This window comes from Cannabis sativa, chromosome 3, assembly GCF_029168945.1.
Source record: "Cannabis sativa cultivar Pink pepper isolate KNU-18-1 chromosome 3, ASM2916894v1, whole genome shotgun sequence".
Classification (NCBI taxonomy): Eukaryota; Viridiplantae; Streptophyta; class Magnoliopsida; order Rosales; family Cannabaceae; genus Cannabis; species Cannabis sativa.
Genome location: NC_083603.1, coordinates 2,725,408 through 2,869,586, shown reverse-complemented (window position 1 = coordinate 2,869,586; position 144,179 = coordinate 2,725,408). Strand labels below are relative to the sequence as shown.

The 144,179-nt window shown below is 29.4% G+C and overlaps 14 protein-coding genes across 18 annotated transcripts in view; 5 read left to right on the top strand and 9 right to left on the bottom strand.

The window, feature by feature from the left end:
* Nucleotides 1–1,759: 1,759 nt before the first annotated feature.
* On the bottom strand, nucleotides 1,760–10,724 carry LOC115711653 (probable serine/threonine protein kinase IREH1). 3 transcript variants are annotated; one of them, XM_030640026.2, is made up of 18 exons: nucleotides 9,835–10,723; nucleotides 7,986–8,053; nucleotides 7,692–7,874; nucleotides 6,110–7,486; nucleotides 5,426–5,598; nucleotides 5,053–5,299; nucleotides 4,722–4,814; nucleotides 4,503–4,643; nucleotides 4,322–4,414; nucleotides 3,955–4,159; nucleotides 3,588–3,673; nucleotides 3,402–3,490; nucleotides 3,243–3,294; nucleotides 3,099–3,155; nucleotides 2,847–3,020; nucleotides 2,420–2,500; nucleotides 2,157–2,327; nucleotides 1,760–2,070 (listed from the first exon to the last, which is right to left on the bottom strand). In XM_030640026.2, the coding sequence occupies exons 1-17, from the start codon at nucleotides 10,508–10,510 to the stop codon at nucleotides 2,244–2,246; spliced, it is 3,879 nt and encodes a 1,292-aa protein (XP_030495886.2). In that variant the 5' UTR covers nucleotides 10,511–10,723; the 3' UTR covers nucleotides 1,760–2,070; nucleotides 2,157–2,243. The 3 variants fall into 3 exon arrangements, with proteins under 3 accessions (XP_030495886.2, XP_060968915.1, XP_060968916.1); XM_061112932.1 differs by having other exon boundaries at nucleotides 2,420–2,497; XM_061112933.1 differs by lacking the exons at nucleotides 1,760–2,070; nucleotides 2,157–2,327; nucleotides 2,420–2,500; ... (1 more) ...; nucleotides 3,099–3,155; nucleotides 3,243–3,294 and having other exon boundaries at nucleotides 3,453–3,490; nucleotides 3,928–4,159; nucleotides 9,835–10,724.
* A 16,198-nt stretch (nucleotides 10,725–26,922) lies between these two features.
* On the top strand, nucleotides 26,923–29,774 carry LOC115711648 (zinc finger protein CONSTANS-LIKE 6). The gene is made up of 2 exons (XM_030640020.2): nucleotides 26,923–28,418; nucleotides 29,163–29,774. The coding sequence occupies exons 1-2, from the start codon at nucleotides 27,318–27,320 to the stop codon at nucleotides 29,430–29,432; spliced, it is 1,371 nt and encodes a 456-aa protein (XP_030495880.2). The 5' UTR covers nucleotides 26,923–27,317; the 3' UTR covers nucleotides 29,433–29,774.
* A 13,236-nt stretch (nucleotides 29,775–43,010) lies between these two features.
* LOC115711235 (NADH dehydrogenase [ubiquinone] 1 beta subcomplex subunit 10-B) lies at nucleotides 43,011–46,395 on the bottom strand. 2 transcript variants are annotated; one of them, XM_030639566.2, is made up of 3 exons: nucleotides 45,942–46,395; nucleotides 45,771–45,843; nucleotides 43,011–43,292 (listed from the first exon to the last, which is right to left on the bottom strand). In XM_030639566.2, exons 1-2 carry the CDS (start codon nucleotides 46,225–46,227, stop codon nucleotides 45,803–45,805), a joined length of 327 nt encoding a protein of 108 aa, XP_030495426.1. In that variant the 5' UTR covers nucleotides 46,228–46,395; the 3' UTR covers nucleotides 43,011–43,292; nucleotides 45,771–45,802. The 2 variants fall into 2 exon arrangements, with proteins under 2 accessions (XP_030495426.1, XP_030495427.1); XM_030639567.2 differs by having other exon boundaries at nucleotides 43,011–43,295; nucleotides 45,942–46,307.
* An 82-nt stretch (nucleotides 46,396–46,477) lies between these two features.
* Nucleotides 46,478–50,072, top strand: LOC115711188 (exopolygalacturonase-like). Its single transcript, XM_030639516.2, has 3 exons — nucleotides 46,478–47,445; nucleotides 47,552–47,863; nucleotides 49,317–50,072. Exons 1-3 carry the CDS (start codon nucleotides 47,305–47,307, stop codon nucleotides 50,055–50,057), a joined length of 1,194 nt encoding a protein of 397 aa, XP_030495376.2. The 5' UTR covers nucleotides 46,478–47,304; the 3' UTR covers nucleotides 50,058–50,072.
* Nucleotides 50,073–51,541: 1,469 nt separating this feature from the next.
* Nucleotides 51,542–55,768, bottom strand: LOC115711185 (exopolygalacturonase-like). Its single transcript, XM_030639512.2, has 3 exons — nucleotides 54,839–55,768; nucleotides 52,708–53,019; nucleotides 51,542–52,517 (listed from the first exon to the last, which is right to left on the bottom strand). Exons 1-3 carry the CDS (start codon nucleotides 54,977–54,979, stop codon nucleotides 51,774–51,776), a joined length of 1,197 nt encoding a protein of 398 aa, XP_030495372.2. The 5' UTR covers nucleotides 54,980–55,768; the 3' UTR covers nucleotides 51,542–51,773.
* An 11-nt stretch (nucleotides 55,769–55,779) lies between these two features.
* On the top strand, nucleotides 55,780–118,166 carry LOC115711193 (early nodule-specific protein 2). Its single transcript, XM_061112928.1, has 8 exons — nucleotides 55,780–55,792; nucleotides 114,593–114,734; nucleotides 114,867–114,944; nucleotides 116,123–116,161; nucleotides 116,260–116,829; nucleotides 116,917–117,009; nucleotides 117,421–117,603; nucleotides 117,696–118,166. The coding sequence occupies exons 2-8, from the start codon at nucleotides 114,642–114,644 to the stop codon at nucleotides 117,819–117,821; spliced, it is 1,182 nt and encodes a 393-aa protein (XP_060968911.1). The 5' UTR covers nucleotides 55,780–55,792; nucleotides 114,593–114,641; the 3' UTR covers nucleotides 117,822–118,166.
* Nucleotides 59,341–61,011, bottom strand: LOC115708715 (LOB domain-containing protein 40). Its single transcript, XM_030636713.2, has 2 exons — nucleotides 60,610–61,011; nucleotides 59,341–59,929 (listed from the first exon to the last, which is right to left on the bottom strand). Exons 1-2 carry the CDS (start codon nucleotides 60,797–60,799, stop codon nucleotides 59,406–59,408), a joined length of 714 nt encoding a protein of 237 aa, XP_030492573.2. The 5' UTR covers nucleotides 60,800–61,011; the 3' UTR covers nucleotides 59,341–59,405.
* Nucleotides 76,655–82,466, top strand: LOC115711189 (kinesin-like protein KIN-14K). Its single transcript, XM_061112931.1, has 18 exons — nucleotides 76,655–76,798; nucleotides 76,879–77,004; nucleotides 77,102–77,229; nucleotides 77,332–77,415; nucleotides 77,791–77,868; nucleotides 77,975–78,067; nucleotides 78,153–78,482; nucleotides 78,569–78,650; nucleotides 78,752–78,847; nucleotides 78,933–79,112; nucleotides 79,203–79,309; nucleotides 79,388–79,566; nucleotides 79,651–79,815; nucleotides 80,190–80,443; nucleotides 80,516–80,679; nucleotides 81,100–81,575; nucleotides 81,795–81,883; nucleotides 82,368–82,466. Exons 1-18 carry the CDS (start codon nucleotides 76,690–76,692, stop codon nucleotides 82,430–82,432), a joined length of 2,805 nt encoding a protein of 934 aa, XP_060968914.1. The 5' UTR covers nucleotides 76,655–76,689; the 3' UTR covers nucleotides 82,433–82,466.
* On the bottom strand, nucleotides 87,682–89,705 carry LOC115711650 (uncharacterized). Of its 2 annotated transcripts, none has more exons than XM_030640021.2 (4): nucleotides 89,473–89,705; nucleotides 89,203–89,374; nucleotides 88,757–88,823; nucleotides 87,682–88,488 (listed from the first exon to the last, which is right to left on the bottom strand). In XM_030640021.2, exons 2-4 carry the CDS (start codon nucleotides 89,328–89,330, stop codon nucleotides 88,204–88,206), a joined length of 480 nt encoding a protein of 159 aa, XP_030495881.2. In that variant the 5' UTR covers nucleotides 89,331–89,374; nucleotides 89,473–89,705; the 3' UTR covers nucleotides 87,682–88,203. The 2 variants fall into 2 exon arrangements, with proteins under 2 accessions (XP_030495881.2, XP_060968913.1); XM_061112930.1 differs by having other exon boundaries at nucleotides 89,203–89,337; nucleotides 89,473–89,615.
* On the bottom strand, nucleotides 95,353–100,907 carry LOC115708717 (uncharacterized). Its single transcript, XM_061111467.1, has 6 exons — nucleotides 100,588–100,907; nucleotides 99,981–100,486; nucleotides 99,210–99,578; nucleotides 98,208–98,627; nucleotides 95,982–96,202; nucleotides 95,353–95,763 (listed from the first exon to the last, which is right to left on the bottom strand). The coding sequence occupies exons 1-6, from the start codon at nucleotides 100,740–100,742 to the stop codon at nucleotides 95,518–95,520; spliced, it is 1,917 nt and encodes a 638-aa protein (XP_060967450.1). The 5' UTR covers nucleotides 100,743–100,907; the 3' UTR covers nucleotides 95,353–95,517.
* Nucleotides 106,770–109,530, bottom strand: LOC115708730 (NAC domain-containing protein 92). Its single transcript, XM_030636733.2, has 3 exons — nucleotides 109,289–109,530; nucleotides 108,285–108,556; nucleotides 106,770–107,555 (listed from the first exon to the last, which is right to left on the bottom strand). The coding sequence occupies exons 1-3, from the start codon at nucleotides 109,455–109,457 to the stop codon at nucleotides 106,974–106,976; spliced, it is 1,023 nt and encodes a 340-aa protein (XP_030492593.2). The 5' UTR covers nucleotides 109,458–109,530; the 3' UTR covers nucleotides 106,770–106,973.
* A 1,182-nt stretch (nucleotides 118,167–119,348) lies between the features above and the next one.
* On the bottom strand, nucleotides 119,349–124,888 carry LOC115709104 (CRM-domain containing factor CFM3, chloroplastic/mitochondrial). The gene is made up of 10 exons (XM_061112927.1): nucleotides 123,919–124,888; nucleotides 122,045–122,510; nucleotides 121,833–121,963; nucleotides 121,102–121,473; nucleotides 120,870–121,026; nucleotides 120,488–120,780; nucleotides 120,320–120,379; nucleotides 120,026–120,085; nucleotides 119,850–119,929; nucleotides 119,349–119,690 (listed from the first exon to the last, which is right to left on the bottom strand). Exons 1-10 carry the CDS (start codon nucleotides 124,723–124,725, stop codon nucleotides 119,678–119,680), a joined length of 2,439 nt encoding a protein of 812 aa, XP_060968910.1. The 5' UTR covers nucleotides 124,726–124,888; the 3' UTR covers nucleotides 119,349–119,677.
* Nucleotides 124,889–125,834: 946 nt separating this feature from the next.
* LOC115710184 (uncharacterized) lies at nucleotides 125,835–128,890 on the bottom strand. Its single transcript, XM_030638527.2, has 8 exons — nucleotides 128,474–128,890; nucleotides 128,259–128,394; nucleotides 127,593–127,662; nucleotides 127,390–127,483; nucleotides 126,699–126,912; nucleotides 126,483–126,624; nucleotides 126,226–126,396; nucleotides 125,835–126,151 (listed from the first exon to the last, which is right to left on the bottom strand). The coding sequence occupies exons 1-8, from the start codon at nucleotides 128,673–128,675 to the stop codon at nucleotides 125,960–125,962; spliced, it is 1,221 nt and encodes a 406-aa protein (XP_030494387.1). The 5' UTR covers nucleotides 128,676–128,890; the 3' UTR covers nucleotides 125,835–125,959.
* A 15,156-nt stretch (nucleotides 128,891–144,046) lies between these two features.
* The window catches only part of LOC115709035 (F-box protein At2g39490), a 1,877-nt gene continuing 1,744 nt past the window's right edge, over nucleotides 144,047–144,179 (top strand). The window contains exon 1 of the mRNA XM_030637067.2: nucleotides 144,047–144,179. This exon is cut by the window's right edge and continues 857 nt beyond it. The gene's annotated coding sequence lies outside the window, so the exon portion shown is untranslated.

The window sequence follows — 144,179 nt, the reverse complement described above, 5'->3', positions numbered from 1 at the left end:
TAGGTTTAAAGCACTAACAATCATTTTAATTGAAATAGTGAAAATCTCGCATTTCTGATAGTGGTATCCCTTTGTGAAATGTGGTCCAAACCTATCTTGAAATATTATTCCCACTTGTCACAATGTATTCATACTGCTAAGACGTGAATGTGAAGATTGGTTTCACGTTAAATTTGATTAAAATGATCTTCTAATTCAAAAATTTTAAATGTTCTTCTGTTCAGGGTAAATTTGAACAAGTTTTTTTCCTTACTTTTACACTCGTTAGTATTCTCTCAAAATCTCACCCTACAATTCTCGAAAAATCGAGAAATTTCATAGCGATGAAGCCAAGACCGTTAGGTATCACTTTTCAATTGGACACATTGAGAGAAAAAATAGTTTTAAAGCAATTATAATCATTTTAATCGAAATAGTAAAAATATCACATTTCTGATAATGGTACCCCTTTGTAAATTCTGGTCCGGACCCATCTCAAAATATTTTTTCTACTTGTCACAATGAATTCGTACTATTAAGACGTGAATATGAAGATTGGTTCCGCGTTAAATTTTGATCCCCTAATATAAAAAAATTAAAATGTTTTTCTGTTTAGGGTAAATTTTAACAAGTTTTTTTCCTTCTCTTACACTCATTAGTATTTTCTCAAAATCTCACCCTACGCTTCTCAAAATATCGCGAAATTTTAAAGGAACGAAGCCAAGACCGTTGTGCATCATTTTTCTACGAGACACTTTGAGAGAAAAAGTAGTTTTTGAAGCATTGACAATTATTTTAATCGAAATAGTGAAAATCTCACATTTATGATAGTGGTACCCCTTTTGTGAAATGTGGCCCGAAATTATCTCAATATATTTTTCCCCACTTGTCACAATAAATTTGTACTACTAAGAAGTTAATGTAAAGATTGGTTTCGCGTTAAATTTAATTAAAACGACCCCCTAATTCAAAATTTTTAAATGTTCTTCTATTTAGGGTAAATTTTAATAAGTTTTTTTCCTTACTCTTATACTCGTTAATATTCTCTCAAAATCTCACCCTACACATCTTGAAAAATTGTGAAATTTCTTAACGATGAAGCCAAGATCAGTCTGCATCACTTTTCTATGGGACACTTTGAAAGAAAAAGTAGTTTTAAAGCATTAACAATCATTTTATTTAAAATAGTGAAAATCTCACAATTCTGATAGTAGTACCCCTTTGTAAAATGTAGCCTGGACCCATCTTGAAGTTTTTTTTCTTACTATTTACAATAAATTCGTACTACAAAAGCACTATTTTTTGTAAAAAAGAAATTACATTTTTACGTTTAAAGAATTTTTTTTTTACACTTTTACAGTTTTCTATATAAACAACACGAAAAACAACAAGAAAACTACATAAAAGTAACATAAAAATAATATCTAAATAACATCAAAACAACCAAAAAATCAATAAGAGTACAACATAAAAATACCGTATTTTTTATAAATAAAATAAAAAGAGTCGTAAAAAGTATTTAAAATTCTGTAATTTCGTATTTTTATAATTTCTTTTGTTGTTTTTATGTATTTGAAAAATAATCCCTAATTTTAATCTCATTTGAACACTTGAGAAAGCCTTAACATTAATCAACTTGCAAGTGCATATACTTGTTTTATTTTTTTAAAACTAGAATCCCCGCCTAACCCTACAAACGAGAAACTTGAACCTCGAACCTTATGAGAGCTAGAAGTGCAATAAGAAATATACATGAAATGAGAGCCAAAACAGAACAAAAAAAACAAAAAAAAAGGGATGTTTCTTCTTCTTTCTTCTCTTTACCATGTGTGTAGGAAAACTACAAAAAATAGTTCAAATTGGGGATTTTATAAAAGATTGTTAACCAACACAAAGGCACACACAGCCTAGCCTAGGGGAACATTAACATTAACATATCCTTAAATTACAACACAGCATAAAAATTGAAACCCCCAAACTGTGTACATACAACTTACCTTTCTCCATTTTTTTTCTTCTTTAAATATATGTAAAATGTGAAAAGAGCACATCCCCAAACCAGTTTTCAGAATCTTTGAGTTTTCTTTATCTCTGCAAACAAAAACATAAGAAACATAAGTGTCTCAAGTTTGTGTGTGCGCGTATCGTTAATCAAGATTATAAAAGGTTATACATACATGTACAGGGGTGTATACAAACAACAAAGGTGATATCTAATGTCCAAAAATTCAATTCCCCATGTTTTGATAGGGAGTGAAGCTTTTTTAGGCATTAGAATTGTTGGGAGGATCATCCTTATAACCCTTTGAAAGCAGGTCATAGTTGATCGATGCAAGCTGGGAGAGATTCTGTGCCACAAAACCAAAACACAAAGGTATCAGAAAAAGAAAATAAGACTATATGTCTAATTTGGGTAGGGTTTATATGTGGAAATATATACCTTAAATGAGAAGTTACTGAAGGAATAATTGATATTCGAGCCTAAATCGAATTCAGCAAGAGTTGCACATTCATCCTCCTGCTATAATAGCAGAATTTCAAAGATCAAAATGAGAACAAAATAACAGTTTTTGAAGTTTTGAAAACTTTGAGACCCCAATATTTTAAAGGCCCCGGACCCGTACTAATGAAAGAAAATAATGTGAGATAAAATAGAGAAAAAATATTGACAAAAAGTGAATTGTTTTTGTAATTTTGTTTTTTAAAAACAGTTTTCAAAAAATAAGGCCAAACGTGCCTAATTGTTCTAAAAAATAATTTTTTAGTTATGATGTCAAACATAAGTAAATGTCCTTTCAATTTTTCAATTTATATGAAAATAAAGATTTAAAAAAAACAGTTTGTGAGAAGCAAGTGATTATAATTACCACTTCATCATTGCCGAGGCTCATGCCACTGTTGCTGCCACTTAAACTATCATCATCGCTAGAATCTTCAAGTTCGCTTGGTGGATAACCATGGTCATCTGAAGTATTCCATGAATATCGACTAGTGAAATAACTGGTATCTAGTGCACTCTCCGACGAGGGAACAAATGCAGCCTGCACAAATAATGAGTCGAGTTAATGTATAGGAAGCGCAACCATGCCCTTGATTCACCAAAGAAGCGTTTTTCTGACCTTCTGCCTAGCAAGTGTATCCCAGTTGATATCCTTGAAAAATACATGTTGCTTCACCTGAATAAGGCGGATTCAGTACTTGACTAAATAGAAAAATATATAATTGCTACGAACCGAACAAACTAAGAATTGTGTTAGTTTCACCTCCGATGCTCCTGCTGCTCCAAGCCTCTGGTTAGGATCTTCAGTCAATAAACTGTAAATTACTTGTATCAGCATCTTTTTTGTTACTTGCCAAACAAACATTATGATAAAGTGTTTATATATTTCTTTGAGTTATAACAGTCTGAGATATTTGCTTACCGATCAATTAAATCCGCTGCTTCTGGACTCATTTCATCAGGCACTCGAGGCCAAGGTATTTTACGATTAAGAATATTATCGAATATTGTCTGAACAAAGAAAACCGAAGTGTTAAGAGTAGCCATGAGTCATAATCCAACAAACATGATGATCAATTATAAAATCTTGTAGAAGCAATAGGTTTACCTGAGGATGCTCTGCATTGAAGGGTGGAATTCCAACAATCAGTTCAAACAAAATCACACCAACTGACCACCAATCGGCAGTTGTACCTAAACGGGATGGTAAAACACAGGATTAGTAACCCTTGAATCTTAGTAACTGATCACCAAACACAAGAACCACAAGCACAATACAACAACATATAAGCTTATGGCCTTTGAAACTTATTTCAATACATCATAGAATGAAATCACAACATAATAATGGATTAAAAAAACTTATCTCCCAGACAACTATAGTATTCCTTTTAGGCCACTAAATTAATTGGAGTTCAGGAGAGATAAATTGAAGAAATTCAATGCACCTCAAACAGAAAGAGGACTATACAAACCATGTCCTGTTCCCAACAGTATCTCTGGTGCCAAATAGTCAGGTGTGCCAACAGCAGAACGTTTCTTTCGTCTTTCTTGCTGATGCTCAGACAAAGATAACTCAGGCTCATCTTCCGCCATTAGTGATGTCGTACTTACTGCTGGGCCGGATAAATCATCAGTACTGTTGATAAGACCAACCTTTGAGAGCCCAAAATCCGTCAACTGTTAAGAAAATGAAGAAAGAGTTCAAATATATATATATATTTTTTTTTTGGCTTCCTACATTATGTGATGTGTTTTAATGTGGGAGATGTGTATAGATTAGAACAGAACAGCCTAAAAACATACATAAAATACATTTGTGCCCGTGTACAAGGTATTTACCTTAATATGACCATCATGAGCAATTAATAAATTATCTGGCTTCAAATCACGATGAACCACACGAAGTGAATGTAAATATTCTAGCGCAAGCACCTGCCAACATAAAAGAACAAACATAAGCTGAGATACAGAGTTGAACAAAAAGTAGCATAGGTTTCAAAATAAGATACAACGAACTTACCACTTCGGCTATATAAACACGTGCAACATCTTCTTCTAAGCACCCTAAATTTCTCAACAACGAATATAAATCCCCTCCATTCAAATACTCCATCACAAGGTACAAATTCTCTCGGCAAGTGAATGAATAAAAGAAGCGAACCTGATATTTAACAAAATGTAAGAAAAGCATTTTTCCATCAAGCAAAGGTTAACTTGTTAGCAAGATAGACCTGCTCACCACAAAGGGATTGCGGACTGAAATCAAAATATCACGTTCCGCCAAGATACTTTCAACTGCATTTTTCCGGATCATATCAGCCTTTTTAAGAACCTGTTACAGATGGTACAAATGAACAATTGGTGGAAGATGTCAATGTTCAGTGCTTATTTAAGAAATATAAAGAACTACAAGGAGAGTAAACTGCAACATGGGAGAGACTCATGGGTTTTTAATTCAAAAACAAAAAAAAATGAGAAATTAGCAAGAAGATCAAATACGATTAGAAGAAAAGTTATAAAATAACAGAATAATGATCCTTATTTTTATAATGAGAAATCAGAAAAGAAACCTTTATTGCAAAAAGGTCCCCAGTTGTTCTCTTTTTAGCCAGGAAAACCCGTCCAAAAGCCCCGCGACTGATTGGTTTGATAATCTCAAAATCATCAATTGAGGTACGATCTCTTGAAGAATGTACAGGACTTGTTCTCAAGCTGCGAACCACATCATCGTCCAGAGGAGCGTCTTCATCAATCACAGAACTTGTTAAATCAACCTTTTCATCTTCTACTAGCTCACAAAGCTGCAAATACTTCTCCCTGGAAAATAAAGAAATATACATTTTGACTTTACAAGAAAACAAAAAAAGCAAAGTTGAAAGTACAAGTACAAGTACTTCGCAAAAAAAATACTACAAATTCCAAATAAAAGCAGCAAATGATAACCTAATCAGCTTCTCAATGCGTGTCCCAAAAGTCTCAACTGTCAGTGCATCAAACTTCCTTCGATCAATCACAACTCTCAAATCTTCAAGGCAAGTTAATAGATATGGATTGGAGCGATCATCATCCAAAGGTGTATTTGCTACACATCTTGCAATATCAGCCAGTTCGTTCATCTGTCACCCAAATAAAAAAGGCTAGCCAATATCAATAATAAAATACATATAGAACACAATTTAAGAATAATATCATCAGCAGACCGAAACTGAACAGTTTTTTTTTTGTTATTAATATTATTATTATTATTCACTTTAACACTTGGTTAAATACTTCTATTGATTCAAACTATATATTACCGGTACTGTGCCAATAGTATTTTACGCTGACAACAAAAATTAAAAGTCGGATTGTTTTATATTATTGTTCCTTAAAACTTAAACTCTTTACCATGCATGCATGCAAAATTCATAGTTCATTTCTCCCTATCCTTCTAGATTTAACGAAACCAACATCAAATATTTTCAAAAGCTTTAAGAAGATAATATTTCTTGACTGAAATCTGAAAAGGCAATGGGTAGATGCTGGCATCATAAACTTAAAATGATAGAATGTGGATACATATTTATTTAATGACTTTCAATATTAGAGTGTCATTGAAGATTTCTTTGAAAAAGAGCTACAAGATACCTGGGGAAGATCTTCTTGCTCAGAGTAAGCACCCTTGCCTGCTAAAAGCAAGTCAATCTGGCTGGTCCTTGGTGTCAATAGAGGAGACCTAGGTGTCAAGCTACCTGCAGATGATGTTGTCATTCCCTGATCAGACTTAGGACCGAAACGAGTTTTACATGACATGGAAGGTAAACCTTTCAGGTCGTCCATGAATACTGAATTATCAGCTTCAGGGAAACAGTCAAGCATGTCCTCAGAGCCTCTTCGGGACCAGTCACTCAGTTTTGGTGAGAAAATGTCAGACTCTTCAGTTACACTTGAATTTGATACTTTCGCAACATCTGGACTTCCTACTGCAAGTTGATTATCCTTTTGGGCAAATGACTCCATCAACTTTTCAAGGGTATCAGAAAGTCTAAGAAGACGCTCATCAACACTTAGACCCTTCTGATCACATCGGTCAGCAACTGCACATATTCTAGAATGATCTTCCACATTTGAAGTTGGAACCTCTTCCTCACAAATACGACAAATGATAGAATTATCATCAGATACAGGCTGTTGATCTCCCCAGTACCCCCAAGACGCTTTGTGTCGATGCTTGGAAGAATGATCATGAGAATCTTTAGCAAGGGAGTCCAGGGGCTTAGCTGCAGTCAGATCCACTTCAGAAGCTGCCTTCCTGTTTAAAAGCTTAGGTTGTTCAACCTTAACATCGATCGGCTCTTTCAAGACAGCAGCAGCTTCTTTCACAGTTTTTGCACTTGGTGATGGAAATTTCTTCCAAGATGTCATCCTATCCCTAGCAGCAGAAGACTCCAAATTTTTTGAAGTCTCGTCAGCAGAAGGCAAAAGAAGATTTCCAGGCTTAACAGTGCTATCTCTCTTCCACTCCAACCCATGCTGCTCTTGGCTGTATGATTTTCTAGTTGAAGCTGCTTTTGATGCACTTGCAACAGTAGAACTTTTTGCATCCCTAGGCAATGCTGGAGGAACTCGCTCTACAGAATGAAGAACTCTAGATTGACGTAGTTGAAGAACATGAGCATCCTCAGCCAATCTACTTTCCTTGTGGAACTGCAACAGCCTGGTACACCTTGTAAGAATGAAAAGCATACGAGTGTGCAGCTGCTTCAGCATACCAGGAGAAAGCTCTTGTCGCCTATCATCTAAGTCTTGAACTATACTTTCGCACTGAAGCCAAAACTCCCCAGGTGTTGTCATTGCACACCTACGAGCCAAAATTAGCAAGTCCTCAATAGTTTCTTGCCATTCTGGATGAGTATCTGCATTTTTTTCAAGAATACCAACCAAATCTGCTGCAAAAATAGCCAGATCGGAGTTTACTTCTTCCTTGGCTTTGTCAAATTTTCCACGAATGACAACCAAGATTTCCTGCATTATTTTTATTTTTATTATTTTATTTTATAAGAAACAAAGGAAGTATTAATAAAAGACGATAAGAAATAATGTAAGCTACATCAAATAATGCAAGTATAAAAACCTGCATAAAATACAGTACCTGAAAACAAATATAGACTCCAAAAAGAAAATTACTAACTGAAAAGGAAATAAAAAATAAAGTGAAATATTGCAGTACCTCCAGGTTGTTTAAGCCTCGAGGCTTATAGAATGGATAAGGTCGTACACCTTTAGAATTTAATTCATGGGAGAAACTCTTGATGTCTGCAGGAAATCTCTTCCTTGGTGCACTTGTTACACGAAGTATGGCTTGAAAACGGGGAGACTCGGACTCCTTTGGGTTATCACAATCAAATGTAGTCTACAAATCAAACACTTTAGTTTTCAACAACATAAAGGCAAAAGGTTCTTATGTGTACTAACAATCACAAGATGAGATAGTAAATATATTAATGAGTGTCAATACAATTACCATCTCAGGTGTACAAACATCTGAACTCCTCAATCCTCCAGAAGGGCCCGATGATGAGTCAAATTTCCCTGTTAAGATTGATGTAGAGTTAAAGTACTATTCAATAAATTCACCAGTTCCTCCATACTATCGGAAATAAAAATATAAAACATAAAGAAGCTGACAACAAAATCCAACATTAGATCATCAATCACCCAATAAATATATGAATAATTCCGACAATCTGATACTTCTAATTTCTTATTCTTATGCAAAGCTACTATAAATTCAACCTCTTCCAAAACCTTTCTAATCAGTTCTTACTATATCAAGGTATTTTCATTTGGAATGAAGAGCAAAAGGAAGGCAGACAACCTAAAACACAGGAGTCTTATCCTCTCAAATGGATAATTAAAGTTTCACTTTTAAGAATATGCTTACAATTTAACTTGGCAAAAATTAAATGTAATTTTCAAACATAACTATAAAATCAATGATAGCAGATAGAAGCATATCAATACTTTGAATCCAAAAAAGTTAGTCCACATACCTAATCAGCCAAACTACATATAAATTTGTGCAATAATACCAAGAAAATTTTGACCAAAGAAAATTTTGACATTTGTGTACCACAGAGATACTACCAAAATCAATAAAGGGAGCAGCCGGCTATTTTATAAATCCTTCAAGCTTTTTAAGGTTTTAATGGACTGCTCATCCCCATTTTTCTTTCTTAATTGTAAATATTGTCTCAATCAATATGGTTTCTATTTCATAAATATTTGAAGTGTGTGTGTGTGAAAGCAATCTTACCACCTTCATATTCTGTTGACTAATGTACAAACAAGAAGAAATAGTAGAGGCTTCAAATATGATTAAAGCAACGAAAATAGTGACAAGAGGAGGAAATTTAAGGGGCACTAACTCGAAGAATAACTTATAAATTATAATAATTAGAAATTCACTTTATATAGGTAGTACTATTAATAGCAAATTTCTTATCTCAGTTCAGGGTAAGGGGTTATAGACAAGTTGTTATACTTGGACCATACTCGGACCTAATTATCAATATGCAGAAGATGCCAAAGTACGTTCATGCACATGTTCTAATTATCCATTACACAATCAACTGAAGAAAGATATCAGTTACAAAACAACATAAAGTGATATCCAACAGTCATACACTATTTTCTTTAACAGTCATCACACAAATTTTGTTTGAATCGAAGCTCCATCTTTTTTCTCTTTCACTACTATTTTCCCGCTACATTTAAACTAACCTTCCACTATCTCCACACAATTCATACAGTGGGTTTAAGTTTTTTTCAAACTTACTACAAAAAATTTGCAGCAGAATCAATATGCGGAAGCACCAAAGTAAGTTTATGCACATGTTCTAATTATCCAATACACAATCAACTGAAGAAAGCTATCAGTTACAAATTCATAGAAAAAAAAACCTCACTCATCAAATTACAAGTTTTCTCCATAGAGACTTTGTTCGAAACAAAGCTCCATCTTTTTTCTCTTTACTACTAATTTCTTGCTACATTTAAACTACCTTGCACTTTTTCCTCACAATTCGAACTCCATTCATCAAAATACAATTCAGACATGAACAATAACAGTCCCATTCAACAATAGAAAACCGAAAAAGTAAGTTCTTGCACATATTCTAATTATCCAACAGTCATTAGACTCATCACACAAGTTTTCTCCTTAGAAACTTTGTTCGAATCAAAGCTCCAATCTTTCTTCTCTTCACTCCTATTTTCCCGCTACATTTAAAGTTTTAAACTAATCTTGGACTATTTCCTCACAATTCATACTATTCAATTAATCAAAATACAATTCGTAAAACTTATAGTACCTGCTTCAGAAGAAGATTCACCGTTCTGTAACCGAGATTGAGGTAGCACATTGGGACTCTGGTCTCTACTCTCAGTAGACATACTATCAGAGTTATTACTCACATTATCAGCCCAACTCTTCGAAGCAATATCCAACAAACCCTTCTTCTTCCCCGAACTCCCATCCTCACCACCACTAATTGGTTTAGACAAATTACTCGCTCCCAACGACGAAACCTTATCACCTCTAAACCCAAAAAAACTCTCCTGCGGCAACGGTCCCGATCGCGTCTTTATCCTATTCAAACCAAGCGAAGAAGCAAGAATCGGCGAAACAGAAGCCGGAGCCGGAGCCGGAGCCGAAGCCGGAGCCGGCACGTTTTTCACATCCGCCGCCGGTTTAATCTTACTGAGTAAAGAAGTTGAAGTACCACCGCCACCGAAGCTCGATTTAGAATTCGGCGTAGAAGGTTGAGAAAGAGTCTCTTTCCCCTTCTTCTTTGCTCCACCACCACCGCCGCCATCTTTGACTAGTTTGGGCGAAGCCGATGATGAAGATTTAGACGATTTCTTCTTATCGGATCTGAGAGGAGAACTTGAACCGATGGATCGAGGACTGTTTGAAGAAGCATCTTGAGTGTTGGAAGAAGTATCGGAAGATTTCTTCGATGAGAAGAATCTTCCTTTGAAGACCATTGTTGTTTCTCCAGTAAAGGCGGCGCGTGTGGACCACGTTCCGTCAAAGCTTGAGGAAAGTAACAGTGGGAGTTCTCCTCCGACCTCCGAAGCCGATCATCACTGTTTGGACTGACATTTGAAGATTTGATTTTTCAGAGTCTTTTTAGAGAGAGAAAGTGAATTGAAAATATTTTCTAGAGAGAGAAAGTAAAGTAAAAAAAGAAAGAAAGAGAGTTGTTGTTTGGTAATTTACAATATAAATAAATAAATTAAAATTATAAATTAAAAAAAAAAAAGAAAATTAAGACAAGAACATAATTTGGTTGGAAGAAAAATATTTGACTTGTGTTTTTGGGAAAAATATTTTGAATTAATTTTTTTTATAATATTTGAATTTTTTAAATTATTTTAATAATTATTTACTTACTTTAATTGAAAATAAATAATAAATTTTACCGCCATGAGTAATTGTCCTGTTTTACGTATTATTATAAGAGCGCGTTATTTTAATGAAATTTTATGATAGACTAATATTGTTTAAATATGATTTGACTTGTCTTTTGAGAAAAAAAATTGGTTTGAGAAAAGTTTTTTTTTTTAATTTAAAATTTTTGAAATTTCGATATAATTACTTACTTACCTTCACTAAAAATAGATAATAAATTTTACTGCCACCAGTAATATTGTGTTTTACACATTATTATAAGAGCGTGTTATTTTAGTGAAATTTTATGATAAATTAATATTATTTAAAGAAAGAAAAAAAAAAGTGAGAGAGAGTTGTTGTTTAGTAATTTAGAATGTAAATAAATAAATTAGAAATTTAAATTGAAAAAGAAAATTTAGTTGTAAGAAATTTGAAGAAAAGCTAAGTAGGATTTTTTACTCCTAAACTTTAACATGGACTAAATCATGCCCTTTAAACTTTTCTGGCCGTTAAAAATTCTCCCTGAACTATTGAGATTGTTAGATTTAAGAACTTTTGTTTAATTTCATTCAATTTTACTATTTTACTGATTGTTTATGTACTAAATCATGGTCCGCAGACTTTGATATCTACCAAATTATGTCACTCGAACTTTGACATATACTAGATCATGCCCCCTGAACTTTCATCTATGTTAGACTTTTTTTACTAAAATTAGACAAAAATCCTTAAATCTAACAATCTCAATAGTCCAGGAGGTATTTTTAACGACCTTAAAAATTCAGAGAGCATGATTTGGTACATATCAAAGTTCGGGAGGTAAAAATCCTAATTAGCCTTGAAGAAATAATTCAACTTTGTTTTGGGAAAAATATTTTGAAAGTTTTTTTTTACAAATTTCTGAATATTTAAATTATGTTAATAATTATTTACTTACTTTAATTGAAAATAGATAATAAATTTTACTGCTAAGAGTTATATCGTATTTTGCACATTATTATAAGAGCGTGTGTGTTGCTTTAAAAAAATTTTGAATTTTTAAAATTATGTTAATAATTAATTACTTACCTTAACTAAAAATAAATAATAAATTTTACCGTTATGAGTAATTATTGTGTTTTACACATTATTATAAGAGTGTATTAAATTATATTTAACGAAATTTTATGATGGACTAATATTATGTTAATTATTTTCTTTTTGAAGTAAATAGAATTTTATTAATTTGCTAAAACAGCAAATAAGACTATATAACTCATTAGGAATGTCATTCTTGTTAAAGATTTGAGAATAGGAAGTTAAAGTTTGGTTTGAAAGATTTTTTAAAAATTCTGAATTTTTAAAATTAGGTTAATAGTTAATTTCTTACTTTAACTGAAAATAAAGAATAAAGTTTACCGCCATGAGTAATGTCATATTTTATGTTTTAGCATTATTATAAGAACATGTTGGATTATGTTTATTGAAATTTTATGATGGACTAATATTATTTAAATTGTTTTCTTTCTAAAGTAAGAAGAATTTTGTTAATTTGATAAATCAATTAGCAAATAAAATTATAATTCGAAAGAATGTCATTATTAATAAAGATTTAAGCAGAAAAGATTAAGAAGTTCTAGCAAAATTAGACAACCTTATAGGAGATCATTTGAATGAAAGCATGAAAATGTTACTTGAATTATGAAATAATTGATGACAATTATCAATGGGTAAACCAAAAAATGAAACCATGGAAGAGATATTATTTCGAACTGCTTTGACACCAACTTGCACAGCTTAGTCATTTCTTAGATTAAAACTTCTTAAGTCCAATGGTTGCAACAACTTCTAGACCGACTTTGCCCGATCTACTATTTTAGAACTTCATTAAATTTATAGTTATGGTTATGGTTATTGTTTGATTTTTGTTTTTTAATATTTTGATGTGTATACCTAATTTTTTTTTTTAAGAAAATGTTTACCTAATATTTTTGAATAATAAATATTTATATATATGGATGGACTTTGAATGTGAAAAAGTATTTAAAATGTTGTTTAATTAGATTTTATCAAAATTAAATAAAATTATTATAATTAATTTTTTAGAAAAATGATTACTATTAACATTTATAGGTAACTATGATTTTTTTTCAAATAGTCTAGTAGTTAATACCCGCACCAGCACTAATGGTTATTAGGGTGAGTATGGTATAATTAATCTACGGGGATGGAGATGGTAATTTAAAAAATTGTTCAAGGAGGCCAATACCCAATTGCAAACCATAGGTACATTGAGTGAAATGTCCATGAAGATTGCTTTTATTGGCACAAGGAGGCTTCAAGTTTGTATTAAGTTTAGAGTGCTTACAAGATCACTCAAGTTATGAAGGGTCGTCGGTCTCTTGATGCGAACTCGGGTTTTAGGAAGAAGGTTTGGAATGTAAAAATTCCTCCGAAAGATAAGGATTTAGTTTGAAGGGCGACTACTTGTTGTCTACCAACTATATTCCAACTCCATTGAAATATGTGTTTGTTCAAAGAGAGTGTCCCATTTGTAAGAGGGGTCATGAGACAATCTTACATGCTTTGATGGATTGTTAAGTGGTTGCTCTATGTTGGAACTCCATGGTTGTGGGTCATTTGGTGGTGAAAGTGCTTGATTTCTCGGATTGGTTGTTTCAATTGAGTGGACGGGTAAGTAAAGGGAAGTTGGGCAAGGTTGTTTGGATGTGTTGGTCTTTTTGGAAGGCTCGAAATATTTTGATGTGGACCAATTCGAGTTCTCAAATCGTATGCGTTGTTGTACCTTGCTCAATAAGTTAGCGATAATAATCACATTGTCTTACAAAACTTATTACCTGCCAAATTAAATTTATAGTAAATTTTTATATGCAAAAGTAAAAAATAATTTAAGATTTAATTTTTTGTGAAAGATGAGTGTGTTGGTGTTTATGTGTTTTGTACAACAAAAAAGATTTTTTGAAAAAAAAAAAAAAACTTTAAAACATGAAGTATTGAGGTGGAGTAAATGATAAAGTTATAAAGTTATTTCTATTTTTTTTTACTTTTCAAAGAAACTCATAAAAAGGTCATCCATCACCTTATTAATAATATATATATTTTTTTTTTTGATAAATTACACTAAATATAATATTTATTCAATTATCAAAATTTTAGTATGGAATTATATATGACTTAGTAGTTACTAAGATATTTTGGTGAGTTTTTTTTTTCTTTTAAAAAATAAAATCCCATATGGATTTGAAGATATTGTGGGATTGCAATTTCAAATTATAAATAAATCTACATATTTATATGAATTTAAAATACCTAATTAATAAACAAAATTAAAAATAAAATAAATAATAATAAAACAAACGAGGAATTATTTGTAAGAAATTTGAAGAATATAATTTGACTTTGTTTAGAGAAAAATAAAAACTTAGTTTGAAAGAATTTTGAAAATTACATTAATGCTTACTTACCTTAACTAAAAATAGATAATAAATTTTACAACTATAAACAATCTCATATTTTACACTTTATTATAAGAGCGTGTTACATTGTGTTTATTAAAATTTGATGATAAACTAATACAATTTATATTGTTTTCTTTTTAAATCAAATAAAAGTTAATTAGTTTGCTAAATCAGTCAACAGACAAGATTATAACTTAGTATGAATATCATTCTTACTAAAGATTCGATCATGAAAAAAAATAAAGAGTTCTAACAAAATTATGAGCAATCTTGTTAGGAGATAGTTTTAACAAAAAACATAAAAACATTGCTTAAATTATGAAATAATTAGCTACAATTATCAATAACTAAATCAAAAAATGAAACCATGGAAGAGACATTGCTTCGAACTGCTTTGACACAACATCCCATCCCTGATAGCTTAGCCACTACCCAGCTTAAAGCCTCTTTAATTCCAATGGCTTCAATAACTTCCAAAACTACTCTACTCTACCATATTGCAACCCAATCAGAGCCTCCACCAAATATTCATTAGCATCCCGAGCCACTAGCCCAAATGATCCATAAGCATTTTGGACACCAAAGAGTGCCACATCCACAATAATTTTGATCACATTTAGATACGACTTAACCAAAGAATCTGCTCCATCACTCCTAATCCCAATAGGCAAAGAAGTCGAAAAGTGTTTTCCTTCTCCACACGCTTCTTCTTTTAATTCCAAACTAACGCATTTCTAGCATTCCATAAAACTTAACATACCAATTGCCTTTTCACACACCTTTTCTTTACTAAGATTTCAAAGAATATAATCAAATCAAGTGGAGAATCCATCAAAAACAGTCAAACACACACCAAGTTGAACCATTTTCCAACGACGGACTAGAAACAAGTAAGTAAGACCATCTTTAATGGATGATGTATATTTTGAGTTAACTTTGGTCCAAAATATACCATAAAACTATATTTGGCTCAGTTTTTTGTATTTGTGTTTTAATATGCAAGGTACAAATTAGTTATAAAAGTCAATACTAACATTGATGCTCATTGAAAATATACAAAATAATTAATTTTATTTATATTATTTTAATATCTTATAAATATAAAAATATTTTTCATTGATGAATAGTATTAATGAGTGATAAAGAGGTAATTAAAAAATAGAAGTATTTATTGTGGGTTGAAATTTGGCTCATGCTATTTTTTGTGCCAAATTTGACACAATTTTTAGCTCGAGCCAAATTTGACACACATTAAATTTTAACAAAATATTCTAAAAAAATGTCAATACACCACATTTATAGCTCTCCAATAAAAATGCTCTAACCAAATGATGAAAATTAGTTTCATCACCTCAATGATGCACTGACAATCACAAGCAATCAAAACTTGTGTCTGATGCAAATTGCGAACGAACTTTAGGGGGAACTTTAAGGTTCCACAATTTTCGTCGGGAATCCTGAGTTTGATGCACTACGCACTGTATAGAACAAAAATATAATTTTGATTAAACCAAATATTGTAGACACAAAATAGGTTTAATCAATCTGCTATCTATAAAAATATTGTAACTAGGCGGCATAATACACCAATCAATATCAAATTGAGTGAGCAATTTAGCCCACAATTCTTCTACAAAATCACATTCCAAGAAGAGATGAAAGATATTCTCTCGATGCACATTTCTCATTTGTAACATTATGTAGCATAGAAACGATTATCACCTCGTATATGTATTTTTTTTGAATGGAAATATGGCAATTTTATTTAAGTAGAATCAGCCATTACAATGTTTAATAACTTCAAAGAAGAGTTATGATGATTAAAAATGTGAACTGGCGAGTAACAAGCACTATGCGCAAGGAAGTGTGCAGCCTTGTTAACAGAACGCTTAACAAACTTTAAAGAAATATTACCCAACTCAGCCATGAGTTGTTTACAGTCCCAAACAACCGTCCCGAATGCAGATGGCATTTGCATATTACTGTTGATGCCTTGTACTGCCACCAAACAGTCTGTTTCAATCGACACACTATGCCAAGATTTGCCTTTTAACCAGCTAAGGGCTTCCTTAATACCACAAGCCTTAGCAGTCTCAGGAGAGACATGGCCAATGCTGCACTTGGAGACAGCTTCCAGAATTCTTCCTTCACAGTCTCTAGCTATGAAACCAACCCCAGAAGAATTAATTGATGTAAATATAGCTTTATCAACATTAACATTAACTGTGTTAGTGACGGGTTTAGTCCAATGCTCAATATCCAATCCTTGATCATTTTGAAGAAGAATAGGTTCCATTCGATTCTTCTGAGCACACAACCATTGATTAAGGTAAGATCTTGCTTCAAGAACTACACTAACTGTTGTTCTAACTCTTCCTTTCCAGAGGACATCATTCCTTGCATTCCATATTTGCCAAGCCACCATTAGGATTTCTGTAGAAAAATTGGCAGTACTGCCTTGTGTAATGTGTATTGTCATCAAACCAGTCTTTAAACACGCTTGAAGCTGCTGGTTTGAGATTAATGGCAGATCTATGCCAGCATGAGAGAGCAAAAGGACAGAGGACAAAAACATGGAGGATTGATTCTTCTGCATTATTACAAACAGGACAAGAATTATTGACATATACATGCTTTGTTTGGAGCTGGGTTCGAGTAGGCAAGCATCCTGATATAGCTCTCCAACCAAAATGCAAGACCTTCGGTGGTACCTTTAGTTTCTAATAATTCTTCTAAAAATCTCCATGCAGTCGAACTTCATCTTCATTTTGCTGCATAAACCTATATGAGGTTTCAAAAATCCAACTCCAATGATCAGTTGTATTTGCATTAGGAAAAGGATCCCCAATATAAGAGCACGATCCCTGTTATTGAACAGATTAGCAACAATATCATCATCCCATCTGGACTAGTTTATCTGCATTAAGCTAGCAACACGGTTCCTAGCCAAGGCTGGGTGAGAAGAACTAATATAGGGCTGATGTATGTTAGGTAACCAAGGATCAGTGGTAATATGTGTGCTCAAGCCATTACCAATTCGAATTCTCGCACCAGCATTAATGAGATTCTTTGTTTCAAATATGTTTTTCCAAATGAATGAGGGATTATTTCCAAGAGAGGCCTAGAGAAATGATCCATCAGGGAAATATCTAGATTTGTAAACTTTGCAAACCTGGGAAGAATCCTCAGTTAATAGTCTCCATGCTTGTTTCCCTAGTAAAGCTAAGTTGTACTCTTTGAAATCTCTAAAGCCCAATCCACCAACTGTTTTATGCTTGCACAATTTTTCTCCACCTGATCCAACTAACTCCATGCTTTTCTTTTGAAAATTGCCACAAAAAAGTACTCATTATTCTCTCAAGGCTTTGACAAGTTTCCAATGGTAGCAAGAAAACAGACATAACATAGCTTGGAAGTGCTTGTGCTACTGTTTTAAGGAGAGTCTCTTTCCTGCTTTGGAGAGAAACAAACCTTCCCAATGTTTCACTCTCTTTTGCAACTTGTCCTTTAGAAAGCCCAAAATTTCTTTCTTGTTCCTTCCCACAATATAAGGAAGCCTCAGGTACAAACTTGTCCCATCTGCTTCACGAATATGCATTAACTGACAGATACGACTTCTCGTGTCATGGGTAGAATTGCTGCTAAAAAAGATTGATGATTTATTAAAATTAACAATCTGCCCTGAAGCATCTTCAAAAGTCTTCAACAAACGGATCACTTTAGAGGCTTCTCTTTCATTAGCTATGTAGTATAGGTAGTTATCGTCTGCGAAAAGCATGTGTGAGATAATGGGAGCACCGTTAGCAACTCCACATCCCTTGAGCTGACCACTACTTTCAAAGTGCTTGATTAATGATGAGAAGCCTTCAGCACAGATCAAGAACAGATACGATGAAAGAGGATCTCCTTGACGGATGCCTATTGTAAGAGTTATAGGGCCCATCTCTCTTCCACTATTAAGAATTGTGTAGCGGACAGAAGAGACACAAGTTAGAACCAACTATATCCAATGGTCATTGAATCCCATTTTGCACATCATATCCCTGAGAAATTGCCACTCAACGCAGTCATAGGCTTTACTAAAGTCAATGCTTAGAGCCATAAAGCCTTCTTTACCCCTTCTTTTCCTTTTCAAGTAGTGCATCACCTCATATATTGTTATACTATGAGATAGTGTAAAGGCTTATTAGTAATTTAAAATTGGTGTGTAAAGTCTATAAATATGTATTAGAGAGTCATTAATAGATATAGAATGAGAAGTAGAACTTCGATTCAATTAGGAGATTGACACTGTCTCGAATAGTGCATTTCAAAAAATTTATCATGTCTCAAAAAAGACCCATTATTATGATATATGTAACATTATAGAAGAAAAAAATTTGAACAAATAGATTATAATGCATGTTATGAACAACAATATTCATGCATTATATATTAGCTGTTAGTTAATCTATGTGACCTATACCCGACCCTAGGTATAGGTAGGTTAGGCCTATGCATAGGGCCCACCTAACCTAATGGCCAAGAAAAATCTTTTAAAATTATATATTTTTTTTACTGATTTTAAAAAATAACACATTTTTTTTTAAATAAGGACCAAAATTTTCTTTTTTATATGACACATTATATTTCAGGACCGGTCCTAGACCTAATAAATGTACAAGGAGAAGTGAAGAACACAATTTTCTTACCAAGCATCTCTACAAGTAAATATTTTCACAAAACAAACAAATATTTCAGTTAAAGAATTGCTATTCAAAATATTTCAGCTCTTAAGATTCATTTGATTGGAAAATAAGGCATGACCACATCTTTGTCAATCTTTTATTTTCTTTACTTATTTTGGTTAGGTTAACAATATGTATTACAACCACACTAATAAATTTACAGGCTTGACTGGAAATAATAATAAGAAGAATGCACTTGTTCTAAAATTTGAAATTGCTTATCATATTTGAAAGAAAAAGAAATAAAGGTGCAAAGACCTACCAACAAGAAGAATCCCTCACACATATTTAGACTACGATCCACTTCATGTAATACAAAGATTTGAAGTACTAATTATTAGGATAAATATTATTTTAAACTTTGCATTTTGTAAAAATTATTGATCAGACTCTCTATTTTATTAAATGACAAAATAGTAAAAATAGGACTTTGAGCTCAATTTTTGACAATTTTTTAATATAACAAATTTTGTCATAACACCTTTAGATCATATTATTAATAAGTTTTATTTTGACAAAAAATGAGTTCAGAGTCCTATCTGTACTATTTTAGAAAATACACGGTCTATTTTGTCATTTAACAAAATAGAGAGTCTAATTAATAATTTTTGCAAAATATGGTGTCTAAAATAATATTTATCCATAATTTTATTGATTTAAAAAAAAAAGATCGAAATACAACCACCCAGTATCAAAGGGCCTATGCTTTACTTTGATCCTCTGCTGGTTGGCATTGTTATTGGGCATCAGTGGTGCCTACCATTTTCTATAGGTAGCGTTCCACGATTGGTTAGCGATATTCCCTAAAAATTATTTTCTTAAGTGACATGGAATCCAATACTTAATTACAATAATAACAGTATAACACTCAAGATGGTACTAAGTACCAATGGTGTTTTTTAACAATTCTCCAACAACAAATACCTTTCTTTCTCCCAATGAAGCAAAATAACCACTCCTTTATTAACACTTGCTTAACCTAGGGCTTAAACTTTTAGTAAATCTAAATCTTATTCTGCAACTATGAGAATGTCTTCTATATATCAACTCCAATATTTTCCATGTTATTCTCTCTTTGACATACACAAAGAGAGAATAACATCTTTAATATATGATATATAAGATCAAAAAACAAAATGGAAGTGATTGATCAAACTCTCAATAAAAGAAAGAATCATCCATCAAATATAATAATGTGAAAAACCTTTTTTTTTTCTATTAATATATAATATATTATATACACTATATATTTATAAAAACAATATGTAGATATAAATCTTAATTCACTATCCAATAACAGTTGAGAAAAACATATTCAAATCAAAGAGGATGGCATAAGGGTCGGCAAAACGGGTGAGATATGATAACACGACTTAAATTCTGCACGAAAGTTAGCGGGTTTGAGTTTGTTTTAAATGCGTTCAGGTTGACTCTTCTAACCTATTTAATAAACGGATCATGTTTGGGTTGACACAGTGAATACAAAACTGGCCCATTATATTTAAAGTTTTTTTTAGTACTTTAACAGGTTATAAATGTGTTGGATATCTCATAAATGTATCATTGGTTGACATATTTAAACAAAATATATTTATAAATGGGTTATACAAGTCGTGTTCAGGTTTCATTTTCTGACACGGTTAATAAACATCTGGAATATATAAGTCTCGACACGATACGAATAAGACATGTGATCATGAATGACGATGAAGAGTAGTAATAATCTAAAATCAATAATATAATAAAGGAATAATTACATAAGACACCATTTTTTGTAAAATAATTACATTTTTATGTTTAAAGAATTTTTTTTTACATTTTTACTGTTTTTCAAAAAATAACACGAAAACAATATAAAATCACTAAGAAAATTACATAAAAGTAACATCAAAATAACAACAAAAAATAACATACAGATAATAAAATATCAACAAAAAATTAACAAGATTGCAACATAAAAAGACCGTATTTTCTGTAAGTAAAATCAAAAAAATCGTAAAAATGTTTAAAATTATGTGAAACCGTATTTTTGTAATTTTTTTGTTGTTTTTATGTTTTTGTGAAATATTTCCTATAATAAATCCACAAAATCAAATTATTATCTATTAAATATTCACATTTCTAATTAAAGAATTTTCTCAAACAGATAGTAACCAAAAACTACATGTCTATCTCATCAACCATCAACCAAATGGATAACCAGAAAAGAAATTTGAAAAAGAAAAGAAAAGAATGAGATGAGATGAAGTAGAAGAAGAGAGAGGTGTGTTTGGGCTAATCGGCCAGAGTTGGCTTTGTACAAGTTTGGGCTTTTGGGCCCGTAACCGAGCCGTACAATTTGGCTTCTCTCCTTTAACTCTTTAAGCACCGAATGGGCTTTGGCCCAGCAAAAATTTGTATTTTCCAATTTTCGGTCTGGGTTGGGTTGGGTTGTCGGCCCACAGAAACCCATGTGCAGAGATTCAAGTGATAATAAATTGGGAAATTTGCAATATTTTTGGTAAAACTTTAAGAGGAAATTACACTCTATACCCTTTTTATATTGTCCTCTTTTATTTTTACCCTCTTTTTTAAAGTCTATCATTTTTACCTCTTTTTTTAAATATTGTACTAATTTTGCCCCTGTCACTTCAAGATACTCTCCATGTGACTCTCTTATGTCAGGGTATTTTGGGTACAATACATATAAAAAGATGTATGTTTCAAATAAATATAAAATTAAAGGCAAATTTAGTTAATTTATTAATAAAAGAGGTATTTTTCAACTTAGCTCAAACTTTCACGTTCAACTATTTTTTTTGGGTATATTTTTACATTATTCTATAAAAATAACAACTCATATGAAAATAGCATAAAACTAATATACAAAAGGAAATTTGATTTTTTATACTTACATATACTTAATATTTTTCTCCTAAACACATAACACTTAATATTTGTGGGATATGACATATTTTAAAATATCCCTAAAATACCCCCATTTACATTACCCCCTCCCCTTTCTCTTCTTCTCTTTACTGCCGAGCTTCCTAGGGCTAAAATTAGATATCCATCGGACCCCAATCGGGTCCCCATCGGACTCGTCGGACCAAAAAAAAATTTCAGCACATGCATCGGATCCCATTAGGGTCCCCATCGGACCCGTCGGACCTGCAAATTTTTTTCCCAGCACACACATGCATCGGGTCCCCATCAGACCCGTCGGACCCAAACAAAATTTTTTTCCCAGCACGCAAGCATCAGACCGGACCCCATCAGACCATTGTCTTCCCCAAACTGTAATTTTCCCGAATCGCAGATCTGAACCTAAATCTAACAAAACTCACGGTGCACACATAAACACATACATTATACATTATAACCCTAAAATCAACACCTATCAATACTCCAAATCATATATCACACACAAAAAGAAAAAACAATGACAAAAAAAAGGGGGCCCGACAGTGTAGGCGGTAGGCGGTGAGAGAGAAGTGCTCGGTTTTGGTTCGGGAGGGGGCCGGCGTTGTGGACGGTGGTGAGGGGGTTTTGGGTCGTGTGTGGTTCGGTTGAGAGAGAGAGAGAGAGAGAGAGAGAGAGAGAGAGAGAGAGAGAGAGAGAGAGAGAGAGAGAGAGAGAGAGAGAGAGAGAGAGAGAGAGAGAGAGAGAGAGAGAGAGAGAGAGAGAGAGAGAGAGAGAGAGAGAGAGAGAGAGAGAGAGAGAGAGAGAGGGTTGAGTTATGAGAGGGGTATTTTTGAGTTTTAGATAAAGTGGTAATATGTTTTCAATGGTGATCTGTATTAGTTTAGGGATAAAATATTAAGGTATTTGATGCATATTTTTTCAAATTTCCCTATACAAATAATAAGAAAACCAACAACAAAATAACAAGAATATAATATAAAAATAATATGTAAATATAAAAAGAATGTATTTTCTGTATATAAATTCTTAAAATCTGTAAAAATATTTAAAATTAATTATAAATTTTATAAGTTTTTATAATATCTGTGCAAAATAGTTTGTTTTATCAAAAAAAAATTATTTTATAAGAAAAATGTAAGAAAAAGTTGAAAAATATGAAAAAAAAAAATCAGATAAAGAATGTGATCTAGTAACCATAAGGGGTAACTAATTACCTTCATATTTTTTTTTTATAAATTTTTCAATAAAAAACTTTATTATTTTATTTTTTTGTATATAAAAAAATTATATTTTTATACCTTAAAAACCATAAAAATAAAATTTCCAATATATAAATATAATGAGTTGAAATCTAATAAAGGAGGTCAATTGCAATTGCAAGGTGATATATCACCACATAATAGTAAGTGGCCCCCCATAGAGGAAAAGTTCTAGATCTAACTTGTGGCCCCAACAAATCTATTCATTTTTTTTTCTCTCTTTCTCTATGTATTAAAATAAATATATGCATATAAATTATATATATATGTTACATGTACATATTAATTCGGCATATATATGATAAAATATATGTTATGGCCTAGAATTCGTTTCAGATAACTAACGAAAAACCTTTCACATGAGCTAGTCCTTATATATTTGTATATATATAAATATAAAAAGTACTGTGATTGAATATTAGTGATCTTCAACACTTTTTAAAAGTGACGTTTTAAGATTAATTATCGATACTTTTTAAAAGTTAGTATTGTTATTAGGCACCAGTGGTATCTAGCACCTTATATAAGTAGCGCTTCACGATTGGTTAACAATATTTTCTAAAAATTATTTTTTAAAATTATATGAGACTCGATACTTAATTACACAAATAACAGTATGATACTGAAAAATGTGCTATTGATGCCTTTTAGCAATTCTCTATATTAAATTATATTGAGACTTAATTACTTAATTACACAAATAGCAGTATGATACTGAAGATGTTGTTACTAGTGTCTTTTAGCAATTTTCTATATTAAACTAGGGAACTAAGCCGCGCTTCGCGCGGTGTTGTCTAATTTTTGTAATCTTTATATATATATATTGCAATTATATTGAGTGATATAATCTAAAATATAATATTTTAATTTGTGTTATTATAAACAAAGTAATAGTATTAAAATTATAAATATAATTTACTATTTTTAAAATATATAGAAAGATAGTGATTTTATGAGAAACATTAAAGATTGTAAAATTAACAAAGAAATTACATGTACTTTTATAATAAAATAAATGAAAAAGTTAACTATTTCTAAATTTAATAAACTGACCTTGTATCTGATGATGTAGTTATTTTTAAAAGACTATCTAGACTTTTTTTGCTTAATACAAATAAATAGTTTAACTATTTTTTATTAAAGTTTTTATATTTTGTTTTGTGGTGTGGTTTGAATATTTTCTCCCTTTGTGCTTTTCTTTATATATATATATTGATTATTAGAAAATAAATAACTACTTATACAAAAAATATATAAAAAAAAATTATTAAGTAAGACATTAATCAATCACTTATAAAAAATAATATTTTTTAGATAAAAGAAAGTAAAATAATAAAACTACTACTTATAACCTACATGGATAACATCTAAACGATTTTTAAATGATGTGAGACTTTTAATTTGTATGTGTAGTGTATTTTTCAAAAAAAATAAAAGAATGTGTCATAAAATAAAATAAAATAGGAAGAAAAAAAAATATGGTTTCCTTTATATATATATGAGAAAATATTTTAGTTATAAAAAATTATTTTTAATCCGATCACTTAACAATATATAAATCTAGAATAGTAAAATAAAATTCTTAAATTAAAATTCATTTCATAAATATATAAAATAAAATTAAAAATTATTATACAAAGTTAATTATTAGAAAATAAATAACTACTTATACAAATATATATAAAAAAAAATTATTGGGTAAGACATTAATCAATCACCTATAAAAAAAATAATATTTTTTAGATAAAAGAAAGTATAATAATAAAACTATTACTTATAACCTACATAGATAACATCTAAACTATTTTTAAATGATGTGGGACCTTTTGTTTGTATGTGTAGTATTTTTTTTTTCAAAGAAAATAAGAGAATTTATCATAAAATAGAAAAAATAGAAAGAAAAAAAATAGGTTGCCACCTAAACTCTTCTTTTGCTTTCCTTTATATATATATTTATATATTGATTGATAGCATCTAAACTATTTTTAAATGATGTGAGACTTTTTGTTTATATGTGTAGTGTATTTCTCAAAGAAAATAAGAGAATCAATATATATATATATATATATATATAAAATAAAACACAAAGGGAGTTTAGGTGGCAACCTATTATTTTTTCTATTTTATCACACATTCTCTTATTTTATTTGAGAAATACACTATACATATAAACTAAAAGTCCCACATCATTTAAAAATCGTTTAGTAGTTTTATCACTTTACTTTCTTTTATCTAAAAAATATTATTTTTTTATGAGTAATTGAATAATTTCTTTCTCAATATTTTTTTTATATACATATTTATTTATATAAGTAATTATTTATTTTTTAATAATTAACTTTGTAGTAATAATTTTTAATTTTATATATATTTATGAAATAAATTTTAGTTTAAAAATTTTATTTTACTATTCTAAATTTTTATATGTTCGAGTTAAAAATAATTTTTTATAACTAAAATTAATTTACCAATCATCACTATATATATATCAATATATCAATCAATATATATATAAAGGAAAGCAAAAGAAGAGTTTAGGTGGCAACCTATTGTTTTTTTCTTCCTATTTTTTTTTATATTTTAACTCGAACATATAAAAATTTAGAATAGTAAAATAAAATTTTTAAACTAAAATTTATTTCATAAATATATATAAAATTAAAAATTATTACTACAAAATTGATTATTAAAAAATAAATAATTACTTATAAAAATAAATATGTATATAAAAGAAATATTGAGTAAGAAATTATTCAATTACTCATAAAAAAATAATATTTTTTAGATAAAAGAAAATAAAGTGATAAAACTACTACTTATAACCTACATGGATAACATTTAAACGATTTTTAAATGATGTGGGACTTTTAGTTTATATGTATAGTGTATTTCTCAAATAAAATAAGAGAATGTGAGATAAAATAGAAAAAATAAGAAGAAAAAATAATAGTTTGCCACCTAAACTCCCTTTGTGCTTTCCTTTATATATATATATTGATTATATTGAGACTCGATACTTAATTACACAAATAGCAGTATGACACTAAAGATGGTGCTACTGGTGCATTTTAACAATTCTTTATATTAAATTATATTGAGACTCAATACTTAATTACACTAATAACAAAATAACACTTAAGAGAATACTATTCACTAATAATAATTTTTACTAGCATTTCTCATTTATATATATATACATACATACAAAAATGACATTATTTTTCTTCTTTATTAATTTCCTCTTAGACATACTATAAAGCCATATTGGTCATTATTATCCAAGGCAGAATGACCTTTCATGTGAAACAAAGTAAGAGGGGACCAATATATACATGCCCTATATGTGTTACCCATATAAATAATAATGGATTTTTATGTAAGGGTACTCTCTAATATTGTCAAATGGGAATAATTGAACAAGTGATAAATAAAGATACATTACAACAAAAAGGTCTTACTCACACTAAATTTTTTCAGACCAATTAGTACATATATATAAATATAAAAAAAATTTACAAAAATTACAAAAATAAAAAGAGAATTGCCCACATTTGGATTATTCAAAAGAAGGAATCCTCTTCATTAGACTCCCAACCAATCAGAAATCAGAAACCAAGATGGACTTTCACCATTCAACCAATCAACACTTAGATAAGACCTATTTGTGGGTCCCACATTCATATATAGACATAACACTGAGAAAAAAAAAAGAGAGAGTTGAGCCTCACTCCAAATAGTCTCATTCTCATTCACTCTCATGAGTCCCCACACTCAAATAATTGAACCAATTTCTTTTGTTGGTTATTTCAATATAAACCTTTTATAATAAATTCAAACAAGTCTATAATATAATTAAAAGCTCAAAAATTTCATATCCCATATTGAGAGATTTTTCTTTCTTCTTATTAATATACTAGCACTACACTACTACTACTACTACTACATGCATGGAAATATTCTCTCTTTACTACTTTTAGCCTAAAATATAATATATTTGTAGTTGTAATAGTATATATATATATATATTACTCTATATATTTGTTTGTAAAAATGATTAGTGAGAAGAAGACTGCAAATGCCATGGCAGGCAAGACAGCTCGGGCTTGTGACAGTTGTCTTCGAAAGAGGGCTCGGTGGTTCTGTGCAGCTGACGATGCTTTCCTTTGTCAATCTTGTGATGCATCTGTCCACAGTGCTAACCAGTTGGCTAGTAGACACGAAAGGGTTCGCCTCCAAACTTCTTCCTTTAAAGGAATAAGCAAAATAAGCGGGGAAGTTAATGACTCTTCTTCCCCTGCTTGGCTTAGGGGGTTCACGCGAAAAGCCAGAACCCCCAGAAGCAATAATAAAGGAAAGAAAAAAGATGAAGAAGTATTGCCTTTTGTTCCGGAAATGAGTGGTAATGAAGGAGAAGATCATTATGATGATGATGATATTCCATTATTGAATTATTATGATCATCAAGATGATCAACAACTACTTTATCAGGTTCCGATCTTTGATCCATTTGCAGTTGAGCTTTGTAATCCAATGAACACTATTGATGATCAAGATAATGATGATGATGATGAAAATGATCATAACCGTCAAAATCATCATCATCATCATTTGATAGAATCAACAGTGACTCATCATGTTGATGATCATCATCAACATGATGAACACGAAGTTCTAGGGTTTCTACCATCAGAGTTAGAGCTAGCTGAGTTTGCTGCCGATGTAGAAAACCTTCTAGGCGGCGGAGGAGGAGTAGAGGAAGAATATTGTTGTGAGCACGAAATTAATGGGTTTGGAGTAATAGAACTTTTGGATAATTGTAAAGAAGAGGAGGAAGAAGAAGAGGAGGAGAAATTGAATATCAAAGAAGAAAATGAAGATTTCTTCAATAATATTAAAGAAAATAATTATAATTATAAGTTAGATTATGATCATAATTATAATGAGATGGAGGAAGAGGGTAAAATAGTAAATTACAATGAGAAGAAGAAGAGGAAGAGGGAGATGACAAGTGATGTGAGTCTTCGTCTAAATTTGAATTATGAGGGTGTGATAGCTGCATGGGCCACCCAAGGATCACCATGGACCACAGGCATTAGACCACAACTCAACCCGGCCCATGGTTGGCCCGACCACCATCATCTTAATTATATGGTAAATTTTATTATTGTTTTTATTTTTAGACCACTAATATTTCATTTTATTTATATACATATATAAATTGAATTGACACATGATGATGATATTTGATTAGAAATGGAAAGTTTTGAAAAATACCAATCAATATATTTTAAAAATATCTCAATTGATATATCTCTTTCTCCTTTTTCCCTAGCTATATAGGTCTTAATATTTTTTGAGTTATTTAAATATATTATATAAGTAAATTATTATAATCATGTTTTATTGTATTGATAAATCTTATTTTTTTAGACTTATAATTTTGTTGCCCAAAACATCGTAAAGTCGTCTAAGTATATGGTTTTTTTTCCGGGTGAGACTAGAGTGGTTTCTGAATTTTTAATGTTATTTCTAAGTTTCTAAAAAAAAAAAATCTTATTAATCCCTTATATCAACTCTTAAAACAATTAAATAATGTTTTGTGTGTTTTTAAAAATTAGTTGGAAAAAATAATTAATTTAATTTAGACATTATTTTATGTGTTCATTAAAAGTGTGTTTGGAAGTTAGGTCTTGTTTAAGGTTTAATAATATTACAAAGTATGTTTGGATATAAGATAGTAATTAGATATGAATTTTTATTATTGTATTTGACAAAAGATAGTGTTTACACAATAAATTTCAAACACACTTTCGAATCGATAATTTTAATTAATCATATTTATTTAAGATTGAAACTTAATATTATTTTTGGTTGTGTGATGTCATAAAATTTTAGGATATGTGGCGAGCGGATACTGGTCATAACAATAGTGGAAATTTAATGATTAGAGGAGGAGGAAGAAGAAGTAATAATGAAGTCGGAGGAGGAAGAGAAGCTAGGGTTTCGAGATACAGAGAGAAAAGACGAACAAGGTTGTTCGCGAAAAAAATAAGGTACGAGGTTCGGAAACTCAATGCCGAGAAGAGACCTAGAATGAAAGGGAGATTTGTTAAGAGATCATCTTTCATGACTAATAATAACCAGCTCATGATGAGTACTAAATAATAACATTTAATGATTAAGCTAGCTTTCTTCCAAATTATGCCTTTAATTTTATTTTGGCCCTTTTTTCTCTTAAACTTTTCTTGGCAAAATTGGAAATCAAACTATTTGTTTGATTGGTCTTTTTATGGAATAAATATGATGTAATTAATATGTATATGTAAGGTAGCTAGAAATTTCCTTGTAACATGAGATTATAAGTGTACTACTATAAAGTACTAAAGACCCATTTCTCAAAAATTTATTTGCATGCAGAAATGGAGGCTGGTACGGTGTCGTTTTATAGTATTATATATTTTTATGGATAATGTATATTGATTCAATTTTAGTTGTGTACGTTTCTTATTCTTTTGACCCTTTTAATTAGTATATTTACTGAACTATTTATTGTATTATTGTACATTCTGAACTTTTTTAACCCATAAAAAATAATTCTTAAATTATTCACAATATTATAAATTAATCATTCTGTGAAATTTTAGTACAAGTAACAAACAAAATGATAACATTAGTTAGAAGTTAGGATTATTTGGACAATTAGCCACAAGTTTGTTATTTCAGTTAATTGTTACAACTAACTAATGTCTTATAAAACATTGAGTACATCTTTTCCTATAAATATTCTACTACCATGATCACCTAATCTTGTGTGTGCTTGTATATGAGAGGATTGTTAGAGTTTGGCTCGAGTGAATCAAGAGTGTTCATTAGTAAGATTTGAGGGTGTAATATTTTTCCACATAGTGAATTGATCTCAGGCTTTGTCGAATCTTGAAGTACAATCAATCTCAATTTAGATTAGATCTGAGCCAAGTAAACACGAGTGTAAATGAATTTGGTCGGATTTTTTCCGGCTATGATCCAACCTGATCTAGATTATGTAAGGATTCACCTCCCCTCGCCCCATTAGATTAGATACTCGGATCGGATCAGATTCGACCTAACTTATTCGGATCGGATCTAATCCGACCCGACTTTTTTTTTTTTACATCTAAGCTTATAATTTTATATCCATTTCAATTTTGCATTAGTATTATTTAATACAATACAATATTTAATATTGACCTGTGTTAATAGATTGTGTAAAGTTATAATGTATTTTTAATAAATTCGATCCCAACACTAACTACGGGTCGAGTCTAGGTTCCGGTCCCAAGTCTCGAGTTTGGGTCCTAGTCCCGGTAACCGAGTCGGGTCGGGGTCCGGGTTTGGGTCCCAATCTCGGTCTAGGTCCGGATTCGAGTCCGGGTTTGGGTCTGAGTCCCGAGTCCGGGTCCAGGTCCTGTTTGGGTCCCAAGTCCCGGGTCAGGGTCAGGATTGGGGTCCAAGTCCGGGTCCGAGTCTGAATCTAGGTCCGGGTCCTGGGTCCCGGGTGCGAGTCCCGGGTCTGAGTTTGGGTCCAAGTCTGAGTTCGGGTTTGGGTCCCGAGTTCGGTTCGGGTCCTAGGTCCGGTTCGGATCCCGAGTCTGGTCTAGGTCCGGTTCGGGTCCCAGGTCTAGGTTTGGGTCTGGGTCCGGGTTCGGGTTTGGGTCCAAGTCTTGGGTCCTGAGTCCAGGTCTGGGTCCGAGTCCTAGGTCCTAAGTCCAGGTCTCGGGTCTTGAGTCCTAGTAGGGGTGTTCATAAAAACCGATAAACCGAAACCGACCAGACCAATTCCATGTCATCACCAAATTTGGCGGTCGGTTTCGGTTTCGATTTTTTTGACATGGCGGTCGATTTCGGTTTTTGAAATAAAAAAATAGTTAAACAAAAAAATCGCCGAAACTGCCAAAAACTATTTAAACCGCCCAAAACTGTCAAAAACTGCAAAAAACCGTTTAAAACTGCCAAAAACCGTACAGTCGGTTTTATACGGTTATAATTTCTAAATGGTCGGTTATAAAATTATAAAAACTGACCATAACCGACCGATTTTCATCCCTAAGTCCTGGGTCCCAGGTTGCGTCCCGGGTCTGGGTCCCGAGTTGGGTGTAGAGTCTGGGTTCGAGTCCCTTGTCCAGGTCTGGGTCCGGGTTGAGTTTGGGTCGGGTCTGGGTCCTAGTCTAGGTTCGGGTCTCAGCTTAAGGTTTGGGTCCCGAAATCTGGTCCGGGTCTGGTCCCAGGTCCCATGTCTGAGTTTAGATCCCAAGCGGGTTCGGTCTGGGTCTGGGTTTGGGGTTCGAGTCTTAAATTAAGTTTTTTTTTATATATTGAAACTGGATCGGATAAGATCCGATCCAAAAAAAAAAATTAGGTGAGGCGGAGCGGATTTGATCTGAGATCCAATAAATATCTAAATGTTTTAGATCAGAAGTGATCCGTCAGATCAGAGCTCCGACCCACTACAACTAAATGAAATCTTTCTGACATCGCTACAAGTAAATTTTCATTGTGTTCATTTATTTTTCTACATTGTGTTCATTAATTTTAGTTTTCTAGTCTTGAAACTGTAATTTCTTGTTTTATGGTGTTATAATTTCTAGATCAACAACCATATTCATCTAAGTCCTAAACAAAACAAATAAATGCAAAGAAATAATCACAACAACATGAACTAAAAAATCAAGAATAATTAAAGAACGAAAAGCAATAAAAGGGGCAAGAAATTTCTCCTAGTTTCGGTCCTAAAGATCAATTCGATTCCTGGTCATACTCCAGCTGAGTATCATCATCTCGAATCCACTATAGTTAATCTGAACTTGTACAGATACCACTTGCATAAGTAGCCTAACTAGAGCTCACAACACTCGATCATAGAAGATTAATTTCAGTTCTTCCACCTAAGCAAGAGTATACGAAAGTCCTTACAAGAACAACGCTCCAAAGAAAGATCTCGATCTGGATCTTTGTTTTGACTTGAGCTATTTATAGATATAGCTTGTGTACCAATTCTTACTAACTTTCTGATTTTAGTTGAGAAGTTAGTTAAAACCGTTAATATTTAGGAGGATTGGCACCATATATTGTTTACTTTTCTTTGGTTGAGAATATAATATTTAAGAAACCATTCAAAAATGAAAGAAAAAATTATACAAAGAAAATGAAAATTAACTACTAAAATTGTAGCTTTATTCCAATCATGATTCACTCACTCAGAGTATTGTCTCATTTTACAGCATAGGTAAACTATTTTTGTAATGAGAAAAGCACAAATGAGAAATTGATACAATTACAGTATTGGTACAATTTAATATTGAATTATACATATTTTACTCTAATAAAGATTATAGAGAATTACTAACCAACTATAAACTGATACCTTATAATAGTATCAAATACTTTGGTGTCCCATAACAATACTCTTCTAATAAACATGCCATGAGAAAGAGAAAGAAATCATTATTCTCCATGGACTTATCTTGATTCCACTCTCCATGTACCTTGGATATGGGGCATGTTTTCACTTGATGAATATATATATTATATTTATGTATGTTTATATCACTTTGACCAGAAAGTATGATCAAAGACAAAGAATGAATTGCAGTGTAATGTGCTCTAGTTAATTACTCTTAGACTATGTTTGGTAGGAAAGTAGGATGGAAAGGAAAGGATAGGAAGGATAGAGAATATGAAAGATGGAAAAGAAAGTAGTTCTCCTCTATCTTGTTTGGTATAAAGTGGAATTGAAAGAATAGAATTTAAATTAATTACTAAAATTACAATACTATTCTTTCTAATATAATTATTTATTATTTTTTAAAAACCAAATATGATATTGTATATATATATTTTGTCTTTTTCTTAAATCTCTTCATTTTCTTTCTTTTTCTTTTTGCCAAACAAATAATTTTACTTATTTTTCTCTCTTTCCTTCCACTCTTCTAGTGACGGATTCACTAATGAAAAATTAAATATATATTTTTTTAATTTGATAATTATACTAAAAAAAAAAAGTGAAAAAAACTCCACAAAACTAAATAAATTAAATAAAATAGTCTCTAATAATTTTTTTTACAATAATTAAGCCTCCAATTTTAAGTCCACTGCACACTTTACCTAAGGATTTTCTTTCATCCCCAAAGGAAAATTTGATTTTTTATACTTACATATACCTAATATTTTATTTCTAAACTAATACATATCATCATTGAAAATATATGACCACTTTATCTAAAATCCGAAAATACCCCTCTCAAATTTTCCATACTTTTTTTTAGTACAAAAACATAAAAAAAAAAAAAATTGGTAGTCCGATGGGGTCCGATGGTGGTCCGATGGTCACCTGATGCTACTTTTGTATGCACAAAAACATAAAAAAAAAAATTGGTAGCAGATTTGGTCCGATGGGTCCGATGGGTCCGATGGGTGGCCCGATGGGTGGTCCGATGGTGGCCCGATGGATGGTCCGATGGGTAGCCCGATGGGTGGTCCGATGGTGTAAATGGGGTGATGTAAATAGGGGTATTTTAGGGATATCATAAAAATTGTCATATTTTACAAATATTAGTTATTATTTGTTTAGAAATTTTTTTTTAACCAAATGTAAGCATAAAAAATCAAATTTCCCTTTGATTTTCTATGCTTAGAAAATCAAAAAATTTGATTTCTAAACCAATAATTAAAACCCTAAAAAAACTATACCTTTTTTTTCAAAACCCCAAAAATACCCCCAAACTAAAACTATCTCTCTTTCTCTCTCTATCTAGCCGGTCCCAATAATCCCACACCCCAGGTCCGATGGTCGGACCATGGGGTCCGATGGGGTCCGAGCCAATCGGACCCATCGGACCCCATGGTCCGACCATCGGACCTCTCTCTTCCCCTCTCTCTCAAATCGCGGGAAAAAAAAAAAAAAAAAAAAATTAAAGTCGGTCGGACCTTCTGGTCCGATGGGTCCGACCATCGGACCCCGAAGGTCCGACCATCGGACCCTTTCTTCCTCTCTCTCCAAAATCGCAGAAAAAAAAAAAAAAAAAAAAAAATTTCAAAGGTCCGATGGTCGGACCTTGGGGGTCCGATGGGTCCGACCATCGGACCCCCAAGGTCCGACCATCGGACCTTGTCTTCTTCCCTCTCTCAAATCGCGGGAAAAAAAAAAAAAAAAAAAAGTTTCATGGACGAACTACTGGGCTTCATTTGGATGCTATCGGTGTCCATGCCAAGCCTTTTGTGAATATCAAAACGGTCCACACTCTGGCCCAGAACCGAATAGGACTTGGAGTTGTTGGTGGTGGTGGTGGTGCTGTTGTTGGAGGAAACAATAAGGCCATTGATATCATGGTTGCCGTCAGAGAAAAAATGGATAATATGTATATATCCGATGGAGGTTTCATTGGAAAGAACGAACAGGTGCATACATATACACACACATGTCAACAATCAACTATATCATATATATATATATATTCATGATGTCTATAGTAATGAACTATAATTAAGGATTAACTGCTTGGGAATTTGTAGGGAGGCGAAAGAGAGAGAGGGCTGATGGGTGTGGGATTTTGAGAGGGGTAATTTTGGGATTTAGGTAAAGTAGGCATATTTTTCATAGTATAAAATGTATTGGTTAAAAAAAAAAATTTTGAAAACTTTTAAGTATAGAAAATCAAATTTCCCAAATCAAATTTCCCTCCCCAAATTGGGTGGCATCGAAAATGGGCTTAATTTATTGGGCCTTTCTTATAACAAAGATGCCTTTAGCCCAATAAGCATGTCATTAAGCCGACGTCTATCCTATTATCGACCCCAATTAATAGCATGCATAACTAGAATAATAATAATATTACATAAAATTTACACAAATTATTATTGTAATAAAATTTTTACATTTTTACGTTTAAATATTTTTTTTTTACATTTTAAAAGTATTTTATAAAAATAATATAAAAACAACAAACAAATAATATGAAAGCAATAAGAAAATTATATCAAAACAATATACAAATAACAAAAAATAACCAACACAATAACAAAATAACAAGAGTACAATATAAAAATAATATAATTTTATGTAAAAAATAAAAATCTTAAAAACCGTAAACATATTTAAAATTCTATACAACTATATTTTTATAATTTTTTTATTAATTTTGTGTATTTATGAAATAACCCCTATTATTATACTATATATATTGAGCATTGCAATTACGCATTTTAAGTGTCCAATATCATACCAATATGACACGCTGTAAGTGGCTAGTAGTTTCTTATATTATTTATTAAATTAAAATGTGTGTGACCTTATATTAAATTATACCAATAACAGTATACCATATTTTATGATGCTTGTCGCCATAAGGTACCCCTTAGCATTTCTCATAAATATTATATTAAATCATGATTATATTTAGTCCATATAAAAATATTCTATTAGTTTATTATTGTGTTATATATTTTTGTGCATTTTTTCTTTAGGACTCTTAAGTTGTGTTTGGTTAGAGGTAATGAAATGGGATATAATGAAAATGAATTAATTTTTATTCATTATATTGTTTGGTTATAATTTAAAGTATTAGAATGTTATTTTAAATGGAATGAATTTTTCACTGTTTTGGTAACATGATTATTCTATTTTAATTTAGAAAGAGAGATCATTCCAATGCAAGATAAAAAAAAAAAAATACTATTTTAGACCTTGTATTTTGTAAAAGTTACTGATTGGACCATCTATTTTGTTAAATGACAAATTAGACCCTGTAATTTTTAAAATAAACTAAATAGTACCATAAATTGATTTTTTGTCAAAATAAAACCTAATAATAACCCGATCTAAAAATTATGACAAATCTGGTTACATTTTTTGCATCTGATCGTGTTACGAATTGTCTTTAAGTTGGTTATATTAAATAAAATAAATGTCAAATTGAGCTCAAAGTCCTATTTGTGTACCATTTTAAAAAATACGGGGTCTATTTTATTATTTAACAAAATAGAGGATTCAATCGGTAATTTTTACAAAACACATGGTCCAAAATATTAACCCTAAAAATAATATATATATATTTTTTTATGAATTTTAAATTTTATTTTCTATATTTCTATTCCTATTCTCATTCTCATTTTATTACATGTTCTCATTTCTTCCAACCAAACACAATCTTAGTATCATGAAGAAGATTAAGAAGAAATAATAAAACCTATTTCTCTAAAAAATAAACTAAATGCAACTTTAGTGGTACATTCAGGGTTGAACTTGAACTGAAATAGGCTAGGCGCAAGCCTAAAGCCCAAAAATTAAAAAAAAATATATTTTAAAAATACACATAATTTTTCTCTTTCAAAAAAAAAAATATTTTTTTGAAAATAACTAAATAATTTTATTATTACCTAAGATCCAATTAGTTTCAAGGCCAGCCAAATGCACACACATAAATTATACATAAAAGTTTAGCACATACTTATGTATGTAATTTTGTTCTTAACAAATAACTTGTCACATATGTTTGTGTTCAAATTTGTATGTGCATATATAAATTTTTCTCAACCTAAAATAAAATAAAATGCAAAACTTTAAAGGTGTACTTTTGCTCAAATATATTGCAGAGAAATGAGAATCAGAATCTGTAAAGATGTGAAAGAAAGACAAAAAGAAAATCACATGAGGGAATCTAATCTATGAGACCTTGGAACTCAAATGACATATCCACTTTTTTGACCAAAATTAAGCAAATTACTATACATCAATTCTATCATATATTTGTTTTCTGATTTTCTGTCTCTTCATAAATACTTGATTTTCATACCCAATTTTGTTTTGTTTTGTTTTTCACTCTAGTATAATATTGATATTATTTTCACTAATTAATATATTGCTCTTTGTTTTTATTGTTTTAACTCTTTCTATTTGGCTCCTTATTCCCCTTTTAATGTGTCTATCTATTGGGGAACAAACTATAATAAAAGTTTGATGTCCCTAACAGAAGTTCTAACTATAATATTGACAATCATATATATAAATTTGAATTATAATTTTTTTAAATACTAAAAAAAAAAATCGTCCATGTTTTCTTTCTTACATACAAATGGAGAATTGTTTTCTGTTTACATTAAAAATAGTCCTGATAATATGGACACCAATATTTGACATGTGGCAAAAAAATATCATGGAGTTGAGTAGTCCCAGATCATAGCAAGTCAACCTGGGAGGGGTTTCTAGCTCTGCACCTAGATTGACTTCGGAAACTTCGGAATGGGTGTTTGGATCCCGCCAAATTATCTTTAACTCACTATCTTTCAGTATTTTGTACTATGAAGACATGAAGCATGCAAGTCCAGGCCCCGAAAGCTAAAAACACACGAAACAATACCTTAGAAATTAACCAGGGCGCACCCAACGCCCAAGTTAACAACCCAACTAGGGTTTCAATTTTTGGGACTGTCTTAGTGTAAATGGGTCAAACTTTGCACTGGGACATGAACTAGACATACCACAAATATATTTGAGGCATCAGAATCAGATTCAGAGAACTTTTATTTTTGAGCACCTGGTGCTCGGGCACCCAGTGCTCAGGTTGACAATTGTCAACCTAGGCCACTTCCAAGCATCAAAACAAAAATCCAACTCTGCATCTTCTTCATCTTCACCCCTAAGATCAGAGCATCTCTCTCTAGAAATTAGAACTTTCAGACTTAACCAATTTTCTTGTAATTCTTGTGAGAATTTAAACTCGAAGTAGACGTACGTAACTTCACTATTATCGCGACATGGAGAGTGAACAACTATAAATTTTTTGTCTCTTTAAATTATTCATTTAAACTTACTATTTATCTCGCCAATCTAACGAGTAACGAGTTAGTATTGACTACTTTTCAATGTCAACATTTTCCAATTACCATCCATATTTTTAGTATAATGTTATATTATTATAAGTAGTACATTTTACAAATTTTTTGAAATATGTTATGAATAATGTAATAGCATGTATGTACATGCTCCCTTATTTGTGTTGGCATGAAATGAAACAATAGTAAAATTGTATTTTATTAAATGATGCTATATATATAAATATATGAATGTCTCTTTGATTTGGAACAATTTAAAAGTATGTATCCTTTTTTTTTGATTCAAGCGTTTATATATTACACAATACATAACCTGGGACTCGAACCCAGGACCTCCAACACACACGCACCCTCCTATGGCCACTTGAGCTACCCTCAAGTGGTTTAAAAGTATGTATCCTAACTAGGTATCAAAATACTATTCAATTTATTACTTTGTCTTTTAGTGAATGGGTTCGTTATGGCATAAGAATATTTGATGTACACTTTGTACTACTACTACTTTAATTCATTCATAAAACATATTATTATTATTATTATTATAGTTCATGAATCTCATTTACAAAAAAAAAAAAAAAAAAATCTCAACTCAAAAACGAAAATTTTATCAAATTTGACCTTATAATATTTTATATGCATTATTAGAGATTTTATTATTGAATATTGATCCTTGTCTTGCTTACGTATATAAGGAGCCTATATAATCAATCAATATTGTGACATATAATAGTAAAAATTTATAGTATGATTTAATAATTGGCAAGCTATCTAGTTGATCTTCATGCATCCAAAATATAAATATGAATGACCATTTAAGGGTAAATATTATTTCGTTCTTGTATTTTACAAAAATTATTAATAGGATTTTCTATTTTGTTAAATGATAAAATGCATCATATATTTTTTGATTTTTTGTCAAAATAAAACTTAATAATAACCTGATCTATAAGTGTTATGACGAAACTTATTATATTTTTTTGCATCTGTTAGTGTTAGTTATATTAAAACAAAAAAATTGTCGAAAGTTGAGCTCAAGATCCTATTTATATCAATTTAGAAAGTACATAATCTATTTTATTATATAACAGCACAAAAGGTTTAATCTATAACTTTTATAAAATATAAGGTCTAAAATAATATATTTTACCCTATAATTAATTAATTAAACATTATATTATAATTGCGTAACACATATGATTGACATTGACCACTATATTATATATATATTGCATCAAGATATTTTCCAAGATAATAATTATTATTATATAATGAAGAAAAAACATGATTGAACAAATTTTAAAAACTACTCCTAATATGACTAGAAACAAAAAGTTAAGGATTGATTTGTAAAAAGTTTTAAGTTTCATTGCATCAAAAAACCTTATTTTCTCATATTTGGTTTGTTGTCGAAATTTAAAATAATTATAGATAAATAAAGAAATACAACTAACATATATGTAACCAACTTTAAACACAAGAGCATACAGAATATTATAGAACACCAAAAAGAGAAAAAGAAAAAGGTGAGATAAGATTACTAAAACACAAAATGTGATACATCATGATGATGTAAACTATATGTACTAGAATATATATCTACATATATTTAAGTAAATATTATATTTGTGAATGATGCATGTGATTGCTCTTTTCATTGAAAAGGATCTTAAGAAGATAATATAAAAATTAGGAATGTAAAAGATTAATAATTGAGATTGAAAAGTTTATCAATGTGGACAAAACAATAAAACTATTTGATATCTACCACCTCATAATTAATGTATTATATAACTTATTTATTTGTTTAAAACATTAAAATTTTTCTTTTAACTATTAAAATTATTAAATTTAAAAATTTTCGTTTAATTTTACTAATAGGCATATGATGTAAATAAAAATCCGAAAAGAATGATTTAGTACATGTTAAAACTCAGTCAACACGATTAAGTACATGAAAATCACCATGTTAGACGTGTATTAGTAAAATTGAAAAGAATTGGATGAAATTTTTTAAATCTAACAATTTTAATAGTTTTAAAAAAAATTAATAGTATGAAAAATCCAAAAGCGCGATTCAATTTGTATCAAAATTTGATGGAAAAATCATAATTAACCTAATAATAATACTAATACTAATGTACTAATAATAATTAGAAGCTAAATACATCAAAGTTTATATACGTATTGATAAAATTACATTAAAACAAACATATAGTGTTACACTTTTTATTTAGGCTTACAATAATTTTTATTGATTTTAATAAAATACGAGTTGATTGGATAGTTCTTTGTTATGTTAGTTTATATCATTAGTTATCAATAATTAATGGGCTTAACACCTGTGCGTGTAACATTTAGTTTAAGCAGAAGTGTGAGCTTTTCTAGTTAACGAAAACTTTTGATGAGCAGACTCAATCCAATTAGGGTTATGTAGTTAAGTTTCCCTAACTCTATAAATATATATTGTCTCATCACAATTGTATACTTTTTGATAATCAGATAAAATAAATCTGCTTTTGATTTAGAGATCTAGAGAGGAAAACTTAGTTGATAGTATTGCACTATCAAATCCAGGTAATTGCTATGAATCAATCAGGTACGCATACCTAATTATTTTCTAGGCTAATTAGAATTTTTGTATTCTAAATTTTGACATGTACCAAATCACGCCCCTTGAACTTTTAAGACCATTAAAAATCCCCCGTGAACTATTGAGGTTGTTGAATTTAAAGACTTTTGTTCAATTTCATTCAATTTTACTAATTTTGTGGTTATCAGACTTTGATATCTACCAAATCACACCCCTTGAACTTTGACATGTACTAAATCAAGTCCCCTGAACTTTCATCTGTGTTAGATTGTCCTTACTAAAATTGGACAAAAGTCCTTAAATTCAACAATCTCAATAGTTCAGGGAGAATTTTTATTAAAAGCTCAAGGGACATGATTTCATACATGTTAAAGTTCAGGGGTAAAAATCTTAGTTAACCTATTTTTTATTATTATTTTTATTATGTTTTAGATTATATATATTTTGGGTTTATTTATTTTCTAAATACAGTAGATAATGAGATGTATTCTGCTTTATTTTCATTTATTTTTTGAAAGAAAAAAATAAGACAAAATTCATTGGCAATAGAAGGTATTTTAATATTATAATATATTTATGTAATGACATAACTAAGAGACAAAAAATGGTAGTATATATAAGAAGGCAAATGAACTTGTGTTGAGGAAGGAAGGACCATGTATATATCCTCTACCTACCTTCCTACTACTTTCTTCTACATATAACTTTGATCATACATACATACATACAAATATATATAGTATATAATAGATATATATGTAAGATTATATGGAAAAGGGAAAAGGGTAGAAGGAGCTCTCTTTAGTCCAATAAAGAGGGCTGAGAAGTGTGTAGAGCTGCCATTTCATGCATTTTGGCTATCCTTAATGTTTCCAATAATATTCTAATTAGTACCAATTATATGTATTTATGTATGTATATTATGTAATGGTGAAATTAAATGTTAAGGGTTTTGGCCAAGTGCATGGCGCGGGAGCAACTCCTTCCACTTTCTTAGCTCACCCATTGGACTGAAGGGAGCTCCCCTTTATCATCATTTAATAATATTTCTTTCTTTCTTCACTTGAATATATACATACATATACTTAGTTAATATATATATATATATATATATATATATATATGTTATTCATGTTTTTTCTCTTCTCTATACTTTGTGCTAATATTATCTTCTTATTCTTCTTTTGACATAGTTGTTGTGCTAATATTATCTTAATTTGTATGTATATTTCAGGAAGGAGTAATATAGAGGCATAAGAGTAAAGGAGTTATGAAGTCATAGCTACATGATCATATTCAACCACTATCCATAGTTATATTATATATATATATATGTTGATATGTTGATTCTTACAATGAATGAACATGATTAATTAAGATTAAGGTAGTACTAGTTGTTTTCTACTCTATATTTTGTTTATGTAATTCTAAGTAATAATAATCATGTTACTAATAAGTAGCAAAATCATTAAAAGTCATATCTAATATTCATTTTATTTGGTCTAGAATGAAAGTACATTTTTTGGCCAAACAAATTTGTGGGGATATTGTTTTGCTCTTGAAATTTGCATTAATGATAACATTAATATTACTAAACACCTTCCCAACCTTTGTTCATCAAGCCATGAGAAAAACTCATATTAGACTTGAGAGGAGATGAGATTAAACTCATATGGGTAAGGAATGTAAAACTAAACTTATATTTGGTATGGTTTTAGTGAAAAAATTTATGATTAAGTGAATCTCACTTTTATAATTTATTTTTCGAATAATCTCAAACTCTTTAAACACTCTGAACTCCTATCAAGTCTCAATTAATACCCACCCCAATAAAATAAAGTGATGTTTATCTTGAGGTGAAAATAATTTGAAAAAAAAAAGATTTAATTAAAATTTTTAACCTCTGAATTTTAACATACACTAAATTATACTCTTTGAATTATTCTAACCGTTAAAAAATTCTCATACACTATTAAAATTTTTAGATTTATAAAATTCTGTCAAATTTCATTCAGTTTTACTAATTTTGTGATTGTCCATGTACTAAACTATATTCACCAAATCATCTTCTTAAATTTTAGCATGCACTAAATCATGTCCTCTGAACTTTCATCCATATTAAATTTTCCTTATCAAAATTTTAAAAAAAAATCCTTAAACCTAATAATCTCAATAGTTTGATGCGATTTTTAACAACTTTAAAAGTTTAGGAAACATAATTGAGTATATATCAAAGTTCGAGAGACAAATCTTAACTAGAAAAAAAAAAAACAGAGATAAGACAAGAATTTATTTATTTTGCTGAATATTTTGTTTATTTATTTATTGATGTGAAATGTCCAAATGTTTGCAAGTAATTGGTGCAAGAAAATCTAGAACAGCATAGTCTGCACATTACAAGACAAAAGCCCAAAAAGAAACACTGTGGTATGGTGTGGATGACCAACCAAGTCTGAATAAATCAAAATAGAAACAAAGAAAGTAAAAAAGAAACCAAAGGGCAATGTATGTAGTTTAAAACCCAAGTGTTCTTTGCTTTGCCCATTTTATCTTCAGACCAAATTAGTCACCTGCTAATCAAAAACAAACTACATCAATTTTCTCTTGTCTCAAAACAATGGAAATAATAAGAGTTATTAGCAGCAAAATCCCCTTATCTTTACTTTTCTTTACAAATTTAAAGTGTCAATTAGATATAACCGTTAAATGCCAATTAACTGACTTCGAAATTTTACTTTCATGTATGCACAAGTGTACATAATAGTCATCTAGTTGGTATTTAACGGTGATATTTAATTGACGCCTCAAATTTGCAAAGAAAAGTAAACTTAAAAGAGTTTTGCAACTAAAAGAAAAGATAAACGAATTAAGTGTATAAAAATTATAACATAGAAGAGTTTCGCTGCTAATTACACAAATAATATTTGTTAGGCAATAAAATGAAAAGAGCAGTTTCACAATCCAATTCCAATAAAATCATCATTGTTAGAATATGAAACATGTTTTGGTTTTGTTTGTTCTATATTTTGAATTGTTATCAAAATCAGCCATAAAGATGATATTTACTATACATTATTGCCTTTTAATAACAAAGCAGAGATTAAACTACAAACAAATCTTTACAACAGATAAGACCCAAAGTTTCCTTGATGTTTCAATCCAAGAAAATACAGGTAATGAAAGATGTTAAGTATTGGAATGGAATAGTCATGAGAGACCCCTTTAACTATAAGAGGTTACTGAAACGAATCACACTTAAGTACCTGCTACAGTCCCATTAAGCAACTCAGGCGTAATTAAAAAATAGGATCACAAAGAAATCTAGAGAATTAATAATAATCTCTACTCACCATCACTAGCTAATTTCCCTCACCATATTTCTGACAATTTTTTTATTTACTCATTCTCGCTACTATTTAAACGAATAATGATTGAAACACCCATAAATTGCACACACTTATTACACACAATGACATAATTAATCTGAACCATACAATTAAAAGTGATATGACTCCATTCAAAATATAAATGGATAATATTTAATACAGTCCTCGTGTGTAACAAGTGTGTGCAATTTGAGTGTGTATCTAGCATTACACGTAAGAAATTTACTACAATTCTGTTTCAGTCCCAACTGAGAACCTATCACAAACTAAAACAGAATTTCATTTTCTCATACCAATTAACAAACAATAATACCAAAACTAAATGGCATTTTATTTCCATTATAAAGACTTAAAATATGTTACTCTTTTGAAATGATGTTATCTTCAAGTTAATGACTTTTCAGTTTGCCATCATTTTTTTTTCTGAAGTTCTATGACAGAATGGTCAGCCAAAACCTTAATTAATAATGAGTGATGCCCAGATGGAGTTCTAATCAAATCCAACCACAACTTGATGGTATATTAAAAACCCATGCAATTTCAAAGTTTTTGTTTGTAATTTGTTTATATAGTTTCATTGAATGGGATAGGCTAAGGTGACTCTTAGCTAAATTTACAATATCATATCACCAAACCTAATCTTTGACCTCTAGAGAAAAGAATAGAAATCTCATGTGTTCATCCTTTTTTTCCTCCACAAGTTTTGCAAGACAAACAATAAAGGAAAAAAAAATGCTCAATATTGTTATAAGACAAGAATGAAGAAAGTAAAAGTACATTTTCTCTTTCATTATAATATAATCTATGAATGATATTTCGATTTTAGATCAAATAAAGCAGTTTCTGTTAACACAGAAGTAGATACATAAGTTAAAGAACTGTTTTTTAAGAAGCTATACAGAATTCAAGCATATAAAACTGCAAAATATTAGGCGTGTCCATTCATTAATAATCAAATTATACCAATTGTTTAAATGAAAATAACTAAAAACATCACTCTCTCATAATTCCCTGTCACAAGGATTGATATATACATATCATTCAACTTCCACACAGATGTTGAATATTAAAAATAACTGAGAAACTACCTAGCGAGTAGCGAAAAACCCTCAACTTCTAAGTAATCACTTTCAACCATTGGCATATTACTAGTACAATTCAGCAAAGTAATTTTTTCACTCTTGATTCTCAAATAACCTTTAAAATTCTGCTAATACATACATTGTTAAGGCTTGAAAATAATCAACCATATATACCTATTTGTTATGAGAAAATAGCAGATACAGAAACTACATTTGCTATCTTCTCACACCATAGAACTAAACTATAGTTGTTATGAACTTAATATAATACATAATCAACTGTAATTGAAAAATCATTTACATGATAAAACTAGCACTAAAACAAGAAAGAAACAATTTAATTTCAACACTATTCACAGAGTCACAGACTCAACACTAATGTTCAAATGAAATTAGTTCCTATTAATAAACTTAGTTCATTCAATTGCATAACTTTTAAAACCCATCTAAATTTAGTTCATTAGAGCAATTGGAATAAATCAAGGTAACAAGCACTCATAGTACTCCCCATAACTTAATTATTCTCAATTCTCACAACATAAATTAAATTGAAAAGCTTAAAATACAATAATAAGAATACCTTAAAAATACCAACTTTAACAACATTGAAAATCACTCATCAGCCTCATCTGCATCTGCCACAACCTTAGGACCTGATTCACCCAACCAACAAATACAACCCACAAATCAAAAATTCAATCTTTGTTACATTCTAGGTCATCACAAAAAAAAAAGAGGGTTTTGACTATACCGTGTTGAGCGGGATGACGGCCGTCCTTGCCCCAACCGATTCCACGAGTAGAATCAAGGTACTGTTGGACGAGATGGCGACATTTCTGAAGGTGATTTATACCTTCGACACGGTAACACCATTTGAGCCTTTCTCTGAGAATCTTTGCCTTTTCGATATCGATCCATTTCTCCCTAACGATGTGCTCCCTCATCTCAAGCATGGCCACTGGGTCCTTGTAGGGATTCTCGGCATCGAAGTCATCCGGCGGCGAATCATCGAACACTACTCCCTTCTTTCTCCCCATTTTCTCTTTCTCTCTTTCTCTGAGTTTTTCTCTTCTGCAATTTTCTTTCGAGTGTTTTTGAGTTTGAGATTTGAGAGTGAATTTGGGCTATGCAAAGGATTATCTATTGGGCTTAATTGTTGAGGCCCAATATCCTTATTTGAGGCTATTTAGGATTTTTGACTTTCCAACAAGGGATAAGTTGAGGAATACCTCTTTTTTGTATCAATTAATCAAAAATACCCTCATGTTATTTTAGCAAAAAAAAAAAAATACCCTCATATTATATTTTATTTAAATCTAACCATTTTTATGAGTGGATTGCCTAATATATCACTGCACTACACTTAAGTGTAGCACGTGATTTATATTAATCTAATGGGTATAATGGGAAAATCATTTATTAAAGTGGGTATATTTTAAAGAATATAAAAAATGAAGATAAAAATAAAAACAAATAAAGTAAAGTGGGTATACAATGTAATTTCCACTTCCAATAATGACCTTACGAAGTTTTTAGTTAAAAATGGTCTTTCAATTATTCATAGTGTTGTTAATTAGTTATTTTATCAAATATTTTATCACACGTAGCGTAAAATGATAATATGACTAAAATTGTTTATCGAACCGCCCACACCACACTACATAAAATTGCGATTTAAAATCTTTTGCGGTACTATTGTGGTTTATATATATTTTTATTAAACCGCATGGTCGACGATTGTGGTCTGGTATTTGATTTGTCTTTTTTTTAGTTTGTAGTAATTACAATTATTTTGATTTATTTTTTAACAATACAATAATAGTTTGATTTGATTTATTTTGAATTACCAACAAAGGAAACTTAGTTTTGGGGAACAAATTTTACTAAAATAGATTTACATGGTGTTATAATTATATGAAATATTAGTGGATACTCTTTCAATCTTAGAAGAGCTAATTAGATATCAAATTGATTTTTTGAATAAGAAAAAAGATTTTATGATTTAAGACATTCCTTTTTCGTTCACATAAAACTTTATATATATAATAAACTAACACTACGACACAAAACCTAAAAAACTTAGAAGCCAGAAAAACCTTTTAAATCTAACTAAAATGGCTTCAACATTACTTGATCACTTCACATTATTCTTAATTTTCTTGTTAGTGATAATCACTAAAGTCCAATCCGATAACAAAGTTTTCAATGTGATCAATTTTGGTGTTGTTGCTGATGGAAAAACTGACAATAGCAAGGTAATAATAATTTTGTCACTAAAAGTAGCTGTTATTTCGTAGTGTATATATCTGTTATATCTTATAACAAAGCTTATTAATATATTTATATGTTAATTTGTTATAGGCATTTGTTGATGTGTGGAATCAAGCTTGTGCATATAGTGGAAGAGGTGTTGTTTTGATCCCCGAAGGGACATACTATGCAAGCTCTATGGTGTTCAATGGACCATGTAAGGGTCAAACCCTTTTCTCCATTAAGGGAATTCTTAAGGCTCCAATTGATAAAAAAGAATGGGTTGGTCTTGAAAGTTGGATTAGTTTTAGATATATTGTTAACTTGGAGATTAGTGGAGGAGGCTCTTTTGATGGCCAAGGATCTTATGCTTGGCCCTACAATGATTGTCAGACTAACCCACATTGTTTCCAATTTCCTACTGTAAGTTCTCTTTCAATAAACGCAATTTTTGATATAGATTTATACACAAGTTTTAAATCTTTCGATGAACCTCAACTTAAAGGCTCAAATTATAGCACATATTAATATTAGGAGTTTTTTCATTTTTATATTTCAAAATAGTTTTTATGAAAATTCACATAGCAACTAACGTACCAACTTAAATCGCAATCCAAATCTACATATCAACTATTGGAGCAACCCAAACTTAAATCGTAAAAATAAAAAAAAAAGTTAAGAAAATAATATATAGGATTATTCCCTTTAAAATTCGTTAATTTCCTTTCTATACCACAATACTTAAATTAGAAGATTTTACCCACTCACCCATTATAAAAACAGGTTAGAAGTTTGCCACTAATTTTTCAATTAAAAAAACTTACTACAATAGGAAAAAAAAATGAATTAAATGTTTATATGAATAATTATATTTCTAGTGGTTTGATAATTTGATTATTTTTTTCTCTAATCGTTTGATATTTCATTTACTTTACATTCCAAAATTTAGTATTATTGATAGGGTTGGTATTTTTGATTTGAACAAATTTTGGTCTATTTATTTCTAAAAACAAAAATTACAAACAAATAATTAAGGATATAATTTATGGAAAGAAATATCTTTTAAAAATAGATATTATTTTTATATTTTGAATACAGAAAAATAAAAACAAAAGCTAGCTTCACTAATTTTTAGTAATTTAACACTAATTTCTTTATTAATATAAAACAAAACGTGGGCAGTGATATTATTTAAGGAATCTTTATATATGTTTTAATTTGAACCTTTAGATTAAGTTTCATCCAAAGGTTTAGAATTAGTATATAAAAAATTATGTCTATTGAACTCATTCCATATATAAATGAAATATTGATATTTTTTATCTATATTTTTTTTTTTGATTTGTTTGATCATGACATAATTATAGTATATTCTATATAAAGAATGTCTTATATATTATGAAAATACCAAATATATGTCATAAATAAAACTCAATTAATTCCATTTATTATTTAGTGACTTGGACTTATTTGTAGTAAAATTTATTGATATAAAGATTAATTCTTTCATCCTCAATTATAAATTTTGTTATAATTAATCTTTTCTTAATACTTTTAATAATTTGACACCCAAAAAAAAATAATAAATACATGCTTAAAAAATTAATAATAAACTCAAAAGAAAATGTAAATAGGGATAATTTTACAAATACACAAAAACAATAAAAAAAACTACAAAAGTACGGTTTCACGGAATTTTAAATATTTTTACAATTTTTTCAATTTTATTTACAGAAAGTACAATTTTTTATGCTGTAATCTTATTAATTTGCTGTTAAATTTTTGTTATCTGATGTTATTTAAATATTATTTTTACGTAATTTTCTTCTAATTCTAACAATTTCATGTTTTTATTTTACCTTATTATTATTTGCAGTCTATAGAGCTTTCATTTGTGAATCAATCATTGATCAACAGCATAAAATTAATCAACAGCAAAAACTTTAACATAAAAGTATTTGGGTGCCAAGACACAACTTTTGAAAACATTCAAATAACAGCTCCACCCACAAGCCCCAACACTGATGGAATCCACATTGGTTCATCCACTGGAATCAAAATCTTCAGTTCTAGCATAGCCACTGGAGACGATTGCGTCTCAATCGGGCCGGGGACAGACAACCTACTCGTGAGTGGGTTGGCATGTGGCCCCGGCCACGGAATTAGTATCGGAAGCCTTGGAAGATATCCCAATGAAGCTGATGTTACAAATTTGGTGATACAAAATTGTAACATAAGTGGTACTTCAAATGGAGTGAGGATCAAAACTTGGGCTCCTTCTCCTCCAAGCAATGTTTATAATGTTACATTTGAGAATATTGGCATGAATAATGTGGATAATCCAATTATTATTGACCAACAATATTGTCCATTTGAAACCAGAAAATGTGGTAATGGAGCTTCATCTCAAGTTCAAATAAGGAATGTGAAGTTCAATAATATTTATGGGACATCGAAGAACAAAGTTGCAGTGGAATTGAAATGCAGCCCAAGTAAACCTTGTCGTGAGTTAAGTTTAACAAACATAAATCTGAATTTTCCTGGGGGTGCTACTTCATCTTGTTCTAATGCATATGGAACTGCTACAGGTCGTGAACAACCTCCTGCTTGTATTTAAATCGATCTTATATTAATACTTCACAGAATCATCTCATTTTTGGTTAATTTATTAATTATAATTACTCTCTATATACAAATCTCTATGCTACTTTCTTAAATTCATCCACCCTTTGTTTCATCATGTATATCTAATATAATAGAAATAAAATATTTTATTTTTTTATCTAATATTAACTCTTCTTTTTTATAAATAATTTCAATAGAATTCATAGCATTGATTCAATTATTAAAACTTTATTATGGGGTTATGATTTAGTAGCTGTGAGTGTAATATGAATCTTACAAATTACTCGACAAACACTAAAAACGTGTGGAGCATAAAATCCAAGAGTGACAAGGTCACAAAAAAAATAACAATGATCAATAATTAATCAACTTCAACATGCTTCTGTCAACAAAAGCTTTTTCTTTTTTTTTTTAGAAAACATATTCAAGCAACTTTTTGTTGTGACTATAAAAGCCACATTTAATCACAAAAAATGATATTGTGACTAAAAAATTGTTTTATAATGAACTAAAAGCCACATTTAATCACAATTAATGATTGTAACCATGGCCGCAGTAAAATATGAGCCAGTGATGATAGGCATTTGCTTGTACCATTCTTCCACTGCTTGAACTATTGATTTTTTGTAGGCTAAACTCATGAATAACTACACTTTACCGATAGTGCTCTAAAAAGTGTATTAAATTTGTCACATGCTAAAAGTTGGGCTAAAGTTGGTATAAGATAATACCACTAATTATTGTGCTAAATTTAGCCCAAAATAATAATGTATTTGATGAATCTATATTAATAAAATGATTCATATTCATACGGTTAGGATCGATTTAAATCAAGAAAAAAATCACCTGTCTCCAATTTTTCTATCTCAGTCATTTCCCTCCAATAAATAATTTCCACCTATATTTATTTTTCCACCTTATTTATTAATCCTTCCAAACATATATATTTTTTTTTATAATTTATTACCTTGTACTAATATAAACTTGTCACACATACAAGATTGTACACATAAATAGTTCAAGTTGACATTTAATTGTGAAAAATAAAGGGCAACATAAATTTACTAACAGTTCAATAGTTTGGAGAATTTATTACCACCAAAATTTGATCTCGGAGAGTTAAGTACACATAGAATGATAGTTGAGAAGATTTAGCGGCAAAAAATTCTTTAAATAACAAAAGAATAAAGAATAATAATTTTTTATATTCTCAATAAAATATCAAATAACTATTATTAATATAATTAATTATTTTTTCTTTTATTTTACATCTTGTGCATTGAAGCACAATTATAAATAATTTAGCACAAAGTTCAAATCTTCTATTGAAGATGGTGTAATTGGATCAATTCTATAAGTTTGATTGAAATTTATCAAAAAAAAAAAAAAATTGTGTGTATTTGTCCCACCACCACGTTGTTCATAAATGAGTAATTTGTGAGATTTATATTATACTTGTAGCTACAAAAACATAATCCCATAAGGTTTTGGTAATTAAATCAATGCTATACGAGTATGATTGAAATTTATAAAAAAGAAGAGTTCATATTAGTTAAAAAAAAGGTTTTATTTGTATTATATAATTATAAGGTATACATGATGAAACAAAGGGTCGATGGCACTAAGAAAGTAGCCCAGAGATTTGTATACATAATTATTAAATTAACAAAAATGAAATGATTCTATGAAGTAATTATATAAGATCGATCTAATTAATACAAGGGGGAGGTTGTTCATGACCTGTAGCAGTTCCATGTGCATTTGAACAAGATGAAGTAGCACCCCCAGGAAAATTCAGATTTATGTTTTTTAAACTTAACTCAACACAAGGTTTACTTGGGCTGCATTTCAATTCCACTGCAACTTTTCCCTTTGATGTCCCATAAATATTATTGAACTTTACTTTCCTTATTTGAACTTGAGATGAAGCTCCATTACCACATTTTTTGGTTTCAAATGGACAGTATTGTTGGTCAATAATAATTGGATTATCCACATTATTCATGCCAATATTCTCAAATGTAACATTATAAACATTGCTTGGAGGAGAAGGAGCCCAAGTTTTGATCCTCACTCCATTAGAAGTACCACTTATGTTACAATTTTGTATCACCAAATTTGTAACATCAGCTTCATTGGGATATTTCCCAAGGCTTCCGATACTAACTCCGTGGCCGGGGCCACATGTCAACCCACTCACGAGTAGGTTGTCTGTCCCCGGCCCGATTGAGACACAGTCGTCCCCGGTGGCTATGTTAGAGCTGAAGATTTTGATTCCAGTGGATGAACCAATGTGGATTCCATCAGTGTTGGGGCTTGTGGCTGGAGCTCTGATTTTAATGTTTTCAAAAGTTGTGTCTTGGCACCCAAACACTTTCATGTTAAAGCTTTTGCTGTTGATTAATTTTATGTCCTTCATTAATGATTGATTCACAAATTCAAGCCCTATGGACTGTATATAATAAAAACATAAAATTGTTAGAGCTAAATACATGTACTCTACACATCTTTTACATATAAATCGAACACATTCTTCTATGAACATAAATTTTTAGACAATAATTTACGCAAATTTTACATCATTAGATTATAAAGATCAAATAGTTAAGAATATGGCAAAGAATTATAGAGAGAGAACTTACAGTAGGAAGTTGGATGCAATGTGGGTTAGTTTGACAATCATTGTAGGGCCAAGCATAAGATCCTTGGCCATCAAAAGAGCCTCCTCCACTAATCTCCAAGTGAACAATATATCTAAAACTAATCCAACTTTCAAGACCAACCCATTCTTTTTTATCAATTGGAGCCTTAAGAATTCCTTCAATGGAGAAAAGGGTTTGACCCTTGCATGGTCCATTGAACACCATAGAGCTTGCATAGTATGTCCCTTTTGGGATCAAAACAACACCTCTTCCACTATATGCACAAGCTTGCTTCCATACATCAACAAATGCCTATAACAAACATATATATAAATATAGGGTATTTCTACCGTAAGGCTTGGTGTATTGTACCTATGCTATAAGGAAGTTATTTTAACCAATCTAAAGTTAAAAAAGAAAAGATGCACATAACTTTTGTTGAAAAAATCTAGAGGATTATTTTACACTTTATTATATTGTTTGAGTCACCATCGGCACAGTGGGTGGCTTGATATTTGGACTTTGGCCCTCTCTTGATAAGTAATAATGTTATTTTATTATTTTATTCTTATATTTTTATCATTTGTAAAATGAGTAATTTGAGGCATAAATACTTAAATTTAACTTCTGATTATAAATAAATACTTAAGTTTAATTTTTAACAGTAATAATATATAATTATATTTTTAAAACTTCTGTAAGTACCTAACCGTTAAGTGTAAAACTTAATAATCACGTGACAATCCTTGATTTGTCAAAGTCATAAATTATACTATTTATTTAAAAATTAATTTAATATATCAATAATAAATGACATAATAACTTGACATTTAATGGTCAGGTACCAACAGAAGTTTAAAAATATAACTTAGCTATTAAAACCGTCAACCCAGCCAATGACATAATAACTTGACATTTAATGGTCAGGTTGAATAATTTTATCCTGTTTGTAACATAAATATTAAAGTTTAAAATATTCATTTCAACCCAACGAACCCAACCCAACTCACCTCTTATATTATTGTACTAAGTAGGGTTGGGTTGTACAATAAAAAAAAAAATTGAATGGTTTATAGCTTATCCAAACCGCAATCATTGGGTTGGCCTATTAAAATACCTCTAACCCAACCAACCCAGCCCATGTGCACCCCTAATTGGTGGCGACATTGAAGTTCTACAAATAATTTTATCAATTTGAAGTATATGTTTAAAATTATTAAAGCAAATTAATTTAAAAGATAATTATAGTAAAACTATGTATGCAAATAAATTGGTGGCGAAAGTATTTAAGTAATGATCAATTTTATTATAATTAACTATTAGTATAAAAAAATTAATAGCAAAATTCGTAAGTAAAATTATTTTTTGAAAACAAATACCTATATAAAAACAATTCAAATTAACTTTATAAAAAAATAATAATAATTGAAAATAAAAATTAATAAAATTTTTAATTATTAATATATTTTTTTAAAAATAAATATTATTATAATATGTATAAAGTTTTAATTGTATACAAGCAGTCTTATCGTAAGAGTATACATCTTATGTCATAATAACCACACGATCTAAAATGAATGGTTAAAAAAAGTACCCTACCGGTAGGGAACTTTTGCTAGGTCTTACCATAGTCTTGCCCTATAAATATATTAATAAGCTTTGTTTTAAGATATAATACATAACAAAATTTTACAATAAATCTCATTGAAATGGGTGTACCGATATATTTTTATCTTTTTCAGTATCTAAAAAATATTTAATTTAATTTTTTTATGGTCATATACGTTGTAGTTATTTAAGACATATTGCAAAATTTTGAGAAATTCAAAAAAATTTAACACGCTAAAAATAGGATTCGGTTTGAACATTGAATTCTATATTGTAAATTATTCTGAATATGTTAAAATTTTACAAAATGTCTTAAATAATTACAACGTACACGACTATAAAAAAAATAAACTAAAAAATTTTTCTAAATGCTGAAACAATCAAGAGTTGTACCAGCAACCTATTTTAGTGAAGCGTATTGTAAAAATACCCTAACAAATATATATATATATATACATACCTATATATATACATAACTATATAGCACTAATGAACAAATGAAGAAGAACAAAATTATTATTACCTTGCTATTATCAGTTTTTCCATCAGCAACAGCACCAAAATTGATCACATTGAAAACTTTATTATCAGATTGGACTTTGGTGATTATCACTAACCATGAAATTAAGAATAATGTGAAGTGACCAACTAATGTTGAACCCATTTTATTTAGCTTTCAAAATATATATTATATTTATAAATGTAAAATGTTTTTCAGGTTTCTAAGTTGTTAGGCTTAATTTGTGTTGTAGTGTTAGTGTATTACATTTATATATAATGTTTTATGTGAACAAAATAGGAATGTCTTAAAATCATAAAATCCTTTTTTTTAATACAAAAAATCAATTTGATATCTAATTAGCTTTTCTAAGATAGAAAGAGTATCCACTAATATTTAATGTATTTCAAGTAATTAGAGTATAGCATTAATTTGAGATTTTTAACCAATATAATTATGACACATCAATTAAATCTAATTTTAGTAAAATTTGCTCCCCAAAACTAAGTTTCCTTTATTGCTAAACAATTTTTTTGCTACAAAATAATGTTCAAGATAAATCAAGTCAACTAAAAAATAAATCAAAATTATTGTAATTACTACAAACTAAAAGAAAATCAGACTTGCAAAATAAATTAAGTGGATTTTTTATTTATAAACTAAATCAGAATGATTAACCATTTGTTTTAAAAAAAATAAATCATAAGAGTATTTAAACGTAATTATTTTATTCTTTGAAAAAAAAAAACACAAAAAAAATAAAAAAACAAAATACACACAATATTCATAAAAACATGAATACATATTCACTTCAAAAAAAGAAACTCATAAAGAAAAAATCATTAGCACATATTCTAACTAAAACATGCAATGCTTACATTTATTTATATAAAAAACACATATAAGAATAAACCCTCAATAAAAAAAATTAAAACAAAAACTAGCTATGAAATAAATAAATAATAAAAAAAAAAGGCTAATTAAGATTTTTGATCCCTGAACTTTGACATATACCAAATCATGCTCCCTGAACTTTTAAGGTCGTTAAAGATGCCCCCTGAACTATTGAGATTGTTGGATTTAAAGACTTTTTTTTTCTAATTTTAGTAGAAAAGTCCAACATAGATGAAAGTTCAGAGGGCATAATTTAGTACATGTCAAAGTTCGAGGGGCATAATTTGGTAGATATCAAAGTTTGGGAGCATGATTTAGTACATAAACAATCTTTAATATAGTAAAAGTGAATGAAATTTGACAAAAGTCCTTAAATCCAACAATTTCAATAGTTCAGGGGGCATTTTTAACGACCTTAAAAGTTCAGGGGGCATAATTTAGTACATCTCAAAATTCAGGGGTAAAAATCCTAATTAGTCTAAAAAATGCATATATATACATAAAACCTAGAATTCATACTCATAAACATTAAAAAAATTAAAATGAAAGAATGATGATCAAGAACTACCAAACAATACAGGAATAAAATGCAAACCAAAGTGGGATTTACATTTTTGTTTTACTAGACTTTTTAATACCCTTGTTGCTGGTAATTGTATTGTTAGTTGGATTTCACGTGTGTTTAATGAGACTGCTCATGCTCTTGTGAGTTGGGGTCTGCCTCATTCTTGTAATGGTTTGCTTTATTTTTGGGAGGTGAGTCCCCATGTACTTACCAAATTTTTCGTTTTAGCTTAATGAATATGTAGTTTTCAGCAAAAAAAATGATAGAGAAAGTGCAAAAAAAATTTAAAACCGTGACCAAACTATAAAAAACGATCTAGATTGACTAAACTATTGACACCAAATTTACTATTGGTTCAGTCTCAAATGATTTGATCCGGATTAATTAGGGTTTAAAAGCACTGATTATGAATTATATGAACAATCCTACTTAATACTTATGCCACAAAATATTTCTTTTAAAAATAATGTGTACTAGGGGGTGTACATCGGTCGGTTTAGTTAGGTTATAGTATATTTTTATCAACCCAATATAAATATCGAGTTGCAAATATTTAATTGTAACCCGCCTAATTAAAAATTAGAAAAAGTTCAACCCATCTAATGATTTTGTCGGTTTGGTCGGGTTAACCCGTCCAAACTGTTATTCACTTTTTTTATATAATTATTATTGATCTTAGTTTCGATCTGATTCAAAAAATTAGATTTTAAAAAATAAAATACATTATTTATATTTCAAGTTAAAAAATGTTATAATCTAAATTAATTTTAAAAACTTTAATATAAAATAATATAATTGAGTAAACATGAAATAATTGAATAAAATAATAAAAAAAGTAATAATACTTTATAGATTTTAAACTTTAACTTCAATATTTAAATACAATAAAAATTATTAACTATAAAGTCTAGATTTTAAGTTAAACACTAAAATGTCCAAACTTTAAATACAAAATAGTTTGACTAATAAATATAATTTATGTAATATATTATATACACTTTTATTAAAAAAATATATTAATCGGTTTAATTCGATTTATTCGGGTTAATTGGACGGTTTATAAACCACTAATATATTCATTGGGCAGTTTGGATTTTCATTGTATTTTTTTGGGTTGTATTTTTTTCGGTTTATTTGGTTTGGTTTGGGCAATTTGTAAATTTTGTCGTACACCCCATTGTGTACTATGATTTTTTTATTATTATTTTTATGTAGTTTTCTAGTTATAATTTTAAGCATTATCTTAAATTTTCTAATTAAAATTTAAACAATCTCAATTTTTCATTATTTTTTTTTTTTGCTGAAAACCAAACTTTCATTAAACCAAAACAAAGAGTTTGGTGAGCACATGGGGACTTGGCTCCCAAAAACGCAACAAACCATTGCACGAGTGAGACAAACCCCACCTCGCAAGGGCATGCGTAGCAGTACTGTAAACACGAGAAATCCAACTAACTGCGCATAATCCCTCAACTGAAGAGTAAGAGCAAAAGCATGAAACGAGAGATGCAGATTCCAAAAAGGAGAGGAACCCACACCCAAAAGCTTGCACCAGATGAAGATTATCAGTGTAGAGATTAATCCCTCCCAGATGGAGATTTGAGGCTAAATCCACTCCAAACCTCAGAGCCTCCAATTCCCCATGTTAAACAGAGGAGACCACCACTTTCTTCGCGCCAAACGCCATTACAGAATCAAAGAAAACAGCAGCTGCAGCACCAACGTCCTTAGATTTAGTAAAATTTACATAGCATCTAATCCTTCCAGGTCTCATAAGACCCCAAGGAACCTCCTCCACTCCTCCATGATCTTTCCCAGAGACAGAGTTAATAGCTAGCCGCCTATGCACAAGAAAGTTGTCTTTCACCTGCCTTTGCACTTTAGTCAGATCTAAGGGAGTACCACGACGATACATCTCATTTCGCATCATTCACAATTTATGATACAATAAGGTACCATAAAGAAAAAAAATTCCAAAGCTTCCACCTTAGACAGAAGATGCTCAAAGGAGGGATTGGAGAGCCAAGAGACCAATTCCCTACCAGAGAAAAGGAGAGAATCTGGTCTTATACTCCACTGAGAAGCGAACCAAAGATGCTGAGTGACTGAACAAGCTGAAATGAAGTGACAGATATCATCCCCCTCATTCTCGCATTATTAGTTTAGTGTTGTAAGTTATGTTACATTTTCAAAAGGTCAATTTGTCATTTCATTTAAAAAGTTCACTCCACATGTTATCATCCCGACTTTTTGTATCAAACAAGTGTAAAATACCTTCGTAAAGACGTAGAATAGTAAAGTTGTTCATCGCGAGAATTCCTACTACCTCGATCCATGTGGTTAATGAGGATTGGTCAACAAATCTGCCGACCAATCCTCATTTGCCATGTGGATGGGGGTGGTAGGAATCCCTGAGGTGAAGGGCAGGTTCTGACGTAGAATGAACTAATGCAAAATAATTCTTCTGACACATTTTATTTTTAAAGACTGTAAATGTATTTGCTACAATAATAATATATCCACCTAAAATATACACGAAATATTACAAATAATAACATAATATTTCTTTAAATTATCTAAAATAATACATTTTAAGAAACAACATCACCTCATCTTATTATATATAATATTTTAATATACAAATCATTACTCATCTTTTAATTACCATTTTTTTTTATATAATATATAACAGTCCTAAAATCCGAATTCAATACACCTGAAACCCAAATCCCAACCCGGTGTAAACTATTAACTTATTTGTTTTTAAAATTTTGATTTATAATTATAAAATTGAAAAGTAAAAATAGTTTTATAAAACATGTTTTTGAAAAATACTTTTACTTTTTCACTTTTAAAAACAGAAAACTGATTAAAAAGTGTTACCAAACGCTACCTAAGTACTTCCACAATTAATTTAAGATGCCAAATGAGTAATATGATTCAATCAATAGTATGAATCTATGAGTTTTTTTTTTTGAAATATTGTATTTCCATTTTCACAGCTGTAATAAAAAAATAAAAAAAAAAACAAACTACATTTTAAATATTTATATGTAAATTATTATTATTTCTTTTTTGAAAAAATATGTAAATTATTTATTTTTTCATTTTGTAAAATTAAATTTTAAAAAATTAAAATCCGTTGTCAAAATTCCACAATGCAGAGCCCAAAGTCAGCTCCAAATCTACTTCATCACCCAAGCCGAGCTTCGGCTTCACAACCAAAGCCACCGAGCCGCCACTATCCTCCTCTCCGCTATCGGCTCCACCCTGACTCAGCCGCTGCTGCAGCCGAGTTTCCTCCTCCGAGTCGTGACTCACAGGCGGCCCAGACAAAACCAACTGAGCCGACTCAGTCCCAAACTCGGTCTCCGATTCCTCAACCTTAGCCACCTTCTTCCTCCTGAGCCGTCGCCGAGTCTGAACCTTAAGCCGATCACACAACACAGAGCTCTCTCTCTTCGCCACGTGGCGAATATCACAGCTCAAATTCCCCACCAACTCATCAGAAGCCGGCTTAATAGGCTCACCTCTCAGTACGGCTTCCACTGCGGCTTCGCATAAGTGCCAGCTTCCTGACTGGACCAAGCCGGTTGAGCCGCTAATTGGATTCACAATACGACCACAAGCTTCGTATAGCAATGACTTGAATATATCTGCACAGAGTAGAGAAAATGAATGTCGTTTTAGAGAATTCAATGTCGTTTTTTGAAATATAATAAAAAATTGAATGTTGTTTAGGTATTTAAATGTCGTTTTTTGAAATATATTGTTCGCTATAGAAATTGAATGTCGTTTTAGATATATAGATGTCGTTTTCTGATATATAGAATGTCGTTTTTTCGAATTATATAGTCATAGAAATTGAATATCGTTTTTATATAAATCGATGTCGTTTTTTTGAAATATATTGTTTGATATAGAAAGCGAATGTCGTTTTCAAAATATTGTGTAATAGAAATTGAGTGTCGTTTATCTCAAAACAAAATTGAATGTCGCTTTTATTCAAAAAAGAAATTAAATGTCGTTTTAGATAATTAAATGTCGTTTTAAGATCGCTGTCGTTTTTGAAATATAGTCTGTTATAGAAATTAAATGTCGTTATAGATATATAGATGTCGTTTCTGATATATAGAATGTCGTTTTCGATAATTTGATGTCGTTTGACGAGTGATAGTTGTCGTTTATTGAAATTTATTGTTAGAGAGATTGTATGTCGTTTTTTGACATTTATTGTTGGAGAAATTTGATGTCGTTTTTTCAAAATCCGACGTCGTTTTGGGAAATATAATGATTTTATAGAAAATGAATTAATTAAAATAGAATAATTAATTACCAGGTCGGCGATGGAGAGGACCGGCATTGATGAGGTTGATGAGACCAGCGCGGCCATAGAATTTGGCGAGGAAGAGAGTGGCGTTGGATTGAGAGAGTGAGGATTTGATCCAGAGAAGACAAGGTCTGATGGAACAGTTCTTGGCGCACCCTCGCCGGAGAATTCGACATCCATTACAGCTTAATCGCATCACTCTTTTTAGTATGAATTGAAGTTGGGTTTTTGTTTGGGAGGCGAGAAAATGAGTGAGAAAAATAGGTGGGTATGTGCCAAAACATGGGGATTTGTGGGGGGTTTTGTAGAGAGAGAGAGGAAGTGGTTTTCCAAGAAAACTGGGGTCTCAGGTCAAGAGAGGTTTTTTCACCCAACTTTATTAAATGAGAAAATTCACCAAACAAATAATTTCAATGGAAATATCACATAATATGATTATTATGCACTTAAATTTGGATTTTTTTTTCTTTCACAAAAAAAAAATGATTTTTTTTAAAAAAAAAAAATTACAGATTTTTGAGGGCTTAAAAATCCTAATTATCCTTCATAAAAATGTAAGAAAAAATATGTACATTGTACAAAAAAATGTAAAACTTTTATCAATATTAGGTATTTATGAAATAATCTCAATTTAAAATTTACTTAGTGCTCTTTTGGTTGTTTGTTTAATTAACATTTTTGTCTTTTAAATTTTGGCATGTGTTAAATCGTGATCTTTAAACTTTTTATGTTGTTAAATTTTTTTCTCAAACTATCAAGATTGTTAGATTTAAAAATTTTTGTCTAATTCCGTTCAATTTTACTAATGTGACGATGTCCATGTACTAAATTATGTCATTTGAACTTTTATATGTTTTATCCACGTCAGACATTCGTTAGTAATATTAGACTGAAGTACTCAGATCCAATAATTTTAATTATTTGGGAAAACTTTTTAATGTACTAAAAAATTTGGGAGCACAATTAGTACATGTCAAATTCGAGTAAATCCTAATTAGTCCAAACATAAATGTTAAAAGGTATTATTTAAGACTATGCTAAAAGACACTAATTGTGTTGTGGAACACTACTACGAGGTATCATAAAATTATCAAGTCTAGTAAATGATCCATGATTTAACTTAACTATATCTATATGTTTAACGCCAATAAATTTTTTCTCGCCTCACTTAACTCTTAAAACGGAAAATTCATAACCTCAATTGCTACAAAAAATACTGTTTGATTGATATTTGTGTTTGTTTGATTAAAATACACTCTTTATAAAGTTTCTCATGTGAATTTTAATACTTAATTACATTAATAATGTCTAGTAGTATTACAAAATATTATACCTAATTTAATTAAGTATTAAATTATTTATAATTTTTACTTTTTTTGGATGAATTTTTTTATTTTACTAAATACAATGAGGAATGGCTAATTAATCATTTTATAATTTTGATTTTTTGATAATTTTTCTAATTTACTAACTATAATAAAAAAAATTGCTAACAATACCTACAATGTTTTAACAGAAAAATAATAAAAAATATTAATAGTATTGGATGATTCTACAATGCACCCCCTTAAAAGGGATGTATTGGTGCACCCTTAACTTGTTTCGGCATCTAGAAAAATTTTTTAGTCTAATTTTTTTTTATATTCATGTACGTTATAGCTATTTAAGATATCCTACAAAATTTTAAAAAATTCAGAATAATTTACAATATAGAAAATAATGTTCAAACAATCTATTTTACACGCGTATAAAATAAAATAGTCACGCGTACAACACACTGTTTGAACATAATTTTCGGCATATTAAATTTTTCCAAATTACTTAAAATTTTGCAGGATGTCTTAAATAACTATAACGTACATGACCATGTGAAAAAATTTGACTAAAAAATTATTTTGGATACTAAAACAGATAGGGGTGCATCAATATATCCATTTTAAGGCTGTGCATTGTAAAATTTTCCAATAATATTTAACACTACTATTAATATAATTAAATATTATGTCTCATATAAGTTAATTTAATTATTATTATAAAATATCATTAACCAATTACAAATCATCACTTCTAAGTAGTAGTGCTAAGCAAACTAATCCTAGCTTTTAATTCCTTTCAAAAAAGATTATAGTAAATTTTGAATCCAAACAATCTCTACCATTACAACACACAAGAGTCATTTGTTGACTTTTTTATAAGCCAAGAAACACGAAGACAGTGCTGACGTGGAAATGAAAGATTCATGGGACGTGTAGTACACGTAAGAAGTTTGGATTTGGAAGATTAAAAAATAGCATATTTTTTGGAGCGTGAAGCGCGTGAGAATGAGATTAAATAGACAAATTGGTTTAAATTAAAGGGTCTGTGGGCGCAGTTGGGTTGGGAGTTTAGCCTCTGGTTTTTTTTTTTTCTTTTGTTTGGTCCATTTTGACTAAACCAATGCTAAAATTATGTAAACATTAAATATATGATTCTATTATAAGATTTTACCATATTCAATTCACATTTTATTTCACATTTATGAGTCAAACGTCCTAATATTATCTGTCATATGTCCAAAAAAAAAAAGATTCTTTTGTATTGATATGTTTTCATAAATAATTGAAAATATTTTTTATTTTTAGAAACTTATAATGTTTTATCTTTGGAATACTAAATTTGAGTGACAATTTGTATTAATTAAACAAATAGTTTAAATTTTTAAAGTGATACATTCTCCGACCTTGACTGCCTAACCTGAAAGCAGATAGCTAAAGTGTTCCACTTTTTTAGTAGGGTTCTACGATCGATCCGCGATCCCTAGATGCTGAAGGCGTCTTTGGAGTGATTTGGTCCTTTTCTAATCAGGGCTAAAACATCAAAAATTAAAAATGCTAGAATAAGAATAAACTTGATATTGTTAAAAATGCTCAAAAAATATCATATTCGTAAAGTATTATTTTACAATACAAAATAACATAAAAACAGACTCACTAAAATAACACTTCTACTCAAATTAATTAATAAAAACTAAAAAATATTTAAACTCTTGATGAGTGATTTTTTTTTTTTTTTTGAATGAAATGAAATCTTTATTAGGCTAACGTCAATAGTTAAAAAGACTTACATAAATTCATGTAAATTTAGCCACCAAACTCTCACATGATTAAAAGAGGAAGAGAGCCAATTTGATTAGGTTAGGAGCAATATAATTTGTAGAGCGATTACAAAAATTAATCATAAAAAAAAGGAAAAATTATACTACATGCTGAAATTTTTAACTTTTTTACTTTTATACTGTAGGGCGGAATTTTTTTCAAAAATACTGTATAAGTTTTATACTGTATACTGTGTTAAATTTTTACTGTTGTTCTACGGTTGCTTTTTAGTTATTTCACTGTTGTTTTTAGTTGTTCTATTTTGTGTTCTACTGTTGTTTTATAAAAATACAGTATTTTTAGAAAAAAAATTCGTATGATAGTATTTTTGTAAGTTTCACTAAAAAAAATTACTACCTTCTAATCCAAATTCCGCTAAACATCATTTTAGGGACCCATTTTGAGATTTTTTCGGACCTTAGGAAATAAGTTAAGTATTGGGCTCCTTGAGTTTTAAGATATGTAGTGTTTTTGAAAATTATCAAAACTTGTATATTTTTCAAAAGAATAATTTTTGGTGAGGCCTGGAAGTTGAGTTGGCTCTATATAATCCTCTATCATTTACGTATTATATTTAGAGAAAATTACACTCTATACCTTTTTTATATTATCCTATTTTATTTTTACCTTCTTTTTTAAAATCTATCATTTTTACCTCTTTTTTTAAACATTGTACCAATTTTGCCCCTGTCACTTCAAGATACCCTCCATGTGATTCTCTTATGTAAGGGTGTAATATCCAGATTAAAATAGTATTTAATTTTTTTTTTTTTTTGGATATTAATTGAGCGAGGATAATTATCTTGTTTCTTTGTGTTGTTAGTGAGTTGATATTATTGCTTAGAGTAGTTGTACCAATTTTCTAGAGAGTTAAAGTTGTATTAACTACGAAAGTAAAATATTATGGTATTTTTACAGAGTAAGTAATCGTTTAATTAAAGCCCAATATGAAGGTCCATTAGGGTTTTATAATATATTTAGTGAGTTTAATTAATTAATGTTAAAAATTCGTAGGTTTGGATAAATTCGCAGGATTAAAAACTGTTTTACTAAAACGATCATATCTGGAGTTCTAGAGCTCGGATTAAGGTGATTTCAGTGGCGTTGGAAAGATAATTTAAAGATCTATAAATTTTGTAGAAATAACTATATCAGAATTCGTAATTTTTCTAGGTCAAAACTAAGCCCTAAAGTTACGAGATTGAGAGCTTACAATTTAAATTTAAAAGTTAGATATTTGTTTATTTAATAATTTATCATATTATTATTGTTATTATGTTAATATTATTATTATTCATAAAAATAAAGCTAATAAGAGTCAGAATAGTATAGGTTTCATTAACCCTAAAATTATATCGTTCTATTCTTTATACGAGCAAGACTAACCCTAAAAATTTTCAAGTCATCTTTCCATTACATCCTTAGCCAAATCTATACCACTCTTCACTTTCATCTTTGATCACCATCATCTTATGTCTATCGATCCAAGTAGCTTGATGTATTTGAGGTAAGAAACTCTACATTTACTTATTTATTGATCACAATAGGAGAATTTTCGTAGGTCTCCTTTTCTTATTTTTCAGAATGAAACATGTCTCAGTAAAATTGTCATATCTCTTTAAATACTCATCTGATTCTCGCAATCTTGGTGTCTATAGAAAGCTTATTAAATTTCCTATAATTCTTATGAAGAAAGGTTTTACTGAATCGAAATTTATCTATGTCAAAAATTAGTATTTTTACGCTGTTTGTTGTAAATCGTTTTTCATATTTTCTATATAAGTTGTTTCAGTAAAATCCGAATATCTCTCTGAATAATGATCCGATTCTAGAAATCTTGGTACTGTTGAAGAGATAATTCAATTTTCCAAATGTTTTATGAAGAAACCATTCACTAATTATTGATTATTCTAAGTCAAAATTATTGTTTTATTGCTGTAGTTCGAAATCCATTTGTTTCAGGATTTCTAGAAAACTGTTTCGGTATAATATCTATATCTCTTACGTTATAACTCCGATTTTAAAGATTTTAGTGTCATTAGAAAGGGAATTTGATTTTCTAAAACTTTTATGAAGAGAGTATTCTCTGATTTGGAATATTTTAGTATCAAAACTTTGTATTTCCGATGTCTCCTGTGATTCGTTACTCCATATTCCTTCTCAGAAATAGTTTCAGTAAAACTATCATAACTCCCTCAGTTTTAATCCATTTTTAATGATCTATATATCGTTGGAAAGATAATTGAATTTCCTATAATTTTTATGAAGGAAACTTTTACTGAATTCGTGTAGTTATTGGTCAAAAATAGTATTCTTTCTGCTGTACTGTAAGAGTGTGAATTTTAATGTTAGGGCCTTGACCCATGTCTTATTATAGGTAGTAGTGACGAGATAACAACTCTTAAGCAGCGGGATTTGAGGTAAGGAAATTAGATAGTTTTTTTATGTGTTTATCTGCATAAATTTAAATTCTTTATATATTGAAATATGATTTATGATTTGTTATTATGAATATGTATATGGTACTGAGAATGTGTGGTATGGACACAATATGAGTTTGTGAATTGATACATAGATTATGGTTGTATGACTTGTATATGTTGTATGTTGTATTTGAATGTTTCAGGTTGTATGTTGTATGATATATTTGTATGTTGCATGTTGTATGTTGTATGTTGTATGCTAACGTCTCAGGTAAAGTGGGGGACCATGGTGGGGTATGATACGGGATAAGGCCGTTGAATGTAGAGATACCCTACCCTACATTTTACTGAGTCGTGTATGAGATTGTTATGGTGGGTATGATACAGTGATGTTACTGTTGAATATAGAGATACCCTATCCTATAACAATAGTAGGGCTGCATAGGCCCAGGATATTGTAGGGCCAAGCTAGGCCCGGGTCATGTAAGTAATGGCTATGATATGCCAATATTATGGTAATGGCATTATTATTTATAGTATTGATATGATTATGTTATGAATGTGATACTGGAGTTATGATCTCTATATATATGTATGGTGTGAACAATTTTCATGGATCTATATGATAAAGGTTTCCATATGTACAGTTATTTGGCTATAGTTATAAAAGAGCATGTATGATATTGCTAAAACTTAATAAATACATTAATGGTGTGTGTGATATTATATGGTATTGTTTGATAAGCATTTCCTTACTGAGCTTTTAGCTCACCCCCTTACTTTCCCCCTACGGGTATTAGACGGGGAAGTATGTATAGTGAGCGGGGTCGGTTAAGTACGTTATCTTGTGAGCGGCTACGGGCGGACAAACGATCTAGAACGCCGGTGGTGCCTTAGTTTTATTTTAAGCAGTTGATAAATCTAACACAGTGGAAATGCATTATTTAAAATTATTTACTTACTGTATCTTGTTTTACAAATGAAGGATCATACCACTTGATTTGCATTTTGATTTTTAAAATCCTTGTTGTATTTAAATTTTTTTTATCTTTTCAAATTATGCATGAAAATAGTATTTTTTGTAAAATAAGGCAAAATATCGGGCGTTACGGTTGGTATCGAGCCGATCGTCGTCAGATGCTTAGAAGGATACTCACGGTATACATACGAGAAAGGCGAAAAAGATCCTACTCACTATTATGTAAGTGTTAGTTTTAATTTTCTTGGTATTGCCATTAATAGTTTTATATGTGATACATAGATTTTTGTTAAAATATGTTTCCTAGAATTAGTGCCTCATCTGTAGTGGGTGCTTAGAGAAATTAAGAGTATATTACCTGTTATGATTGATTACACTTTTTATGAAGAATATGAATAGGTTTTATTTTTCTTTATTGTCTTGAATTGAAACTAGGAAGGACAGTGTTCCTTTCTTGAAAATTTAGAATAAATTATATTAGGAATTCATAAGACTTTGTTTGATAAATAGAATATTACTAGTTAAGCTTGACAACATTAAGTTTAGATATGTACATAGAATCTTCTCTTCCAATAATTGAACTCTTTTGTTTCTTTTAAATCAACCTTTCTTGTAAGAGCTCACACATGAAACTAGAAGATCAGTTAGAATCAATGTGGAAGGAACGACCAATAGAGGTGGGGGCTAAGGATGTGTGTTCCGCTGACCCACAGATGGTTGATGTTCCAGAGAACCCAATGATAGTTAAGGCTAACGATCTAATAGAGGTATTGGAAGGACTACGAGCATGACTAAGACAATTTGTTGAAGAGTTTTCACAGGCTCAGCAATAGATCACCAACACTAGTAGTAGAACTTGAAGCACATAATGAAATGTACTAATAGCTAACTAAGTAGAGCGCATATATTTTCACCTATCTATGAATGGTTGAAGAAGCGGTCTCTACACCTAGCTATGAAGGGAAGCCCAACATATAGGAAGTAGGGATGACTTATAATAGTAGACGTTATACGGTAAGGACGGTATAGTTTACGAAACCTACTTATTAAGAAGGATGAAATAATAGATCTTTAAGGAGCAAGTTCTATCTTGTTGGATATTTTATAAGTTACACACTCCTAAGTTAGATGGTAAGAAGTATGAGTACTGTATGCAAAGACATTAGAGATAAGTCTGTTATAGAAATGAGTCACGAGAGGACGATGCCATCATATAGAAAGGAGTGTAGTGTGCTGAATAGAATCCAAAATAAGAAGTTAGAAAGAGACATGATAAAATTACTAGAAGTAATAGCTTATGAAGGTATCTTAAACACTAAGAGATAAGCAGAGCATCAACAAATATTAGATTACCGAAGGAAAGTTGTAAACTTTAAACTCAAGGTCATCTACTTGGTGGAGGAGACAATAGAGAAAAAAAAAATGTTCATGGTTTCGACAGAGACATTTTCAAAGGAGAAAGACAAAAAAAAGTCCAGGCACGGCTAACAATTTGGGTACAACATGAATGAGAGACAACTAAGAGGGTGACTACTCGGAATTGATCACAACTACACAACTAAGAGATTGTGGATGCAGCTTTGTGGCGGGTGTACAACAAACAACTATAGAGAGTAGATCGCAAATTCAAAACTTGAGAAAGAGGAGGAATTAGCATTCAAGGGTGACATCCCTAGATTCCAAATACTCACTGATACAACAACAATGGTGTGGAGTATAGCTCAATGAGAAAATGTTAGGAAAGCCTCACTTAGAGACAGGAGAAAAGTGAGACACAATTAGGACCAAAGTAACATATATTGAAGAATGTCATGGCATGTCAAGGACTATACAAGTTTTTGATAAGTGTTGGGATTAGAAAATACACTCATGCAACATAAAGGAATTCAAGGCACAACGTAAGCAAAGGATACTACAATCCAATTACGACTTATATTATGGGCAATAGTATAAGTATGTTGGAGTGTCATCTAATGAGAAACTAAGAGGAAAACTCACAAGTTCAGCCATTTCTTGAAAAGAGATGGTGTTTCTAGGTCCTATAATGCCCGAGAAGAAAATGACTATGGATTTGTCAAAAGCTAAAATTGTTAAGAGCAAAAAAAAAAAAAAAAAAAAAAATATTAGATATTTTTCTCAATCTAAAAGCCAGTACTAGAGATCTTTGGAAGGACTCTCTCAAGCTGACAATAACTAACTTATTGCACACTACTAAGTCTTGTCCAATTGAAAGTGCAAAAGTTAGAAGAAGAAAAAAACAAGATAGGTATTGATAATTTGGTGGCGTTTGGATGTAAAATGAGACGCTTGAACGAATTATTGACTTGTGCTTAAAGGTAGTATGGGAAGTAAGAATAAAAATTCGACTAAGGAATTATAAATAGTGAGTCTCCGGTAATAAATCAAATACAAGTAGGGGTATAGGAGGTATAATAGTGATGGACGAGTAAGGTACATTCGGCATAGTTTACAAATTATATATATATATAGTATCCTTACCCTGATAACTTGGATGATCAATACATTATGATATTGGTATGGTTGACTTATTGTTAAAAGTCAACAAATAATAAATAGTTGGGCTACGATAAGCTATGGTAGGATTGAACTTATTTTAAAGGGGTTATTAGTGTGCTTTCTATGTTTTAATACATATATGTTATAGTCTTAAGTAAATAATTAGTATTGGAATGTATGTTTAAGAGATTTGGAAGATTTAGAGGTACAATTAAGAAGTTGAGATATATATAGATATATATTTTTTTTTTGGTGAATTAAAGAAGGCTACAATATACAGGGCATGAATATGGCTGGAATAATCAATGCTATGATAAGTATGAAATTATGTGATACCTTAGATGGCTAGTATATTAGAAGAAGCAATCATTGAACATAACTATCAGAATCTATCGGCATTACAGATTCAAAGTTCACCACTATAGCAAGATAATACCAAAGTAGATAAAAGTTAGTATAGAAAACTAGCTAATCTCATAATCAAGTCAACTTGATTGAAGGGGGTAATGGAGGACCAAGCACCATAGGAGAGATTAGCAAAGAAAATACAATATAGTGATACAAGAAAGAGACTACAAAAGGAACCGACAGTGGTTACCTAGGAAAATGGGAAGGCGTGACAAGTGCAATGAATACATGAATAAAGGATATCAAGAGGTGAATGTTAGACAAAAAGGTGGTCGAAATGGATCATTAAATATTTATATATAGAAGACCTTTTAAAGAGCTTAAATGTTTATTTCCAAGTGTCATGGAACAAGTGTCTATCGATGCGTGGGTAACACCTATGAAATTGAAAGAATGACATTGTAGCCTTATAGTAGAAAATCAAGTAGAGAAGTAAGATTTTTATAGGTAATAACATTCAACGAGAGAATGGGAATAATTAAAGAGAAGTTTGCATAAGATCTTTTACCCTACTCTTTGTGTTTGTTATTTTGTATTGTATAATGTGTTCTCAAGTGACATGTAAGGATGTTCATTTAGAGAATAATTAGTGTTACTTTAAATGGCATGTAAGGATGCTCATAGAAGAATAAATAGTTTCACTCTTAATGGCATGTAAGGATGATCATAAGAGAAAGAAAAACTTTTCATATATTACAAGCATGTGATTGCAAAACTTATGTATTCAAAGCATGTATATGTAAGTTATTATGATGGAGTATATTTTGGTATTTAAAGTAATGTATAGAGAAATAATAATACTTAATTAAGTTGTGTATATTTTATGTGTTATGGATTGACCGATAAGACATAGGTTAAATGCATGTTTATTGGGTCCATATATATATGGTAGATAATGAGGTAATGCAGTAAGTGGTGAAAGACATGACGACTCAACACCCCGAGTGTTGGTAAGTTAAATTTCGAGGACGAAATTTCTTTTAAGGAGGGTAGAATGTAATATCCAGATTAAAATAGTATTTAATTTTTTTTTTTTTTTGGATATTAATTGAGCGAGGATAATTATCTTGTTTCTTTGTGTTGTTAGTGAGTTGATATTATTGCTTAGAGTAGTTGTACCAATTTTCTAGAGAGTTAAAGTTGTATTAACTACGAAAGTAAAATATTATGGTATTTTTACAGAGTAAGTAATCGTTTAATTAAAGCCCAATATGAAGGTCCATTAGGGTTTTATAATATATTTAGTGAGTTTAATTAATTAATGTTAAAAATTCGTAGGTTTGGATAAATTCGCAGGATTAAAAACTGTTTTACTAAAACGATCATATCTGGAGTTCTAGAGCTCGGATTAAGGTGATTTCAGTGGCGTTGGAAAGATAATTTAAAGATCTATAAATTTTGTAGAAATAACTATATCAGAATTCGTAATTTTTCTAGGTCAAAACTAAGCCCCTAAAGTTACGAGATTGAGAGCTTACAATTTAAATTTAAAAGTTAGATATTTGTTTATTTAATAATTTATCATATTATTATTGTTATTATGTTAATATTATTATTATTCATAAAAATAAAGCTAATAAGAGTCAGAATAGTATAGGTTTCATTAACCTAAAATTATATCGTTCTATTCTTCCCACCTATCGAGCGAAGACTAACCACTAAAAATTTTCAAGTCATCTTTCCATTACATCCTTAGCCAAATCTATACCACTCTTCACTTTCATCTTTGATCACCATCATCTTATGTCTATCGATCCAAGTAGCTTGATGTATTTGAGGTAAGAAACTCTACATTTACTTATTTATTGATCACAATAGGAGAATTTTCGTAGGTCTCCTTTTCTTATTTTTCAGAATGAAACATGTCTCAGTAAAATTGTCATATCTCTTTAAATACTCATCTGATTCTCGCAATCTTGGTGTCTATAGAAAGCTTATTAAATTTCCTATAATTCTTATGAAGAAAGGTTTTACTGAATCGAAATTTATCTATGTCAAAAATTAGTATTTTTACGCTGTTTGTTGTAAATCGTTTTTCATATTTTCTATATAAGTTGTTTCAGTAAAATCCGAATATCTCTCTGAATAATGATCCGATTCTAGAAATCTTGGTACTGTTGAAGAGATAATTCAATTTTCCAAATGTTTTATGAAGAAACCATTCACTAATTATTGATTATTCTAAGTCAAAATTATTGTTTTATTGCTGTAGTTCGAAATCCATTTGTTTCAGGATTTCTAGAAAACTGTTTCGGTATAATATCTATATCTCTTACGTTATAACTCCGATTTTAAAGATTTTAGTGTCATTAGAAAGGGAATTTGATTTTCTAAAACTTTTATGAAGAGAGTATTCTCTGATTTGGAATATTTTAGTATCAAAACTTTGTATTTCCGATGTCTCCTGTGATTCGTTACTCCATATTCCTTCTCAGAAATAGTTTCAGTAAAACTATCATAACTCCCTCAGTTTTAATCCATTTTTAATGATCTATATATCGTTGGAAAGATAATTGAATTTCCTATAATTTTTATGAAGGAAACTTTTACTGAATTCGTGTAGTTATTGGTCAAAAATAGTATTCTTTCTGCTGTACTGTAAGAGTGTGAATTTTAATGTTAGGGCCTTGACCCATGTCTTATTATAGGTAGTAGTGACGAGATAACAACTCTTAAGCAGCGGGATTTGAGGTAAGGAAATTAGATAGTTTTTTTATGTGTTTATCTGCATAAATTTAAATTCTTTATATATTGAAATATGATTTATGATTTGTTATTATGAATATGTATATGGTACTGAGAATGTGTGGTATGGACACAATATGAGTTTGTGAATTGATACATAGATTATGGTTGTAAGACTTGTATATGTTGTATGTTGTATTTGTATGTTTCAGGTTGTATGTTGTATGATATATTTGTATGTTGCATGTTGTATGTTGTATGTTGTATGCTAACGTCTCAGGTAAAGTGGGGGACCATGGTGGGGTATGATACGGGATAAGGCGTAGTTGAATGTAGAATACCCTACCCTACATTTCTTGCGAGTCGTGTATGAGATTGTTATGGTGGGTATGATACAGTGATGTTACTGTTGAATATAGAGATACCCTATCCTATAACAATAGTAGGGCTGCATAGGCCCAGGATATTGTAGGGCCAAGCTAGGCCCGGGTCATGTAAGTAATGGCTATGATATGCCAATATTATGGTAATGGCATTATTATTTATAGTATTGATATGATTATGTTATGAATGTGATACTGGAGTTATGATCTCTATATATATGTATGGTGTGAACAATTTTCATGGATCTATATGATAAAGGTTTCCATATGTACAGTTATTTGGCTATAGTTATAAAAGAGCATGTATGATATTGCTAAAACTTAATAAATACATTAATGGTGTGTGTGATATTATATGGTATTGTTTGATAAGCATTTCCTTACTGAGCTTTTAGCTCACCCCCCTTACTTTCCCCCTACATGTATTAGACAGGGAAGTATGTATAGTGAGCGAGTCGGTTCGAGTACGTATGCGTGAGGCGAGTACGGGCGGACAAACGATCTAGAACGCCGGTGGTGCCTTAGTTTTATTTTAAGCAGTTGATAAATCTAACACAGTGGAAATGCATTATTTAAAATTATTTACTTACTGTATCTTGTTTTACAAATGAAGGATCCTTCTCTGTTGCATTTTGATTTTTAAAATCCACTGTTGTATTTAAATTTTTTTTTTTTATCTTTTCAAATTATGCATGAAAATAGTATTTTTTGTAAAATAAGGCAAAATATCGGGGCGTTACAAAGGGTATTTTGGGTACAATACATATAAAAAGAGGTATGTTTCAAATAAATATAAAATTAGAGGTAAATTTGATTAATTGATGAATAAAAGAGGCATTTTTCAACTTACCCCTTATATTTACTAATAACAATTGGAAAATTTACAAAAATACTGGAATTTGGGGTCACTTTTACAAAAATACTCACACGGAAAAGTTTACAAAAATACCGTGTTTTTATAAAACACTAATAAAACACAAAATAGAACAACTCAAAACACCAGTAGAACAACTAAAAAAACACCAGTGAAAACTTAATACAGTATACTGCAGTATGAAACTTATAAAAAAATACAGTAAAAAAGTAAAAAATACCGTCTGGCAGTATTTTTGTAAAAAAATGACAAAAGTTAGTATACCATATAAATTTCCCAAACAATATGCACACATTAATTATACACCTTATTATTATTTTTTAATTGGGATATTTACAGTGAAACTCTTTTAATATTTTTAATTATTATATATATGATATGACCCTAATAAAAAAAATGACAACAAAAGTATCTTATCTTACAATTTTGTTGTAGTCGTACTTTTTTTTGACTATTAAGTACTAATTAAGTTCGTTAAGTGTCACCTCAGAAATAGGTGGCGATATATTTTTTTAGTTTATTTAATACGTGGTCTAATAATATGTAAAAAATGTAAAAAAAAAAAAAATGTTATCTTAAAAAAAACCCCAATCCTACCCAAAATTCGGTCCTAGTTCATCTGAACCTGTCCCAACCCGCACCTAAAAAACTCGGTCCCTCATACGGGCGGGTTTGGTTCCTTAAAACACAAATTTGAAACTCGAAAACTAGAGAACTAGAAAAATTCACCCGATGTGTACACCTAAGAGCTAATAATACGAGAGCATTCATTCGTTAAATAAATAAAAGTAAGATGTCGAGATTTTAAAAAAATATGTTACTCTACTGTGTTAATGTCAACAGTATACATATAATTTGGAGAGCTAAAAACATTACTTTTGGGGATCTTAAAGTTGTAAGAAGAGACATTTTAGTACAAAATGTAAAGAATATAGTCCATAAAAGGATTTGTAATATGATTCATCACAAAACCAAAAGTGTAGATATTTTTTTGGATTTTGTCTTTGAATTCTATTGTTTTGTTTTACGTTTGATTGGCAATTGGAGTTTTGTAGGGTGTTTCCCTTGATTTGTACATATTTGTTTCGGCATCAATAAAATTCTTCCTTACAGGTAAATAAATAAATAAATAAATAAAACTTCCACCAAAGTGAAAAGAGCTACTTAAGAGCTAAAAAAATCATTGAGCAAAGCCTTTGCCAAAATAAGGTTTTTGAATACAACTTGAATATTAGGAGCAAAAAATAAAACTCACAACATCAAAATATTTACATAACTCTCTAATATCATTAAGAATTAAACACAAAAACGAATATAAAACTATAAACATATTAAATTTATGAAGTAAACTTTAGCAATCAAATTCGAACTGAATGTTGTAATTTCTTAGAGAGATATGCATTGCAAAAAATGCTTCCCACTCCAGTTTTCTCACACACCGTCTTTTTTTGTTAAAGGGTACTCGTGATACTTAGCACCCTTAGAATGTAATATCGTTATTGAAGCAAAATAGTATTCAATCTTACTTATTTTAATTTAATAAAAATTATATAGAATCATAACTATATGATCTGTTCTTCTCATTAAGTGGGAAAATATAGATTCTGATGAATTCTACCCTTCTTAGAACACATGCAGCTGCATTAATCCATTTTGTATGATATAAATATTGTCTTTTAATTTTGAATTAATGAACTGTTCTATCATTCTCCCTCTCAAAAAAAAAAAATATCATATCATAAAAATATTAAACACTTTAATGTCTCATAATAGTGCTCCTTAATTTAATTTAACTTAATAATAATAAATAATAGATAATTGAGAGAGCATAACGGAGAAGTTGAGAATAATGTAACTTATTCCATTTTTGTTTAATAATAAACAAACTAAATAAAGGCTATTATTAATTTAATTAATAAATAAATAAATAAACAATAGTTATTTATTTTGAGACGTGGAGAGTGTAACTCTCCTATTTTAAAGAACAACCGCCAATAATTATTATATAAAATGGAAATAAAAATAGCAATATCCATTTTAGTTTCTTATACTTCAAAAATTTCAATCTACTAATCTCTACTTCCTCCTCTAATTAATACCAGGTTAGCATTTCTATTACTAAATTTATTATTATTATTATTATTATTATTATTATTATTATTATTATTAATCCTTAATTATATAGGTAGGTTTATTCATAATCATTTTCTTCATCATCATGCAATATTCATATTTCTGGGTATTAATTTGTACAGTTTAATTTAATGTCAATTGCCATAACTTTCTTCTTCTTCTTCTTTTCTACCATTTGGAAAACTGAAATAATAGACTTAAAATGATCGAAAACTGTCTTTTTCATGAATTTAATGAATTATTATTAAAACTGTTCCAACTGTTGTTGAATTTATAATCACCAAAACCAATACTATTAGAGCTGTTTGTTTAATTCATGGTCACCAAACTTTTACAATAATAGTTTTAAAAATTATGAACAAAAATTGGGTTTAAGTAAAACATTATTGCATTAGTTTTTGTGTTTGAAATTCTTAGCATGTTTTTTTAATTACTTGGCCAATTTAATTACTTTGCTTTTAATTTTGTTCATGGTAACCGAACATAAAAATGTAACAAAAAAGTGTGTTTTTTATTTTATTTTTATTTTTACAGGTTTTTTATTGAGAGGATGAACTCCATGACCGAAAATCGAGCAAAAGAACACGGTAGAAACTCGAATGTAGCTGCAAATGGAGATTTTTCTGCACAAGTTCTAACAAGTAATGGTGAATTAGAAGGTAAAGACTCATAATTTTTCATATTTTGTTACATAATGTGACATTTAAAGCGCGATTCATTGAAGATAGCTTATTATTAGGTAGTTCAACTCCTAAGTCCGAAAGCCCTAAGGGCGGTTTTTCTTCTCCGTTATCTGGAGAAGAGAAGAGGAAAATATTGTCTGAATCAAAATTTCAACGATCACTAAAAAGTCCTATTTTATCAGGTAAGTATTCGATCTTCCAAGCTCTCACTAACTCTTTTTGACGACATTTTTTAAAAAAAAATGTACAATTGATGTGAGAATATTTGACAATTTGTAGACCCTTCAACAACTTTAACACACGTCGGTAATTACAAGTTTCATGAGGTGTTTCAACTTAAACAAGGGCGATACATGGATCTACCTCCTTCGAAAATCTCGGAGATGATGAAATCTAATAGCTTAGATGTTGGTTTACTCATTTGTGATGTTCTAAACTATCATGAATGTCTTTTTCATCAACTCTTCTTTGATTCATCTTTAATGCATTTTCAGTATCTTTTGTTGCAGAATGCTCCAACTCAATCGCTCTTAAGCGTTGTCAATAGTATTTTGGATGAAAGTGTAGAGCGAAACAATAGCGAAATACCCCATGTAAGGCTACTACAAAATTCGAGATATAACTAACTTAACTGTCACATTAGTTAAGTTAGTTTATTACTTTCTATTACTAACTTCTTGTTAGCTTAATCTCTTAAGCTTGTCTCAGATGGGAGACAGGCCGATTTTGAGATTGAGTGAGCCTTAAAAATATATAATATTTTCAAAAACTACTAAAAAAAATATTTTTTTTGGACTCTGGACTCAAGTCTAGCCTGCCTTAGCCTAAAAGAATACCGAGATTGATTGCTTGGCTAGATTAGGAGAAATTTACACACTGAACTTGTCTCTGAACCAAGATAAATTTCTATGCCTTGTTTGTTGTGTTAGTTGTGATCTTTGAGACGGATTTTACCAAATTTGTTGCAGCGTGTGGCGTGTTTGTTAAGAAAGGTTGTGCAAGAAATCGAAAGGCGAATATCAACTCAAGCAGAACATTTGAGAACTGTAATATATAATGTTTAAGGCATACAGTTAAGTTTTTTTTCTAATGAAAAGATGATTTCTTTTAGAATGTTTTGTATTAATTTCATAAGGGTTTTGTTGTTTGCAGCAAAACAATCTTTTTAAGGCTCGCGAAGAGAAGTACCAATCTCGAATTAGAGTTCTTGAAGCTCTTGCAATTGGTACTAATGAAGAAACCGAGGTATGATATGATATGATTATGATATAATTATGATATGATATGTTTCATACTATTTTTTTCGATTTAAAACTTCTCCTTATGACAGAATGAGAAGAATAATCGCGAAGAGAAGAAGAAAGAAGAAGACGAGAGCCTAATTCGGTTGACAAAAGAAAAGGATCAAAGCAATGTTGAAATTTTAGCATTAAAGCAAGAACTAGAAATGACCAAAAACCATTGTTTGGATTTGGAAAAAGAAGCTAAGAATTGTTCATTTGAGCTTGAAGAAAAACTTAAAACACTTGAGAAACTCTATGAAGATTCGAAGAACAAAGTGATCGAATTAGAGTCATTTTCGGAAACTAAAAGCCAGAGTTGGAATAAGAAAGAACACTTTTACCAAAGATTTATGGAAATTCAGTTTGGTGCATTTCAGGTATTAATTGTGTTATGTTTTTTACATTTTAATAAGCCTTGTTAATTAACATTATAAATTAATTATGTCATTATGTGAATTTTCAGGACTTGAGATTGTCTTCAAATTCCATTAAGCAAGAAATTATAAAAGCAAAAGAAAACTATACAGAGGAAATTAATAACTTTGGTTGGTTTATTTTAACTTAAGAAACTTCTTTTGTTAATTACATTATTTTTCATACATTTGAATACTTTTGTTCTAATGATTTTGAAAACTTTCTTATTCAGGTTTTAAGCTTAAAACATTAGCTAATGCAGCTCAGAATTATCACTCAGTTCTTGCTGAAAACCGAAAAATATTCAATGAACTTCAAGAATTAAAGGGTACATGATTTTGTATCACTTAATTATCTTTAGTTTGTTGTAATTTTGTATTTGAAATTTCTTATTCTTTCTCCTTTTTTTGCAGGAAACATTAGGGTTTATTGTCGAATAAGGCCATTTCTACCGGGACAAAAGGAACGAAAGACGATTATAGAACATATCGACGAAAATGGGGAATTAATAGTTGCAAATCCATCTAAACCGGGCAAAGATGGCCATAGATTGTTCAAGTTTAACAAGGTTTTTGGGCAAGCCTCAACTCAAGGTTTTCATCTAAACTCTTTCCTTTCGTTTTAAAATAGAATGTTTTCGTTTGAAAAAGCTTAACATCTCTAATTCATTCTTTTTTTGGCAGAGGATGTATTTTCTGACACACAACCATTGATTCGATCAGTTTTAGACGGTTATAATGTATGCATATTCGCCTATGGTCAAACCGGTTCGGGGAAGACATACACTATGGTATTGCTCTTATTTTTCAAGATATCATACTTAAAAAAACATACATTTTTTTTCTAAGTTCTTTTTTTTGCTTCTTAGACTGGTCCTAATGCATCATCAAAAGAGAATTGGGGTGTGAACTATCGAGCTTTAAGCGATCTTTTCAGCATATCTCAGACAAGAAAAAGCTCAATTTCATATGAAATCGGTGTTCAAATGATTGAAATTTACAATGAACAAGTGAAGGATTTGCTATCAAATGACAATTCTCAAAAGAAATATCCTTTTTCTTACTCTTACAAGTTTTGACCTTAGTGTTATCTTAAGTATAACATAACATTTGTTTCCCTTAATTTGCACACACTTGGGATTGTGACTCATTATCAACCCAATGGATTAGCTGTACCTGATGCTAGTATGCACCCAGTAAAATCAACCTCAGATGTTATAGAACTCATGGAAATCGGGCTAAAGAATCGATCTGTTAGTTTTACAGCACTAAACGAAAGAAGTAGCCGATCGCATAGGTTAGTAAAAATTAAAGGGAAATTTACATGGTATACTAACTTTTGCCATTTTTTTACAAAAATACTGCCAGGCGATATTTTTTACTTTTTTACTGTGTTTTTTTATAAGTTTCATACTGCAGTATACTGTGTTAAGTTTCACTGGTGTTTTACTGGTGTTTTACTAGTGTTCTACTGTTGTTTTGAGTTATATTGCTTTGTGTTTTACTGGTGTTTTATAAAAACACAGTATTTTTGAAAAAATTTCCGTGTGACAGTATTTTTGTAAAAGTTAACCAAAATTTCAGTATTTTTGTAAGTTTCCCAAAATTAAACTTGTATTGCATATTTGCTTAATGTGGTAACAAAATTAAGTGTTTTCTTTTCTACTGCAGCTGTGTTACCATTCATGTTCGCGGCCTTGATTCAAAGACCGGCGCCACTTTGCACGGTAATCTTCACTTAGTAGATCTTGCAGGAAGCGAAAGAGTAGATCGATCAGAAGTAACTGGAGATAGACTTAAGGAAGCACAACACATAAATAAATCATTATCAGCTCTTGGAGATGTTATTTTTGCTTTGGCACAAAAAAGTTCTCATGTTCCATATCGAAATAGCAAGCTCACTCAAGTTCTTCAAAGCTCATTAGGTATTTTATTTCACTTAAAATTTTTCTTGAGTTGCATAATACTTTTGCTTATGATTGTTTTTTGAATGATAGGAGGACAAGCAAAAACACTTATGTTTGTGCAGCTTAATCCAGATGTGACTTCATATTCCGAAACTATGAGTACTTTAAAATTCGCCGAAAGGGTGTCTGGAGTTGAGCTCGGCGCTGCAAGAAGTAACAAAGAAGGAAGAGATGTGAGGGAGTTAGTTGAGCAGGTTCCACTTTTATGTTTCTATTATTTTTGGTACCATTACAATATTTGCCTCTTAGAACTAACTAAACCGATATTAAATTACATTAATAATTACAGTATATCAACCCTAGTTAAGTCGTATTAGGCACTATAATAATACTTTGATGAATAAGAATGAGAATAGGAATATGAATTAGAATTAGAATAAAAAGGAATAAATTTTCTTTTATTTTGAACTAGAATAATTATTCTACTAATTCAGGAGAAAATTCGTTCCATTAGAATAACACTTCAAATTGTAACCAAACAACATTCAGTTTCATTACCTCTAACCAAACACAACCTTAAACATAAATTGATGTTTTCAAATTTCGAAAGAAAGTTGTAAATTGAAACGACATCATTTATTGATTATGAACTCGATTTTGTTGGTCTTCCATAGGTAGCTTCTTTGAAGAACACAATAGCTAAAAAAGATGAAGAGATTGAGAGGCTTCAATTGCTCAAAGTTCATCCAGGAACAAGCTCACTACTAAAGTACACTTCTCCATCTTTAAATAGAGAATCCGAAAAGAATGGGAATAATGTCCCGAAAAAAAGCATTCGAAACTCTTCAAGTGGAAAATCCTTAGGAGGACTAACTGAGAAAACAACTTCTTCTGATCATGACAACTCGTCTGATTATAGTGATTCCCAACACTCGATGGAGCATGATGAGAGACCTCAAAGCATGTCTGTAGATGAGCACAATCGCGATCATGATCATGGTGATGATCATGATCACGAAGATCATCATGGTGATTATGATGAGAGATTAAGTGACACTTCTGATAATGGTACTTCTATTGGAGCAGACACTGATGGCTCAGCTGAAAATGTTGTTTTTGCTCAAATTCCCAAGTCAAATAGCTCGGAAAGGTAACAAATTTAAGACTTTTAAGTATAATTTCTTTTTTGTTTCAATATGATACTGTAATATACGGTTTGAAATACTAAATTTGTAAGAACATTTTAATGTTTGAAATTTTTAATGATACAAAGAGTAATTTTATTATTATTTTTTGAGTGGACTCGAGATATTTTTGCTATGAAAAGCTTGTTCGTAAGTGATAAGTAACTTTTTGTATGTGCGTGTAGGCTTGGAAGAATTTCTCGACCAACTCAAAAATCGGAGAACGCCAAGCCAACTTCACCATTGTCAAAGGGCTCCCTAAAAATTTCAACAAGTATGTTAACAACACTATAATCTATATAACAACATATAACTATATCTAAATCAAGTTTTGAAAATACACATAGGTTGTTTATGTAGGCCCTAAATATCATAACTTAAAATTAAACTCTAAATCATCTAAAAATAAGCATTTTTCTTAATATTTTCCGTAGCAAATTGATTATTATTATTAGAAAAAATCAAGGTCGAAACAAAATATAAAAAAACACGTTTTGGCCCTTTAAGACTAAGAGAATAGCTTGTTAAAGCGATATCATATTCTTAATGGGATGAGAGTCGAGGTACATTACTGATGACCCAATTAAAGGAGGATGAGATATAAATTTTCTATTACTGGTTCTCGAAATTATCTAAAACAAATAGGAAAACGATCAATACCACGTGATCTATTTTTTATTTAGAAATATTTATATATTTATATAAAATATGAATATAAATCATATTCATGCTCTAAAAATAAAATTTTTGTTTCTCAGGTTTGAAAAAGACTTCTAGTGTTAATACAACTCCAACTAAGTCTAGAACCAGACAATGGCAGTAACATTACTAACAGTTAAGCAATTTATTATCTTTTTTTTTTTATTTATTTATATTAATTTTTTTTGGTTTTCTAAACCAAATTATGCATATATAGTTTTCTTCTATTTTTTGTTTATTTAGATGTATTAAACCAATTATTCTTGATTTGTTGTAATTTTTTTATTTATTTATTTTTGTTCTGTAACATTAATAGAATTTTAAATACATAACAATGTAATATCTCTATTAGTGATAACAATGTAATTTGTGACACATAATATTGACCAAAAAGCTCTTTAAAATTCTATTTTTCTATTTAATCTTGTAAAGTCTTTCAATTTCAACATATGCAATTTTTTCAAAATAAAAATAATAATAAAAATCAATATGATCACTTTCTCGTTTCTTGTGTCGTGACTTTATTCACTAATATAATGTTGGTATTTTTGACTATATATAAAATTAATAATTATGCACAAAATCATGAGAAATATTTCAAATAAAAGTCATACATTTCTATTTATTAAAAAAATAAAAAATAAATAAAGAGAGAAAGATGGAGAACTATTGACAACAATTTAGTTATGTTGTTGTTTTTTTATTTGATATTATTTTGGTTATTTAAACTAAAATTTGACTCATTTTAAGGAAAAAAAATTAAAATTTGACTAGTTTACACACTTTAAAGTTTAAGTTGTTATTCTTATTTTACATGAAAATATTTTATAGAGTAAAAGCAGACTTATAGTGTATTTTTAAAAAATTACGAATAATTTATGGTATAAAATTAAAATATTTATTTTTATTTTCATAAAGAAAATAGTATTTTATTTGGACAATATTAAATCATATTTTTATTATTTTAAATTTCTTAAAAAACTATATTTTCTAGTGGTACTAGCTAGCTACTTCAAACTAATGTTCAGACTTGGTTGAAAGTTATGTTTTGTTTTGAAGAAGAAAAATTCCAAGTTTGGTATGCTAAATTGGGTTGACAAATTGCATAAAGACCACCAAGTGGATGAAATGGTAAGAATTGGTAGTGGTGAACAGTTATTGAGATGTTAATGTCACAACCTCTGTCCAACTCACCAAATCCTAACAAGATAGCTTTGCCACATCATCAGCTGACCTGTCCATGTCACCATTTCATTCCCTTCCACTCGTTTTTTTAAATCATTGTTGTTAGGTATTAGTGGTGCTTAACACTTTCTGTAAGTGGCACTTCACGATTGGTTAGCGATATTCACTTGAAGTTATTTTCTCAAGTTATATGAGATCTGATACTTAATTACACTAATAACAGTATGATACCGAGGAGGGTGTTAGGCACCAGTGATATCTTCTACTAATTCTTTTTCTTTTAAAAGAATTGCTAAAATGCATTATTGGTGCCTATCTCCTGCCTCGATATCTTTTAGCACTACAAGTATGACACTGAAGAGGGCATTAGGTACTAATGGTGCCTTTTAGCAATTCTATTTCTTTTAAAAGAATTGTTAAAAGGCACTACTAGTGTCTAGCATATTCCTCGGTGCCATATCGCTATTGATATACTTAAATATTAGGTTTTATATAACTTGAAAAAATAATTTTTAAAAACTATCGCTAACCAATCATAAAGTATCACTTATATAAGGTGCCCAATGTCAATGCTCGTCTTATTAATACCTTTCAACCACTAACTCATATGAAAATTTGTTAATTGCTATGAGACATCATGGTGAGGTGACACCTTAAAAATGGTTAACAGTTTTTTATAATATTTTTTAAAATAAAATGAATAAAATTCGATATTAAATTGTCCTAATAGTGATATTACATTTTACAATAGTACGATGGGTGCCCTTTATCATAAAATGGAGAAGCTCATGTGAGTTCTCTTAGTCCATCTTCAATGGCCTAACAAAAACTCAAATTTGATGAAATTTTATCAGTGAAATGCTTGGTATGCTATTTATATAGATGTCTACAGTGTCCCAATATTATGTACACTACCACAAATGTTTTTTTTAATCAAATAAACACTTTATCATAAAACTAATGATAATATAATATATTTATAATTAAAACTTTTGAATAGTATTAACGAATGTATTTTTAGAGCAAATTTTAATATTGTAGTTAGAATATAAAAGAAAAAGTACTAAAATTGTACTATTTTAGTGTTTATTTAACACTTAATTTAAGTTTTACTATTGAAATTGCTTCTAGTATTGGATATTGCTACCCTATTGCTCCACTCATACAAATGTACAAATCTAGGGAAGCAGATTTTTCTTATAGGGATGGGACCGTGCAAGGATCGTTCCTAACGGGGCTGGTTGGGACGAGAAGGATATTCTCTACTTTGATAGGGATCCGATTAATATTTTTTAGTATATAAATTTTCAAATTGAGTTTTTTATTATAATTAGTATATCGAACAATAAATAATGTGTAATATTTTAATTTTTATATAGTTTGATATTTTTATACATTAAATTTTTTAATATAAATTTTATTTTTACATTAAGTGATTCTCTGCCTCGTTCTCGTCCCATCCCTACAAAGTACAAAATGAGATAGAGATGAGAATTAAAACCCTTAACGAGAATAAAGACGAAAAGCACTCCCCGCTAATTTTTCACCCTATAGTCATCCCAATATAACCCTTTTTGGGGCTTTTGGGCCCAACTTGTTGTATATGTCATAATGGGCCCTACTTAAACACACTTTTCTTTTAGTTTAGTACCAATTCAATCCAATCCTCCAGGTCATGATGTACTAAGCCAATTCACACCCAATTTCCACACACTACCAAACAAATAGTCCCCACAATTAGCTCCATTCCTTCTTTCAATTTCCAAACCCATGATGCTTCCAAGAAATTCTTATTTATTTATTTATTTTTAATATAAATTATTAAGTAAAGTGCTTCACTTATCATAACATGGCTGGCTTTTATTAATACATATTATTAATAACAAAAAAGTTGATCATTCATTTATACCACGTGATGAAATGCTCACTCAATGGGACAAAAATCACTATAAATTTAGTTAGTTGATTGATCAAAATATTAAAGAGTGTCAATATTATATTGCTAAAGGGAAAAAAATTAGTATGGTTATACTTTATTATTGTAAATATATTATTTTTTAGTTAATTAAAATTTTAACTCTTTAAATTTTTTAGATCGTTACAAATTTTATTTGAATTATTAAAATTGTTGGATTTAACATTTTTTGTCTAATTTTACTAACAGAATTCTTAAGTGGATAAAAATTTAAGAGGCACAAATTATTTATATTAAGTTTAGGTGGTACGATTTGATATATATTAAAGTTTAGGGTAGAATTTAGTATATGAATAATTATTGTGTTAGTAAAATTAAACATAATTTGATAGAAGTTCTTAAATTTAATATTCTCAATAGTTAAGAGAAAAATTTTAACAACCTGAAAAGTTTAGAGAGTAAAAATTCTAGTTGGCTAAAAAAATTTGATTTGTTATACAAGAATTTATATTTTGTATTTTACAAAATCGAATCAAATAAAACCTCGAATTCAATTTTGATCAAACTTTTTTTAATCTTAAAACTATCTTTTTTTTACTAACACTAATGATTGTGGTATGATTTCTAAGAGTATGTTTTTCCATTTTGTAATATATATATATAATCTAAATTATTATAAAATTAAGATATCGATGAATAAGTTTTATAAAACACAAGTATTAAAAGTAATATTAATCTATATATAATTGTTAGATTAAATAATTACAAGATTCACCTAAACTAACAAAGAATTAACAAATAGTAGAATTATATGAACAAAGGATTAATAATAACAAATATAAACAAAATGGCATATGGATTTAAATGAAGATAATAAATTTAAATAAATGATAAAGCAATTTTTTTGGTGGCAAATAAATTATCCAAATCTATTTATAGGCAACACCTAAACAAAATGTGCTAATCAAAATTAGACTAACTAATCTACAAAAGATAGGCAAAGACTTTGAAAAATAACTTCCACTAATATTTGGTTTTTTATTGGTGAGAAATGATAATTATGTGTAATTACCACCATGTTTTATGTGTGACTTGAAATTAGTTGTTATTATTTATCTTTAATAAGTAGATTTCATCTTAAATAAATATGATTAGTTAAATTTTTTCACTAAATATGTATTAAGTTTGTATATATTGTATTATTTGAAGGTAATAGAGAAACTAATCGAGCTGCTCGTGGTCTTGCTCGTTATGCTCTTCAGTTGAATGAAAATACTATATAGTTAAAAAATATTTTTTCCCAATCTTTACTGTTATTGTAATAAATTATTTTTATTAATAATATCAGTAACTTTTCTTAAAAAAAAATGTGTATAATGTATTATTTATTGATAATATTAATAAAATAAATCATTTATTGCTTGCAAGAAAACTAGAGACATCATCTTTTAAAATTAGAAATCAAATCTAAGTAATTGTTTAACCTAAATATATGCAAATAAAACAAAGTTAGAATAAAAGAAATTTAATTGTTGAAAGAAAATTAATTTCAAATTTCTTTGTTTTGTTTTTTGGTTTTTTTTTTTTTTTTTTTTTTTTTTAATTTCATGCTTAATTTATCATTTTAACCAACAATTAATACTATATGCTATTTATGATAGGGAGGAAAATTATGCATTTATTAAATTAGATATTAATTACGTATTTTTTTGACATTTACTCCAATTTACAGGTTCAATGTTTTTATTATTTTTTTTATTTTTCTTCATCTCAAATAGAAAAAAGAAAAAGAAGATTTTTTTTTTATTATTTTTATTTTTCTTCTTCACATTTATTGGCTCTTTCTTTTTAAATTTATCCAAATTCCAAACCCCTAACGTCACATAATCACATTATTAAAGAATAATAAAACTAGTGGTACCAAATTAATAATACATTATTCTATTATTCCCATGGCATTTATTAATCATAAATTTTATTATACTTTCTTCATTCAATAACATTGAATTTAATTTAATACCACATGCTTTTTCTGAACAAACATTAATTATATCAATAAATAAATAAGAGACCAATAGTATTTTTTAACTCCCTCCTTCTTATATAATAATATTACTATTAATCCAACTAAAAATTAAATCTCATATAATTTAATTTAATAATTTTTAAATAATCTCGTTAATCAATTACAAAACAACATATCTAAAAGTGTTACCACAATGATATTTAGTAGTATAATTTATTATCAAATTTTATATAATTTACAAAAATAATTTTTATAAAAAAACACAATTCCTATAAATAATTCCAAATCCATATAAAAATATACATTTTTCATTAAAAAAAAGTCCTCATTAATCTCCATATTTCTTCACAAATTACAAAATGGAGAGATTCATAAGAACACAAACAAAGACTCAATTTTTACTTAATTAGATTACAAAGACTTTCTTCCTATTAAAGAAAAAAGTCAAAAAAAAAAAAAAAGAGTTTTTAAACTCAAAAAAAATACCTTCTTCATCATCATCTTCTTCTTCTTCCTTTTCTAGCTTTAATTTTATTCCTCAAAATAAAACTTTCCCTCATCAAATTACATAACCATATAATTACATATACAAATGATTACAATCTTTCAAAGATTAAAACTTTAAACCAAAACAAAGAAAAAAGACTCATTCTTTATATACACAAATATTACAAAAGACTTGCCCTTTTTAACTTCTCTAAATCACAAAACTTGATTTTGTTTATAGTTTTGGTCAAAAAAATTAAAAATAAAAAACCCCTTTTTTTAATTAAGCCACAGCTGAGATGCTACAATTTCTTCTGTCTCTGCTCAAACAATCGAACCCTTCAATTCGAACAGCTGCGGGCTTCTGCCCGAATTTCATTCGGGCACAGCCCCCAGCTGTTCGGGCAGAGGGAGACGGTGGCGTTGGTGTTACTAAGATGGACTTAGTAACACCATAGCCGTCGTTCCCAAATTGTTCGTCTTGGATTAAGGGGTTTGAGGCTCTACTTGGTGGTGAACCACAAAAGTATGGTGGTGATGAGGCTATCATTTCTACACTATTATTTCCCTGTTGTTAACAAAAACGACATCAAAATGTTAAAAACGACACTAAGATCATAAAACGACATGAAAATGTTGAAAACGACACTAACATCTTAGGAAAATAACATAATGATAATCCCCAAATCAAATCAAATCATACAGTTGTGCCCTTTTTTGTTTTTTTTCCCATTTTTCTAAATGAAGGAAAAAATATTATTAAATTAATTACTCTCTTAATCATAAATAAAAATTATTTTTTTAACAAATTAAATTAAAGGGAAAGAGTTAATTACCTTGGTTAAAATGATATCAAGGAGTTCTGTTCCTGCTTGAGAATCTCTACCTTCTGATTGAAAAGGACTAAAAAATTACAGAAAAAAAATTAATATTTTTTAGAAAATTAAATTCTAAATTTAGGGAAGAAAAAATAAAAAAGAAAATAATACCACTCAAATTACAGAAAAAAAAAATTAATATTTTCACTCTAAAAAATAAAAAATCAGAGTAGAAGAACCATAAAATATGGAAATTAATATTAGTACTAAAAAAATTGAAAAAATTAAAAAGAAAATAATACCACTCAAATAACAGGAAAAAAAATGAATATTTTAATATTTTCACTCTAAAAAATTAAAAATTTCAGAGTAGAAGAACCATAAAAGAATGTTGAAATTAATATTACTACTAAAAAAATTGAAAAATTTAAAAGAAAATTAAAAAAAAAAAAATGAAAACATACTTGTTAGTAGGGCACCTAAGGGGTCTGATGTTGTCGTTTATGGAATGAAATGAATGGCCCAAACGACGTGGTTTTGGGCAAACGACAGAACCTGTCATGACGTTTTGCTCATAACCACACCTCTTCATCTTTTCTCTTCAAAAGACAAAAATCCCAAGATCTCAACAAATTTCTGTATAAATTCAAAAAGAAAAAAAAGATTAAAGATTGAAACTTTATTCCCAAATTCAAAAACCCCAAATCAGATCCAAAAAAAATTAAATTAAATACCTGTGACACCAGATGAGGCTCCTCTTGAGAGAGGAGGGTTAATAATAAATTTAATTTAATTAAATTAAATTAAAAAAAAATAGCTGAGATTTGTGAAAAAGAGAGAGAAGAGAAATGAAATGAAAGAAGGAAGATGAAGATTGGGTTTGGGTTTGCTATTTATGATTGAAAATGTTATTATCTTCTGTGGTTGAGTTTAGAGTAATTGGTGTGGTCTTGGCTTTATGGGGCTTTATATGCCGTCGGATTAAAATAATAGTTTTGTTATAAAGAAGAATAGAGAGACAAATGGAATCATTGAAATTTTTTGTGTTGGGAGATTGCTTTTATTATTATTATTATTATTAAATATTGGAAAATATATGGTGTACTAATATATTCTTAATCTTTGCTTAGAAAAAAATTTAGTTTGATTTTTTTTTTTTATAATTGTATATTTGTAGTTATTTAAAATATTTTGTAAAATTTTGAAAAATTTTAAAAAAAATTAACACGCTAAAAATATGATTCAAAGAATTTGTTACACGCATGTAATTTTATTTTGAATTTCTTAAAATTTTATAAAATATCTTAAATAACTATAACTTACATAATTATAAGAAAATTAACTAATTCATGTTTTTAAATGCCAAAACATTACTAGTGCTCTTATTTTAATGGAGTGTATTATAGAAGCACTTATAAATATTTATTTTATTTTATTAATTATGAGAAGGAAAAAAAAAAGTAGTTGGTCCACATGATGCATTCTTCTCTCCTACTTTATTTTTTAATTTTTCTAAATTTAATTAAATAATAATAATAATATAATGGGAGCCAACATGATGCACTCAAAATAAAAATCTTTCTCAAATATTTGGAGGTCCCCTTGTTTTGCTCCACTCTAATAAAATTATTATATCTATGCCCCCTATATGTCTCTTATGTATTGTACACTTATAATATATAATATATAAATATGTTATAATAATAAAATCTTATATATTTAATTTTATGATGTAACCATGTACATTGACTAAAAAAAATTGTAACCATGTACATGTATTTTATTAGAATAAGATGATTTCATTATTGGGTTTTAATGATACAAATTATATTTAATTATAATTGGATATGCTCCTATTGTGAGAAGTGTATAGGTAGCTTCCTTTTTTTTGGGGAAGTTTTTAATAATCTATTTTAATTAATATGGCATTCTCATATGGACATTTAATTATTTTTTTAATTTAAGATTCAAAAAGTCATATTATTTATGTGTGGTTTATTTTTTCGGTTTAAATTTTTTTTTATTTGTAAAAATACGTACTTTAGTAAATTATTTGATATTCTTTTTTGATTGTTTCATAGTCAATTTATAGTTGTTATAAGGTTGATTTTTTTTTTGTTTTATAATTTATTTATAATTATTGTGAGGTTGATTTCTTGTTGTCTTTTAGTTATTTTCTTACTATTTACTTAAAAAAAATTATATTTTGTAATTTTAAATTAAAAAAAAAATAGGCCGTAAAATTATTAAAAAAATATTTTTGAAAAAATCCCCCCCTTCCCCCTTTTCCTAATTAACTATATTTTTCTCATAATATCATACAATTAATTTTAAGAATTAATTCAAATATTCAAACGAAAATATTATAGCATCTCCAATAAAACGTTATAAAATATGATTTTTATAAAATTTTCAATTGAGGGGCAAATAAAATATTCATTTGTTACCAAAATCCCACCATCACTAAAAAAAACAAAATAAAATAAAGACTATACCAAACAAAGAAATGTGTTAAAAAAATTATGCAAAGTAACAATTACTTTACAAACATAATTGATCAAATAGGTTACATGTTAGTGTAGCCTTCATGTCCCATATAACATGGTACCTAAAACTCCTTTAAAGATGGAGAGAGATACAAACATATTTATACACATAATTTGATATTATAATAGTGAAATACTATAAGAAATCAGTAATGCTAGCACTACTTTGAGATGACAGTTTAAAAATAATTAGTAAATTCTATAAAAATTATTATATTAAATTATATGAGATTTAATACGTAATTATATTAATAGTAATATGATAATTTAAATGATATTGATTAGTGTTGCATTTTTATATTTTTGATAATATAGCTTTTTTTGTATTTAAAAATATGTACCAAAATATTATACGCAGTCTTATGACAATGATTTTTAAAATAATAGATTCCAATTTAGATAAATTTGATTGGTTAAAAAAATTACTACTCTTAATAATATTGGTTTATCAGTATATACATTATAAATTATCTGTTTAATCATTACTCGTATTTGTATTTAATTTTTTTTTTCAAAATAAAAGAGAATATAGAAACGTAATAGCTCGCTCTATCGATGTCTATAAATATGTTAAAGTTTATGGTATGATCTAAAAAGGTACTTGTTTAAATTGAGTAAAATGCAAGGATAATAAAGTGGTAAAGCTTATGTAAGAAAAGAAAAGAAAATAAAAGAAAATGAGAGGCTTAATGATTCAACTAAAAAACAAAGTGAAAAAGAAGAAGACAAACATGACATTTTATTTTCCTAAGAAAATTGTAAACTCAACTTATCTTCATTCTTTTCCTATGCATATTTTTCTTCTTTGTCACCTTTCTTTTTCATTTTTATTGGGATTTTCTTAAAGAACTTATGTTGTACATTACATTGTTATATATGCATGTACTTTTTTCAAACAATCATCACTCATGTAATGCAAAACACTAGAAAACAATGTTACATAAATAATATATTATGTCCCTTTGTGAACACTAAAAAACCAATCTTAATTATAAGTTTGGTGTTGTAATAATAATGTTTGATAACTCAAACTCAATTTTCTCAATTTATTCATTTTCAATTATTAGTAGTTAATGCTTAGCATGTAAGTCTCTCTCTCTGTCTCCATATGACCCATTCATTATTTAAGTTTAGGGTTAATTGAAGAGCACATGGAATGGAACTATTGTTGACTATTTTGGGGAGAGTCCAAATCCAAGAGGATTTTATATTAAGGCTCCACATAATAATAAATTGATAAGCATGGGAACACCATGATATAACAAATTTATAATAGAATAATAAAAAAATCAACAATTTTTCTTTTTATTTTTCACTTATAGTCCCCAATTTTATTATACTTAAATTAAAGTCACAAATCAAAAGTGATATAATTTATGGTGTCATAAATCATACTTACAAAGCCCTAACATGTGTAACTATATCATAAATTATAGTTACACTACATATTTGTAATGTCATATTTACATATTGGTATCCACAGTTATTCTACCATAAATCAGTATACAAATCCATAACAAACCACAACTATAGTTAGAAATTCATAGTGGTTTATACTTTTGTTAAATCTGTTAGATTATATCCTAATTGTCGTTTTGATTAAATTTGTTTTAACTAATTTGCTATTTTGTTTGGTGGGGGAACTCGATGTTTAATAAAGCTTAAATTTCTATTAAAAAATAGTTAGAAATTTCTAACAAGCATTAATAGATAAATCATAGTTACAAGTCGGTAACTAATTTATAAATATGCGATAATTCATAATTATCAAACTAGGTAAATGTGTTGTAAATGATAGTTACCACTAAAAAAGTTACTTTTATTGATAATCTTTTAGTCACAATATAAATTTTTTGTGACTTAAATGTAATTTTTAGTCACAAAAAAAGTTACTTGTGACTAAAATATAGTATTTAGATACAAGTTGTCACTAATTTAGTTTTGGTCAAAATAAGTATTGTGACTAAAAACACATTTAGTCACAACCAAATTGTAATTTTTGTGACAGTACCTTAAATTACATATTTTTTAGTCACAACGTAAGAATGATGATTTATAATTAGTTACAACTTTTTCACTTATAATTACAAATTTTATTGTAACTAAAAATAAAATTTGTTTGTACTCTACCATAACTTATAGTTACAACTTACAAATGTGTATGTATAAATCATAGATCCAAAAGTTAATGATGTTAGTTTTGAGATGAGTAACTTTTAGTAAAGATAAAAGTAAATTATTTTTCTCTTTCTGCAAGACTAACTTAATTGTTTGCTCTCATATGAATATTTGCTTGTTCAAACTAATTTATCACTAGTAACAAAAACTAGATTATGCTTAAACTTCTTAACCAACCATTTTGAAGTTTGTATTTTGATCATTTTCTAAAAAACTTTTTGGAAAAGTTCCAAATATAATAGGAATTTTTACACCACATACTGAAATTTTTTAACTTTTTTTTTTTCATTTTTACTGTGGGGTGATTTTTTTTAAAAAAAATATTGTGTTTTTCTTCAAAAATACTGTATAAATATCATACTTTATACTATGTTAAGTTTTCATTGTTGTTCCACAGTTGCTTTTTAGTTATTCTACTATTATTTTTAATTATTCTATATTGTTGTTTTACAGTTATTTTAGGTTGTTTTATAGAAAACAGTATTTTTGTAAAAAAATTTATGTAGCAATAAAATTGTAAATTTTTGCTCAAAATCCAATATTTTTTGTAAAATCCTCAATATAATAAGAGATATAATATATGAATTAACAAAATCCAATTCATGTGTCTCATGAACTAGTAGAGATGATTCATAAAATCACATACTAGTGACAAGTCCCAAATTTTTTATTTCAAAAAAAAAAAAAAAATCAAACCATGTGATCAAATTATTCCAAAAAGATCTTAATTTGTGACTAAAAGTACATAATTACTAATATTTGTATATTTGTGAGAACTTATATCCAAATAGTAATTTTAGTAATAAGAAACTTGTATCTAAAATTATTTTAAAATAAAGTTGTCTAAATTAACCAATTCTTATCTTATTGGACTCAAAAGCAATTTTTTAGAAAATTTTATAAAGCAAGATTTTTTTTTTCATACTTTTAGTAGGAATTACTTTGGAAATTCAATTTGAATGATATTTTTGTAAATAAAGTCTATTTTAGGTATAGTATTAAAAAACTCTTAAAATTGTATGTTATGACTAAAGAATTCACTAAAAGCCCAACACTTTTGTGATTTTTGTGTAGTGAGTGAATGTGTAAACAACTATAGAATTCATAAAAATCCAATATATACAAGCCAAAAGAAAAACTCAATAAACATATAGAGAAAGAAAAAAGCATACATAATTCATACAAAGATCATGAAGCTTAATTGTTTTATTTAATGATTTTTTTGCAAAAAAATATCCACAATATTTCTTTTACCTCTTTTTCCCAAAGAAAGTGATGGCCGTATTAACCATATATATATGTTTAAGAAATCTACTTATATATATATATATATACACATATATATCTCCTTTGAGTGTACCATACCATACCATGTGCTATAACTTTTTTTTTTTTAATTATTATTATTATTCTATATTTGCAATTAAATACATGCCCATGACATATTTATATTATATGCATGTGTAACACCATTCTCTTCTTTTGATATTCACTTCACATCATATCTCATATCTCTTATCTCTAGCTAGACTCTTATTAGATAAACCTCATCTCAATTTACAAAAAGATAGACTAGATAGTAAAGAAAGATAAAAAAAAGTTACAAAAATTAATTAATAAAATTTATTAAAGTAATAAAGTTGGTCTTGTTATTGTATTGTATGATCTATTCCTTGCTTTGCTTTTGTCTCTTGGTCTTTTATATTTCACTTTCAACGTATTGATGAATCACATTACACACCAACCAATAATACCATATCATCTCTCTTTTTTTAGACTTTGCAGAAGAGGGCCCATTCATATTGGATTCTTTAAATCCATGTCACTCCCACATGCAATTACTTTGAAATGTAGGCCCCACTCTGCAAATTTTCTATGAAAAAGAGATTAGAGCATGTAACACTAAATATATTAATATTTACAAAAATAAACAAGTGCCCTAATGTATAGTAGAATATTCAATTTTGTGCAGTCAATATTTTATTTAATATTTTTGGCAAATAATTAATTAATTAATTTAATTAAGCAAAACATATATTTCTTTGGTGGGGTCAGTCAATGTGATGGGAAAAAAAGTGTTGAAGAATCTCTTTGGAGTTTTCCATCCAAAATTTTCACTTTGCTCATTTTCTCTTCACACCAATGCATTTGCTCTTCACTTATCACTTTCATTCTCAAAACCCTAGAAACCACTTTGAGGTCTATTAAACCCATTACTATCTCCATCCCTTCATCAACTTTCAACCTTCTTCTTCTTAAGCATTTTCGAGCTCGGCGAAGATCTTTAAGCTTCATCTTCTTCTGTGATCACAATAAAAATTAAAATAAGAAAATTAAGAATTTAATACCGATTTGTAATATTTAGAGAAAAATTATATGATAGTGCACTTTTACTGGTATTGTACGATCCTGGTCATTTATTATATTAATAAATAGTCAGGATTATACACTAAGAGTAGGATACACGGTGCACTATCATGTTTCAAAATATTTAATTAATTAAAATATATTATTATTACTTTTTGATTGACTTTCTTAATGAGTTGGAGAAGTGTAGGATCGACTGAGCCTCTTCTTCGTTTTCTTCTAAACAAAGATGTTATAATTTGGCAAGTGTTTTCTTTGTCGGCCTTGAGAAAATTCATGAAAGTGTGGATGCAATCCTCCATTATGATAAGAAATGTTGGGGAAGAGATCCTCGACCCCCCACCTTCATCATCCCTTTGGTCATCCAATGAATCTTAACAAAAAAAACCAATCAAATAATTAAACTTCTATTAATTAAGATTAATTCTTCTAATTAAGTATTTAAACAAACATTAGTACTTGATATATAAAAAAAATACTAAACAACTTATTTGAAGGGCTCTCCCAATTGATAGTCAGGTTACTGATCAATAGGGGAGAACCACACTACTTATAACCTAATAAGCTAGGGATCTATTTGTTAAAACGAAAATAACTCGTGTTACTGTTCCTTGTTCGTCTAAAATATAACATATTAGTTTTATATAAATAGTCATTTTTTTTTACTTGAACTCTTTAGTTCAATTTGATAAGATCTTATAAGAAACTATATTTTAACCTAACAAGGTAGGACTTATTTGGTAATTATACATCATACATATATATAGTCATTTTCTTTTTTATATTTCCTTACCCATCATATATGTGTAAACTATTAAAGATTCTTTTATATATATATACATTTATGATTTGGAAGAGGTTTCAATGGTTACATTTTTATTGTAACCATCATGGTTATATTTTTTTAAGTCATTGGATTATTATTAAATGGTTGTGATTAATTTGGAAATTAAATAAAAATAAATAATAAATAACTTGTAACCTGAAAGTAACCTAATCATTTATTTCCTTATAAAATTTTAATTAAGATTAATTATATTTTAAAATTAAATTAATTATAATTATTAATTAATTTTTTGCAATTTATTATCATATAAGGATCTTTTAGCAATTTATTTCTTTATACTTAAATTATTTAAAATTTTATAGCAAAACTTTTTATAATTTAAAATTATACACATGTAATTTCATAATTTAAATTTTATTATACTTGTAATCTTAATTTTAAATTATTACACTTAATTATTTAATTTTTTTATTTAAATATTTAAAAAAGTAAAAAATGATATAAGTTGAAGGATATTTTAGAGAAAAAATGACTGCACTTGTTATCAATTGATTAGCTTGAGGTCTCATACTTAGTTCATATAATTGTAACAAAATAATTAAATATCATTTAAAAATAATTAATTATTTGAAAATTTATTATAAGAAGAGAATTTTAATTTGTATCAAAAGAAGTTTAATTTTTGTAAAAAAAAATAAATTTTATTGTAAATATTATAATTAAATGGCTTAATTATTAAAATAATTCACGTAAGGATTTAAATATAAATATTAATTGCTAAAAGATGTCTTGTTAAATATTTAATTAATTATTTTAAGAAAATAGTTAATTATAATTAAATAATTCTAAAAAAGGAATGTCTATTTAATTAATTATTTTAAGAAAATAGTTAATTATAATTAATTAAATCTAAAAAAGGAAAGTCTACCTATTAGTAACCTACTATTACAGGTTAAAGAAAAATGTAACCATATAGACACAATAAAAATGTAACCATTGAATAGTCACCCTTATGATTTATATATACTCCAACATGTGATACCTTAACCATAAATCATGCATAGTGAAAAAAAAAAAGGTACTATACATAAATTACTAGATAGTGAATCCTTAAAAATAAGTGTATAATGTAATTTGTGGCGTAAATATTTAAGTTTAACTTTCGCTTGCAGGTAAATACTTAAGTTTAATTTTTGTCAGTAATAATATCAAAATTATATTTCTGGAACTTTTAATTAATTTAAATATACCAAAAAAAAATAACACGTGGATAATAATTTACACTTAATGGTCAGGTGCCTACGGAAGTTCTAGAAATATAACTTAAGTATTATTACTGTAAAAAATTAAACATAGCTATTTATCTACAACTGAGAGTTAAACTTAAGTATTTATGTCACAAATTACTCAATTAATTAATTAAAAACTAATTACCATATAAGCATGCATGGATAAAAGTTATTAGATAGCAAATCCTTAAAAATAATACTATTATAATAACTAGAAATAATAGACAAAAGAAAGATAAGAATTAAGTTAATCAATATGTTAAAACATTGTTAATTAAATAAATAAATAATTAATTAATTACCTCTGTATTCAGGGACTTGAAGCAATTTAGGAGCTAAAAGCCTCATCCTAGCATAAATCTCAGGTCTTCTTCCATTTTCATAAGGCTCATTCTCAATATAACGTTGTAAAAGAACTTGAAATTGTTGAAATTGTTGAGCTATTTGACCAGGGCAACCTATATCATACTCATCATCACTATTTATATTCATGTTCCTCCTTTCATTATTATTAATACTCTTCATTCTTCTTTTCTCTTGAAATTTCTTGTAATTCCAATTCAAAGCTTCCCATGTCAAACATATTTGCGCCACGTAAGCGGCCTCGAGTTCATGATAAGGATTCCTATGAATGTCCTTAGGAGTTTTGTTGATCATCGATATTCTATGAACAATTCTCTCTGATACTGATCTTGGTGACACTTTGATTGACCTTAATGATTCTGTAAAATATACATTAAACCAAATTAATCATCAATATATATTTATAATACTTTAGTGATTTGTTAATAATATTACAACGTAAAAATTTAATTAATTTTTGAAAAATTCTAAATATAATTAATTGTTCGAAAATAGAATTAAAATCCTATTTGAAACTTGTGTTCAGTAATATATACCTTAAACAAAATTTATTATTAATATATAATTATACATTAAACAAAATAAATAATGACTAATTTTGGAAAAATATATAATGTGTAGCTATATAGCAAACTTTTTACTAATTAATTTCTGAATAATTAATTGTACTGAAAACTAGAGTAAATATTTAATATTGTTTAAAAACTAGTAAAATATATATTTTTACACATAATGATGTAATTAATTTTAATCCTATAATTAAAAGTGAGGTGACTTTATTTCACTTAAAATTATAAACACATGATTGTGTGTGTAAATGGTAAGTAAATATTTAAATGTATTTTTCTAGTATTACTCAATCATAATATCGATCGAGATATTGAAAATTAAAAATTCTGAATAATACTAAATAAATAATTATTGGATAATGATATAATAACCTGTTTCATGGAGCTTTTGAGCAGTGATTTTGTCAAAGAAGATCATTTCTTCATCATATTTTTGAAAAACAGTGTAAGATTCCCACTTAGGACAACTCCTTCTCGAAGAAGAAGAGAAAGGATCATCTGTTCCCGAATCTCTATAATTAATCGAACTTCTCCATTCGGATGAGCTCTTCGATGTTGATCCAACGGTACAAGAATCTCCATACACATCACCATCATCATCATCATCATCACCACCGTTTATTATTCCTTTCATTTGTAACATTTTATTATTATTATTGTCCAATAATATTTGAGGAGTAGTAGAAGCTGTAGTACTACTTATTGGTCCAAAACTAATAAACTTATTCTCATCATCATCCCCTGAACAATAAAAAAATTAAATTAAATTAAATTAAATTATAGAAAAATTTTCACAATATACTTAAAATTAAGTGTATTTTTTTATTTACATTTTTTACGATTTTTTTTACAAGTTTTACTTGTTTTGATGTAAAAACAACCTTATTTTGAAAATAACCAAAAATTAAATTAAATTATAGAAAAATTTACACAATATACTTAAAATTAAGTGTATTTTTTTATTTACATTTTTACGATTTTTTTTTACAAGTTTTACTTTTTTTGATGTAAAAACAACGTTATTTTGAAAATAACAAAAAAATAATCGTATATATTTTAATTTTTTTTTAAGTATTTATGAAATATTCTGTTAATTATAAGAATATGAATGAAAGTACAACATGTGAATATAGAGATACGTACCATGATGAGAGATGGGCCATGCTTCAATTTTATTATTATTTTTGGAATCTTTTTGATGTTGATATTGATGATCATCAGTATCATTGTGATCAGATTCTGTATCGGTATCATGTATAGATAATAATTCAGTGACATAATTTTGTTGATTTTCTTCTTCTTCAATTTCTTCTATTAAACTCTCTTGTGGGGTGATGAAATATTCTTCTGATGATGATGATGAGAGGTTATTTTGATGATGATGATGATGATTTTGATCAATAATAACATTGTCGTTTGTGACAAGATCAAGATCAAAACGACAACAATTATTATTGTCGTTTGGTAAGAAGAAAAGAGATTCACCACCACAAATAATGTCAGCTACTAAATGATCATTATTATTTTCTTCATAATAACAATATTTATCATCATTATCATTATCATCATCTTCTTCTTCTTGACTTTCTTCTTCTTCTTCTTCTTCATCATCATCAGAAAAAGTGTACTCATGATTACTGTATTGGCTTCTGAAAAGCAATAACAAAAAACATATATAAGTGTTAATAGTAAAAAAGTAGTAACTAGTAACTAATTGTGTACATCTATAATGATATGAATTAGTTACTACCTTGGGAAAATTGGATTGGTTCCAATGAAGTGGAAAATTTTGGTGAGGAAAATGAAAGAGAGTGATGAGAAAATGAAGAAGAGTTTGAATGAAGATGAGGTATTGTAGAAGAGCCTAAGAAGAGCTTCTTCTTCTTTAGAGCAATAACATGCCATTCTTTCTTTTAATTTGGTTATTGGAAAATGATGATGATGATGATGAGTGGCCTCAACACTTGCTTTTTACAAAGCTAGCTAAGCACATCCTTGGGAAAGCGTGTTCTTTGGTTTATTGCTTTTCTTTTCTTTTTTTTAAGAAAAGAAAAATAAAATAACTCTTCCTTATTATGTTTGGTCAAGTTTGTTCCTTGTGCCTTGTTTTTCTCCTTCTTAAAATGACCATTATGTCCTCTAGCTTGAAGTACTCTTTTTGTTAGAGAAAATTGTTAAAGGACACTATTAATATTTAGAGCATTGGTGTTTAACACATTTTACAAGTTGCATTTTAAAAATTATTTTCTTAAGATATATGAAACTCGATGCTTAATTACATTAATAGTGATATGACATTGAGGAGGGTGTTAGGTACTAGTGGTGCCTTTTAGCAATTCTTTATTATTTAACACTATCATTTAATGTTATTGGGCATTAGTGGTGCCTACAATATCTCTCCTTACAATTGATTAGCAATATTTCTTAAAAATTATTATATTAAATTATATGAGACCTGATACTTAATTAATAACGATATGACATAGAGGAATGTGCTAGACACTACTAATATCTTTTAGCATTTCTCAATATTATTAGTGCATCAATTTAGTATATTGAGGAGGAGTAGCGAAGGACTTACCACTTCATATGAGATATTATTATTAGTATAATTTAATATTGAGTTTCACATATTCAAATTAAAAGTATAATATGTGGGATTGGCTACTGCTCAAAATGCACCAATTACCATTACAATTAGTACTGTATGGTATGAATTATACGTATCGATACTACAGTAGAATTTCTATCCAAGAATACACTTGGGACCAAGTAAATTATATTCTAATTGGGAGGTTATAACTAAATAGAGTTACACTAGAAAAAAATTAAAAAACCAAAAAATATTAATGTAACAGTAATAACAATAAATAATCATTAATACTATATCATAATAGAAATATTTTAGAGTAAATATAATTTCATACATGTATTATAATTTAAAATAAAATTATTAATTTTACATAAATAAATTTACAAAATACATGTATATATTTTATTAAGATGTAATTATTCTTATATAGAAGTGTACTTTGTTAATATGAGACTTAAAAAATGTATAATTAATTACAATTTAGAGGTTATTCTTATTTATAACTTGCCCAAATTGGGACTTGATTTTTTTATAACAAATTAGAGGTTATTCTTGAATAGAGTATTCTTAAATAGAGATTTTACTGTATTATGAGGTAAGAATATCTTACAAGTGGTTTTAGTAATTTTTAATAATTAATATTAAATCTAAATATGCATGACTCGATATTAATTAATTACATCACATCATAGTATAACACTTCAAATAATAGTAAATATTACTAAACTTTTAGGTAATTTTTAGATATGGTAGTATTAATATCAAACATCACTCCTTTATAACAATCCTCTTTGTATAAGAACCACACCAATATTCAATTAAATTTTAACTTTTGATCATGTCATAATTAATTTCCAATCTTTGGATATTGTTAGGGCAAATTCATCTAATTGTCAAGCTAACTAGCAATATATATGTACACTTTTTTCCTTTATTACTTGATATGGCTCAACTAAAACATAATACAAAACTACACTTATTGGTAATACATCACTATAATATGTAATGTATAAATATATAATTCTCACATTCTCATAATATATCGTTGAACTTTATCTTTTGATTAATTTAAGTAAATACAACTTGATAATTTGTTTAATAGATTCATATATAAATATATAATAAGGTCAAAATTAGTATCCAATGAATCACTATAATTCTTTTCACATGTGCCTTAAGAATCTATTTTGTAACACTTTGCCTTAAATAGTACAAAAATTTTGTATCATAGTGTCTATCTTTTTTAACTATACTAGAAAAAAAATAATAATATGTATATTGTATTATTACTATAATTAATTTCTGAAAAAGAGAGATCCCCCTCTTATCCACAAAATTAAAAGTAATAAAATAAAAACAGAAAATAATAAAAAGAAGAGCTCAATATATACTAGCCTTTTTTTTTATGTATGTATACATACACGTATGGGTTAACACTTTTAAAAAGATGTAATTATGAAATTTAATGATATTTTTCTCATCTAAATTAAAAAAAATATTAGGAAATTTCTTAGATAATTATTAGAGAATTTATAATCTAATTATTTTTTTACGGCGGTATATATTATACTTATAACTATAATTTTACTAATTTTAAATAATACACATTATCGAAATGAGTTTAAAATAATTAATTATACATAATAACAAAATAAAAATTACGCGTATATTTAACTATTTAAAATCTAATTTAATTGATAAATATTATTTAAATAAAATCTTTGAACTATTATGTAGACTGTAATATAATAAAAATTATTTTTTAATTTCTGATAACAAAATTTGATATAAAATATGAGAAAATATTAACAAGATTTAGATGTAGATTTAGTGGTGTGGTGGGTTAAGTAAGTAATGTATTCTTTGCCCCTTGATGAAATAAAGAGGCTTTTAAAAAGTAAGTTAATCTCCTTTTTCAAAACAAAAAATAAAAGTAAGTTTATGATAATATATATTTATATATATATAATTAAATGGTATTTCTTTATAGAAAATATTCTTATTAATTTGTCTTTAACTTTGCCACTAAGATTTCTGCAGCCTTTGTTGTCTGGTTCTTAATATATTCAGTGACACGCACTATATATTATTTATAGAATAATAAATTAATTTAAAATATATAATTAATAAATTATTATAAAGTATATATGGATTATATATATAATACATAATTATGTGGTACATGTTTTGGTTTAAATATAACTATAAAATAAAAACTATACACATACTTTCTTTTACTTATTTAGATTATTATTATTAGGAAATATATATTTGAGCTTAAGAATACAAATGTTTAACAAGTCTTAATCCATAACTTATTAGTAGCATTTTGATTTAGTACTGCAATCGGTTCTTCTTATTTTTACACTACATATTAAAATTTTAATTTTATTTTTATTTTTTATTGTGGGACAGAATTTTTTTTCAAAAATATTATGTAGTGTAATAAGTTTTCACTATTGTTCTACGATTATTTTTTAGTTGTTCTACAGTTATTTTAATTGTTCTATTTTGTTGTTTTACAGTAATTTTTTAAAAGATAATATTTTTGTAAAAAAATTCGTGTGACAGTAAAATTATAATTTTTTACCGAAAATTTAATATTTTTGTAAAGACTCCAAAATATATGTATTTATAGGCAAAAAGTCATAAAAAAAAAGGGAAACTTACAAAAATACTAGAATTTTGGGTAACTTTTACAAAAATACTGTCACACGGAAATATTTTCAAAAATACTGTGTTTTTGTAAAACACCAGTAAAACACAAAGCAGAACAACTCAAAACAACCGTAGAACAACTAAAAAATACTAGTAGAACACCAGTGAAAACTTAACACAGTATACTGCAGTATGAAACTTATAAAAAAACACAGTAAAAAAGTAAAAAAATACCGCTTATTTTTGTAAAAAAAATGGCAAAAGTTAGTATACCATGTAAATTTCCCTAAAAAAAGGGGCCTGATTAATTGGGCTTAAATGGTAATTAAATGTGATTAGACTTTCTAATGAGACAATTACAATTAATTAAAGAATAATTACATTAAATTAAAAATTTTATATTTTAACGTTTAATTTTTTATTTTTTATTTTTATATTTTTATGACTTTCTATAATAACAACAAGAAAACTATATAAAAGTAACAAAAAATAACATCAAATAAATAAATAATAATAATAACATACAAATAACAAAAAATATTCAACATAAATTAACAAGAGTACACTATAAAAATATTACATTTTTTGTTAATAAGATTATAAAAATTATAAAATTATTTGAATTTTCATGCAATTGTATTTTTATAAATTTTTTATTATTTTTATGTATTTGTAAAATAATCTCATTAATTAAAGGTGGTATAACATGTAATTTTGACCCAATGGACCAGCCTACTAGGAATAGTAGGCAAGCTAATGTGACTTGTCTTGGGAAGAGAAGTTACAGGTGTAGGTAGGGGTGTTTATCAAACTGCTTACACTGTATTATATTGCACAAAAAATTATAGTTTGAAATCTTTTGCAGTGCGGTTGCAGTATGTATTTTTTCCAAGCCGCATAGTGCAATGCAATTTGCGATTTTAAATTTAATAATTACGGTTCAAATCGCACCGTATTTTTACAGTATAGTTTTTACAATTTTAAGATCTCGCAGTGCGGTTACGTTTTGAGAAATTACAAAAGCGATTTGGTTTAAAAAAATGTCACAACCCATGTACCACCTGCATCGCAAACACCTCTAAGTTACCATTTTTGTGTATGGGCTAAAAAAGTAGTTGTTAGAGTAATGGGTGTGCGTATCCTTCCATTTTGAAAGGAAATTTACATGGTATACTAACTTTTGTTATTTTTTTACAAAAATACTGCCAGGCGGTATTTTTTACTTTTTTTACTGTGTTTTAATAAGTTTCATACTGCGGTATACTATGTTAAGTTTTCACTGGTGTTCTACTGGTGTTTTACTGGTGTTCTACTGTTGTTTTGAGTTGTTATGTTTTGTGTTTTACTGGTGTTTTATAAAAACACAGTATTTTTAAAAAGATATCCGTGTGACAATATTTTTGTAAAAATTAACTCAAATTCCAATATTTTTGTAAGTTTCCTTTTAAAAAACGTGTTTTTTCCACCCTTCTTATTCCGATCAATTTTGTTTTGGGCTCAAATTCAATAGCTCTGCCCATTCTATATGGCCAAATAAAAGGGGTATATTAAAAAATACCTCTTTTATTTATCAATTAACTAAATCTACCTCTAATTTTATATTTTATTGAAACATACCTCTTATTATATGTATTATACCCAAAATATCCTGATATAAGGGAGTCACATAGAGAGTATAATGAGGTGACATGGGTAAAATTGGTAAAGTGTTTAAAAAAAGAGGTAAAAATAATAGGCTTTAAAAAGAAGGTAAAAATAGAAAAGGACAATATAAAAAGGGTATAGAGTCTATTTTCCTCCAAATAAAATTCTAAAGTAACTAATTGTTAATTTTGTTACCATTAAATATACAAATCTATTGAAAAATCTAAAATAATTACTACAATTTGAAGCCATTTGGATTTTAAAGGCCTAGGCCCAATGTTTGTTTGCCTTAGCCCGAAATCCAAAAACCCAAGAACTTTTTGATTAATTATGTCTTTATTTTGTGTCAACTAAGTATGGATCGACGTTAATCTCATTGGGAAATTTACAAAAATACTGGAATTTGGGTTATATAACTTTTACAAAAATACTGTCACACGGAATTTTTTTCAAATGTTTTTATAAAACACCAGTAAAACACAAAGCAGAACAACTCAAAATAACAGTAGAACATTAGTAAAACACCAGTAGAACACCAGTGAAAACTTAACACAGTATACTGCAGTATGAAACTTATAAAAAACACAGTAAAAAAGTAAAAAATACCGCCTGACAGTATTTTTGTAAAAAAATAGCAAAAGTTAGTATACCATGTAAATTTCCCATCTCATTTAGGTTCAATTAGTTCAAATATAAATGGTATTTTTAAAAGTTATTAAAAAAATATGTTTATTTTTTACATTAAAGGTACTTTTTTATTTGGGCTCCTAAAATGAGTGGGCCTTAGATACGGACCTAGCCTGCCTATGCCTAAAGCCGACCCTGAATTTAGTTTTAGTCACAATAAATTTAGTGATAACAAATTGTAATTTTTAAAATTAATACATTTAGTCACATGTAATAACATAAGAATGATAATCGATTTGTATTTAACCATAAATTATAAATTTTATTGTGACTAGTTAAAAAGATTTTTGATAGTGATATAAATATCTATATATAATGTGAATTAATAACATGCACATACAACATGGATCAAAACATAAAATAGGGATTCTCCCTTAATTTATTTGAAATACATATCTAATGAACATCAACTACAACAATTGATTAATACAAGAGAAAATCATGAAAATAAAATACAACTTAAAAAAAAGGCCCCATTAATTGTCATGGGTCTTCCCTTTTTCACAGATAAATATTACAATTAAAAAAAATTATAATAAGAGTTAGGGTTTTTTTTAGAGTTGATCAAAAGAGTCCAAGCTGAATGGTTGCTCCTGTAGTTGAGAAGAAGTAGTAGTACTTAAATCTATAACATTATTATTATTATTATTACTATAAACAATATTATTATTATTATTATAAACAATATTATTATTATTATTGTTATTAATATTATTCCTAAGTTGTAATGCCTTGAGAATGAAAGAGTTCATTGATGAAGAGAGATTATTAATATTAGGGTTATTAAGCAAGTTAGAATAATTCCATGATGATGAAGAATTAAGAGATGGTATTATAAGAGGATTAATATTATTATTTATGTTGTTTAAATTCATCATCATATTATTATTGTTGATGATGAAATCTTGTTGTTGTTGTTGATGATGATCAAAATTATTATTAGGGATGATCATGCGATGATGATGATGATCGATATTAATATTGTCTCCAAACTCATTGATATTATTGTTGTAATTTAGTATCGAGTTTGTATCATCACATGGTGACTCAATCGATAGCTCGTGTGATGATTGTGTTTGTTGTGGTTTTTTGACACCATTGCTCTTTTGGAAAACCCTACATACCACCCACTCTTCCTGCAAAATATTATAATAAATAATAATATATAAATAAATATTAAGATTATATATAATTAGTATTAATTATCAATAATTGATTATAAAAGCTGGCACAGCTAGTTCTACGTGTGCATGATCTTAATTATTATCAAATCCATGCATGCAAAAACACCATATATATAATTACACTCATCAATAAATATATAATAAAATAAAGACAAGGGTACAAACTAAAAAAAAATTATCTTTAGTGATAACAATTTAGTCACAATATAAAGTTTTTGTAACTAATTAAATGTAACTTATAGTTACAATAAAAAATTACGTAATATTTAGGTATACTTACTAAGTTAGTTTTTAATCACAACAAATTGTATTTTTTTGTCACAATATAGAAATAATAATTTATAATTAGTTACTTTTTTTTTACTTTTAATCACAAATTTTACTGTGATTAAAAGTAATTTTTTTTTTGAAATAACACTAATTAGAATTTGCATATACATTTATAGATCGATCGATATATGTAATATTGGTTGCATAATTGCATGTATAAATTTTATATATATAGAAATGTTAAATAGTACTCTCTAATAATATAAAAAAAATTAATAATATTAGTTACTATATAATTTTTGTGATGTTAGTTACCTTAAATTGCTTAATTTATCGCATAATAATATATAATAATTAAAACTAAATCTTGGTTTAACAATTATCAACTAACTGAGAAAATTTACTACTTACCTTTGAGTGGTTGAAAGGATGGTTGTTTTGAAGGCGGTATTCATGCATAACCCAATTACTTTTTTCGCCCCTCGGAGCTCTACCCTTGTAGAAAACTAGGGTTTTCTTCATTCCGACAAGTACACCGGTTCCTGACCTAAGGATTTCCTTATCTTTCCCGGTAGTTTTCCAATACCCAGCTTCCGTGGCCCTGTTCGTTCGAAGCCCCGTTGGGTATTTTCGGTCTTTCAAGCTAAAAAAATACCATTCTTTTTCTCCCATTGACGCCTTTTCTGAAAACACGAACACATGCATGCAAAAAAAATAAATAAATATTTTCTTAATTAAATTGATCAATTAATTATTATTAATAATATCTCTAAGATATAATTATATATGCAAGATTAATTAATTTACACACATATATAAATTAAAAAAATATTTATATATTTTGAATCATTTTATGAACAAATAAGGAAAAGTAATATATATAATATACTACTGTACAGTGTCTTATCTTTTACGTGCAATATATGATTTCCAATAATTAATTTTCTAATTAAAGTCCACTGTTTTCTCTTTCTGTAAATAAAAAAAGTCCACTAAAACCAGAATTATAGATCATCAAAATTAATTCTCATAATATAAAAATATACACATATACATATTACATATCTTTTTTTGTATGACATATATATATATATAAAGATTTGATCATCACAAATTAGAATATATATATATCATATATATATATATAATCTTATGTATAGATCTTCATGAACTTCCCTTAATAATATTGTTTATAATTAATTAATAAATTTGATCAATACCACTATAGACTTATTTTAATTTCTCGATATATATATATTATCCCAAACTATATCTATAAATTCTTCTTATATTATCCCACTTAATTAATTACACCTATTCTACCGTTTTCTGACAGTTGAAAAATCCCAATTTAAATAATTAAATATAGCCCTAATTAAACACATATATTTATTTATATGTATAGAGATGCATACCTGGAAGATCCCATGGCTCAGATTTGTTGAGATCAACAACAGCAACAGGTTTACAAGTAAAAGAAGAATCAGAAACTTTTGAAGCTAAATAATAACTTATTAATTCTTCATCTGTTGGATGAAATCTAAACCCTGGTGGGAGTTCTTCCATATTCATCATCATCATCATATATATTCTTATTCACACAATATATAGTAATAATAATACTACTTATAAATAATGTTCTTAAATGGGGTGAAACAAGCAGCACCTATATTAATGGCACCTATATAAGCTCTATTATTATTATTATTATTATTATTATTATTATTTTCAGTATTCAACTTCAAGCTCTTTCTAGCTATAATATTATTAAATTAATTAATTAATTAATTTATCTCACGTGGTAATTAATTACTACTATATATACTCCTATTATTATTATTATTATTATTAGAAGAAGAAGAAGAATGTTACGTACCATTCACTTTTTATTATAATTTCTTCTTTAATTTGTATCTGAAAATATATATGTTAGAATATTTTTATTTAATTTTTTATAATGATGTTTGTTATAGTTATAATATTATTCTTGTAAATTTTTTAATAGTTTACAATGTTGAAAAATTAATTTGAAGTATTTTATACACACTATAAAATATTAAAAAATTTATTTTTGAAATGGTAAATTATTCAGAATTAATTTTAAAAAATTTACTATTAGAACTATAATGAATATTACTATGAAAAAAATTAAAAAAATAATATTACGGTATATAATTTTGAACATGAAAATTAACTCATAAAATGTTGTAATTCGTAGTCCTCTTTTTTAGGGTTTTTTTTTTTTTATTTTTACACTTCAAAATAAGTTTTTTTTGTATTTTTACGAAATTCTACATAGAAATTCCTATTGCAACTAGCTAACTTAAATTGCAATAAAAAAATCGTATAAAAACCTTTATTGCAACTAGCCTTGCAACTACTTTAAAAATTCAAACCGTAAATTTAAAAAAAAAAAAAGTTAAAAAAATAATATATATAATTCCCCTTATTTTTTTTTTATTATTATTATTTTAAATTATTTTTTTCTTTTATTATTACAGCTAACACTTTGACAAAGATGGATCATGGAAATTGGAAAGTACAAAACTATTATTTTTGTTACATTTATGTAAACAAATTTACCAAATTGCCACCATTCTATATAGTATTGTTGCTTATTTAAAAAGGGGTATTTTGGAAATTTTGATATGAAAAACACAAATCTCGTACCTGATATTGACTTATTATATGTATATTATATATAATTAAAATTCAAAGTAGATATGAAAAATATGTATGGATTTTATTATTTATAATATTTTGAGATTTTATATATATTTTGGTTAATTTCTTCTTAGACATAATATTATATATTTATATGTATCCAACCACTTTCACCGATTTCTACCAACCAATAAAAAAATCATCTCATATATTTTCACGTTACAAAAATTTAGTCCAATTAAAACATTTTTTATATATCATCTCAATTAACACAACAATCACTATCAACTTAATTAATTATATAATAACACTTGTTGGCGGCTATATATAAATATATGGTTATTAATTAATAATCAGTCTCTTAATTCTCTACACTGTGTATATTTATATGTATATATATATTATAATAATTTAATTATTATAAATAATAGTTTAGTTTCAACCTATATGGTGATTTTTGACAATGATTGATTTTTTTGTAAGAAAAAATTAATAAATTATTTTTGAAAAAACTCACAAAACCTAGCTACTCTATCAATATGCATTTTTACATAGAATTAATAACACTGATTATGCTTTATTCAATAATAATAAATAATATTGATTTTGCTCTTTTTTTAATATATACTTGATTTTTTATTGTTTATGATCTATATATTAATTAAGGCTAAACATATTGCATATGACCAGCTAATAATATATAATTTTTTTTTTTTTGAGTCAAAGAGAAAAAATTTTTATTTAAACACTTTCAGCCATTACAATAGACTTAAAACCAGCAGAAACATTATGCTGATTAAAAACACGATCTGACGAAAAACAAGACTCTCTAGCAAGACAATGAGCAGCCTTATTTGCAGATCGTTTAACAAACTTTAAAGAAACATTATTCAAAGACGAAAGTAGAACTCGACAATCCCCAACAAGTAATCCAAACTGAGAGGGCATTAAGATTGAGCTTTGAATAGCTTGTACTACCACCAGAGCGTCAGTTTCAATTACAACATTGGTCCAATGTTTCCTTTCTATCCAACTCAAGGCCTCCTTGATACCAATTATTTCTGCAATCTCAGGCTTTACTACCCCAAACCGAGAATCAGAGATAGCTTCAAGGAGCAGTCCATTCGAATCACGAGCCACACATAGCCAATCGAATTATATTGTTTCAATTTTAATTAATATATATAAGTATGTGCTTAGTTCATATAATGATTTCCCAATCAATTAATTAGTTGATAACTATATTTTGGCAAATTTACACACTAAACAGTAGCTAATTAATACTAATTAATTACTAAAAAATAATTAATTATTTGTATATATATCATTGCAAATTCATCTAGAAGGTTGAAAATTAGTCCATCTATATATCAAGAATATATATTTATTAATTTATTAAGAGTTTGACACTGTCAAGATTAATTTTTTGTGAGAGAATGAGATCATCATGTACTTCTTTTTTTTTCTAACAATTTTTCTTTTCAAAAAATATTTAATTATAAAAATGTGTTGAGAGAAATTACTAATAGGATTAGAAGTGGTTAAAATGGTTACCAACTCACAAGACCATATCTTTGGTTTTTGGTCATTTTTCATTATTTCACTTTTGTGTTTCCTTCATTCTTCATCTCTCCTTTGTCTCTTGGAACCTTCTCATCTTAATCTCTAAATTCAATCCTAACAATAATTAATATATTCTTTTATAAATAATTGTATAATAATAGGAAATAATCAAGTTCCACTACAAAAAATCTTACTTTTAGTCATAAACATTACAATTTGTTGTGACTAAATATGTTTTTAGTTACAATATTTGCTGTGACTAAAATTAAATTAGTGACAACTCTTATCTAAATATTATATTTTAGTCACAAATAACTTTTTGTTGTGATTAAAAATCACATTTAGTCACAAAAAAATTATGTTGTGACCAAAATATCATCACTAAAGATAATGTTTTTTTTTGTAGTGCTCGTTTCACGCTAATTGGGGCATTGGGCAAAAAAATATAATTGGACAATTTTTAGTCATCGAAGAGTACTTTCCAACATTCACTCTCGAGCGGGGAGCGAGTTCAAGACCAAGCAAACCTTATCTGTCCACATAAACGTCGATGACTCGATGCAGTCGAGAAGAGATTTGAATTTCACCCTTTCCCCCACAACTCATCTCTCTGCCTTTTTTGTATGTATAGTAGTAATAAAATTTAATCATAACATATAGTATTTTAAAAATATAATTAGGTTTTTTTTTTAACAAAATATCAAATGGAGTATCTTACAAAATAAATTAGGGATTTTTTTTAAGAAAATAGTTATATTTTTTTCAATAAATAATAGTAAAAATATAAAATATAATATTTTTAAAAACTAAATTTGGAACCTTTTTTTTTAAAAGAACATAAAAAGAAACAACATGAAACAACATAAAAAATAACCGTAGGTATTTTTGTAAAAAAGAAAAAAATTAAATTGGTCAAAAATTTCAAAAGAAAAAAAGTGTAGATCCATATTTTTGTAATCTTAATTAGATTTTTGATCATAAAAATATATAGATAAAAGTGCAGATGAGGTTATAGTGGACTTAAAAAGCCCACAATAAGACCGTTAGATGAGGCCTTAAAAGTTATTTTAGGGATTATTTCACAAAAACATAAAAACAACAACAACAAAAAAATTACAACAATACAGTTTTACGGAATTTTAAATATTTTTATGATTTTTTTGATTTTATTTACAGAAAATACGGTCTTTTTATGTTGTAATCTTGTTAATTTGCTGTTGATTTTTTGTAATCTGTATGTTATTTTGATATTACTTTTATGTAGTTTTCTCGTTAATTTTATGTTATTTTCGTGTTATTTTTTGGAAAACCGTTAAAATATATAAAAAAAATATTCTTTGAACGTAAAAATGTAAATATTTTACAAAAAATGGTGCCTTATGTTAAAATTCGAATACCCAAAATGCTCATTCTTTTTTTTATTCTCTCGCTCGAACACGATCTATTTATTAAAGGAATAATTACACCACATACTAAAATTTTTTACTTTTTTACTTTTATACTGTGGGACAGAATTTTTTTCAAAAATACTGTGTAAGTTTCATACTGTGTACTGTGTTAAGTTTTTACTGTTGTTTTACGGTTATTTTTTTAGTTGTTTTACTGTTGTTTTTAATTTTTCTGTTTTGTTGTTTTACGGTTGTTTTATAAAAAAACAGTATTTTTGTAAAAAATTCCGTGTATCAATAAAATTGTAAATTTTGACCCAAAACCCAGTATTTTTGTAAAAATCCCTTATTAAATGTATTAAATGGGTCAACCCAAAAATAACTCGAATCCATTTAAGGTGAACTCAAATCTACTAACTTTTATGTAAATTTCCAGCAGGGTGGCTCTTAAAATTTAGTAAACTATAAAAAAAATTAGGCTCTTATTTAGATAAAAAAAACATAATATATTTCAAGATTAATAAAATATATAATTAAAAAAAAAATAGAAATTTTCGGGCCTCGAAACTAGTGGATTGTAGACACAGGCCTAATCTACTTATTTTAGAGCCGAATCTTATTTGAGGAAATTATACTCTATACCTTTTTTATATTATCCTCTTTTATTTTTACCCTCTTTTTTAAAGTCTATTATTTTTACCTCTTTTTTTAAATATTATACCAATTTTGCCCCAATCACTTCGATATACTCTCTATGTGACTCTCTTATATCAGGGTATTTTAGGTACAATACATATAAAAAGTTTCAAATAAATATAAAATTAAAGGTAAATTTGATTAATTGATCAATAAAATAGGTATTTTTCAACTTACCCCATCTTATTTCGAGTCGTGTTATCATCCTATTTTGCTGCCCCTTCAATATGGATAAAATTGAAAAAATTACATTATATACCCTAAATACGAAAGTTCGAATTTCGAGTCGTGTTATCGTCCGTTTAGTATTGGTGGGCTTTAAAAAGCCCATAATAAGGCCCATTAGAGGAGGCCCTTATCGGTCGCAGAATCTCTGGTTCGTATTCGAACGAATAACCACAAAAAAAGCTCTCTTTCGGATTCTCTTCTCTCTCGCCGGTGAGTGGCGACATTGACAATGGCGGGAAGGCAAATCTCAGGCGATGGCTTACCATCCAATCTTGCTGGAATGACCAAATCACAGCTCTATGACATCATGTCTCAGATGAAGGTTTTCTCTTTTTTCTTTTTCTTCATTTTCTCATTTTCCAAACACTGATTCGCTCGCTACTACTAAACCTAGCGTAATGAAAGTTTTTATTTTTGTTCTCTTGGATTGAATGTTTTTGTTCTCTTTATGTAGACATTGATTGAGCAGAACCAGCAACAAGCTAGACAAATCCTTATTCAGAACCCGCTTCTTACCAAAGCTCTTTTTCAGGTTTCCAATCAGTGAAATTTTCTGTTTTTTTTGAGTTTCTTGGGTAAAAGAATTGAACTTTGGTGAAATTTGATGGGTTTTTTTTTTGTTTAATTGAGAAGTTTGTTGCAATTAGGGTTTGTTTTTATGGGGATTGAATTTTGATGTTCCTTTTTTTTTTTTAATGGTTTTGTAAGTCTTTTAATCTGTTGTTATGTCATGTTATGGAAATTAGGGCTTGTGGTTATGAAATTCAACTGTGTTTCGATGAATTAGCTGACAGATTCTTTACTGGGGCCTATAAGTTAAGTTGAATGTATAATTCGTTGGTGGTTTCATATGAGAATATTGTGAGAAACTTTGAGAAAAATGATTCTGATAATGAGTTACAATCATATAGGGAATGATTTAGTCTTCAATTTACGAGAATTATGATTGTTTTTGTGCCCAATGGCGAACAATTTCGGATTGTCAAACTGTTCTGTGCTTTACTTTGTTGCTCTGTGATAGTGTTACTGTTTGGTTGGTTTGGAAGGGATTATTATAATTTGTTGTGCTTTTCCTTGTTTAAATGACAGTGGTGATTGGAAATTTTGGCACTCGGTCGATATCTCTTTAGGGAAAACTTGTGAATTTTTTAGAGCACAGTTGCATCTACTACTGGTTCAAGTTATCATCTCATAAAATATGTTTAAAAATAAGAGAGAAGTGTAGAGCCTTTTATACCGTATACATCAATCCAGTGTGTTGTAGTCGTCATCGATCTTTGCCACTTTTAGTTAGTTACAATTGGAAAAACACAATGTAATTCTATTGTCTAGTTAAGACTGTTATTTTTCCATACAGAGTATCTCCCGTCAGAGTTTGTTTATGCAACTCGTGGCATCATAATTCACTTTCCAACTCTAAATTGTTAGACGGACAAACAATTAACAGTTTCACATTCTCCGATTGCATCATTTAAGAAAACTAATTTTACTTTGTCAATTTAAAGACCAGATTTTTGTGCCTTCTTGAACTGTTTTAATGCTTTCTTTTCTTTAAATATATTCATTCTGAATTCTTTTTAAGCAATTAGCATAACTTTTAGTAGCTTGATCGTGATTTAAATGGCCTGTTGTATATTGAGGAACAAAGTATTTATCAACTGCTTCTTAAATGGGGTGACTGATTACGTTCGTTTCATATTTCTTGTCCAGGCACAGATAATGCTCGGAATGGTGCAGCCACCTCAAGCGGTATATTGTTGTCAAATTTTGTTTCTTTTTAATGACAAGGCTTTGACCTTTGAGAGTTTCTAATGATCTACTTGTGTAAATGCGATATTTGTGTTCAGATTCCGAAAATTGAGCAACCACCACCGCAGCATTCTCAGCAACCAACACAAATTTCTCAGCAGTCTAATATCCAGGCTTCTCAGTCATTGTCAGTTCAAGTGGGTCCTAAGGACCAAGCTGGTTCGTCTCAGATGCAGACTCCTGCACGGATGCAACCTCAGAATCAGCCACCCGTGGCTATCTCAACTCCCGCACTTCCTTCTGTACACATTCAGCCTCCTCAGCCTACACCTATACATCCTATGCAAACACCACAGCCTCCTAAAGTACACTCGCATCCCCAGGCTACACCATCATCTCTTCCGCTTCCGAATTTACCTTCTCATCCTCACCATTCTTCTTCACAGCAACCTCCTCTTCATCAATCCCAAATGTCTACACCTTCGGGTCCATTGCAACAACAATCTATGCAGGCAGGTGGAATCTCTCATTTGCCTTTACAACCGCCTTTGCCACCACAACCAAGACCGCATTCAATGGGGAATTTCCAACATCAGTATCCTCCTCATATGGGGGGGTATCAACATGGTGGTCCTCCTCCACAGCATCATTCACAGCCCATGTTTCATGTAAGCGGAGGATTATTATTCGGTTGTAGTTATATAGAGCATATCATCAAGATAATGTGTTCAGACTAATTTTTGTTATTTTTTTAGTCAGGTAATAAGCCTCCGGGCAATGTTGGGCCTGCATTTTCACATCCGCAGCATCCACATCAAAATCAGCCACCTCCACAGTCGATGTATCAGGTATTGCTTTCATTTGTTAGTAATGACTTTAATTCGATTAGAAACATTCGGTGATGTTGGAATGGCATACCCTTTCGATGCTGCTGTGACTTTTGACGGCCTGAAAAGTTCAGGGTTACAATTTACTACATGTCAACGGGGGACAAAAATCGTGCCCCCTGAACTTTCATCTATGTAAGTTTGTTAACAAAATTGGATGGAAATCCTTGAATCCAACAATCCCAACCGTTCGGAGGAGATTTTTAATGACCTGAAAAGTTGAAGGGGCACCGTTTAGTAGATGTCAAAGTTCTGAGAAAAAGATCGTAATTAGTTTTCTATTTTCAGAAAGACAATTCCCGGTTATGGAAAATTGCTGAGTAATAAAAACAAGTTGAAATTCTAAATTAACCTTTCTGTTTGTGTTTTCAGGGAGGAAACATGCCTATGGGAGCAGAATTCAACAACCAAGGTGGAAATCCGATGCAAATGGATAGAGGATCTGCATGGATGCCTGCTCCACCCGAAAATTCAGCATTAACTCAGCTTTCTGCACATCAGCCAGTAGTTCATGGTCAGATGGGTCCTGGAAATCAGCCTCCTCGGGCCCCATCGGTAATACTCTCTTTCTCAATCTCAACTGTTAAAAGCTTCTATCCTCTTCTCACTGGTTTACTCATAATATTCATTTTCTTGTCATTGTGCAGCTGACACCTGAGATGGAGAAGGCATTGCTTCAACAAGTCATGAGCCTAACACCCGAACAAATTAATCTTCTTCCTCCCGACCAAAGAAATCAAGTGCTCCAACTGCAGCAGATATTGCGCCAATGAAAACAGTGAATATGAATTCTTTTTTCATGGCGGCTGAAATCTACAGATTGGTGTTTCGTCTTCCTTGTCATCGACATTGATTAGTCGGCCACTGACGGGAATTCTTGAAGTTTGACTCACAATTCATGAAAATAGGTTATGGCTCTCAATGCTATAGTAGTGCTCACCATAGTTACTATGCCTCTAATTTGTGAAGTTCTGTTCAAGTAAAGTACTTGTAACTCTGCCATATATATCTATTCTTTCATTTTGGTCAATTAAACATTAAAAGACACAAACATTCTTCATCATGATCATTCAATATATGATCACACATGAATAATATGATCAAAATTTCATCTTTAACAGTACAATTAAATCATATGAGCAATTTAAATCTCAAATTAAGATTTTAGATTAGTGCCATTTCAAAAGTTTAAACCGAACCAAACTTAAAGCAAAAGTTCTGAAAGATTTTCTTAAGTGGGCAGTTTTTTTTACATGCCTTTTATTTAGGAGAAATTCTTTCTTTGTGGATATTGTAAGTTTGTTCGTCTAATATGTTTAGGAGATCCCTTCTCTATAATTGTTCTCAAAATATGTTTAGATGTAATTACTTAATTTTACATTGTGATCTGAGGTAATTAAGAGATTTCAATTATATTTTGAAAATAATTACACTATATAATTACTAAAAATATTTTATTTTAAACACTAACTACTAAAAATATTATTTTTTTCCATTTAAAAAAAATATATTGTTTTCTTGTATAATTATTACCTTATATTCAAATACATCTTATTATTTAAAATATAATGTAATTATTACTTTTAGTATACATTACTTAGTAATTTTACACTTATTTCTAAACACACTCTTAAGTGATTTTTCTTTCTTTTCTCTTGAATGTATAGCACTAATGATTATTTTTCAATGAGATGTTCATTTTCAAAACCGTCGAGTTCAACAAACTCAACAGTGGATGAATCCACCATTAGGTAGGCTAAAATTGAATACTGATACAACGGTTAATGCAAGGACAAAAACTTCTGACTTTGGTGTAATACTTCGCAACAGTTATGGTGATACCATCGTTGCAATGTCCAAACCTTTCCAACGTTGTTTTAAACCGAAAATTATGGAAGCATTAGCCTTGATGTATGATCTTTAATGGATTAATGATCTACATTTACCAATTCACTACATAGAGTCAAACTCTTTACTCTTTAGTAGTTGTCAACAGATTGAAGTCACATCAAACTATTGTCTACTCTTTAGTAGTTGTCAACAGATTGAAGTCACATCAAACTATTGTCTTTGATTTTCATTGTTTGTTATCAAACATTTCACAGTTAGTGTCAAACATTTCACAGTTAGTGTCCGATTTCGCAAAAGTACAGATATCTCATGTTAATAGATATGCGGATACTGTTGCCCATAAGCTAACTAAGTATGCTCTTTCGATGGATGCTCATTACCTCATGGTTGAAGGAACTTTATGTCTATTGTATTATAACTCTTATTTTAATATAATAGCCTTTAATCTACAAAAAAATGAGATGTTCTTTTATTTTTTTTCAAAAATAGAAAATAATTATTCAATTATAAAAACTGGACCATATAGGATAAATAATACACTAATTTTCCTGCATGATTACAAAGGAATTATACACTAATAAATTCCTATGTGAAAAAGAAAAAAAAATACAAAAAATTTACTTTAAAAATGTATAATTAATTTTACATGGGGCGACTGATGAAGCCTCTCACTCACCAGTTTGGTAAAGATGCAAAAGCAACGACTTCTTTTCCTCTCTTTTCTTGACTTGAAGTTGTTAATTCTCTCAATATATCCATTTTCATCGTCCTCCAGAATTCATGCCTCTGCTCTTAAAAATCAAGGAATTTAGACGAGTTCAGCGAAAACAGTATTTGGCTTTTCTGAAACACATCCCCCGATTATTATTATTCTCTATCGTCGCCATTTTTTTGTCAGTGTTTGCAAGTAATGCAATCATGCTTTCCAAAGCTTTTGGTTTGTAACTTACTCGTCATCTTCCGAATCATCATCTTCATCTTCATCCTCCCAATCAGATTCGGCTTCATCATCTTCATCTTCATCCTCACTCTGCAAACAAGAAAAGATATTTTTAATCCATCAATTCAAATGACCACCAAGAACAAGGATATTAAAAGCAAACCAAAGAAGGAATGAGAATCTCACGTCGATGTATTCTTCATTCTGGCGAACCATATTGTCATTCTTTCCATCATGAGAAGCATCCTGCAGATAACTCGCGAATAGAGAATTTTCTATTAATAAATTTGTACCGGTAAAAGTTTCTCCAAAGCACACACACACAAATGTAATAGAGAAGAAATCATAAGAAGTAACAATCCCAAAGTCAAAACAAATATTTTGCATTTTAATGTTTGGACTCACACACTAGATATACTTAGCCTAGTTTAATGATTTCTTAACGGGCAAAAAAAGACCGGAAGGAGATATTTCGCTTACAATTTGATTTTTCATTTGCTCGATGGCGCCCTCCAAATCAGATATGTGCTGACTGAGAGCCTACATGATGCCATTAATCAACATAAGAAACAAATTAGTATCGGAAAATGACATTTAAACTTAGCTTGAAAGAGTGGGAGGCTAAGAAAAAGGATGAGGACAAAAAACCTCGTGTCGCTGCATGGCCACAGAACGCTTTAATGCTTTTGCCTTTGTCAAGAGATTTCTTGGCCGAATGCTGATGGGACGCCGATAATTCTTTCCTCGGTAATAAATAAGAGCATATCCCTTTGGAACTCTTTCTATTGCCACTAATATTCCCCCACTCTCGAATTCCAACAATCTAGCTGTATCTTCCACAAAAGCAAGGGTTTTCTGCTTCGATATTAGTTTCACAAGTTCTCTGTGCTTCCAATGCAAGTGCATGTTCTCAATGACACCATCAAACACACCCCGTATTCCTGACACATTACCATACACAAACCATCATTAGTATCCGAGACAACAGAATCGATCTTCATTAAGAAAAAAACCTCTGAACTATACATACCGAGAGGCAAGTAAGCTTTCATTCTTAAACCAACCCTGCGAAACATAACTCGTTCCTCATCGGTGATCGTTTCTTGGTCATAATCAGGACCTGCGGGAATCATTGATGCTTCTATTTTACTTAAGAGCTTCTCTGCTCTAAGCTTTTTCGCTTGGGCCTGTTAAAAATAAAAATTAATATTTAAAAATCCCTTATCTTATAATACATTCACATAAACAAAAGGAGTACTCACCACATCCATTTTATGTTCAATTCTTTTGACAATCCTAGCATGCTTAGCCATGGCGGCTTCTTTAATCATCTTCTCACGTTCTTCCGAAGATACTTCCCTTCCCCATCTTGCTTGAGCCTCATAAAACTCAGCCAGTGTACCAGCAGGTGCCTGACCTTCTCCATCACCCGATGGAACTACATCCATTGTTGCCTTCTTAATTCTTTGTTCAACCTCTTGAACCCGCACTTCCTCTTCAAGATCTTGAACCTGTTTCGCCAATTTCTGTCTTTCAGCCAAAGCAGTAGCTACAGTTGTTGGGAGAAAGTCTTTTCCACGGTAAATGACAATGTAATATTTATTTCTGAGCAGTAAAACACCACCTGTTAAGTTCTGCAAAGTTAAGACACATTTTAGTTGTTGGCTTGATCAAGCAACAACTGAAAGAGTAATGTATCCTCCAAGAAATATTGTCCAACAAATTTATCAGAGCAAGTAATTTCCATGAGCTACTTTGTTATCTGAAAATAAAAAAAAATTGTTTATTGATCATTTTGAAGTTCGCTTCCACCGCCAATTGCAAAATATTTGGAATAGGATAACAAGAGAGATACAGATTGTGACTAAACATGATATTATCCTTTTTTCTGATGGAGTAATTTCACATAATGGCTTCGGGACAAGAACATATAGATAAACAATGCATAAAACAAAAGTATTTAGCTAGAAGTAGGAACCTATTTAGAGCTTACTTTTATCTCCTCAGCCATCAGTTTGTTGTTTGTATTCTGAATACCTCGTTTCACAGCAATCTTTGCAACCGAGCTTTTCTCCCAAAGTTTGATTATAGCAGATGCCAGCCCTTGATGATTTCTATTTCTCCCTTCATCAAGAAATTCAGCACATCAAAAATAAGAAAAGTTCTCATATCCATAGAAAAATTACTCCAAGAATGAAATGGTACCAAGAGCAAAATGACAAGGAAGTGTCTTGGCAAGTTTCCGCAAATTAGTCATCTCAGCATTGGTCAACCGTGATCTCATTCCAGTGGGAAGAAGTCGATAAGGTGTTTTATAGCCAGGAATCTTTTGAGGAAGTAAATCAGCATCAACTGGAATTACTCCCGTACCCCACCACTCATCAAAGCGGGGACCTAAATCATCCAATAGCCTGTGAAACTCAGCTTCCTCTTCTGTCATGTTCTGAAGGGGGATTGTAGTTTTCACAGCCATGTTGCTTTTTTCAGAAATTGAACTTGCCGTATCATCACTCGTCCTCATTGGATTTTCAGCAGAAGAAACATCTGGGATAAAATTATCATCTCTTTCCCGATTATTTGGTGAGACTTTAGAAGGCCCTTCATAGTTACTCCCACGGTACACGATCATAACACTTCCTGACCTCCATAATACTAACCCTCCTGTTCGACGCTGACATTGCCACAACAGTCAGTTGCCTATGCCACTTGGACTCATTTTTTATTTTAAAAAAAATTAAATCAAAGAAAGACAGACAAGTACTGACTTAATCAACTTAGTCTAAAACATAGAATTCAGTTCTCAATATGAATTTCTTTCCTAGCTTTTCAGCAACAAAACAAATTGTCTGAAAAAGCTAAATATTATGTAGCGAAATCCTCTTCCTATTTTACTTTCTATCAACATAAGGCCCTGAAAATTTTAAGCTGGCATTTCAACGATAGAAATTCTCAAAATTCTATAACACAATTAGACAAAGAAAAATTGAAAGAGCAGCACCAATACCAAGATATCACATTATTAATCACAAGTGTCAACAATTCAATTATCATAAAGTGATCAAATTCAGTTGCCTGTGCCACTTGGATTCATTTTTCATTCAAAAAAACTTAAATTCAAAAAAGACCGACTTAATCAATAATGCAAAGTCGAAAACTACACAGAATCTTTATCTAAAACATAGAATTCTCAGTGTGAAATTTCAGTCCTAACTTCAGTAGCGAAATCCTCTTCCTATTTTTACTTTCTATCGACATAAAGCCCTGAAATTTAAGCTAGTATTTCAAGGATAGAAGTTCCACAATAGGTATCAAACAATAACGAAAAAGAAAAAAACAGTTTCAGAACCATCTTCTTCATAGCTCAACAAAAATTCTATAACATAATTAGACAAAGATATCACATTACTAATCAAAAGTGTCAACAATTATGATAAACGTGATAAAATTCAGACAGATTTAGTTTAAAAATAAATAAATAAATATATTTTTTATCTCCGAACTATGATACTTGTAGAGTTTTCCCTCTCTTAATTATTTTTCTAAAAAAAATCTTCTCAAATTATGAAAATTATTGTAAATTTGCAACTCGATTGCATTTCGTTTCTATTTTTGAAATAAATTATTGGATATGGGCATGAGTCAAGGGTCTATTTCAAGTGGCCAAATTTGCAATTATTTTCATAGTTCGAGAACAATATTTTTATCACATTACTAATCAAAAGTGTCAACAATTCAATTATGATCAAAGTGATAAAATTCAAGTTCAATCAACCCCAACAATCTCATGGGCAGATTTCATATCAGTAGCAAGAACTTCATGAAACTCTAACACAATTAGATAAAAGGAAATGAAAACATCAACACTAAGATATCACATTACTAATCAAGTGTCAATCAACAATTCAATTATGATCAAAGTGATAAAATTCAAGTTCAACCAACCTCAACAATCTCACGGGCAGTTTTCATATCAGTAGCAATAACTTCATGAAACTCTAAGATATCACATTACTAATCAAAAGTGTCAATCAACAATTCTATCATGATAAATAAAGTTATAAAATTCAAGTTTAACCAACCTCAACAATCTCATGGGCAGTTTTCATATCAGTAGCAAGAACTTCATGAAACTTAAGCCTAACCAATTCCTCCTTCCTCCACTTATCATGAATTTTCTCAAGAACAGCCTGAGTAAGCCCAGCTTTAGGCACACTAATCCTCTCCCTAAGAAACATTCCCATTCTCCTCAACCTCTTCAGTTCCTCATCCTCAATAGTCAACTCAGCCAAAGTCGGCGCTCTCATCCTCCTCTTATTATCCAAACCCCTAACCCCTCTCTCTTCTTCACCACTCCTCTCCTCTTCTCTCTCCCATGGAAAAACCATCTCCTCATCCTCTCCTCCCTCTTCCTCAGCCAAAACAAAATCAGGTCTAATCCACTCCCTCTGCAACAAATCACCAAGCTTCTCTCCTCCAGTCGCCACCGGCATTGCATCCTCACCCTCCAATCCCACATCATCGTCCTCATCCTCATCCTCATCGTCCGAACCCAAACCTAGGTTCCTCAACCGAAGAACAATTCTCTCAATAGCATTTTGTCCTCTATCCCTATCCAAATACTCCGTTTTCAAACCGGACCGTTCCCGAGATGTGGATTCGGGAAGTTTCCGGCCCGGCGGGGGAGGCCACTTGTTGAGCCACGGAGAAGAAGAAGAAGATGATGATTTTGATCTGGTGGTTCTAGGGTTTGGGTTAGGGGTTTGGTCAGTGGTTTTGAGAGAAGAGAAGGGTTTGATGATGTGAAATGACGGTTTTGGAGTAGAGAAAGTGAAAGGGAGTGAATTTCGGAGGGGTAATTCGGAGAATTTGGTGGCGGTTAAGGCCATGTTTGGTAGTTAATGGAGTTGTTGTATAACAAGTCTCATTGTTAGGATAAGGAAGAAGCTTAAGCTGAAGAAGAAGAAGAAGAAAGAAGTGAGTTTGCAGAGTGATAAGATTTTCAACTCAAATAAGATATTTTTGTTGTTTTATCCTTATTTCTCTCTCTCTCCCCCCTAAATTGTCTTTATTTTATATATTTATACAAATTTTAATTAACAAAATAAAAAAAAAATCTTTTATTAGAAATAATCACTGTGGCAATTTGTATTGGCTCGTCATGTTCTGATTGTGTTGTCTAAAATTAACTGAAAAATAGCTAACCTGAACACGACTTGTAACACAAAAAAATTATAAAACACGGACATGAACACGACTCGAATAAATTTTATGTTGTGTCGAACCTACAAAATTTTGTGTCGTGTTCATGTTGTGTTGGCGTGTTGTAAACTAAATTATTATTTTTAGTGTCCTTGTGTAAAATGAAATTCTTAAATTTATTTTAGATGGTTAACACGAGCATAACATGTGTGGCACGAAAAATTTATAAAATACGAACACGACCCGCATAATTTTCAGGTCATTTTCATGTCAAATCCGTGAGTCATTACTTAAATTGCCACCCTTATTATAAATCAAAGTAGTTCATTTACAACAATAGTGAAAATTGGTAAGAAAATATCAAAATTGACCCTAAAATTTTGTGAGCTATAGGAAAAATAAAATATTTTTCATCCCTTATTTAGAAAATAAATTTGGTCTTTTTCAAGTCTACAATTGTTAAGATGAAGTTTGTAAATAAAAAAGTCTTTCTCTTTAGTATCCTAAATTAATGAAGCCTCAAATGCTTCATTCGTTCCATATTGCATGTTTATACTTAATATTTCGTACACTAATACATTTTGAAACATAACTTGTAGATAGAAAAATTATTTTTTTTATTGAGCAAAAAGAATTGTTCCTTAAATTGTGGTTATTATGTATATTTTTTCTTTTCTTTTTGTGCACAATCGAATATAGAGATAGATGGTGCCAATCTATATTGTATAGCCCTTTTTGACACATAATTAAAGCTTAGAATTTTCTATATAAGCTATGAGAGACTCCACAATGAAAGTGAGCAAAGTAAGCAATGCTGTCATCTTTATTCATTTCCCTAATCACACCACACCAAACAGTGTTAGTGTGTTATAAAACAAAGACAGCCTTAGTAGAGAAAAGTTAGATAATTTAGTTTACATTTTACATAATCTCAATCACAGCTCTCCCAACAATGGCACCCTTGTTCAATTCTTCATATGCCTTCCCAACATCCTCGAATTTATACACTTTCGAAACAGCATCTTTCAGATTGAACACTCCCGTCTCTGCTAATCTCACCAGTTTCGGAAGATCCTCCCTCGCCCTCCCTCCGTATGATCCAATCACTTTTATCTGCTCCCGATCAAATAGTTAGTTATAATCTATAATAATGTATGTACTAACGCTAAATTCTTGAACATACTCACCTTTCTTCGAACGAGATGATTTATATCAACTTCCCCGAAAGCACCGGCCTGTGCTAATCCAATCATTACTGCCTTCCCTCCGTCTTTCACACTTTTGAAACACTGCAAAAACGTCTGCGGTTTTCCCAGCGCTTCCACGGCAATGTCCACACCCTTTCCTCCGGTGATTTCCTGTACTCGACATCAAATAACATTAACCGAGAAAAATGCTCATTGCTCAACTATGCAAACAAACATATAGAGTTCTAAATACTTACTCTTATCTTATCAACAGCATCTTCTTTCATTGCATTTACCGTATGAGTTGCACCGAAAGTTTTCGCCTTTTGCAGCTTTTCGTCTTGAACATCAACGGCTATTATATCAGACGCACCAAATGCTCTTGCTATCTGCAAACAACTGTATCGTTCGATCTAGTTAATCATCTCAGATAGGATTGGATGCATTCCTTTGTTGTTGTTTATTTCACTTACCTTGAGCCAACACCCCCCATTCCAATAACAGCAACAGAATCCCCAGGACGCACTTCAGCAGCGTGAGCCATGGCGCCATAAGCAGTAAACACAGCACACCCTAAAATTGCAGACTCGGTATAGGGCAATGATTCGGGTAAGATAGTCAATCCATGGGCTGGCACAACACACATCTCGGCAAGGCCTCCCATACTGTACATGAACACCGGCCGTCCTACATTTTCACCATAGACAACAAGTATGCAAATATAAGATATTATGCATTATTTCTGTAGTTCAAGACAATACGAACGAGAGTTGCTACATGATACGATGCTATAGGATTCCACATTAACCAAGTATAGGATTAGTTGATAGTACATAACTACTTTGGCACCCTGCTTTCCTAGGCAAGCTTTCGGGAGTGAGTTCTACCCAAGTAACTGTATCTAGTGGTATCAAATCAATGCACTCTCAAGTGGAACCGACGTCGCGAAAGGGGATTAAGTCCATATATGAGATTGGTTGGTAGTATATAACTATTTGGGCACCCTATTCTCTTAGCTAGCTTTCAGAAATGAATTCTACCCAAGTGGGTGTTTCAGATACTTGAAAGTGTCTGAGACCATAATTCTCGATATTAAATTGTACCAATCAATATGTTTAGTGTAATATTCCATATAAAATGAATGGGCAGAGTTTATACACTTACCAGAGTCTTGAAGGAACAGCCTAGTCTCACCATCATAAAGAGTTCCTTTTGCACGGTTGTAAGCAAAGAAATCTTCACATAAATCATCATGCCCCTAATTATTATTATCATTTTCAATGAAGAACAATCAATGATTATGAATCAAAAGCAGTAGTAGAAATGTAGAATCTTGAACTTAATTAATTAGTTAGTAGCATTATTACCTTAGAACAGTAGTGACAATTACCACAAGGCATGATAAATGCTCCAACAACACGAGATCCAATTGGAAATCTAAACAAAAAATAAAAATATTCAATTGATAACTAATCCATACACCATCACATCAATCCACAGGAACAAGAACAATTAGAAGAAAAAAAAAAGCTAATTAGAATTTTTTTCTCCCAAACTTTTCAGATCGTTAATAATTCTTTATAAATTATTGAAATTGTTAGATTCAACAACTTCGGTCCAACCAACTTTACTAACGAATGCTTAACTTGAGAATTATTCATGTAATAAATCGAGCCCCCGAACTTAAATTTTACTAACAACCGCTTAACTTGGTGATGGTCCATGTACTATATCAAGCCCCGAACTTAGACTGAACCAAAGCTCTTGAATCCAACAATGTCAATAATTCGGAGAAAATCATTAAATTCAAATTCAGTCCAATTTTTCTAACAACCACTTAACTTGACAATTGTCCATATATTAAATCGAGCCTCCAAACTTAAATTGGACAGAAATCCTTTATTATAACAATGTCAATAATTCCAAGGAATTTTTTAACCGCCAATAAAAAGTTCAGAGAATATGATTTGATATCCTAATAAGCCAACAAAGGAAGAAAAAAAGAAAAGAAAATGAAGATAATAATATTGAACCTTCGAATGATCTTGGAATCAGTTTGGGGTCCATGTTGGAGAATCTCACCAGTAATTTCATGACCCACAACACAAGGATTATGAAAAGGAATTTCACCTTTCATAACATGAAGATCAGAGTGGCAAACTCCACAAGCTAACACATAAAAATCAGATCATTATTATTAAAAAAAATAAATGAGAAATTGAGAGTTGAATTGGGTTAAAAATCAAACCTTTGGTTTTGATTAGGATTTCGTTGGCTTTGGGTCTTGGGATTTGGAAATTTTCCATTGTTAGGGGTTTGTTGGTTTCCCAAAAAACGGCACCTCGCATGGTGTTGAGGCCATTGGAAGAAGCTGAGGATGAGAACAATGAAGATGAAGATGATGACGAAGATAATCTTTTGGCGATTCGAATCAAAGCAGAGAAACCCATTTTTGGATAGAAATGTTGTTAATATGAAATTCTTGTTTGACTCATATGATTATCACTCTAAGCTCAAATTATGATTTAGTAGTTTTGATTAATCCGTTTCTTCTTAAAATAATATTTAAGGCAAATTTGCTACTAAAATATTTGAAAATTGTAACTCTTTTTTTTTTTTTTTTTTTTACAAAAAAAAAAATGCTGTTTTTTTTAATGGCAAAATTCTAAATGTTATCTTTTTCTTGGTATTTTTAGTATTGTGCTATTAAAATGGGGTAAGTTGAAAAATACCCCTTTTATTAATCAATTAATCAAATTTACCCTAACATAAGAGAGTCACATGGAGAGTATCTTGAAGTGACAGAGGTAAAATTGGTACAATGTTTAAAAAAAGAGGTAAAAAATGATAGACTTTAAAAAAGAGGGTGAAAATAAAAGAAAACAATATAAAAAGAGTATAGAGTGTAATTTCCTCTATTAAAATAGTGTTTAAGCTTTTTGACAGCTACGAACATGACTTCAATGAAAAAAAAAATATGTGTTTAAGTTTAATTACTACACGACACAAAAAATATAAACAATGAATAGATTAACTAAAAAACATGACAGATTAAAAAGTCTTGTAATTTGATAATAATATCAATAATAAATATTTATTTATCAATTAAAATAATTATTATTCAAATTATAATAAGTATAATTATTTGTTATATAATTATGTGTAATTATTATTTGAAAAAGATATAAAAATAAATAAAATTATAAAATACATATATATTTTAGTATTTAGCTCGTTAATTGTAAAAAAAATACAAAAATATGGAATATTGAATTTGAGTCCGCATAAGAAAACATATTGGTCTATTTAAGAAAAATGAGTCGGCACGAATAAAGAACGATATGAATCTGAGCACAACACAAGCGACACTGTCTATATTTTTTTATAACCCGACACGATATGACTCATATTTTAAAAAGGATAAATAGCGGCATAAGTACTTAAAATTTTAAGTTTGTAAGCGGCATAAACCCAATGTTTATTTTTAGCGGCATAAGTACCCAATTTTTATAAAACTGTAATTTTTTTCTAATTTTGTCAGTACAGACTCTGTTATTATCTTAAACAGGGCACATATAAAAACTTAGAGCATGTTTGTTATTGTTTTTCGTTTTTTGTTTTAAAAAATTGTTTTTAAAAATGAGAACAAAAAAATAATTTTTGAAGTTTTTAAAACACAAGTCACGTTTGGTTAGTGATTTTTAAAAACTATATTGACCTAAAGTGAATTGGTTTTTAAAACAGAAAACAACATTTTGTTGTTTTCAGAATTCTTGTTTTTTGTAACTTTGTTTTCTGAAAACTGTTTTTAAAAAACAAGACCAAACAAGCCAAATTGTTTTTAAAAACAATTTTCTGTTTTTAAAAACAAAAAACAGTTTTTTAGTTATAATGCCAAACATGCACTAAAATTCTAGATCATTGGGTCTAGATAGAAATATGTAGTAACACTTACTTCTAAATGTTCTTTTAATAAATTTAAAACAGAGTTTGTACTGGCGAAACTGGAAGAAAATTATATTTTTACAAACATTGAGTACCTATACCGCTAAAAATAAATATTGAATTTATGCCGCTTACAAACTTAAAACTTTAATACTTATGCCACTATTTACCTTTTTAAAAAATACAAAAAAGAAAAACAAATTACAACGACACACATGCATTTACAGTTATGTTAAAGTCTTTATATCTTTATATTTAATAATAAATCACTATTCCTTAAAAATAATAATAATAAATGACAAGTTAAAAATAAGTTAATTCCCACTTTAACTTTCTACAATAAATAAAAATTGGAAGAAAGTGAGGATGAAAACGATAAGGATGATGATAAGAGTTACATACAATTTTCACATATCTTTAACAAAATTTTGATATGATTTATGTGTCATCGCCACATCAACCTTACAAGTGTAATTTAAATAAAATTTAATAAAAAATATTATTGTCAAATATTTAAGTTTGGCAATAACACATCAAAATCCCATCAACATTTTGTTAGTTATAGGATAATATTTAACAAGTCTTCTATTTTAACAATGTATATGATTTGAGAAATTTTGTAACTAGCAATAGGTATAATTTAATAGTGGTAATATTTCATGAATGAAATTTTAAATTTTTTACTAAGAGAATGTTTAAATATAATTGTGTAATTACTGAGTAGAGTAATTATTAAAATGATAATTACACTATAAATTATTTTGAAACTTTCACTCCTTTTTTTATTTTTTTTATTATTTTACACTTAAATACTAAAACTACTTATTTTATGGCAAATTCTAAATGATGCTTTTTCTTTTCTTGGTATTTTTGGTATTCTAAATGGCAAAAATGATATTTTAGTATATTTTTTTTCACATACATTTGAATGAAGCACAACAATTAGTCTAATATTTCTCTTTAGTTTTCTTAAGAAAATAGAAAGAAAAACAAAACAATGTTTTTTATTTTATTTTTATTTGCTTTTCTTTAGAAAATATTAATTGGTTGTTTATATCGGATGCCTTTGAAGGTGGTCTTAAGTTGTTTTGTCTAAATTTTCGAAATAATTGTCTTATATAAATTGTTTTGCTTGTAGTGACTCATATTTTAACTTTGTATATTTAAGGTGATCTTATCAAAACAATTAGTTTGTTGACTGAAAATTCTTCTACATCAATAATTGTCATAGTGTGATTCAAATCATTCTCTTAAAAAAAAGTCTACAAAGAAAAATGTAAAAAGAGTATGTTATGTCATTTGATTTGATCCATTTTCTTATATATAAAAAAAAATGTTAAAAGACTTTTATCATATACTTTCAATGAGTTAAGGACAAATATGCACCATCAGTGCATCACAATGATGTTGATAAATTTAAGATTAATATTTGCGTCATCATCATAATCATGTATTCAAACAACTAATTCGTGCTCGAATCAACATAAACAAATCATAATATATTTTATTTAAGGTATTTGTATGTAATACAATTCCCGAAATACCTTTACACCAACTAATCCCAAACACGCAAAACCAAGGTCATTTGAAACCTTTTGAAAATTTCCTTTTCGAACCAAAATTAGCACCCCTAAAACGAAACTATATACTTTTGATACAAAATCAAAGTTGGGAAGAATCGAGAGCACTATGATTCAATCTTGAAGCCCTAGTAGATGAGACTTCGTCTTCTTCCTCTCAAGCTCGATCTTGAGCTTCAAAACCTAACCCCTTGAACTTGTGAAACCTAAACACAAACAAAAACAATAATAACGATCTAGAACGATCTTTGTTGGTTATAGATAAATAGAAAACACACAAGAACACAAAGCGATTTGATCTCCGAGTTCACTCCAAATTAGGGTTACGTCTCCATCAAGCTCGCATCAGATGCTTGATCGTGCACTATCAATTATCAACATCGATATGAGTAAAGCATATGATTGTGTTGAATGGAGTTTCCTCTCAAAAAATTTAAAGACGCTGGGTTTTCAAGATGGTTTCATAAATTTGATCATGTTTTGTGTTTTTCCAATTAGCTATTCTATTCTTCTTAATGGATCGACTCTTGAGAGATTTTGGCCTCAACGAAGTCTCCGACAAGGAGATCCTTTGTTTCTATTTCTTTTCCTCATTTGCAGCGAGGTGCTTGCTAGATTATTAAGGAAAGCAAAATAAAACAACCTTATTCATGGAATCCAAATATCGAGAAGTAACATGGGAATTCCTCACATTATGTTTGCTAACAACAACAATATGTTTTGTAGAGCCAACCCAGCTGATGTTGAAGCAATGTATGGTTACATTCAAAAATACCAACTTTGGAGTTTGGCCTGGTCAGGTGGTGAATTTACAAAAGTTTGGGGTGTTCTTATCTCCAAACACATTATTGTATCATGAAAGATGCGTTTTAAAGATTCTGAATACGGAACAAATTAGTAGCAAAGAATGCTAATTAATTAGTTAATTAGTAATATTATTTTAATTCGCTTGACTTAATTTGCTTTTCAAATAATATTTAAACTAATGTCATTTAAGTCTTTTCCAAACTCAAATTGACTTCGGTCAAAACCAAAGATAACAAATCAATACTACATTGTTTTGATTTCCCACAACAAAACCTTTCGAAGATTCTCGAGATCAATTAGATCTCTAATCTTCTTCTTCATCTTGAAAACCCTAGCAAAGCTAAACCAACTCAAACCTTCAGGGTTTCAACACAAAGACACACAACAGTTTAGATCTAGATCTGTGACAATCAGTAGTCCCGTGATCCGTAAGAGGAAATACCAGGTAAGCTGTGCAATCCCACATCGCCTGGGGAAGGTCAAGTGGGATGATTATGAGACTGTGTAGGTATGGGACTACACAGTTGAAGAGAGCTTAAATGGATTGATTGATACTACCTATATCAACAAGGTGCATCTTATTTTTCAGTAGCCCATCACGAAAGAACTCCACAGTTAAGCGTGCTTGACCTGGGGTAATTTCAGGATGGGTGACCTCCTGGAAAGTTTTCCCAAGAAGCGTGCAAGTGAGGACAAAGCATGCTTGAAACACTCGTGTTGATCTGTAAGGTCAGTCATCAATCAAGAAGCAGCCAGAGTGGCGTACTCGTGTATAAGAGCCATTCATTCTGTGGGTGTGAAGACCTAATAGAGGCTTGAAGCGAGGACGTTACAAGATCAATCTACACCCAGAAACACAAAAGCACAAAAAAAAAACACCATCAATTTTTCTCAAGGTTCACCCAAAAATGAGTTACGTCATTGTTGAGCTATTCCTCAGATGGTTGCTGACTCGATCTCTAATATCTTTGACTTGATTACAAGGTATAGGCAAGGGTTCCAAGTCACATTAAGATCGACAAGGTAATCCTTATAATTTTTTCTCTTTTTTTCTTTGTATTGCAATGTTCCTCTCTCTAACTCTCTATTTGTTTCTCTCTCTATATATATATCTCGGAGTTTCCTTAGATTAATCTACAAATTAAACTAGGAGCTTGGAGAAGTCAAGTATATATAGGCGTTGTAGGTCTTTCTTTTCTATTGATAGTTAGGAGCTGTTAAACTGTATTATGTGTGAATTAGATTGGATTAGTTACTCTTACATGTCAATCAACATTCAATCCGCACAAGTACGGATTTTAGATTTTTCAATCCAATCCAATCCGCACTTTACGGATTTGATCGAATTAGATCGTGCAAATTAGATTAGATTGGTTATTTTATGAACATCCTAATTACTATTAGGCACTTTAGGCCACTTTCAATGGGTGTTGCTCATGTAGTTGACCAAAAAATGGTGGGCCATACTATGTTATGTGGCAAGTAAGGATGCATATTTTTCTCTTGGGGATAGGTGTGGGAACCCGCCCCTATTGGGGCGGGGACGATGATTATTTTTTGTCTTCGAATGTTAAATTGGGAGGAGACGGGGATGACACTCCCTGCCCCGACAGGGATCCGTTTATTTATTAATTATCTTCTTATTAATATTTTATATTTTATAATGTGTTTGTATTTTTGTAGTATATTATGTCATTTTTATAATTTTTTAAGTTGTATTTTTGTATAATAATTAATATATTAAATAATAAATAATGTGTAATATATTTTAATTTTTATATAATTTTATAATTTTATACATTTAATTTTTAAATAAACTTTATTTTGTATTAGGAGATGTTGTAATTCAACAACACATTAATTCAACATGAACAATACCAATTCAAGACAATAAACATCATAAAAGAATGAAACTTAAAGCAAGAAATCAATGACAGATTTTTATCCAGGTTCGGCCAAAAACAATGCCTACTTCCTGCTACCCCCTTTGGTATTCATTCCATTCATTTTGTTCAAGGTTACAATGAACATCAAGTTAGATACACAGCCTCAAAGTTTGTACAGGAGACAACCCGATTCTCTCACTCAAGCACTCCAAGAAACTCGACTTGGACAGTGCCTTACATCAACTTTGCACTCTGTTTTTCACTCTCCAATCAGATCACTCACTCTCTGATTTTTCTCTCTTAATCTCTTAATGAGTTCACATGCCTTTATATATAGGCTTACAAGATGGAAAAACATAACAACTAACTAACCTAACTACCCAACAGTGAGGACTGTGAACATAACAGAAAAAACTAACTTTCCAACAAACTTGGAACTTAACAAAGGTCAACCTGTTTACTTGCTTGGATTACAAAAACCTACAAATTCCACCTTAATCCAAACACAGTAAACAAGATGAGAAAGACCATAGGGGGTATACCAGTCATCTTAGGTAGAAGTTATGTTAAGCAAATCCAAGCAATGTTTGAATTTGCTAACAGATAGAACTTTGGTGCCTGCATCTGCAGGATTTTCTTCACTGGGAATCTTTTCCAGTTCAACTTCTCCTTCTTCTACCTTGTCTCTGATCCAAAACAATCTAACATCGATGTGTTTTGACCTCTCATGGTAGACTGGATTTTTGCAAAGATGAATTTCAGACTGTCTGTCTGAAAATACAGTCACTTTTCTAGGCTTCATTTGAATTTCACTCAAAATTCCTTTTAGCCATACTGCCTCCTTAAAGGCTTCAGTTGTGGCCATGAACTCAGCTTCAGTTGTTGATAGGGCTACTACTGGTTGGACCTGAACTTTCCAACTGATGCAGCATTCATTTAATTGAAAGCAGTAGCTGGTTATGGACTTTCTAGTATCTCTGTTGCTGGCATAGTCAACATCAACAAAACCTTCTAGTTTCATCTTAGAACCAGTTTTGTTGAACTTTAAACCATAGCTTGCAGTGCCTTTTAGATATCTCAATAGCCACTTTAGTCCTTTCCAATGCTCTTCTCCAGGATTGGACATGAATCTACTTAAAACACTCACTGCATAGGCTATATCTGGCCTTGTGCTTATCATGGTGTACATGACACTACCAATAGCTTCAGCATATGGCACCTCTTTCATTTCTTTTTGTTCTTTGTCAGTCTTAGGAGACTGATCAGTAGATAGAATGAAATGGCCATCAAGAGGCACATTAACCTCTTTAGAGTCTGACATTTTAAATTTCTGCATTAATTTTTCAATGTAGGGACTTTGAGACAGTGTCAGTTTCTTGTTCTTCTTGTCTCTTGTGATGTCAATGCCAAGTATTCTTCTTGCTGGTCCCAAATCTTTCATATCAAACTCCCCATGAAGTACTTCCTTTAGCTTAGTTATTTGACTTGAATCCTTTCCCATTATAAGCATATCATCAACATAGATGAGTAAGAAAGTTGCTTCTTCAGTTTCAGAACCTTTAAAGTAAAGACAAGTGTCATACTTTGATCTGGTATATCCAACTTTGGTCACTACAGAGTTGAATCTTTTATACCATTGTCTAGGAGATTGCTTTAATCCATACAAGGATTTTTTTCAGCAAGCAAACCAGTTCTCCTTTATCAGATTCCACCTCGAATCCTTCAGGATGTGTCATGTATATTGTTTCTTCAAGTTGTCCATTTAAAAATGCTGTCTTTACATCCATTTGCTCGATTTCCCAGTCATTCTGAGCTGCAAGGGCAAGCATCATTCTGATGGTCTTCATTTTAACCACAGGTGAGAAAATCTCTGAGTAATCCACTCCTTCAACTTGTGTGAACCCTTTTGCTACAAGCCTAGCCTTGTATATAGTTTCTTCATTTTCTGTAATGCCAGGTTTGTGTCTATAAACCCATTTGCAGCCTATTACTTTCTGCCCTTCTGGTTTTACAATCACTATCCAAGTTTTATTTTTCCTTAGTGAAATCATCTCTTCAGACATAGCTTTGTTCCATTTCTTAGCATCTTTCCCTGATATAGCTTCCTTGTAAGTTCTTGGAGCTGTTTTACCTTTGCTCGATGACAACGACGAGTGCATAAGCAATAATGTCAGCTTCTGCAAATCTAACTGGAGGCTTGATTTCTCTTCTGCATCTGTCCCTAGCAAGTTGATAATCTTCTAGATTTTCATCTTGAGAGTCACTTTCAGTTTCAGAATTCTTCTCAGTTTCTGTTTGAGTTTGCTCAGGTTCCACCTCAATTTGCATACTGGTTTTTGACTTGATTTCATTTCCTGCAGCATCAGTAAGACTACCTTTCTCATTTCTTTTAAAAGGAAAATCAAGTTCATTGAAAATAACATCCCTACTTATGATTACTTTGTTATCCTCAGTTGACAATAGCCTATATCCCTTAATACCATTTGGATATCCTAAGAAAACACATTTAACAGATCTTTTCCCTAGTTTCTCTTCAACTTTGTGTGCATAGGCTGCACAACCAAAGATTTTTAAATGAGTTAGGGAAGGAGGCTTACCTTTCCATAGTTCTTCAGGAGTCTTTGCATCAAGTTTTCTGTTTGGACTTCTGTTAATGAGATAGCAGGCTGTGTGTAATGCCTCTCCCCAGTATTTCTTGTTCATTCCAGCCTCTAGTAGCAAACATCTAACCTTATTTAGCAAGGTTCTGTTCATTCTTTCAGCAATGCCATTTTGCTGAGGAGTCTTTATCACAGTTCTATGCCTTTCTATTCCACACTTCAAACAAAGCTCATTAAATTCATCATTAACAAATTCAAGACCATTATCAGTTCTCAGCACCTTAATCTTTGAATTTGTTTGAGTTTCTACAAGTGTTTTCCAGTTTTTAAAAGCTTCCAAGCAATCATTTTTATGTTTCAAGAGAAAAATCCAGACCTTTCTACTATAGTCATCAACAATGGACATGAAATATTGATTACCTCCAGTTGTTTTGATCCTACTAGCTCCCCAAAGATCTGAGTGTATATATTCAAGTACTCCTTTGGCTCTGTAGTTGCTGTTTGAAAATTTTATTCTGTGTTGTTTTCCCTGCACACAGACTTCACAAAATGGTAAGCTTGCATGTGAGTAATTATTTATTAGACCTTGCTTTGACAACTCTACCAGTCCTTGTTCACCAATGTGTCCCATTCGAGCATGCCAAAGTTGAGTTTCAGACACATTTTTGTTCACTGTTGCAGCATAGGCAGGCATGATTGTTTGGCCATTCAAGAAATACAATCCATGCCTTTTGGTGCCTTTCAATATCAGCATAGAACCTCTAGTTATTCTCATAACTCCATTGCTTGTTCTGTATTCACATCCATCATCATCAAGGGTTCCAAGAGAGATTAGGTTTCTTTTTAAATCTGGTATGTGCCTGACTTTGGTGAGAGTTTTCACAGTACCATCAAAGCTTCTAATGGCAATAGATCCAATTCCAGTTACTTGACATTTGTGATCATTTCCCATAACTACACTTCCTCCATTGATTTCCTCATAATCAATGAACCAATCCTTATTAGGACTCATGTGGTAAGTGCATCCACTGTCTAAAATCCATTCATCACAGTTCTTTTGCTGCAGAATGTTGCAGGCATTACCATCTTTCTGACTCGAGTAGCAGTCATTTATCACAGCAAACAGATCACCATCTGAGCTATATGTCTCATCTACTACAGCATTTGAATCATTTGACTTATCTTCTTCATCCTTCTGTCTCTTTTTCTTGTTCTTGATTTCCCAGCAATTCTTGATTAGATGACCAATTTTGCCACAGTGGTGACATTTTCTTGTCTCCTTAGGCCTGGACTTTGATCTTGAATTTGATCTAGAGTTGCCTCTGAATTTTGAGTTGCTCCTTCTATGCATTCTGCCTCGAGCCAAAAGTGCATCATCATTTCTTGATTCTTGCTTGGCTGCTTTCTGCCAATTCAATTCAGCATCTCTGGACCTGAGAGTGCTCATGACATCTTCCAAGGTCAGTGTGTCTCGACTGTACATTATCACAGTCCTCATCTCCTTGAATTGATATGGAAGACCATTCAATATGATCACAGCTTGATCTTCTTCCTTAATTGTTTCACCCATATTAGTAAGAGACAACACAATTCTGTTTAACTCATCAAGATTTTGTTCTAAAGAATTAACAGGATTCATTTTAAAACCATAGAACTTCCCTTTCAGAAAAATCTTTGTTGCAGTCGATTTGGCCATGTAGAGATGATTTAGTTTAGTCCAAATTCCTAGTGCAGTCTTTTCTCCAATGACTTGCCTTAGTACATTATCAGCTAGATTCATGATGAGTGCTGATCTAGCTTGTTTCATCACAGTTTCTGAGTCTTCCTTCTTGACTCCATCTGATCCTCTTTCTGGTTTTTCTTCCTTTTCAGTTCGATCTTCAATGGCTGAATCTAATCTCTGATAGATTAATATAGCCATCATCTTTTCTTTCCATAAACTGAAGTCTCCAGTCCCATCGAATCTCTCCAGATCGAATCTTGCTGATGATGAAGCCATTGCAGCCAGCTTCTTTGAGTTCTTGAATTCTTGGTGTTCTTTAGATGTTGAATCTTAGAGATCTTCTTTTCCTTCCTACAAAACCGTAGCTCTGATACCACTGTTGTAATTCAACAACACATTAATTCAACATGAACAATACCAATTCAAGACAATAAACATCATAAAAGAATGAAACTTAAAGCAAGAAATCAATGACAGATTTTTATCCAGGTTCGGCCAAAAACAATGCCTACTTCCTGCTACCCCCTTTGGTATTCATTCCATTCATTTTGTTCAAGGTTACAATGAACATCAAGTTAGATACACAGCCTCAAAGTTTGTACAGGAGACAACCCGATTCTCTCACTCAAGCACTCCAAGAAACTCGACTTGGACAGTGCCTTACATCAACTTTGCACTCTGTTTTTCACTCTCCAATCAGATCACTCACTCTCTGATTTTTCTCTCTTAATCTCTTAATGAGTTCACATGCCTTTATATATAGGCTTACAAGATGGAAAAACATAACAACTAACTAACCTAACTACCCAACAGTGAGGACTGTGAACATAACAGAAAAAACTAACTTTCCAACAAACTTGGAACTTAACAAAGGTCAACCTGTTTACTTGCTTGGATTACAAAAACCTATAGGAGATTCTTTGCCCCATTTCCAATGGGAAATATGCGAGGATAAAAATTAAATCCTTAACATGAATGGGAACGGAAGAGTACTCCTCGCAAATTTCTCGCCTCATGTATATTCCTAATAGTAAAAGAGAGATAAGAGAGAAATAATGAAAAATTTTCATATTGAGCATCAATGCTCTTTCATATTTTTTATTAGAAAAATAAAAGAAAACTTGTGATTGACTAAAAATAAAAGTGGGTCAAGTGAGGTCAATTGGACAACTATTTTTAATTGACCTCATTAGCAATGCTCTTAAGATGTCTAATACTATATTGGCGCGAGTAGTTAATGGATTTCTATATTATTCATTAGATCAAAAATTGTGAACCCTATATTAATGTACACTAATAATAATATATCATTTTTTGCGATGCTTGACATCATAAGGCACCCCTAGTATTTCTTTTTTCTTTAGTTGCGAAAGTTGATTTAACTATAAAAAATGGAACCAATTTATTATGATATTAAAAATATTATTTCTTTGGTGGGTTTTCATTTTATTTCTAGTATTATTAGATTTCTTTTCACAAAATTTTACAAAAATACAATTTTTTTTCAATATAAAAAAGTTTACGATATAAAATTTTGAACCCTGAGTCTGGGTGGGCCTTAATAAGTATGGGTCTAACCCACCTTAGCGTAGAGTCGAGCTTGCGTACGGGGCCTTATATATTTGATTATTTGGTAATAATTGAAGACATAGGAGGTCCGAAGTTTAAAATTCAGAAGGAGGGTAATCCTTATGTCTTCGTTTATTTTAGAATAATTAAATATGATATATTTGTAGTACTGAAAAAACATATTGTTATAAAAAATTTAAATATAACAAAAAATGGTTGCTCGTAGAATTTAAAATAGTTTCACAACTCTATGAAGTTATAAAATAGTTTGTCCACGATTTTAAAAAAGAAATAAAATTATTTTAAATGGATAAATGACAAAATTTATTAAATCTTACATATATTAAAAGAGCCAATAAATATTACTATTCATGAAAAGGTCAACCAAAACTAATCGTTTAATGAGATTGCACCTTTTATTCCTTCTATGCACCTATATATATCAATAAAATATTAATAAAATTATTCAACAATCAAAAATTTACTACACTTTCTATAATTATATGCCGCCTCTCTCATCTATTCTACATTTTATCACTATTTTCTTCCTTTTTTTTAAACTTATTTATGAATCTACATTATTGAAGAAATCAGTATATTAGTTTTTTTTAAATGTATTTTGCAATTTAATAATAAGAAGCCACAATAAATTTCTTTAAATAAAAATAATTTTATTCTAAAGAGGAAAGTAAATTTATAAATAATTACCAAAAAAAAAAAAACTAATAATGTTTAAATGACTACCAAAAATACTATTTTTAGTGATATTTTCACTAATAGTCCAAACAAAATTACTTGTTACTAAAAAGTAATATTTAAATATAAATTGTTATTAATTTAATTTTACTCACAATATATTATTAATAATTATAATTTTTGTGACTAATAATTTTAGTCACGGATTTTTTAGAAATAAGAGCATCAACAATAGGAGCAATTTTTAGTGTTGCTTAAGTAAACCCATTATTAGCTCTTACCCAATTATTATTTTTTTTTTAAATTATTTCACAAATACAAAAACAACAAAAAACTTACAAAGATACGGTTTCATGGAATTTTAAATATTCTTACGATTTTTTTGATTTTATTTATATAAAATACGGTTTTTTTATGTTGTACTCTTGTTAATTTGTTGTTGATTTTTTATTATCTGTATGTCATTTTTTGTTGTTGTTTTGATGTTATTTTTATGTTACTTTTATGTAGTTTTCTCGTTATTTTCGTGTTGTTTCTATAAAAAATTGTAAAAATATATATAAAAAAAATTAAACGTAAAAATGTAATTTTTTTTACATTTTTACCTTATGTAATTATCTCAATTTTTTTCTTTTCATAAAAAGAAAAAAAAAAGCAGAGCACCATAACTATACAACAACGACTCAATTACGTTAACTTTACAAATTTCTCTACCTTTCTCCTCTACCTCCACCCTGAACAAGTAACTCCCCATACAACTCCCATTGCTTTAATGTAGGAATGATGATTTATGTTAACACACAATATTTTTTTTTATTTTAATCACAAATTTAATTGTTACCAAAAGTTTTTTTTTTTTTTGAAGTGTATATTAACTTAAATACGCATATGTTTACCATGACAAAAAATACATATTTTTAATTAATATTTATAGCTTACAATAAAAAAATTACTGTTAGACTTTCACGCCCTACCTCATCTCATCTCTTTCATATATTTATCTTTTTTTTTTCTTCATTTTTTAAATTTACACTGTTAAAGATGAGCACATTAATTATTTTTTTTTAGAAAAAATGCATATGGTAATTTAATAATTAGAGACCATAAGTAAATCTTTTTTAATAACATTATCATATTTTGAAGAACAAATTAAATTATAAATAATTACAATATATATTAGCATAGATCTGTATATTTTATTATGAAAAAAATACATATTTTTAATTAATATTTATAGCTTTCTCCGATAATATCTCATATTATTTATTGTTTATATCTCATGTGTATTTAATTTAATAATTATTTTAATTATAGTAATAAATTTTGAAATAACTAATACAATTATATATATTAGCTTAATATGTAATTTTAATTTACCTTTATCATTATGTTTTTCATATTAAATATCTTTGCTAAATATTAATATATGCTTATGTGAATTTAATATAATATTTATTAAAATAATATTAATATATTTTAAATTAATTGATACTTAAAAATTTCTTTAAAATATAAAAAAATTTTGAATAGAATTATACATAGTAATGATGGTTTAAAAAAAAAATGGTAATGTTGGTAACTATTACCTTTTTGATAGTTGCTATTTAGTAAATTTTTTGTGTTATATATTTTATTTAGAAAAATTTTGTATTCTACCATATTTAATTTTAATTGAAGGAACTTTTTATTATTATATCAAATTTTTATGTATATGTAATTTCTAATTTTACTTTAAAGTTTAGTATCAAATGCATTATTTTTTAATTTTTTGAACAAATCAAATGTATTACTTTATTAAAATTCTTTATTATTATACCATTTTCTAAGTATGTATTTTTTTCTTTTATTTTAATGTCTTCTAATACATATTGTATTAAAATTATATGTTCGATATATATATAACATAAAATATTATCAATAATAATTGTAATAACTATTTAAAAATTTTATTATCAAATATATTTATGATAAAAATTATTGATATTCATAATTTACTTTCAATTAATTTTTTGATAATACCTACGATCTTTATATATTTTTTTAAATAATTTATCTTCATAATAATAATATATAATTTTTCTTTTTTTTTTTTACATACAATCTTCAACTCTATATATTACACGTGCAACGCACGTTCAAAAACTAGTAAATATTAAAAGAGTGAAAATATACTTGTGATAACGATATAGAGAACTCACTTTTTGAAATTTGATTAGGGTAGTTGATTTGATCCGATCTTAGAGAATTTTGAAAAATTAGAAAGCAATTAGAATAGTATTAATATTAAACACAAAATTGATTTTTTTAAGTGAGAAAAAAAAAATTAAAGTTGGAAGAAAGTGGAATGGAATAAATACACCAAACCCCACTAACTAGCTTTTTGGAGGACAATCAATGATCAAAACAAAAGCATAAATCTATAAAGAATTAGACACATTAAATTATTATTGGTTCAAATTTTATGAAAAAAAATCTAATAATACTCATACTTTATTTTAGATATAATGCAATTTTTTCTTTTTGCATATTATTATTCAAGGTCGATCATATTCGTATATTTTTAGTGATTTCGACACTTACGTCTTTGCCTTCATAGTCTTCGGTTATTCTGATTTTTTTTAACCGAAGACTAACTACGCTAAAAACAAAGCTGTAAGCCATTTTTCTAGTTGTATTTGGTTAAAAAAATAAATAAAATCCCAAATAACTAAAGCTCAATAATTTCTTTCTTTTTTTTTTTAAAAAAAAAACAGAATTCATTTAATTAAAATCATTACAATAGATAAGGCAAATCTCGCCGAATAGCTTGACTCGCACAAAGGGGAACAATCCCTACCCACATGACACTAGCTTTGTTAATCAAAACATCATTAGCTAAAATATGCGCAACTTGATTGATAAAGCTCAATAATTTCACATACATTTATCTACGTATAGTTTATTTTATTTTTCAAAAGTTTCACACTAAAGTTGAAATCTATAAAGTTGACAAATCTTTGTGAAAGTTTATAAATATGTTTATATTTATAGAGACAAAAATCATTAGATTCCACCGTCCAAAGATTTCTCTTTTTCTCTTCCTCACCATCTCACATATTTATATATATATATGTGCCAAGATTGTGGTAGTGTTCATCTACCAAATATT

Excerpts from the sequence above, each read along its gene's own strand:
- LOC115711653 (XM_030640026.2), bottom strand. The coding sequence starts at position 10,510 with ATGGTCTTCAAAGGAAGATTCTTCTCATCGAAGAAATCTTCCGATACT. Across the intron at positions 7,875-7,985 it reads ATGTTTGTACACCTGAGATG|ACTACATTTGATTGTGATAA; the intron begins GTAATTGTATTG and ends TTTGATTTGTAG. Across the intron at positions 3,021-3,098 it reads ATACACTTGCTAGGCAGAAG|GCTGCATTTGTTCCCTCGTC; the intron begins GTCAGAAAAACG and ends TTATTTGTGCAG.
- LOC115711648 (XM_030640020.2), top strand. The coding sequence starts at position 27,318 with ATGATTAGTGAGAAGAAGACTGCAAATGCCATGGCAGGCAAGACAGCT. Across the intron at positions 28,419-29,162 it reads ACCATCATCTTAATTATATG|GATATGTGGCGAGCGGATAC; the intron begins GTAAATTTTATT and ends ATAAAATTTTAG.
- LOC115711235 (XM_030639566.2), bottom strand. The coding sequence starts at position 46,227 with ATGGGGAGAAAGAAGGGAGTAGTGTTCGATGATTCGCCGCCGGATGAC. Across the intron at positions 45,844-45,941 it reads CCGTCATCCCGCTCAACACG|GTCCTAAGGTTGTGGCAGAT; the intron begins GTATAGTCAAAA and ends TGGGTGAATCAG.
- LOC115711188 (XM_030639516.2), top strand. The coding sequence starts at position 47,305 with ATGGCTTCAACATTACTTGATCACTTCACATTATTCTTAATTTTCTTG. Across the intron at positions 47,446-47,551 it reads GAAAAACTGACAATAGCAAG|GCATTTGTTGATGTGTGGAA; the intron begins GTAATAATAATT and ends AATTTGTTATAG. Across the intron at positions 47,864-49,316 it reads ATTGTTTCCAATTTCCTACT|TCTATAGAGCTTTCATTTGT; the intron begins GTAAGTTCTCTT and ends TATTATTTGCAG.
- LOC115711185 (XM_030639512.2), bottom strand. The coding sequence starts at position 54,979 with ATGGGTTCAACATTAGTTGGTCACTTCACATTATTCTTAATTTCATGG. Across the intron at positions 53,020-54,838 it reads GAAAAACTGATAATAGCAAG|GCATTTGTTGATGTATGGAA; the intron begins GTAATAATAATT and ends TGTTTGTTATAG. Across the intron at positions 52,518-52,707 it reads ATTGCATCCAACTTCCTACT|TCCATAGGGCTTGAATTTGT; the intron begins GTAAGTTCTCTC and ends TATTATATACAG.
- LOC115708715 (XM_030636713.2), bottom strand. The coding sequence starts at position 60,799 with ATGCGATTAAGCTGTAATGGATGTCGAATTCTCCGGCGAGGGTGCGCC. Across the intron at positions 59,930-60,609 it reads TCCTCTCCATCGCCGACCTG|ATATATTCAAGTCATTGCTA; the intron begins GTAATTAATTAT and ends TACTCTGTGCAG.
- LOC115711189 (XM_061112931.1), top strand. The coding sequence starts at position 76,690 with ATGAACTCCATGACCGAAAATCGAGCAAAAGAACACGGTAGAAACTCG. Across the intron at positions 79,310-79,387 it reads CGGGGAAGACATACACTATG|ACTGGTCCTAATGCATCATC; the intron begins GTATTGCTCTTA and ends TTTGCTTCTTAG. Across the intron at positions 79,567-79,650 it reads AATGACAATTCTCAAAAGAA|ACTTGGGATTGTGACTCATT; the intron begins ATATCCTTTTTC and ends TAATTTGCACAC.
- LOC115711650 (XM_030640021.2), bottom strand. The coding sequence starts at position 89,330 with ATGAAGAGGTGTGGTTATGAGCAAAACGTCATGACAGGTTCTGTCGTT. Across the intron at positions 88,824-89,202 it reads CTTAGGTGCCCTACTAACAA|TCCTTTTCAATCAGAAGGTA; the intron begins GTATGTTTTCAT and ends GTAATTTTTTAG. Across the intron at positions 88,489-88,756 it reads TTGATATCATTTTAACCAAG|GGAAATAATAGTGTAGAAAT; the intron begins GTAATTAACTCT and ends TGTTAACAACAG.
- LOC115708717 (XM_061111467.1), bottom strand. The coding sequence starts at position 100,742 with ATGGCATGTTATTGCTCTAAAGAAGAAGAAGCTCTTCTTAGGCTCTTC. Across the intron at positions 99,579-99,980 it reads ATGGCCCATCTCTCATCATG|GGGATGATGATGAGAATAAG; the intron begins GTACGTATCTCT and ends TTTATTGTTCAG. Across the intron at positions 96,203-98,207 it reads TCAAGTCCCTGAATACAGAG|ATTCATTGGATGACCAAAGG; the intron begins GTAATTAATTAA and ends TTTTTTGTTAAG.
- LOC115708730 (XM_030636733.2), bottom strand. The coding sequence starts at position 109,457 with ATGATGATGATGATGAATATGGAAGAACTCCCACCAGGGTTTAGATTT. Across the intron at positions 108,557-109,288 it reads TGAGCCATGGGATCTTCCAG|AAAAGGCGTCAATGGGAGAA; the intron begins GTATGCATCTCT and ends TCGTGTTTTCAG. Across the intron at positions 107,556-108,284 it reads ATCCTTTCAACCACTCAAAG|GAAGAGTGGGTGGTATGTAG; the intron begins GTAAGTAGTAAA and ends AATATTTTGCAG.
- LOC115711193 (XM_061112928.1), top strand. The coding sequence starts at position 114,642 with ATGGCGGGAAGGCAAATCTCAGGCGATGGCTTACCATCCAATCTTGCT. Across the intron at positions 114,735-114,866 it reads ACATCATGTCTCAGATGAAG|ACATTGATTGAGCAGAACCA; the intron begins GTTTTCTCTTTT and ends CTCTTTATGTAG. Across the intron at positions 116,830-116,916 it reads ATTCACAGCCCATGTTTCAT|TCAGGTAATAAGCCTCCGGG; the intron begins GTAAGCGGAGGA and ends TTATTTTTTTAG.
- LOC115709104 (XM_061112927.1), bottom strand. The coding sequence starts at position 124,725 with ATGGCCTTAACCGCCACCAAATTCTCCGAATTACCCCTCCGAAATTCA. Across the intron at positions 122,511-123,918 it reads CTGCCCATGAGATTGTTGAG|CGTCGAACAGGAGGGTTAGT; the intron begins GTTGGTTAAACT and ends TGGCAATGTCAG. Across the intron at positions 120,781-120,869 it reads GAAAGCTTACTTGCCTCTCG|GAATACGGGGTGTGTTTGAT; the intron begins GTATGTATAGTT and ends GTAATGTGTCAG.
- LOC115710184 (XM_030638527.2), bottom strand. The coding sequence starts at position 128,675 with ATGGGTTTCTCTGCTTTGATTCGAATCGCCAAAAGATTATCTTCGTCA. Across the intron at positions 126,913-127,389 it reads GCTGTTCCTTCAAGACTCTG|GACGGCCGGTGTTCATGTAC; the intron begins GTAAGTGTATAA and ends GTGAAAATGTAG. Across the intron at positions 126,397-126,482 it reads ATGCTGTTGATAAGATAAGA|GAAATCACCGGAGGAAAGGG; the intron begins GTAAGTATTTAG and ends TGTCGAGTACAG.